The 144,179-nt window shown below is 45.9% G+C and overlaps 2 protein-coding genes across 12 annotated transcripts; one reads left to right on the forward strand and one right to left on the reverse strand.

The window, feature by feature from the left end:
- Positions 1–3,262: 3,262 nt before the first annotated feature.
- Positions 3,263–20,796, forward strand: LOC101871311 (E3 ubiquitin-protein ligase RNF166). 4 transcript variants are annotated; one of them, XM_034073342.1, is made up of 11 exons: positions 3,263–3,299; positions 7,089–7,455; positions 10,767–10,879; positions 11,247–11,361; positions 11,864–11,971; positions 13,352–13,602; positions 15,668–16,781; positions 18,372–18,442; positions 18,557–18,674; positions 18,765–18,915; positions 20,174–20,796. In XM_034073342.1, the coding sequence occupies exons 2-6, from the start codon at positions 7,198–7,200 to the stop codon at positions 13,415–13,417; spliced, it is 660 nt and encodes a 219-aa protein (XP_033929233.1). In that variant the 5' UTR covers positions 3,263–3,299; positions 7,089–7,197; the 3' UTR covers positions 13,418–13,602; positions 15,668–16,781; positions 18,372–18,442; positions 18,557–18,674; positions 18,765–18,915; positions 20,174–20,796. The 4 variants fall into 4 exon arrangements, 3 of the variants coding, with proteins under 3 accessions (XP_033929233.1, XP_033929235.1, XP_033929234.1); XM_034073344.1 differs by lacking the exon at positions 3,263–3,299 and adding an exon at positions 8,389–8,941 and having other exon boundaries at positions 7,417–7,455; XM_034073343.1 differs by lacking the exons at positions 3,263–3,299; positions 7,089–7,455 and adding an exon at positions 9,911–10,228.
- Positions 20,797–27,246: 6,450 nt separating this feature from the next.
- LOC117438018 (zinc finger CCCH domain-containing protein 18-like) lies at positions 27,247–106,798 on the reverse strand. Of its 8 annotated transcripts, none has more exons than XM_034073367.1 (19): positions 106,647–106,798; positions 106,002–106,081; positions 84,886–85,481; positions 80,255–80,339; positions 77,452–77,600; positions 77,040–77,132; positions 76,236–76,393; positions 67,754–67,871; positions 66,368–66,624; positions 48,384–48,590; positions 47,237–47,362; positions 44,194–44,295; positions 40,161–40,304; positions 38,244–38,396; positions 35,018–35,172; positions 34,204–34,400; positions 32,343–32,439; positions 30,021–30,120; positions 27,247–28,070 (listed from the first exon to the last, which is right to left on the reverse strand). In XM_034073367.1, exons 3-19 carry the CDS (start codon positions 85,465–85,467, stop codon positions 27,872–27,874), a joined length of 2,922 nt encoding a protein of 973 aa, XP_033929258.1. In that variant the 5' UTR covers positions 85,468–85,481; positions 106,002–106,081; positions 106,647–106,798; the 3' UTR covers positions 27,247–27,871. The 8 variants fall into 8 exon arrangements, with proteins under 8 accessions (XP_033929258.1, XP_033929253.1, XP_033929254.1 ...); XM_034073362.1 differs by having other exon boundaries at positions 35,012–35,172; XM_034073363.1 differs by having other exon boundaries at positions 35,012–35,172; positions 106,002–106,085.
- Positions 106,799–144,179: the final 37,381 nt, after the last annotated feature.

Raw genomic sequence — 144,179 nt, forward strand, 5'->3', positions numbered from 1 at the left:
ATGGCCATGGATGTCACTTCCTGTGGTTTTGAAGAAATATGGAAAAAGTTAACTTCATGGTTACCTAATCTCTCCTGGTTGAGGCAACTGGTTGCAGGAATATTGATGTTAATTACTTTAATATTGATTACTTGTTGTGGAGACAGTGTTCTCACAGGAGAATATATATTTGGTACATGAGCTCTGAATAACTCCGAGGGATACAGTAAGGCCATGAGAGGCCTGAGGATGCTTAAGCAAGCAAGATAAGAAAAAGCTGGAATTCACTGACTTATGAGAACTGTGGACTGTTGGCAACCTTTTGGGGTCGAGTTCTCACACCTTTGCTTAACCAATTATATGTTAGTCACTAAGGGTCTTCAAGACATGTATCCAGTCATGATATGCCAATTTGCTGTAGGTGTGTGTAAGCAATAGTATATAAGGAGTTAATGCTTGGCAATAAATGGCTTTTGGTCTGATCACATTGATCTCTGATTGAGTCCATTCTGTGGCAATTTGTGGTATGATACAATGTTCCCTCTGGTGTTGTAAACAATATATGATCAGTTATAAAGATTGGAAAAGGAATGAAATGAAGCATTGAGTAGAAATGGGAAATTATTTCAAAAGGACTTTTGATGGTAATGGTAATATATAAAATGTTGCAAAAGAATTTGCAAAAGGACAGAAAAAGGGGGGAATTGAAACAAGGGGGACACAAAAATCACAAAATGGAATTTATAAACCTTTAGAATTAGTTTTAAGCAATGTTAAGTTTGATGGCTTTGTAACAGTAGCAATGGAAAATTACTGAGGTGCATAATACATAGAAAAAAATAGAGTACATCTAGAGAACATAATGAGAATTCTTGTACAAGATAAATCATTATAGTTGACATAGTTTTAAGAAAAACAGTCTAGAAGAACAGGACGCAGGGATAAGGAGTATCTGGGAATAGCAGGTGTCCAGGATAGGCTACAGTTAAACTAACTGATAAGTAGGAGGATAGGAGGGTTATTATGTCTCTGGTGCTAACGAACCGATTAAACTGGTATAAGCATCTACTGCACATGCTTCAAAGGCTGCCAGAAGTGATGAAGTTTGTTGGAAGAAGTAAACGACCCTCAGAGACCACCACCACAATTCTGTACGCATGCGGGGAACTTTCTGGGAAATTATGTAATCCATATGTAGCCTCATGAATATGTATGTGTGCCCAGGGACTATATAAGGACGGCTTGTGTAGCAATAGGAACACACGTTAGGAGGAGTTATCCCCCGTGTCTCCCGATGCCGCAAGAAAGAATACCTGCTTGTCAGCTTGAAAACTTTGTTGGCTAGTTTGTTCCTGGAGCTTTCTCTGAATCAGTACCCTGGCTGCTGGGCGATGGGGAACAGGAGCATCCTGTGTCTCCCCCCTGCTCTCCCCAGCCCCAACCGGAACCAGGTTGAACTCAAAAGCAGCAGCCCCCTAAGCCCAGAATGGGGGGCCATGGTTAGGGGCCCTCCATCCGCCCCCAGCAGTGATAGGTGGGGCTGGCAGCCCCAGCTGGACTCTAGATACTTCTTGTGACTTTGGTTTTGTTGTTTTATTTTTTTTTATTATTATTAATTCAAATGGTTTATTTATACAGATATCTAATAAAAAAAGTTGAAGGCTTCCTGGCTGATGCTCAGCCTGGGCAGGGAGGGCCCCTGCTCTGGGGGTACCAGCATCCCTGTCCACCCCAAATAGGGGCTGGGAGCTCTCCCTGCCCCTTGGCTGTTGTGAGAGAAACTTGGTTTTGCATATTGGGGAAGGGGCTTTGCAATATTAAGGTTTTGTAATATTAGGGTTTTTCAATATTGGGGCTGATTCGGAGAAAACTCCAGGAACAAACTTGCCAACAAAGTTTTCAAGTTGACAAGCAGATATTCTTTATTGCAGCACCGGGAGGCATGGGGAGTAGCTCCTCCTAACATGTGTCCCCGTATTGCTACACAAGCCATCCTTATATAGTCCTTGGGCATACATACATATTCATGGCGCTACATATTGATTACATTATTTTCCAGAAAGCTCCCTGCATGCGTACAGAATTGTGGTGGTGGTCTCTGAGGGTCGTTTACTTCTTCCAACAATCTTCATCACTTCTGGCAGCCATTGAAGCACACAAAGTAGATGCTTATACCAGCTTAATTGGTTCATTAACACCACAGGCATAACAATCCTCCTGCTCTTCTACTTATCAGTTAATTTAACTGCAGTCCATCCTGGACACCTGCCATTCCCAAATACTCCTTATCCCTGCGTCCTGTTCTTCTAACCTGTTTTTCTTACACTCATTTTGTACTAAGGTCATAGGGCCTAAAACTACATCAACTACAATGGTTTGTCTTGTACAGTAATTCTCATTATGTTCTCTAGCTGTACTCTGTTTTTTCTGTGTACCATGCGCCTCAGTAATTTTCCACTGCTACTTTTACAAAGCCATCAAACTTAACATTACTTAAAACTGATTCTAAAGGTTTATATATTCCATTTTGTAATTTTGTGCCCCCCCCCCTTGTATCAGGGCTGGAGCTAAGTTACTAAGGAAATGAAACAAAGGGTTTGAAATACCATAAGTCAAACAGACACACTCTGTGATTAAAATAATACTGTCTTTTTACAACCTGTGAAACTAAGCAGGTTCAGTCTGGTTAAATAAGTAAGTTGGGTACCACATCTTTGCCAGACAGTTATGAAATCAAACCATAAAAGGACATAAATAAGTAAGAGGAAGGGACATACAAAATCGAGTAAGGGGAGATGCAACCAGAGGCGGGACAGTTAGCATGTAGATTATATGTGTCGGACAGGCTGTAAACCTTGGATGTACCCAACCAATGGGGAAACAAGGGAGGGAACCTGGGGACGGGATAGGGAATGTAAATAAAAATTCTGTTTTTGCTGTGTGTGCCTACTTTCCAGGACACTCGTTTTTGCACAAATGCTAATAAATAGCTGCTTCACTGCTGTGTCCACCCTGAGCTTTAACAACAGATGGGGTTTGTATAGCGCTTTACCTATGGGTCCTGCCTGAACCTAGAGACCATTAGAGTCTACATAGAGACTACAGGAGTAGCGGGGTGTCATGGTTTGAGCATGTTTTGAGGGTGTTTTTGTTCAAGGTTTTTGCCAGCCAGGGGGAGTCCGGGAGGAAGGAGAGACAGGACACCTGACCCATACCATAGCACGTGATGCCCAGGATGCATACTGGGAAAGAGAAGGCTGGAGGGGGGAGCTGTGGAGGAAAATGGAGGGAGCACATGGTGCTCGGCCGGGCAGGGTGGAGTGAGTTATGGGTCGGTGGCTGGTGGGGTGTTGTATTCTTTTCACTTGCTGTTTGCTGTATCATTATTATTTGTAGTAGTGAATGGCAGTAGGGGTTTTGTGTTATGCCTTAGCAATTAAACCGTTCTTATCTCAATCCGTGGGGGCTACATTCTTTGGATTCTCTTTCCTAACTCTCCGGGAGTTGGGGGACTTGGTTTAAACCACGACATTTTTGGCGCCCAACGTGGGGCCCGAGGGTTTGAGATAAGAACAGATCTGAGCGGATTTATGGTCTCTTGTCACAATGCTGATTTATTGGCTCTTAGAGGTTTTTCTCTGGATCTCGCTGTTTCGGGATTTTACCGGGTACTTGGTGTATGGATTGGATGTGTTTGTGTTTGTGTCGGAGGCTTGTAATACGGTGGGGCTCCGGCAGCAGGGGGGGATGGACGTGGCCGTGGACTTGGACTTGTACCAGGCCGTCCCGCTGCTCTTCGCTGTCCTTGTCCTTATCCTCGTCGTCGTCTGTGTGGAGCTGCGTGAAGCCAGGAAGGAGCGGCCCCGGGAGCTGCCGGCAGCTGAGGCTGCCAGGGAGAGCGGCACGGGGAGCCAAACGGCTGTGGCAGAGCAGCGGGAGCAGGCGGGGGAGGAGCGGAGCAGGGCGGTAGCTGAGCGGCAGGACCAGGCAGAGGAGGAACCGAGTCCTGCTGCCGTTCCGAACCCCGCAGCGTCCGAGAATATTCCCCGGAAGTCACCCAACGAGCCCCAGCAGGAGGCAGGAGACCAGGCAGCATTTCCCAGCAAGGCAGAGAAGGAAGATCCGGACTCGGGAGAAGAGAAGCTGATAGTGGGAGAGCTGGCAAGCAGGGCAGCTACATCAGCCCCAGTGACAAGTGCAGCAGCATCATTTGAGAGTTCTGATGGTTTTGAATGGCTTTTGGGTGCCCTTGGGACCTGCCTGCTGATTGTAATGGTGATCGGCATGTTGGCACACACACAGAGTGTGTTCTACCCACGGCCATTTTGTCTGATCCCAAAAGTTAAGCAGAGTCAGGTTTGGGTCTTGTCTAGGGTTAGACAAGGATATAGGAGCACCAGGAGACTGTCCCCAAGGCTGGACAGTCATGAGTGGCAGGGCATGTGGGACAGTATGGCCAGGTATCTGATCCACTGGGCCCCTCCAGTGCTTTGGAAGCATTGGAAGTGGAAGGCAGCTGTATGGAGTCCCCAGCAGCAAGCTGTAAAACTGCTGAAGGGGACAGTGAATGATTTTGAGCCTGGTGGGCCCAGATACTTCAGGCCATCAGTCCAGAGATGCAACATAGAGATGTCTCATGATCGAGGGGTGGACTTAAGAGTGATTGTGTATTGGAAATGTGAGATCTGGGCATGACGTGAATGGTATGGAATAAGGGGTGGATAATGTCATGGTTTGAGCATGTTTTGAGGGTGTTTTTGTTCAAGGTTTTTTCCAGCCAGGGGGAGTCTGGGAGGAAGGAGAGACAGGACACCTGACCCAGGCTAGTCAATGAGGTATTCCATACCATAGCACGTGATGCCCAGGATGCATACTGGGAAAGAGAAGGCTGGAGGGGGGAGCTGTGGAGGAAAATGGAGGAAGGAGCACATGGTGCTCGGCCGGGCAGGGTGGAGTGAGTTATGGGTCGGTGGCTGGTGGGGTGTTGTATTCTTTTAACTTGCTGTTTGCTGTATCATTATTATTTGTAGTAGTAAATGGCAGTAGGGGTTTTGTGTTATGCCTTAGCAATTAAACCGTTCTTATCTCAATCCGTGGGGGCTACATTCTTTGGATTTTCCTTCCGAACTCTCCGGGAGTAGGGGGACTTGGTTTAAACTACGACACGGGGATATTACCAGGGGGATATAGGAGGCAGTACTGGGGAGGCACCAGTGGGGGGGGATTGGAGGCACAACAGGGGACAGTATCGAGGCGACAGTACCAGGGGGAACATCAGGGGCTGCACCAGGCGATACCGGAGGGATACTGGAGACAGCACCAAGGGGTTACTAGGGAGACCCTGGGGGAAGAACCAGAGGACAGTGGGGAGAGTACTGGGGCGATACTGAGGAGGTTACTGAAAGTAGCACCGGGGGTTACTGTGGAGGTACTGGAGGCAGCATGGGGAGATACCGAGTGTGAAATATGAACTCACTCCTCTAATCAAGATAACAAGGTTTTATTGAGGGACAAAGTCAATAAAGCAAAAGCAACAGCATGACCATAGCCAGAGGTGCAAGTGATTAGTATTTGTTACAGGTTTATATACTTTCACTATTGCATTAGTCATATACATATTCATAACTCCTGCGTATAAGTGGGGAATATTATAACTAACTCCAGGAACTTATTGTCATAAGTCTCCTCCTCTTGGTATCTGCACAGTGCTCTCTGGTGATTGTGGGCAGGGGTCTTGAGGATGAAGTAAGCAGTCTTCCTCATGTGAGTAGGGGTTCTCTAGATGAAGTAAGCAGTCTTCCTCACAGTGTACTTTTCACCTTTGGCCCAGTTGGACGCCCCAGTAATTACACAACTAGCTGAAACCAGACATATCTGTAATTATTCTAATAACTAACAAAGATTTGAAACAGTGTGACCTTCCTGCAAAATATATTGCAGGATGGGCAGACAAGGAGTATCCCAAGCTAGCAGGTGTTTGGGAGGCTCTGTTTCTAAAGTAACAAACTAACTGATAAGTTGAAGGATGGTGTGAAGTAATTAATGTTTATCGGAGTCACTAAGTCCTGTTATCTCAACACAGACTTACAACACAGACATTTTTCTTTAAAGCTAAGGATACTTTTGAAGGTTAGTGTGAAACAACTCATGTTTTAGTGATGACACCAATTTCCACAGACTCGCAACATAACTATGTTTTCGGGGTTTACCAAGCCCCTTGTGCATTAATTGGACCCTCCTCCTGTGCTACCCCCCTGTACATTGGCTAAATCCCCCTGTATCATTTGACTTCACAACTACTTAAAGTTGTAAAGTAGGTATGCTTTTTATTCAGCGCTGAGGTGCATGGGGATAGCTCCTCCAAAGCATGCACACCTCAGGGTTGTTCTCCCTTTACATTTATTCTCTTAAGGTATACATAGACATGAGGTTGCTCAATCCGCCTATACATATTTATTATCTATCCCCGCTTCGTATTATAATGAGCCGGAAGGTCCTTTGCACTTGCGCAGTGCCCCTTCTGGTCATGGGCAGGGGTCTCAGGATGAAGTAAATGAGTCTTCCTCCTGTGGGTAGGGGTCTTCAAGATGAAGTAAATGAGTCTTCCTCTTCTTAACCTTTACACCTTTTAATCTTCAGACATGGACTTAGGGTTAGTCGGCGCCCAGTCTGCTTCTCCTGTCGCTTATCAGTAGGACCAAACACCTGTGTTTTTGTCATGGTCTTAAGGCTTGGTCGCCCAGTCTGCCTCTCCCAGGCTTATCAGCAGGACCAATCATCTGCTTTTGTCAGTAGAACTAGCATCTGTTTCTTCCCCTCCAGCAGTAATCCATGCCTTGGCAAGATGGCAATGGCAGGTACTTAGGACAGACAACACTTTTGTTTAAGTAAAGGAATTCCTTTAACCCCCTTGTACAATTTCTCTGTATTACCCCCCTGTACATTGGTTACCCGTGTATCACATTCTGACCCTTTTTTAACTTGTTGTCTAATCTTGTGTCCTTAGCGAGCTTTGTTTTTGTTACTGTAAACTCGTATAGTCATATCCACATAACCACACCTATGCTTTGCGGAAACCAATACATTTATGTGTTTATCACACCGAGCAGGTACCGGGGACAGCACCGGGTCGCGGGTCGAGCTCCCTGCACCCCGGCAGGGCCGTGCCATCGCCGTGTCCACCCCACACCATCGTCCCCCGCCGCCTCGCACACGGTAATGACATCGTTCAACCCTGTCCCGTTCCGCTCCCGGCGCACGGTGATGACGCGACGACGCACGGTGACGGCAAGTCCTTCCCCCCGCTGCCGCCGCCATGTTCCGGAGCCTGTTGGTGGCGGCGACACAGCGGCCCCAGGCCCCGGGCGGGTCCCTTCTGTCGCCCCCCGCCGCCGAGGCACTGGAGGCACAGTTCAGTTGCCCCATCTGCCTGGAGGTCTTCCATCGCGCCGTCAGTATCGCGGGATGCGGACACACGTGAGTCGGGGCGGCGGCGGGGGGCGACCGAGGGGACCTGCCCGGGGCCTGCGGCCGCTGTGCCGCCTCCACCAACACCCATCCCAGCACCGGGACTCCCATCCCACCCGGTACCCCAGTCTGTTACCGGGACCCCCATGCCAACACCCCCATCCCGACACGACGACCCCCATCCCACCCCTCAGCTGGCACCTGATCTTAGCTCCAAGCCTGGTGTGGGGATCCTCATTCTTCCCTCTCCCTTCAGCCCAGGACCCTCCGTCTCCTCCCCCCCCCCCCTTCCTCCTGGTACTGGGGCCCCTAGCCCACCCCCCGTTTGGTGCTTGGCATCCCTCCCTGCTGCTCGGCCTCCAACTGTTCTATTAGCATCGGGCACCTTGTCCCTATCCTGAAAACTCCCTCCTGGCGAGCTGGGTGCTGCCTTGTCGTCCCCCCCCCGTTTTCCCCTACCTGGACCTGGTGTGGGGTGCACCCAAGGGTCCTACCTCATCGACCACCTCAGCCCCCTTTTTCCTCTGTGCCCACACCTGGTTCCTGTCTCCCCCAGACCCTGCTCCCAGCACCCCATCAGTGCCGGCTGGGGTCTAACCTGAGTGAGAATCCCACCCTGACCCCCATGGGTACTTTGCACTGCTCCCATGACCCCTGGTACCTGGGGCGAGGCTGTCTGAAGTGCTGCCACAGAGACCCCTTGTCCTCCTTTCCCATCTTGTTTCTGGGATATCTTGATCTCCTAGCATGGTCTCACTCTTCCCCATTTCTAGCATGTTTGGGCTAGGGGTGCTTCACAGGACCTGGGGCAAGGGGTCCCTCAGCAGCAGCATTTCATTCCCCTGTTCTGAGTTATGTGAGCTGGGTAGGCAGCAGAGGGGATGGGGATGCCATGACTATTGACTTTGTGGGGACTGAGCTGCTTTGCCTTGTGCCCCACAGGTTCCTGTCTGTGCTTCCTCTCCACTGCTTTGATTTCTCATCCATGATCCTGCAGGCATAAGGACCTTGAAAGGAGGTTAACTGGCCTCTAATGTGCTCACTGCCTTTATTCCTGTGTGGCCTGGATGCTCAGCATGAATTGTTTGGCTCTTCAAATCTGCTTCCAGCCTCAGGTGTCAGAGCAGCTGCATTACCTGTGCCCCAGCAGTGCCTGGCCTCCCTGCACCCTCTCCCAAGCTCCCACTTCTCACTGTGGGGATGCTGATCCCTGGGTTTTGGGGCTACCCTGTAGCCTGGGGTGTGCAGGAGTATCTGGAAATGTGTGTGCCCTAGGGCTGGGGTCCTGCTCCACCTCACTCCTCCTGGGCTGCTGAGTGCCACTGCCTGTGCCCCCAGGTTTTGCAAGGAGTGCCTGCAGCCGTGCCTGCAAGTGCCATCCCCTCTCTGCCCACTCTGCTGCATGCCCTTCAATCCCAAGAAGGTGGAGAAGGCTTCCAGCGTGTAGAAACATCTTTTGTCCTACAAGGCTCCCTGCAGAGGCTGCAGCAAGAAGGTAGAGCTTATGGAGGAAGGCTGCCTGTAAATATCCTACTGCCAGTGCTACAGCTGGAGGTTTCTCCTGGGTTCAGCAGTAGCAGTCATTTCTCTCCTTCTTAGTAGCTGGTGCAGTGCTGAGTTTTTGACTTTCAGCCTGGGAACAGCGCTGATAACTGTCATGGTTTAAACCCAACCAGCAACTTAGAACCACGCAGTCACTCACTCCCCCTCTTCCCTCCCCCCGCTCCCGGAGGGATGGGGAGGAGAATCAAAAGCATGTAACTCCCACAGGTTGAGATAAAAACAGTCCAGTAACTAAGATATAACACAAAACCACTACTGCTACTACCAATAATAATAATGATAAGGGATATAACAGGGGAAGAGAATACAATACAATACCACCCATTGAAACCCAGCCCGACTGAGCAGTGAACTCACCCTTCCGGGTAACTCCCAGTTACATCCCGGGCGTGACGTGCTGTGGTATGGAATACCTCTTTGGCTATTTTGGGTCAGGTGTCCTGTCTCTGCTTCCTCCCGCCTTCCCCTCCTCCCTGGCAGAGCATGAGATTCACAAAGTCCTTGGTCAGACTAAACATTTGAGCAGTAACAAAAACCATCGGTGTTATCAGCTCTGTTCCCAGGCTAAAGTAGAAACCACAGCACTGCACCAGCTACTAAGAAGGAGAAAAAATGACTGCTACTGCTGAACCCAGGACAGGCAGTTACCCGGAAGGGCTAGATCACTGCTCGGGTTGGGCTGGGTATCGGTCAGTGGGTGGTGAGCAGTTGTGTTCTTTTCCCTTGTTATTTCCCATATCATTATTCTTGGTGGTAGCAGTAGTGGTTTTGTGTTACACCTTTTGTTACTGGATTGTTCTTATCTCAGCCCCTAGGAGTTACATTCTTTTGAGTCTCCTCCCCCTCCTTCTGCGAGCGGGGGGGGGGGGGGGGGGGGGGGAGGAAGGGGGGGAGTGAGCGAACTGCTGCGTGATTCTGAGTTACCAGCTGGGCTTAAACCACTACAAGGTTGCTTGCTGTCAGTGGTTGGGATTATGGGTTCCCCTGTTCAGCATGTCCCCAAACTGCACCTGCAAGGTATGTTGTCCCCAGTGTGACAGCTGCTGCTGTGAGCCAGGCAAGTATGGCTGCATGGAAATGAAGGCACTGTCTCCTAGGTGCCTTTGTCAGCAGACTGCAGCCATTATTAGACAGTGAGGGCCTTCAAAAGGAGGCTGAGGTTTTCCTGCAACATGGGACAGGCTGAGGCAAACCAGCTCTTCTGATGCTTCTAATGAGGGTAAGGATTTATCTCTTGCTTAAGGTGCTGCAATCCCAACAGCCATGGGGAAGCTGAACCAGCAGTGTGGTCTGGCCCTGCCTGGCACTGTCTGGTTTGGGATACTCCAGGGACTGGCTGTAAAGCTGTGATTCATGGTGTGTCTCTGCTGATGTGCTTCCTGGCTTCTGTTTGAGAATCTTTTTGTAACTCCCTGTCTGTGGCCCAGGAACGATCCTGTAAGGTGTCAGAGCAGTTTGGGGTTTCTGCCTGTCAGCAGTTCCTCCTTTGCAAAGGAAAATGGAGCTAGTGCTACAGTAATGCAACCTGGGTGGCTTGTGTGACCTCTGGGGATACATGCAGTGAACATGTGGCCCCAAATTGCTGTCCTACAAAGAACAGGCTGGTGTACCGTTTCCACGCTGGTGTGTGTCATCCTGCACAGACCAGTGTTTGTTCTGACATTGGTGGACCAAAACTGCTCTTCTGAGCTGTAGCAGAGGCTCCAGCACTGCATCTGGAAGGTGAGAGGGATTTCTATTCTCTCCTTGTTCTCCAGGTGACCCTCGCAAAAATGCGTTCTCATGTCTTGTCCTGCGCGAAGGTGCAGGAGCAGATGGCCAACTGCCCTAAGTTTGTTCCAGTTGTCCCCACGTCCCAGCCTATTCCCAGGTACTGCCACACGTCAGGTAGGGAAACATGTCCCTCCTTGCAGGCTGCACCATCACTCTAGTCCCTTGCAAGCCCTAAAATCCAATCATGTGGTTTACTTTCCCCTGAGAAATCAGAGGGAGAAACATCAGCACCATTTCCCTCCTGGCATCTAGCCCCTGTGCTGCCCTGTGTTTCAGAGCATGGTGTGGGAGGAAGGATTAACCAAACCAGGGTGGTTCAGCCTGTGGCTGGGGTGGGAATGGGCTGGGCTGGTTTTCACCATGGTTGGATATCACAAAATTGAGCAGAAGATGACCGGCTTAGTTTGGAAGGAGTCAATCAAGTCCTTTCCTGTGGTATCTGAGACCATCCTTGCTCTCTTTAGCAATATTCCCAATCGCTCAATGTTTGTGTGCCCATACTGTGGGGCCCAGAACTTGGACCAGCAGGAGCTGGTGAAGCACTGCATGGAGAACCACCGCAATGACCCCAACAAAGTGGTGAGTGATGATGGGGTGCTGGGAGGAGCTGGTTCTGTGCAGGGTAACTCCTGGAAATCCTATACACTGTAGCTGATGCTGCAACCGAGGCCACAGGCATGCAGAGCCTTGTTTCCAGCTGGTTTAGTTTGTTTTAGATCCCTTTGATGGGAGGTGGGGTCCTGCCCCTGTTTGTTTTGTTAGAGGCTTTCTAGAATGAGCTGCCTCCATCCCCCTCTGCTGGCAACTTGGGTGGTGCTGGATTTCCTCTCCCCATCCACACTGGGTTGACGGAGGCAGGGAATGTGCATCTCTGGCACTGTCTCAGATGCTCACATACATGTGTAACTTGTCAGCAGGCTAAAAGCAGCCTGAGACACATGCTAGAAGCTCTGTGCACCAATAGATCTGCTCAGGGATTTGAGGGACCCCCTTTTTAGTACATCCTCTGCAGATCACTCCTCTGTCAGAAAAAGGTCTGTGCCCATGGGTCATAGTTCCCTTTTATCCCTGCCTGCTGCAGGTGTGCCCAGTCTGCTCAGCCATGCCCTGGGGGAACCCCAGCTACAAGAGCACCAACTTCTTCCAGCACCTTCTCCACAGGCACAAGTTTTCCTATGACACCTTTGTGGTGAGTATCTGAGCTGAAATGGGATCATCTTCTCCCAGCCTGACCCACTGTGCAGCTCCTTGGGAGGGGAAGGGGACAGATCCCTCTTCAGGCTTTGTGGGAGTCACATGTCACACATGTAGCCCTGATCAGGAGACCCCCATGGCTATGAGGCTGGGCTCCCCACCTGCCCTGGGGGTGCTTGAGCTGGTCCTCATCAAACACACCAGAAAAACCTCTCTGAAGGAGGAGGAAAATGTTACTGCTCTATGAAGGTGAGTTGTTTCTTCCTGTGCTCCATTTAACTCTTCCCCTGAGGATCTGTAACACAAAAGCCGTTTTCTTTGAGGCTTCACAAGAAGTGAGAGAGGAGCAGCCCAGCCTCAGGGCTTGGAGGGGCTGGTTGCTGTATGTGGGGGGTGTCCTTGGCTCCCCACCTGTGGAGCTGCTGATCCCTCCTGAGTGGGAGTGAGGGTGTGATTGCCCAGCCTTGGCTCCAGGGACTGAGGGGAGGTTTTGTCAGCATCCTGCATTTATTTCAGGGCCATTAGAAGTCAGGGAAAGGAACCTCCAAATACTTACAGAGAAATATCCTTACTTAGGGAACAATCATTGTGTTGTATAAACCCAAACTGGAGCACCGTGGCCTTGCTTTCTAAAGCTTTGTCCTTTGGCCACAGCTGCTTGTGTGGGCATGTGTCATGGTTTGAGCATGTTTTAAGGGTGTTTTTTGTTCAAGGTTTTTTTCCAGCCAGGTGGAGGAGGGGAGTCCGGGAGGAAGGAGGGACAGGACACCTGACCCAGGCTAGGCAATGAGGTATTCCATACCATAGCACGTGATGCCCAGGATGGATACTGGGAAAGAGAGGGCTGGAGGAGTGGAGCTCTAGAGGAAAATGGAGGAGGGAGCACATGGTGCTCGGCCAGGCAGGGTGGAGTGAGTTATGGGTCAGTGGCTGGTGGGGTGTTGTATTCTCTTCACTTGCTGTTTGCTGTATCATTATTATTTGTAGTGGTAATGGCAGTGGTGATTCTGTGTTATGCCTTAGCTATTAAACCATTATTATCTCAATCCGTGGGGGCTACATTCTTTGGATTTTCCTTCCTAACTCTCCGGGAGTTGGGGGACTTGGTTTAAACCACGACAGCATGTTTCATCCCTGTCCCCCACCAGGTCTAAGAGCAGGGCTGATGTTGGCAGATTTCAGGATGGAGAGGGACCATGGGCACAGAGGACACCTCAAAGAGCATGGTATTCCTGGGACCCATGTGCCGGAGGAGAGGGAGTCTTGCAGCCTTGGTGGCACCATAAGAAGCTCCTGCTGTGTCCACCCTGCTGCTTGATGGAGAATCTGCAGCCTGGTTGTGCCACTTCTCCTGACCATCCCTCTCAATTTTTAGGACTATAACACTGACAAGGAGGCAGCATTGCAGGCGGCCCTGGCACTGTCACTCTCTGAGAACTGAGGGTGACTGCGGAGCATCGGACCCCATTACCACCTTGTCTCCTTTTGCACACTCAGCCTTCCTACCAGGGAGGCACAGAGCTCATCAACCCCCTGGAGACCAGCTGCTCTTCCCTCTCCTCTCTGGGCAAATACCACCTTATTTAAGAAGGTGGCGTCTCCTTAGCATCACACTTGGACCACTGGGTGAGCAGAAACTTTGCTGCAGGGAGGAGAGTGGAGTCAGTGCCAAAGGGCTGGGATCATTTCTCAGTTAGTTATTTCATACCCATATATGGAATATATATCTGTGTATAGATCTATTTATTATTAGATGCTTTTTGGCACCATTTGTTTTCATGCTCTGTTGCAATTGAATGGGTACATAAAACTTGTATATGTTTTATGCAGAAATGCCGTAGTTGAAACCTGCAATCATCCATGTCCTTTTGAAAAGGAAGAAAACTGCACAGAGCATCTTTTGGTTTTTAAACTCTACCAGATTATTGCCAGAGACATAATACCATGGCTCCAGGATGCAGAATGGGGCTGGGGGTGGGTGCCCCCCACCCTGGCTTCTCTGGGTTGTTCCTTCCCCAAACACAGGGCTTATATTTACAGATTTATCCCCAGCTTGTCAACTCTTTCCATTGACAACAGCTATGCTGCAGGGTTTGGCAATGCTGTTTCATCCTAGAGCCAGGCATTGCCAAACCTGCAGGTTGGGATCCCCCAGCACCCCTGTCCTGGGTTCAGCAGTAGCAGTCATTTTTCTCCTTAGTACCTGGTGCAGTGCTGTGTTCTTGACTTTCAGCCTGGGAACAACGCTGATAACACCAGTGTTTTTAGTTGTTGCTAAGTAATGTTTACTCCGACCAAGGACTCTCTGAGCCAGGGAGGAGGGGAAGGCGGGAGGAAGCAGTGACAGGACACCTGACCCAAACTAGCCAAAGGGGTATTACATCCCACAGCATGTCATGCCCAGTATAGAAAAAGGGAAGTCACCCAAAAGACCCAGATCACTGCTTGGGTCAGGCTGGATATGGGTTGGCAGGTGGTGAGCAATTGTATTGTGCATCACTTGTGTTTAGTGGGTTTTTTTTTTCCCTTCCCTTTTTAGTTTTATATTCTCTCCCCTCATTATTTCCCTTAGTAGTAGTAGCAGTAGTAATATTGTATTATACTTTAGTTCCTGGACTGTTCTTATCTCAACCCATGGGAATTACATTCTTTTGATTCTCCTTCCCATCCCACCTGGGGTGGGGGGAAAGTGGGGAGTGAGCAAGTGGCTGCATGGTGCTGAGTTACCAGCTGGGCTTAAACCATGAAAAACCCCCAACTCTCTGTGCTGCTGCCAGCAGTTGTGCCCCCTCCTTGGCAGCCTGGTCCTGGCGCTTGAAGGGAGGCCACAGGGAGGACACTTGGCACCATGTCCTGTCCCCAAAGCTGCACTGGGCACTGGCTAGGAGAGCACATCAGGTCTTTCTTCTCTGTGTGTCGCAGGGAGGTGTCCTGGCTCCAAGCCCCCACTGGGGTTCTCCAAGGACACAGGCTGGCTCTGCATAGCCAGTCCCTCCAGTCAGGTTACAGGCTGCAACCATGTTCCCCCTCCCTGCTGGACCAGTCCTGGGAGCACTCCCTGATGCCCCTTTCGGGTACGAGGGTTCACCCTTGCCCTGGCACTGGCCAGAGCATGGTTCCTCTCCCCCCAAGTGTAGGTCTTGGGGACACAATGGCCAGGGCTTATCTGTGTTATAAAGATTTACCGCAAACCGGGTTTTTGTCCCAATCGATTTTATTCACAATTGATTAGAAATTTAAGAGAGGCAATAAGCAAAACAGCGCTGGGTGCGCAGGGGAGTCTCCGCTCCACCAGCAACGCACACCGGGATCTTTGGAGTACAGTCTCTTATACTTCTCAGTCTTGGGTTTTAGCCAATCCTGTTGTCTTCTTTACCCGAATGCCGACGTGGCCCTTTTCCTTTGTTCTTTTCTTGTTTGCTGGGGTCTTTCTCCGGTGAAGACGTTGCTGAATTTTCTTAGTAATGTATTAACAGAAAAACGCTTACAAGCTTAACGTAGTCTTAACATTTTGTTCTATACCTTATATGGTTATTTGCCTAGTACCCAAGTTTGCAACATCCTGTAACAAAATGTATCTCTTGGTTATCTAACCCCCTTAGGCCAGTCAAACCGTTAAACGGAAGCCCCCTTTGAAAAACAAAGCGATTGATTAGGAGAGATTATCCCCTTTGTTTCTCCTTATTGACAGGAGTACTTATGATAATCACGGTCACAAAGGAGGGCTGGTTTCACACCAAGTGCAATGGCGACAAGGACGCCTAAATTCCTGACACGAATCATTCCTGCATATTTCACATCTGCTCTCCAGCCCTCCCCAAACAGTCCCTGTGAGGCTTTCCGGTGCCAGGAGGGCATTGTGGCAGAGGGAACAGACAGGAACAGACGTGGCCATGCTGTCCCCCAACTCTTCAATGGGTGCCTGCAGCCTGGACCCCCCCCAAAGGACACACATACCCTCAATCTGCTCCCACGGCAAAGCTTCAGTTTCTGGCACTGCACCCAGGTGTGTGGCAGCCTGGGCACCCTGAAGACGAACATCAGCACCCACACCCTGCCCTGCCTCTGCGACAAAGCCTTCTCCCAGCCCTGGCTGCTCCAGGGCCACATCGGCACACACACGGGTAAGTATGGGACCCTCGGATGCTGCTGGCCCTGCCAGCACCTCTGCTTTTGGAAATGATGAGTGCAAAATCTCCATCTACCCAGGCTTGTCATTGCTTGTGCTATGGGAGGGATTTGCTCCAGGTGGATACAGTTGGGGATCCCAGTGTGGGGCTGGCTGAGATGCTTGGCATGCATCCCAAGTCCTGTGGGACACCCCAGGGCAGTTCCCACTGCAATATCTCCCACTGGGAAGGCACAAAAGGGTTTTGGGGGGTCCTGGGAAGCACTGAGAGTCAGTGGCAAAGGTGATGAGAGCAGCACAGAAGGACAAAAGGGGTTTCAGGAGGAACCCAGGGTACTGGGGGTGCCCTGATGCTGTGTCCTGCAGGGGAGAAGCCCTTTACCTGCTCACACTGCAATTGGGCCTTCACTGACCACTCCAACCTTCACACTTGCCTCCAAGCCAACATGGACATCAAGAGGTACCAGTGCTGTGCCTGTGCCAGGACCTTCTCCCACGTGTCACTGCTTGCCCAGCACGACAAGGGGCGATGCTGTGGGGCAGCCTGAGCCCCCCATCACTCTCAGCTACCCCATGCTGTGCCCTACTGTGCTGCACCACGCTGTGCCATGCCAGTGCGACACCCCAAGAAGGGACACAAGGGCATCAGACAGGACTGCCTGGACTCCTGCAGCGGGTAACTGAAGCCCCATGGCTGTTCCGTGGTACCTCTGAAGCTGGGGGACACACTCCGGGAGTGGGGGGAAGAAAGGGGGGGAGTGAGTGAACGACTGTGTGGTTCTGGTTTGCTGGCTGGGCTTAAACCACGACGGTTCTTTTTGGTGCCCAACATGGGGCCTGAAGGGTTGAGATAATGGCAGATCTGACCGGAGTGTGCCTAATCATATTTGTGATAAGCATTTATTGTTTCAGTTTAATAGTCACTCATCACAATGCTGATTTATTGGGTCTCAAGGTTGTTGCTCTTGATCTCAGAGTTTCAGCATGTTGTACCTTACTTACAGCTGGTATTTGCTGTGTTTGTGTTTATCAAGTGGGGGGCTTGGGCTAAGGTTCTTGTCTCATTGTACTTTATGGTAAAGACTTGTAATACAGTAGACTCATAGATCATGAAACTGATCTGGCCTGTGTTCCCAATTGTCATGGTTTAAACCCAGCCACACAGTCTCTCTCTCCCCCCCCCCTTCTTGCCCTCCCCATGCTCCCAGATGGATGGGGAGGAGAATCAAAAGAATGTAACTCCCACAGGTTGAGATAAGAACAGTCCAGTAACTAAGGTATAACACAAATAACTACTGCTACCAGCAATATTAATAATGATAAAGGAAATAACAAGGGAAGAGAATACAACACTTCACCACCTGCCGACTGATAATTCACCCCACCCAGCACAGCAGCTACACCAGCCCCAGTGACAAGTACAGCAGCATCTTTTGAGAGTTCTGAAGGTTTTGAATGGCCTTTGAGTACCCTTGAGACCTGCCTGCTGATTGTGATGGGGATCAGCATGGTGGCACACACACAGAGTGTGTTCTACCCACGACCATTTCATCTGATCCCAAAAGTTAAGCAGAGTCGGGTTTGGGTTTTGTCTAGGGTTAGATGACAATATAAGAGGACCAAGAGATTTTCCCCAAGGCTGGAGATTTTCTCCGCAGGGGGTGGAGAGGGGTGTGATTTCTCCGTGGTCTGATCAAATGGCTGCCAAGAGTCGGGTGCAGGGAGGTGGGAATCCCCCACAGGCCATGGTGACGTGTGTGGGGATTGAGGCTGCCTACACAGTGCCCGGAGCGGTGGAGGCAGTGTGATGGGCGGAGTGAGTGTTCACTGTGGTTACATGCACGACGCGCTGTCGTCTAGTATTGTGAGTGCTTCTGTTACCGGGGCTGGGCTCCCTCCTTTGGTGCTGGGCGGTCCCGGGAACAGGTTTGGCACCTGCTGGGGTTGGGAGTGAGTGGAGATGCCATGATGGGCTGTGCCATGCCATGCCAAACTGTACTATGCTGTGCCAAGTCGTGCCATGTTATGCTGTGCCGTGCTGTAGTGTGCCAAGCCAACCTATGACAAGCTGTGATATGTTGAGCTGTGCTATGCCATGCCAAGCCAAGTGATGTGGTGCCCCACTAACTTGTATTGTACCCAGCAGTGCCACACCAAGCTGTGCTGTGCCACCCTGTGCCATGCCAAACTGTGTCATGCCATGCCAAGAGATGTGGTGCCATACCAAGCCGTGCCATGCTAAGCTATGCCATGTTCTCTCTTGCAGGGAGCAAGCAGGACAATGATGTGATACTGCCCATCAACTTCTCCTTGAGTGTCATGCTGCACCAGGACCAGGTTGGGATGGGTTTGGGGCTAGAGTCAGGTCCCTCTACACCCCCTCTGCCCCCCAGCTGGTGCACAGGGGTGCTGCTGAGCCCTCACCTTCTGTGCTCACCCACTTCTCCCCAGCAGCTCAAAACCACCACCATGGCCCCAGCCAACCAGGACTTCACAGAGGACTGGCTGTGACTGAATGGGGAGGAGGCTGATGTGGGGCATCCCTGGCTGCAGGCCTGCCTGTGGGAGAGTGAGTGTCCCCCCCACCCTAGGCACTCCTGGGGCTGGGAAGGGCTGTCCCCCATTCCGACCCTTATGCCTTCCTCCTGTCCCCTCTCAGTGCGACACCTAGCCTGAAAGCACCAGGGCAGTGGCACCAAGGAAACGGCCCTGCTCAGCCTCTCCCACAAATTCTACATTGCCACCAAGAACAACTTCCCCACAGCTGCTGTCTTGGCCTTCTCTGCTGCTGGCTACACCTGCCTGGGTGGGTGAGTGTGAACATGGGGGGCACCGGGAGGGGGTAGTAGGGCTGTCTCCCTGCTCCTGACCCCTGTTCCCTCCCTGTAGTGTTGATGCTGGCGTAGCTGTACGGTGTGGAGGGTGAGCTGTAAGAGGTGGTGCAGCATGGCTCAGGCAGTGCCTGCTGCAGCATATTGGGGGGCTTTGTGCAGTAGCAGTGGGGTGAGCAGCCAGATGGCAGGGACAGCATGGGCCAGCAAGTGCCTCCTGAGACGCACTGGCTGGAGTTCAGAGTCATCCTGGTGGTGAGGGACTGGGAGGGGGTTCATGGCTGTACCCACCACCCCCCGGCTGGGTGGGGTTTGGGGAAAGGTGATAGAGTACCCCAACACCATGTGGGTGCAGACCCCAGGTTCAGGGGGTGCTCCTTGCTGGGGCTGGGGTCTCTGGGGGATCATGTCCCATCATCTGTGCTCTCCCTGGTCAGCGGGGAGAAGAAGCAGGTGAGCAGCACGGTGGGGATGCAGACCAGGTAGGATGCCAGCCCCTTGGTGAAGGTATGGGGCAATAGGCCTGATCCTGCCCAGGGCAGCTGCCTGCAGGCAGGGTTTGGGGTCCTGTTTCCCTTAGAGTGGGTATTTCTCCATTTTGGAGGACATTGAGGGAAGGTGGATTGCAGCACTGTTTGAGTGAAGTCCAAAGGGTGGTAGTGCTGTGGGTGTCACTGAATTGGGGTGACTGTGACCCTAGTTGTGGCAGCACCACACAGAGGTGGTGGTGCCAGAATGCCTAGCCCTGATGATTGATTTGGAGAAAACTCCAGGAACAAACTCGCCAACAAAGGTTTCAAGCTGACAAGCAGGTATTCTTTATTACGGCGCCGGGAGACACGGGGGATAGCTCCTCCTAATGTGTGTCTCTCTATTGCTCTAGAGGCCATCCTTATATAGTCCCTGGGAATATTACATCATATCCAGAAAGTTTCGCATTCATAAAAAATGTGATGGTCGTTTACTTTCCCCAGCTTAATTAACATTACAGACATAGCAATCATCCTGTTCTTTTACTTATCAATAGGTTTAACTGCTCCCATCCTGGCCATCAGCTAGTCCCAGGTGCTCCCCACCCCCAGGTCATTTTCCATTCTGTTTTTCTCACACCTTTTGTATGAGGTTCTGAGGACCTGAAACTGCCTTCAGGCAAAACGGTTACTTTTCATTACAAAGCATCAAATTTATCATTACTTAGAACTGATTACATTTTGTGCCTCCTTGTTTCATGATGCAGCACATCAGTGAGTGGGACTTCAAGGGCTTCCGACAGCTCACCATCCAGGACAGCAACCAGTTCCATGCCACCTTCCACCCCAGTTTTCTACCTCAATAACCTCTCACAGCACATCATCACCCTGGCACACTGATTCAGTGTCTACCACGGATGCACCAAGGAACCCACACTGGCCTCATGGTGTGGTTTCTCACCCCATATCCCCCCTCATTCCTCTGTAGGTAGCCTACGCCTTCAATGCAGGCCCCAGTGCAATCATCATGCTGGCTGACACTGATACAGGGGGTAATATAGAGAAATTGTACAAGGGAGTTAAAGGAATTCCTTTGCTTAAACAAAAGTATTGTCTGTCCTAAGTACCTAACATGCCAAGGCATTGATTACTGATGAGGGGGAGAAACAGATGCTTAGTTCTACTGGTAAGGGACAAAAGCAGATGTTTGGTTCTACTGAGAAGTGGGGGAGAAGCAGACTGGGCACCAACCAAACCCTAAAGCCATGGGTGAAGATTAAAAGGTGAAAAGTTTAAGAAGAGGAAGACTCATTTACTTTATCCTGAGACCCCTGCCCATGACCAGAAGGGGCACTGTGCAGGTGCAAAGGACCTTCCGGCTCTTATAATACGAAGCGGGGATAGATAATAAATATGTATAGGCGGATTGAGCAACCTCATGTCTATGTATACCTTAAGAGAATAAATGTAAAGGAAGAACAACCCTGAGGTGTGCATGCTTTGGAGGAGCTATCCCCATGCACCTCATCCCTGAATAAAAGCATACCTACTTTATAACTTTAACTAGTTGTGGAGTCTATCCGCGCATCAGCACCATGGCCAAGTTTGTGGAGGTGGTGAGACGCAGCTTCCCCATCACCAATGGGGACAAGTAAGAGCAGTCCCGTCACTTACTGGCGGGGAGCAGGATGGCAGGGATTGCAGCAGGGGCTGAATGCTTGGCTGTGCCGGAGGTTTGTGTGGGGGCTCCCTGTCAGCTCGGCCTCACTGCCAGAGGAGCTGCTTGCAGCAGTGGTGGCTGAGCCGGTGTTGGGGGTTGTCCGGTACATCCTAAACACCAAGGCACAGGGCGGGGGGGGGGGGGGGGGGGAGTGTGGGGCAGGGGAACCCATCTGCCCATCACCAGGGTTATGTGTGGGACCCAATCCCTTTCCACATCCCAAGGCAGGATGTATGTTCAGGACCCTGTCCCCATTCCCAAGGTTTGCATGAGACCCCATCCCTGTCCCTAGGGGTGTGTAGGATCCTGTCCCCATCTCTGGGAGCATATATGTAAGACCCTATCTCCATCCCCAGCCACAGGGTTGTCTGTAAGACCCCATTCCTAGGGATGCACAGGACCCCATTCTCATCCCTAGGGATGTGTGTGAGAGCTTGTCCCTATCCCCAGGGTTGTGCATGAGACTCCACCCCTATCCCCAGGGGTGCACAGGACCACGTTCCCATCCCTCTCCCTGTGGGTGATGGATAGAAATAGTTAATGAAAGGGAGTAAAAGAGTGGAGTTACTGCTTAGCACTTAGTAGACTATAAAACGGATGCGAGACGTGAAATAAAGATCTTCAGATTTCACCAGAGCTGGAGTCCGTCTTTGATACCCCACAAATGGCACCCAAATAGGATGAACTCAGGCTAATCCGTCAGAGTCGGTGGCCAGTGGTGTAGCTCGGCTGAACTTGGAGGAGTCTGGACATAATGATCACCTGGTGAGGTGAGCAGCCGGGAATGGGACTATGGGGGGGGGAATATTACTAAGGAAGAAGCCTTTTAGTCTTTTAGTAAAACAAAAAGGGGGAGATGTGGGTGATGTATAGAAATAGTTAACTAAATATATTCGGGCATTATTTGCCCTGGTCCGGCTTAAGCCTTGGGAACAGTAAAGAAAATACCAGGTGCTGTTGCCCTGGACTGGCTCAATGCCCTGCTCAGGCCTAAGCCTTGGGAACTGTAAAGAACAATGAAGGGTAAAGATCGGTTAGCAAAACAAAGCAGGCAGTTTGCAAGATAAAGCAGAATGTGCATCTCAAAAACAGATCAAACATCTCCCCATCCTCAGGGTTGTGTGCAGGTCTATGTCCCTGTCCCCAGGGGTGTACATGAGACCCCATCCCCAGAGGTGTGCGGGATCCTATCCTTAGACACAATCCTGTTGGTGTGACCCATGGGGTGGTCTTTTGGGTTCTGTGGAGCCTAGAGCTGCCCCACAGCCCCAACAGGAGGTCCCTGAAGGCAGCAGGGTTCCCTGGTGCTGATTTATGGAATAGAGCTTCACACCTCTCAGAGAGTTATAAAGCAGGTATGTTTATTGTGGTGCCAGGTGCAAGGGGGATCGCTCCTCCAAACTTGCACACCGAGAGCTCAACAAGCTGAATATTTATCATACACAAACATACATATTCATTAGGTTCCCGAAAGTTCGGTGGGGATATTACAATTAGTTTAGGTACTTATTATCATAAGTCTCCTCCCTTTTGGCGCTTATGCACTGCCCTCTGATGGTTGTGGGCAGGGATCTTCAAGATGAAGTAAGCAGTCTTCCTCGCCATGCACTTTTCACCCTTGGCACAGTTTCCCCAGCTGGCAACCTCAAGTCTTATAGAAACTAGTTGAAACAAATTCCTATCAGACATTCATCTTCTTGAGGGAAAAGGGTCTCTGATTTTAAACAATGTGTTTCGGCTACCTATTCTATTCTGGGTTATAGTTTAACTGGCAAGAACAAGAACATACCTGTTCCCTATCCTAAGTTAAGACAATGTATAGTTTGAAGAAAACTCTTAACTCTTTCCTTAGTCCATTACTATTCCTCACATCAAGTCCCCCCTTTTCTATAACCTTTGCAACTTGCTTTGCTTTATTGTTCTGTTTTTTCTAGAGTTCTGGCAAAATATTTGCCACTTTCTACCTGTTGTCGTATCTTATGTCTTTTCCAATCCTCCTAATCAGTTATGGACTGTTTACAACAGCAAAAAGAACATTGTATCATGCCACAAGTAGTCAATATTAAAATGATTAGTATTAAGATTCCTGCAACCAGCTGCCTCAACCAGGAGAAATTTGGTAACCATGAGGTTAATTTTTCTATACCTCCTCAAAGCCCCAAGACATGTCATCCTTGGCCACCTCATGAAATATCAATCTGGCCACTTTGATCTATTTCAATTGGTTTTAAAGGGGATAGGGAGGCCGATTAAAGGAATACCTGTTTTTTCTCCTGATTTAGGCAACTGAGTACAGATCCAGCAATCACTCCTATTTATAACTCTGGTCACATTCTGTATCAATCCCAAATTGCCAAGATCCATCCCTCACTACCCCTAACTGATCTCCTGCCCCCCAGTCCAGTCCTGGTCCCCAGCCAGCACCTCCTGGGAGCATATGGGCTGCCTCACTGCATCACCTGAGCCTGGTGACACCACTGGGGACAACTGTGATGTTCCAGGGAAGCTCTGCTGGTGCCACCCTGATGTGAAGCTGACCCCAGCCCCTGGGCAGGATGGGACCTGGGGCTGGTTTTACTTTTTTTGTAAGGAAATTAAGAGCTTCTGCTACAGTGTGGTTGTGGGGTGTCTGGACTCCATGGGTGGTGGGCAGGAGACAGGGATGATTCATCCTCATGGTTGTGCCTGGCCATGCTGGGACTGATCCTGTCCCCCCTGAACAGCCCCTGTCATCTTACATGGCCCCTGTCTTCGCCATGTCCATTGTGGGGCTGCTTCTGTTCCCTTTTCCCCCCACTGTCCCTGCTGGGACTCATCCTGTCCCTCAGATGTTCCTGCTGGGGCTGACCCTGTCCCCCTGCATCACCCTTGTCACCCCACATGGCACACATCCCCCCCAATGACCCTCGTGGGGGGTGCTGGTGGTATGCATAAGGAGTCATCCTGGCCCCAAGCATCCCTTTCCTTGATCCCTTCCCAGTGCGGCAGGCATCTTGGTCTGTCTGCTTGAGTACCCCAGGAACAAGTGGAAAAAGGGCTTCACCATGGAGAGGTGAACACTGAACATGCCTTTAACACTGCCAGGGATGGGGCAGCCACAGTTTCTCTGGGCAACCTGTGCCACTGCCTCAGCACCCTCACAGGGAAGAGCTTCTGCCTAAGAGCTCATCTCAATCTCCCCTCTGGCAGGTTAAAGCCATTCCCCCTTGCCCTGTCCTTACAGGCCCTTGTCAAAATCCCCTCTCCAGCTTTCTTGTTGGCTCCTTTAAGCACTGGAAGCTGTTCTAAGGTCTCCCCAGAGCCTTCTCTTCTCCAGGCTGAACAAGCCCAGCCTGTCTCCATAGCAGAGGTCCTCCAGCCCTATATATGTGTGTATACATATACACACACATATATGTTTATGTATACATAGACAGAATACCTGTATATACACACACAATGTGCCAGCATATGTAGTTACACATACAGTATAAGCACACATGCACACAAAGACATGAAGATACCAGAACATGTGTGTAAGTTGATATATCAGTACTAGCATGTGTGCGTTCATGTACATGTGCATACATGCAAACACACGTATACACATACATGCCCCTCACTACCCTTCCATGCACACACATATGTGTGTACACAGAGTGGTCTCAGCCTGTGTGCATCTACATACCCACTCAGTAGTAACAGCACATATGCATATTTTCATGTATGCATATGTGCAAACACACGTTACCAGCACACCTGCATACAACTGAACTACCCTTCTAAGTGTACACAGACACACACTCCGGTCAGAGCCACATGTATTTATCACCAGTATATGTGCATGGAGCTATGCACACCCTGTGCTGGCCAGCCCTTACATGTATAGAGCACTATACTCCCTACATACCAACACACACATGTGCAAACCCATCAACATGCACATATCCACCAGCCAGCCTGACATGTACAGGCACACACACACCACTGCACGTGTGCATTGACACATGCAACATCCCCCCCCATCAGCTGGGGAGCCCTTAACACACCCACGTGTGCTCACCCCCTGCAATGCACACACTCCCAGGCCCCAGCCCTCGCCCCCCCCCCGGCCCCCCCCAGGCCTGGTGTTTTCATCAAGAGGGCGCAGGAGCAGGGTGATGGGTGCTGGCATTGGTCCCTACCGAACTGTTGCTCTGGGGATGCAAGCCAAGTGTCAGCACCTCCACCACTGCTGCCATTATAGAGGGCTCAGGAGGCAGGTGATGTACACACACCTGGAAACCTCAGCTCTGGAGTCCCTCCTCCTCCCTGGGGACAATCATACTTTCTTCTCACCTCTGTGTGTTCCAGCCTGGAAATTGAGTCCTGACATCCCTAATATTGGGTGGGTGGGTGGATGGATGGGGGGGGGAGGTTGTGACAAGACATGCACAGACATGAAGGGAAGGGGGTGCCAACTAGTTTGGCTACCCTGATGCCCTAATGATGGGCATGGAACAATGTGGGAATGTGTGGCCCAGGTCACAGAGGCTGGTGGATGGGTACCAGGATGCCCTGGGTACCCACCCACCAGCCCCCCAACCCTCTAGTGACCCATGGGGATAGGATCCATGTGCCCTAGGCCATGGCTCCATTTTGTAAGCCTGACAGTGATATCACCATCAGGTTCCTGGAGTAGAAATACCAAATTGGGCAACCTTGGAAAGGGCAATGGCTACCCCCTCTGGTGCTGCCTGGTTCAGCACTGAGGGATGTTAGTACTCAATGCCAGGATGATGGTGCTGAGCAGAGAGGATGCGATGGGAACAGAGGAGCTGTTTCAGGGATGAAGAGAGGGTTGTTTTTTTCCCTACATCATTCCATGAGCACCCTCCTGCTGCAGAGCTGGGCTTGGACTCACCAGGGAAAGGATCTGGGGTCAGGGCTCAGGCTTTATCCACATAGCAGCTCAGCACTCCCAGTATAGCAGGAAGAACATCACTGGGAAGCACAGGAAAAGCTTTGCAGGACCATGCATAGCCACACTTTGCTTTTTTACCAAAATTAAAGGCTTTGTACCCATTTTGTCAGTGACTTTTTGGGGTATCACACTTCCCAAGCAGGCAGGCACAAGGCACACAGAGCTTCTTACCACTGCACAAAAGTGGGGACCCCTAAAGGGCTGGATAAACACAGAGGCATCCCCAGATTACACCAGGTGAAGCCAAGCCCCAAAAGCCCCCCGCTAACATCTAATACAAGTAGGATACTGGGTGCAAAGGCAGAGCTGCAGGCTGGGAGGACTCAGAAGTACGAGGTACCTGCAGCAAGGGGACACAGGGCTCCCCCCCCCAATCAATGTGGCAGCAATTCTACCTTCATGGGGCTGCTCGTGGTGGCAGCAGAGTCAATGCAACAACAGGACATCAGAAGAGCATGACAAATAAACTACACATCTTGAACCTGGGGGGGGGGACACACAGGGACAAGAGGACCTCCAACAAAAGGGAGAGGGAGGATAAGGGATGCAGAGAAGAGTGTTGCGGTTTAAGCCCAGCCAGCAACCCAGAACCACGCCACCGCTCACTCACTCACTCCTCCCCCTTCCTTCCCCCACTCCCGGAGGGATTCGAAGGAGAAAGGAAAGAATATAACTCCCATGGGTTGAAATAAGAACAGTCCAGTAACTAAGGTATAACACAAAACCACTGCTCCTACCACCAATAACAATAATGATAAGGGAAATAACAAGAGAATACAACTGCTCACCACCCACCAACCAATACCCAGCCTGATCAGAGCATTGATCTAACCCTTCCTGGTAACTGCCTCCAGTTTCTATACTGGGCATGATGTGCTGTGGTATAGAATACCTCTTTGGCTAGTTTGTGTCAGGTGTCCTGTCTCAGCTTCCTCCCGGCTTCCCCTCTTCCCTGGAAGAGCATGAGACTCAGAAAGTCCTTGGTCAGACTAAACATTACTTAGCAACAACTAAAAACACTGGTGTTATCAGTGTTGTTCCCAGGCTGAAAGTCAAAAACACAGCACTGCACCAGCTACTAAGAAGGAGAAAAATGACTGCTGCTGCTGAACCCAGGACATAAGAGAAAGGAAGAAGTGGTTATCAAAATACTTTATTTCAGGGAGATCCCTCAAAGAAAAAAAAAAGGGGGGGGGAACCAAGAGGAAAAGGACCCTCCCTTGTTAGACAGACATGCCCACAGCATCCTCAGGGCTCCTCTTGAATCAACTAAGACATTCTGCTGCTTAAACTAAGCATAGGCCAAAAATAAGATTGGCCATTTTCCCAATGAGACTTTAGTAAAGAATATATATATATATATATATATTTGTTCCTGGGGGGGAGGGCAGGGGGAGAAGGTGATGTTGCCAGCAGTTCACAGCAGTTTTTGGCTCTCTCGTTACAGAGTGCATAGAACTGCATTGCTGAAGACACTCAACAAAGCAGGACTAACTAGGAGAATACAATTCAAGGCTAGCAAAGAGGAGAGAGGGCAGAGAGAAAGGGGGAGGGGGCTGAAGTCCTCTGTGCATAATTTACATGGAACATCTCATGGAGTGAGGCATTGCAGGTGTCTCAGCTGACAAACTTCAATCTGGTTTTTGTGCTTGTGGGTTTTTTGCGTGGGTTTGGTTGGTTTTTTGGGTTGTTTTTTTTTTTAAAGAATTGCAGCCAAAACAAGACAGAACTGCAAAATCCCAACGTGGCTGCTTTGACACTCTTTATAAAAAAAAATGAACAGTCACTCAGGGGCACTTCTCACTATACTTTCCCTGGGATTTTGGCCCGCTTGCGAGCGATGGCATCTTCCACCGCCTTGAGCTGCTTCAGGAGCTCCTCTCGTCGGGACAGGGTGCTGGATTTGCCTGCCTTGGCACCCATGAGGCCTGGTTCTGATGCTTTGCCTGGTATACTTGTGACTTTGCTGGAGCTCTTGGACTGAGGTGAGAGCTGGCACTTCCTGAAAGGGAGAGATTGAAGAAGGTGGTGAGAGGGAGCAGCATACCATGCTGGAAACAAACCCTATCACTGTCTGCTCCAGTAGGAAGCATCTCTAATCACTGGTGGAAGAAAACAAGTTTGAGACACAAGGCCTTTGTTTGGAAATGTGGCTGAAACAGTAAAAGATCAGCTGCTCCAGAGGGATCCCGAAATTTAAACTCGGCTCACAAAGGCTGTTGTGAACAGCTCACTGGGGGTTGTGCATGTGCAAGGGAGCTTGCAGGGACACAAGAGAAGAGCAGCACAGGCTAGTGCAGGGCAGACCTGGAGCATCCCCGTGGTCTCAAATCCCAACAGCCCCTTCTCTGGTGTGGATTTCAGAGTTGTGGGGAGCTCACAAGCACCCAGCACTGCGCTCCGAGTCTACACTGATGCTGCTTTGCTGCAGGAGTATGACTGACCCTGCATGGGGAAGACGGGAGCCACCAATCCCCATTGCTGGCAGCAGTGGCTTTTCCTGGATTGGGTCATGAGTGGGGCTGGAGAAAAGTGGCCTGTGGCTCTTCCCACCACAGGCCACTACTTCCCCTCTTGGGTGGAGAAGGATGACAGAATGGGGAAGCAGAGCAGCATCATGAGCCTGCCAGGGCTTTGCAGTGCCACCAGCTTGGTGACACAGAGAGCACAGTGTGAGCCTTGGCTGGTTCTAATGACTTGGATCATTTGGGAAAGCCTTTACCGCTTCTGCCAGATGTCAGCAGTGGGAATCACTATCCCCTCTGTTAATACCAGCTGCACCCTTTCATATTACACTTAAGAGAAGCATGGCTGTGCAAGCATGACCCAAACAGCCTCAAGCAGTAACAAGACACAGACCTACCCTTGGGCCTCCCTAGAGAAGCCCAATGTGTCCCTAACTACCCTCATGCCTGGGCACAGGGCACGTCAAACCCACCATGTGACAGTGCCAAGCCAAACTGCAGTAGACAGAAGAGGGTCAAGAACCAAGGATGTGGTCAACGCCACCAGTCTAGTTTCTCTTCACTGCTAGAAAACAGGACCTCAGGGCCTGATGGAAGACAGAGCAAACCAGGGCTAGGTTTTGGTTTAAGAAGACTGATACACAGAACTTGAGGCTTACTCATGCCCCAGGCTGGGAAAAAGGGATGATGCAAGTCCCACCTGCCAAGGAACATGGGGGTGTAGGACAGGGCTGCATCCATTTGCTCATAGATCCTTGGAGAGATGACAGCAGAGAAATGCAAAGCAGCACCGTCTGGCTACAGGCAAGGAAGACCGAGAAAGCTTTAGGTGTGCTGCAGAAGGTGCTCCACAACCCTTTAGCCACAGGGCTCTGAGTGGAGCAAAGCCCAAGGCCCCTGGAGCCACACATCCAGTTCTGTAAAGGGATATTCCTAGCACAGCAGTGGGTGCAGGCTACCAAGAAATCAGACACAAGCTGAACATCCATCACCAGAGGGAATGGGAAAGTACAAAGCCAGGGATAGTCACCAGTCTCATGCAGGGGACACATTTTAAAATCTCACAGCAGCAAAGTGAGCAGCTAAGAGTATGCCAGGCTATAGAAGAAAGGGAATTGGGCACCTGAGCCAGGTGCCACAAGGAGCTTGGCAGCAGGAGGAAGGGGTTGTACTTTCTTATTAGCACTATGCAGTGCTAGCGAGAGGCAGAGGCAGTGGAATGACTGAGCTTGCACCTAACCCAGTTGGCTACTCTTTCTGAGACTGACCTCAAGAAAACCCCCAGGCTTAGCTGGTGGCTTCCACATGAACCCCATGGCACCTCTGGCTCCCACCCAGGGAGCTTGGTGTCCTTCCTCTTGTTGTGCCTCCATAGCAACTGGAAACTGTGGCTAGAGAGCCTCAGAGCTTCCCTGAGAGGAGGGGCTGAACTGCTGGAGAAGCATAAGCCCCAGCCTGGCCCACCCTGAGAACAAGTGGGAACTGACCTGTCTGTCTGCACAGGAGAAGGTTTTGGGTTCTGGCCCCTTTGTCGTTCTTCCTTGGGTGAAGAGAGTCTCCCGGTTGCCTTCCTGTCACGAGAGCCTACTGGGAGGAGAAAAGTTGAGATGCTCTCACTTGTTGCCAAGGTACAACTCTCTACCCTGCCTACTGTGCCACCTCAGCAGTGTACGGATGCTCTCGAGACTGACCAAAACAGGCCAAGTCCACCAGCAGCCAGAGAACAAACCTACTACTGTGCACCCCATCTTCAGGGGAAGCAGGTAAGCTAGTCAAGGCTGTGCCCCATGGTCAGCTGTACAAAACAGCACCTACAGGGAGCTGCACTGGTCCTCTCCTCATCCTCTGGCTGCTGGAACAAGGCTGCTCCACAGTGCTTTTAGGCTGCGCTTTGCTCACAAACCTGCAGGGCAGGGCCAGCCCTCACAGACCAAGTCAGTGCTCCAGGTAACAGGGTGTATTGGCTTCAAGAGTGCTGGGCAAGTGAGCTCTGCTGCTTTTGGAGCCAGCTAGGGCAAATCCACAGGCAGCATCACCCCAGTGTTTGTTCAGCGCAGACCGAACTGTTGTGCCCTGCCCAAACGGAGCTGCTATGGGGACTCATCGACAGCAGGAAGCCCATTGGGGTCCTGCAGCAGCATTACCCAGCTTTGCTGCAGTGGGTTTCCCAACCACTGCTATCCCAGTACACATAGAGGCAACCACAGCTGGAAGGCAGCCTGTTTGTTTGCCTGCAGGGCTGTCTGTGAGTCCCAAGAATAAGTTGAGCAGCACACCCCGCCATACTGCACTGGAACAGTGATGCTGGTGGCTGCTGATCTTGCATTCAGTTGCACTCCAGAGAGCAAAGGTACCCAGTTCCTTGTTGTAGCAGTGGCTACTTTTGTGTGTTAGGACAGCCCCCTGCTCCTAAGCACTGACATTAGGAGAAATACACAGCTGCAGACACTGCAGGTCTGATCACTGCAAGGTTACAGAACAGGGAAGCAAGACTCAGGGCACAAACTGTTCAGCTTTGTGCTGGGACACCAGCACAAGCTGCATGCTGGAAGGTGCTTCTTGCTCAGTTCCAATTCAGTCAAGGGTACACTTGCCACTGGGAGGTGAGTCTGAGCTGCCTTCAGAGCTTCTGTCCCATTTGATACTGCTTAAAAACACTTTATAACATACAGACAACAAATAAAGTATATAATTACATCGACATCTGTGTATCTATAAAATCAGCACAGTTTGCTAGGTTGGCCCCTTCATTTGTCTGTGTTGTCCACATCTCAGCAGTAGTTGTGAACTAGAACCCAGTGAACTTAAACCTCACCCAGTCCCTTCCATGCTGCTTTTGCAGGAGTTGAATGCAACCAGGCTATTAGCACAGAATTTTTTTCTGGCTGGCACCCAGAGTCAATAAGATACCTGCTGAGACAATAGGGAAAACAACATCACGTGTCAATGCTGGCTTGTATGTCAACACCAGACACCTCTGGCTAACAACTCGATTTTCAGTAGTGACAGCAAAGGCTGGAGTGTGGCAGTTAGGTCCCTCTCAATGCAGCTCACTAGCTCAGTTTTCCAAGGTGCAATTCTGCTGATGATGATTCAGACACAGAAGAACACTTAGAAAGCCTGTGTCTTTCTAAACATACAGGGCAGATCAGATTGTGTGAGGGAAAATCACCTCATTTCACGGGACAGATGATCAAGCCAGTTAGTGCATCCATCCTGGAGCCTTGGCAACCCATGCTCCCTTTCTAAGCACTGCCACAAGCCTTTCTATCAGGAAGACTAAGATCCATTGTGATGTACTGAAATACAAGGCACAGAAGACTCCAGGATATAGTAAGGGACTCTGACTTCCACAGCCATATCTAACATGATTAAAGAACAGGAGGCTGCTGTGGGATGGATGGGTTACCTAGAGCAGAGATGTGCACACTGTATCTTCAAAGTGAGGGCTTTTTTGCAGTGGACTTGCACAGACATAGTGGAGGCACTTGCAATGTGCATCACAAGGCAGCTAGGCAAGGCCAGGTTTGGCTGCCCAGGACTGACTGACCTCACCTCGCTTACTTCACAAACCAGAGTCTCTCACCTCCACCATGTTTTTGCAGCAGGACAGCTAACACACCCACGTTATCTGGTAGCAATCACACCTTCTGAAGTTTTGGAAGGACACATGCCTGCAATTAACCTCTCCAGCAAGTAGACTCTTGCAGAAGAGACTTTCACAGGACATTTGTTATAATTGCACCACCTTGAGCAGTAGAGCAGGAACCCAGCCAGGCCAGGAGCCCCTGGGATGGCTGATGTCTCACCTCTGTCAGATGACAGGTCCACCCGCTTGGCTGGAGGAGAGGTTGGCCTGGTTTTGTCTGCTGGCTCATATCTTTTCCTGCTTCCTTTGTCAGCTGCCTAAAATGGAATTAAAACAGACAATGGAGCTGAGCAGCTACTTCCTTCTGGGGAGGGAAGCAGGCAGAGATACTTCCTGTGATGGGTGCCCATGATATATTTGCTGGCTCACGCAAGTGTGACTCCAATTAAATGTTTTGTGCATACGAGTCCCAATCATCACTGGCACCATGTAATTCCCCTACCACTGTAAGAAAACAGCAACATTCTCTGGCACTGGGGCTATTTTCATAATGGTCAGAAACAAAAAATATCAGCATGAACATGAGCCAGCAGTGTGTGCTTGCAGCCTAGAAAGCCAACCGTATTCTAGGCTGCATCAAAAGAAGCATGACCAGCAGGTCAAAGGAGGTGATCCTGCCCCTCTACTCTGCTCTCATGAGACCTCACTTGGAGTATTGTGTGCAGTTCTGGTGTCCTCAACATAAAAAGGACATGGAACTGTTGGAACAAGTCCAGAGGAGGGCCATGAGGATGATCAGCGACTGGAGCACCTCCCATCTGAAGACAGGCTGAGAAAGTTGGTCCTGTTCAGCCTGGAGAAGAGAAGGCTGCGTGGAGACCTCATAGCAGCCTTCCAGTATCTGAAGGGGGGGCTGTAGGGATGCTGGGGAGGGACTAGTCATTAGGGACTGTAGTGATAGGGGTAACGGGTTGAAACTTAAACAGCAGAGGTTTAGACTGGATATAAGGAAGAAATTCTTTACTGTGAGGGTGGTGAGGTACTGGAATGGGTTGCCCAGGGAGGTTGTGAATGCTCCATCCCTGGCAGTGTTCCAAGGCCAGGTTGGATGAAGCCTTAGATGGTATGGTTTAGTGTGAGGTGTCCCTGCCCATGGCAGGGGGTTGGAACTAGATGATCTTAAGGTCCTTTCCAACCCTAACTACTCTATGATTCTGTGATTTTGTAGAGTATTTTTTCCAGCAGCACCAAGGATATCAAATGTCAAGGAGGCATGTAGAGTTGTGCCTTCTTCTAGGATCCAACCCTGCCAGGCAGTAGCTATGTGTCATGGCACACTTCTCCCCATGGAGCATGCTTCACAGACTTGATAAAGGCTCCTCACGTCATAGCACAGGGAAGTAGAGAAAACTGCAGCCTTAGACTGCAACGGGGAATTTAGACTGTCAGAAAAAAACATTAATGCTTCAACACCAGGAACCTACCCATGTAACTGGGGCCAACACCCTGCTCCAGCACAAAACTCCACAAGGCCAAACTCTCCCACGTGATCTGGACTGCAATCTCAGCCAAAGGCACTAAACTGGGGCATCAGTTGTAAGGGGAAATGAGCCAGGCTCCCAGCAGAAAGTGTGGGCACCTCAGAGAGGAGAGGCAATTGCCACTTTTACCTCCTGACTTGTCAACAGCTCGCTCTGGAGTGGGCAGTGGGAGGAGAGCTCGCTAGGAAGCATGCAGGAACCATGCTTTCAGCAGGCACATGTGGGATTGCACCATGCATGTCTTCACCTTGGTGCTCCAGCTGCAGCCTTTGAGAAAGTGGGTAAGAGCCCTTGAAGCTGCAGCAGGAATGTGTCCCAGGGGAGCCACCAACACAGTCCCACCACAGGATGTGTGCTGCCAGACTGGTTCTGTCTGCTGCCCTTCAATCCCAGCTGCAGACCTACCCAGCTGAGCTTATTCCAACAGCATGGAGCCTGGAGCATCAACTCCAACTCTGCCAGCCCCGAGCCCCAGTATCCATCCCATCTGCTCCTCAGATCCCTGTGAGCGGAGGGAATCAAAGCCATCCCACCTCTCACCTTATTCAAAAGAGTCAGTTTGATCTCTTTGTGAGTGCTGAAGCTTCCCTGCTGAGACTGGGGGGCTGATGGCTGCTGGGTCTGGAGGAGCTGTTGTGATTTGCTCCCTTGGGTGGGCTTGGCTGATTTCAGGAGCTGAGCGGGCACATCCCATTTCTGCTTCTCCTCTTTAGTGCTATCTTCTTTTTTTGACTTTCCTGTTGAAACCAGAGAGCAAGTGTAGTGACTTGTGGCTGGTTTCCTTTTCCCTGCCCTCCTTTTGGAGGGCAGGACAAGAGGATGCTGCTCCAGGGACTGAAAAAGCCCACACCAGTTAGCACAGCACATGGCCCCAAGGTTAAAAGATTCAGGAAAACAGAATTTCCACAGAGAGGCTACTTAACATAAAAGACAAAGAACAAAAGGCTCTTGCTGCCAACTCTGCTACAGTCCAAGAACAACAGAGGAGGAGCAACAAGATACTGGAGTTATCCAGAAGATTTAGCTTTACCTCACAAGGGTGAAAGAGAACAAGGTAAGAAAGGGGACATCAGGCAGAACTCCCAGGCAGGAAAAAGCATCTTTACAGCCAGACACATGGATGGAAGGATGCAAATGTGTATTTGCTCCAAAGCCTCCCTTCTCCACACTCTTACCCTCCTCAGATGAAGCTTCTGGACAACCCTACTCTAGGCCAGCCACAAGTGTCAGCCTCTGCTCAACAATCTTCTTGGAGCCCATAGTACCACCAAGCAAGCTGTATGCAGGTCTCTGCTCCTCCCCTTCTTTTCCCAGGACCCCTCAGAGAAGAAAATTCCAAACCAGGTACCTCTACCTTTCTTCTGCTGTGCTGGGGTTGGGGATCGGGAGCTGGCTGAGGAAACAGGACTGGCCAAATCCGCATACATATCTTCAGAGTCAGCGCTGCTTACAGAGCTGCTGCTGGAGGAGGCACTAGAGACAGAAGAAACGCTGCTCATGCTCAGGGACCTGGAAAGAACCAACAGCCCATTACATTCATGAATGCAACAAGAACTAGGCAGCGATGAGGCAGATACCTTTGTCTCAATTCCCCCGCATGGCTGGGATGTCAGAAAGATGCTAAGGCAAGCATTAACCAGGAAGAGACAAAGACTGTGCCTCCTGGGATGCAGATGATATAAGAAATCCCAAACATGTTAGATGCAAACCTAGAAAGTACTGTTTATTTATAAACAGGATTAAGGCAATATGTTAATAGGTCACTGTTTCCCCAGGTAAACAAAAAGTGAAAACAGGGTGTGTGCTATTATGTACAGGTCAGTGTTATGGCTCAGGTCAAGGGTTCTCTGGCAATGTTTTTGTTATTTGGCACACATTTATTCCTGGAGGCTTTAAAAGCCCTGGAGTCCTACAGCCCAAAACTCCTGCCCAGCTCCCCAGGGTACAGGAGAGCCCAGCTACCTGTTTTGAGGATGCACAGTCATAACTGATAAGGACCAGGGAGATGCTTCTAAGATGGTTATCTTCTAATAGTGCATATATGATAGCTATCTTCTCATGGGTTCAGAACCTTAGAAGTGTCAATCATTATATTAAGGAAGACTTTCTACTTAGAAATGTAACAGACAAAAATACAGCGCTATGTATACGGCTTCTCTTCAGGGACACACCACCAGCACCACAGCTTCGCTATACTGAAGTGGCTCCAACAATCTCAGCTACCTGGGGCTGCCACCACCACGGGGGACCAGGCATACATTAACTGCATGAATATTCGGGCAGCCTCTCCAGCAGGTTCTGCAGGCCACATTGACTTCTGTGCTCCAGAGATTGCCCTGCCAGCAAGGTCCAAGCTCACTCGCTGGAAGCTGGCTTGGGAATGACTGAACTGGCTGTGGCAGCTTCAGCACAGAGCCCTGGAAGGAGCTGCAAAGTCTTTACCTGGTGGCATCCTGACAGAGACAATAGCAGCCTTCCAGTACCTAAAGGGGCTACAAGAAACCTGGAGAGGGACTTTTGACAAGGGCAGGTAGTGACAGGACAAGGGAGAATGGTTTTGAACTGACAGAGGGGAGACTGAGATGAGATCTTAGGCAGAAGTTCTTCCCTGTGAGGGTGCTGAGGCACTGGCACAGGGTGCCCAAAGAAGCTGTGGCTGCCCCATACCTGGCAGTGTTCAGGGCTAGCTTGGAAGGGGCTTGGAGCAACCTGGTCTAGTGGAAGGTGTCCCTGCCCATGGCAGGGGGTTGGAACTGGATGAGCTTTAAGGTCCCTTCCAACTCAAACCATTCAACCATCAAAAGACTCTTCAAAAGACTGCTTCAACAGTGACTGGATGAGCCAAAAACTCCTTCTCCAGGAAAGCTCCTGGCTACAAGGTTGTGACAGCAGATCTGGTTTGGGCATACACTATATTTTACTCTTTCCCACACCTGAAAAAGCAGCTAGCACAGCCCCAGTGCCATGCAAGGAACACCTGCATTAAGTTTTCCCCATCTTCTTCTCTCAAGCCCAGGACAGTGCAGAGCCAGCATGCCTGAGTGCTCTCTGAACCTCTTGCATTACCCATGCCTGATCTGATGAATGCGACAAGGATGTAATAAACAAGTTTGTATTTCTGTAAAATAATGCGGATGTTAAACCTTGGAGTTTCACTGGGTTCAGATATGTGAATTACTGCTGGCCAGAGCCAAAGTCTGACTTAATCCACTAGTTTTACACTACAGGTATACTGTATTACAGGGAAGTGCTGTGTTTCAAGGCTGCCTGTGAGTTTTCAGGGATTTCTGTGTGTGAACAGATGCAAAATAGCTGATGAAAGACTTGAAAGAGGTTTGTTTAATTACTCTTTACTGGAGGGAGTTAGCTGTTTACAAATCTCACAGACTAACAGCCATATAACTATTCACTTGCAGCTAAACACAAAGGGAACTGGCCATGCAACTTTGCCAGCAAAGTAAAAATATCATTAGCTGGGCCTTTTAGGTATTTTCTGATCTACCTCTCCCGACAGGCCAAGCATCTTCCCTAAGAACATTCAGTAATCAGAGGTAGTTGAGGTTCAGAAGAGCAAAGCTCTGTAGCCTGAAACTGTCAACTTCTAAATAAATTAGGATGTGGCCATAGAAAAATATTTTAGTCATAATTTAGGTAAAAATTGACAGATCGGCACACAGATTATTTCCTTGAATAAGCCACAAGGACACTACCAATGTCATACTACTGTCATGGGGGTGTTGGTTGATGAGAAAATGAACATGAGCTGCCAGTGTGCGCTTGGCAGCCCAGAAAGCCAACCGTATACTAGGCTACATCAAAAGAAGTGTGACCAGCAGGTCGAAGGAGGTGATCCTGCCCCTCTACTCTGCTCTCGTGAGACCTCACTTGGAGTATTGTGTGCAGTTCTGGTGTCCTCAACATAAAAAGGACATGGAACTGTTGGAACAAGTCCAGAGGAGGCCACGAGGATGATCAGGGGACTGGAGCACCTCCCATATGAAGACAGGCTGAGAAAGTTGGGGCTGTTCAGCCTGGAGAAGAGAAGGCTGCGTGGAGACCTCATATCAGCCTTCCAGTATCTGAAGGGGGCCTATAAGGGTGTTGGGGAGGAACTATTCATTAGGGACTGTAGTGGTAGGACAAGGGGTAACGGGTTAAAACTTAAAAAGCAGAGGTTTAGATTGGATACAAGGAAGAAATTCTTTACTGTAAGGTTGGTGAGGCACTGGAATGGGTTGCCCAGGGAGGTTGTGAATGCTCCATCCCTGGCAGTGTTCAAGGCCAGGTTGGACGAAGCCTTGGGTGATATGGTTTAGTGTGAGGTGCCCCTGCCCATGGCAGGGGGGTTGGAACTAGATGGTCTTAAGGTCCTTTCCAACCCTAACTATTCTATGATTCTATGATTCAAGACTTGGGATTTGTAACATCACACAAACAATCTTGTTTCACATCCTAGGCACCTACCTACAGCTTCTGATACTTGAAGCTATAGAGAGCTTTTGCTGTGAAAACCACAACAGTGAACAATAGTTATAATCTCCCCCTACTTCAACAAAGCTTATGAAGGGTCAAGGCTGTACCTGGACTTCCTGGATCCAGATGGAGAGTGGGAGACTGAGGCAGATGATGATCTGGAATGAGATCTGGAGAGAGACTGAGACAAGGACCTAGATCGGGAACTGGAACCACTGTAGCTGCTGGCACTGCCACTGATGCTGCTGCTGATGGTCTGCCTGCAAGACAGCAAATGTCATCGTCACCTCACTACACTGTTGTGAAACGGGTGGAAGAAACTGCTGAGGGGATAGTTTGAGCATTATGCTGTTGTCCTGTATTGCATCCAACATTGGTGCTTTGTAAATGTAATTGTTTCAAAAGTTCTTCTCAACCTTGTGTTTGCAGTCCTGAGGAAGCACCTGTTTTCTGAACAGTAGGTGTTTTATGCAAGACTGGATAATGTTTATGAAAGCCAGGCAAAGAATGAGCTCAAGCAACTTAATCCTGTACTGATACCAGGAGCAAATGCTTCTTACTGAGAGAAACTGCTAACTGCAACTACACAGCAGGAATTACCTTGTATTTCAGGCTTTACAAATAATCATACCCATTTTTTGTGACTAACACACCAGTACCAATATAAATAGAGCTGTTGTCATTTGCACAGCAGGGAGATTAGAGTGGGGTTTGTGTGGGTATAAGCACAGAAAAAAAAATCCCAAACCCCAAGACTGGAATAAAGAATAAGGGAAGATGGCTAAAGATATCCAAGATTATTATTAACTAGTTAAAGTAGGTGAAATGGAAACTAGAACTGACAGAATTTCTATGGAAAAGAAACTGCCATGATCTGTTTTCACCTATGGAGACATAACTGCTCAGCCCAGGCCTTTTCTTTAGCTACTGCGAAGAAATAGGAGATGTAATTGCATGCAAAATTAAGAACTGACTTGGAATGCTTCTGAAAACCTGAGCAGAAACCATACTTCCAGCCATCTTCAAAACACAATGACAAAAAGTATTATTCAATGATTCATGAAAAGTATATATGCCTGACTGCAGGCATAAAGTGTTCTCAGTCTCCTTGTGTGCCCATAAACCAGGTATTTCTAGTAAATACACTTCTTATGCACCAAACTGCTCCTTCCATAGACTAGACACAAAGGTATCATACTGCCATTTCAAAACTTCTAGTGTGAGAAGGATGTGTGATGAGTTTCAGCTGTGCTTACCTGGCTCCCTGTCCTCCAAGAACAGGCAATGCTACCTGCATTTTCCCTGTTAAGATTTTTAAATTAAGTACAATGAATTAAGACTGATAAACATTTAAATATAGACAATTTCTCCTTGTTTGAAAACATTTCAAATGCAAAGAGAGGAGAAAGGTGACTAAAACAGAGAACAGACAGGATATTTGAAACATTCAAACTAGTCACACAGAATGAAAACAGGAAGAGAAAGCAGAGCAGGGGAGTCAACAAGTTGTGTATGGGGGACAGTGAAAGCAATGGAATTTTTCTTCCTGTCCTCCAGTGGTTCTGCTGAGTGCTGATGAACCAGCTCCCAGGAACACACAAAAATATCCCCTGCACACTGCTACAAGTTTAGAGTAAAAAGGGTCCAATTCTATCACCACAAACCTCAACACTCCAACATGGCAGATCTGCTCTCTGGACCAAACACATCTCTGCATGGCCTCTACAACCAGTAGCTCTCAAATATGCATTTTTTTTTGCACTGCAGACCCTACTTTTTGACGTGTTTAATGTATTTCACCTACTTCATCCCCCATCCAGCCTTCAGAGACAGAAGCCACTTCCTGTGGTAAAGTCACATTCACCCCCAACTCTTTCCCTCTCTTACTGTTTCATTCCTGCCCCAGGAAACAGATTTCTCCTTTAATACTGAAGAGCCCTTGTAGTCAGGACTCCTGAGAGAACCCCAGGATTTGCTCTATCTGCTGAGAGATGAAGGCTCACTCCACCCCACAGCTTTCTTACCTCCTGGGTGGAGTCCTTGTCTGACGTTCCTTCCTTCTTGCCTCTGGATTATCCCCGGGTTTGGCTGGCTCAGGTGCAGCTGTTGTAATTTTAGTGAGTGGCTGAGGAACTGGGAGGGCAGCTAGTTTCTTCACAGATTTTTCACTACAAAAAGGAAGATTTTCATGTGTGATCAAAGTCAGTAGGTACAGACCACAGACATTCTCAAAAAGTGATGAAATGCACTCGTGTTTGTTGATGACTGAATGTTATATAGAATCATAGAATAGTTAGGGTTGGAAAGGACCTTAAGACCATCTAGTTCCAACCCCCCTGCCATGGGCAGGGACACCTCACACTAAACCATATCACCCAAGGCTTCATCCAACCTGGTCTTGAACACTGCCAGGGACGGAGCATTCACTACCTCCCTGGGCAACCCATTCCAGTACCTCACCACCCTAACAGTAAAGAATTTCTTCCTTATATCCAATCTAAACCTCTGCTGTTTAAGTTTCAACCCGTTACCCCTTGTCCTATCACTACAGTCCCTAATGAATAGTCCCTCCCCAGCATCCCTACAGCCCCCCCTTCAGATACTGGAAGGCTGCTATGAGGTCTCCACGCAGCCTTCTCTTCTCCAGGCTGAACAGCCCCAACTTTCTCAGCCTGTCTTCATATGGGAGGTGCTCCAGTCCCTGATCATCCTCGTGGCCTCCTCTGGACTTGTTCCAACAGTTCCATGTCCTTTTTATGTTGAGGACACCAGAACTGAACACAGTACTCCAAGTGAGGTCTCACGAGAGCAGATTAGAGGGGCAGGATCACCTCCTTTGACCTGCTGGTCACGCTCCTTTTGATGCAGCCCAGAATACTGTTGGCTTTCTGGGCTGCAAGCGCACACTGCCTGCTCATGTTCATTTTCTCATCAACCAACATCCCCAAGTCCTCTGCAGGGCTGCTCTGAATCTCTTCTCTGCCCAACCTGTAGCTGTGCCTGGGATTGCTCTGACCCAGGTGTAGGACCTTGCACTTGGCATGGTTAAACTTCATGAGGTTGGCATCAACCCCCCTCACAAGCGTGTCAAAGTCCCTCTGGACGGCATTCCTTCCCTCCAGCGTATCAATCGAACCACACAGCTTGGTGTCATCGGCAAACTTGCAGAGGGCGCACTCAATCCCACTGTCCATGTCACTGACAAAGATGTTAAACAAGACTGGTCCCAACACCAATCCCTGAGGGACACCACTCGTTACTGGTTTCCAGCTGGACATTGAACCGTTGACCACAACTCTTTGAGTGCAACCATCCAGCCAGTTCTTTATCCACCGAGTGGTCCACCTATCAAATTTATGTCTCTCCAGTTTAGAGACAAGGATGTCATGTGGGACAGTGTCAAATGCTTCGCACAAGTCCAGGTAGATGACATCAACTGCTCCACCCCTGTCCATCACTTTTGTAGCCCCGTCATAGAAGGCCACCAAATTGGTCAGGCAGGATTTTCCCTTAGTGAAGCCATGCTGGCTGTCACCAAGCACCTTGTTGTTTTTCATGTGCCCTAGCATGCCTTCCAAGAGAATCTGCTCCCAGATTTTGCCAGGCACAGAGGTGAGACTGACTGGTCTGTAGTCCCCGGGTCATCCATTTTCCCCTTCTTGAAAATGGGGGTTATATTTCCCTTTTTCCAGTCATCAAGAACTTCACCTGTCTGCCATGATTTTTCAAATATGATGGCCAGTGGCTTTGCAACTTCATTCACCAGCTCCTTCAGGACCCGTGGATGGATTTCATCAGGTCCCATGGACTTGTGTACATTCAGGTTCTTAAGATGGTCTCAAACCAGATCCTCTCGTACAGTGGGCCCAAGGTCTAGGTTTTCACAGTCCCTGCGTCTGCCTTCCAAGACTCGGGTGCTGTGGTCAGAGCCTTTGCCAGTGAAGACCGAGGCAAAGAAGCCATTCAGAACCTCAGCCTTCTCCAAGTCCTGTGTAGCCAGTTCTCCTGAAAGCTTCCAGAGGGGGCCTACATTGTCCTTAGTGTGTTTTTAGCTGCTACATACCTATAAAATCCTTTCCTGTTATCTTTAACATCCCTTGCCAAGTTTAGCTCCAATTGGGCCTTAGCTTTCCTAACTTGGTTGCTAACTACCCTGACAACATCCCTGTATTCATCCCAGGCCACCTGTCCTTGTTTCCACCTTTTATAAGCCTCTTTTTTTTCCTGTGAATTTTCCTCAGCAGCTCCTTATCCATCCAAGGGGGTCTTCCTGGCCCTCCTACTGCACTTCTTCTAGTTGGGATGCAACATTGCTGAGCCTGTATCAGGTGATCCTTGAATGTTAACCAAGAGTCTTGGGTCCCCTGCCCTCTAGGGCTAAATCCCATGGAACCTTGCTAAGCAGGTTCCTGAAGAGCCCAAAGTCTGCTCTCTTGAAGTCCAGGGCAGTGAGCTTGCTGCACACTCTTCTCACTATCCTGAGGACCTCGAATTCGACCATCTCATGATCACTGCATCCAAGACTTCCTTGGAGAGTCACATTTCTAACGAGCCCTACCCTGTTGGTAGGTTACTGTAGCTACAGACACTTGTTGTTTTACCAAACCACACTCAATACGGATTCCCCTAAAGGGGTCATTTTCCCATATTCTAAATCAAATTACCTTTTCAGACAAAAGTTACTTTACAACAGCCAATTTTGAAGACATTTGACTTGTAAATTAACTATTTAAGTAGACTATGTGGAATCACTGTTTCTTATCCATTTGACTCTCTGCATTTTTATTCAAAACACATACACCTACTTAACATCTGACAGGCTTCAGAATCAAACACACATATTTTATGCAGAAATCCTTTTTCATTCCATCACACAGGTGAGGGTGCAAAAGAGAACATATGTGCAGATGTCCCTTGGACCCATCCTTGGCTCATGTTTCCCTGTGTAATGCTTGATGGGTAACAGCGTTGCAGAGAACTGCTATACAGTGCTTGAGACTATCTAGCACCCACTATGCGCGTAGTGCTTTGGCTCTTCAGCACTGATCACTTCTGGGCTCAGAGCACTCCAGCCTCTGGTTACTCCTCAACATCCCCAGCACTGATGTCACACCTAGTATTAACTAGGAGGAGGCAGCTGTCTATATAAAAATAGAGACTCTTAATTCCTCCTCTTGTGCTTATGAATATCTGCATTTATTCTCTGCAGAACACAGGATTAAGTGCACGCAATGTTATGTAGTAAAACCAATCCCCATGCTAGTGCAGGCTGCTGGCTGGTGTTATGTGTTACCAAACCAGCACTTCAGTGTGTGCCAGAAGTGTGTAAAGACATTGCTGCAGGCAGAGAGCATCTTGAAAAGGTTGAACCCTCTGAACTGAGAAGGAAAAACTACAAAGGCAGGTCAATAAGGTACAAGAAGTGTGGCAAAGAGGACTGTTCTACCTTCTGGAGAATTCAGGGGGATTCCCATGGTGTAATCTCTTTGCAGCTCACCTTGAAAGAAGTGACATCACTATGGTGTTGTCACCTTCCAATGTATCCATAATTTACTATGTATTACAGGAGTTTGTGAAATAGCAACTTCAAGTATTTAAAAGAGCAGGAGCACTGGCATAATATGCCAGAAACAGTTTCATCCCTACAGTACTGTTTTAATTTGTCACCAATGTTAAAAATAGATGAGGCGGAACCATTTATTTATTCTAAGGCTGTACATTAACTAAAGCCACATAGAGGAATGAATTAAACTTTCTTATAGCTCCTGCATAAACGTATCTGCACACACAGTGTTTAAATAATAAATCATGCATGTTTTTAAACACTCATGTATACAACATATAATACTTAAGGATACTTGTACAGTTGGATTTAATAAGTAAAAGTGTCATCTTTTAATTAAATATGTAAAGCTAAGCACTCTTTTATGCAGGTCATTTTGCATCCTCCATTTCTTCCTTAAACTGCAACCAGGTCATAAGGGTTTGACTCAGGGATTGGGCTCCTGTTTGGAGCCTCTTCTACACTGCATTATCAGAATGGAGATGAAACCTTACCCCTTCCCAGCAGGTGGTAATAACACCCCTTTAGACTTCGCAAGTGGCTTGTGTGGAGATGGTGTTGGAGAAGGAGAGGGTGAAGATGAGAAGGACTGTGATCTAGAAAGGAAGAACACATTGCTCAGTCCCTGGGTCTGAAGATGGCTTTTTCTGGCTTTTGGTGCACTTAGCCTTCATCCCCTCCTTTGGCTAGAGACTGCATCCCAGGACTAGTTCCTGTGGGTCTGAGCTTATCCTAGTTTTATATTTGGATTCTGTTCAACAAAACTAATTTCTGTCACCAGAACAGTGGTAAAAGTAGAAAACAACAGGAAAAAATAGGGTTGGCTGCAAGAGAGGCACTCTCAGGTATTCCAAACCAACACATGAGGCTTTCTCCAAACCCTCTGTATTCTCTCCTTAGGTAGAAATAAGGGGAAAGTAAGTAGGATTTTGACTTGCAAGTTCAGCATGATTTGTTTCAACCTGCTTTATGTCCCTGTAACTCACTCCATGTACAGTTTATCCTTTAAACAGCAGCAGCAAAAAAAGAAAACAAAACAAAACAACTTGGAAGAAAGACACACAAAAAAAATACTGGATATCTGTAATTTCTGGAACACAAGGAATCAAGTGGAATGTATCAAAGCCAACAGATCAAAGGGCAAAGGCTGTTTCCTAAGATCAGGAGTGACCAAAGAAGCAAGCCACTTACACAGCTCACCAGATTCTGGCATTCAAGTGATTCGCCCCACCACCAAGGCTGGAAGTACCCTTGTTGCAGCCTAATACTTCAGAAAGCCAGACACCTTGGTGACTTGCCTTCTGAAGAACAGTTAGGCACTTGGGTGTTCCTCACTCTCCTGCCTTCCCACAGAGGCATCTAATTGAAGTGTGTCATCTCTGTCTGGTGCTGTCCTGACAAGGAACAGAGCCTGGAATGGGGTGGATGGGGGAAGGTCAATCTGCTCACCAGAAACACATTTGTGCTTTCGGCAAGATCAATTCCCACCTGAGACTTTCCCAGAAGAAACCACGTCTCCAGAAGTGACACTGTGCACTCCCATCAACTGTGTGATCCACTCTGGATGTGTGTGATTTCAGATCTGAAGAGGTGCCTATCTAAGAAGCCAGTTCTACTATGCATATTCCAGACTTGGGAAACTGTCTGCAAGGGCAAGGAAGCAGCAAGGTAATAAACATGCCTCTGTTTGATCAGCATGGGACACTGAACTACTACTTTGAAGTGTCAGGACTATCACAAGACACAACTGCTTTAATAAATAAATGTGATTTGCCTCTTTAAATAGAAATTCCAGTACAATAGAAAAGAGATGCTGGTAACTTCTTCTAATTATAAAATGCAAATGAGGGAAATATTCATCTCTGCCTGGTAACCAAACACAAGATAACAGAGGCTAAAGCCCTGCCCCCCCCCCCCCCAACACATCAGCACAGAAAGCTGAGCTGATGGTGCTACCAAGACTTACAGAATTGTCAGAAAGTCAAATTTTGCTTTTGAAATTGTTCATGCCCATGGGGTCATATGGAAAGAAAGGGGACTGTTAATCTCTCGTGGCCCCCTATAAAATATGGACAAATAATGCAGGAACCTTGCTTACAAAATAATTCTTACCATGCTAAGAGACCCTACCTGGAACAACAAAGGCAATTGTCCAGGAGACTATTGGCAAGTGGACCTCACAGAATTTCCACAACACAATGGGCTCAGGTATACATCTATATTGGTACTAATAGATATGTTTTCTGGTTGGCCGGAGGCTTTCCCCTGTCACACCAATATGGCCTGTGAAGTAGTACTGCAAAATGGGATGACTCTCAATTTATTATTTGCCTCTCAAGGCAGCATTTGTACAGTTATAAATACAAGTTGTTGCACATACATAGACCAGAGTGGAAGAATATCCACAGATCTAGCAGAAATCTGAAGCAGACAAAGATCTTGCATCAGGCCGTTAGATATGATACTTCCTGAAGATTTGAAGAATTATGGCATGGACTTACTTCTTAGCTACCAAATTTGATATTGTTAAAAAACTTGCTTGTGATCATTTTAGTAATAATTTGTGTCTGTATCCTTGCATGTATCATGATTCAATTTTGTAGTTGCTGGTCACAATGATGTATTACAATCAAATATGGGTATAGGGTATAGAATGAGATTTACAGGTTATATATATATTCTATAAGTTCCAAAGGGGGGAAATGTAGGCTTAAATTATAGATTTAAACTAACAATAGTGTGTGTGGCTTTAAACTAACATAGTAAAATACAGAAAATTGTTCTAACTTGCTAACACACGGGGAGTAAGGAATAACAAGAAGACAGTAAATAAGACCAAAGATGCTAACCTTCAAGATAACATTGAGACTGGAACAGAACAAAAGCAAGGACATACACTGCTAACTTGGCACTAGGACTATGTGAACATGCATTCAGTAAACACAGCAAGGAAGACTATCCTTGACCACCAGAGACACCCACTCAGCAAGAAAGCACATGCATAATTAGAATGCAAAAATCATAATTAGTTCATGGAAACCTCATGAATGTGTAAATCATCTCCTGGAAAAGCTGTAAATATGCATGAGTATGCTAAATATACAGCTGCTGCTGACAAGTAATGGGTGCGCTCACCTCTGCAAAATGATGTGTGTGTGCCCAGCACTGCAATAAAGAATGCTGCTTTCTAAAACTCCAAATTGAGTCAGAGTTTCTCCAACCAACTTTTACAGTAACAGGCCAGGCTCCTACAACTGCTCAGCTACCACAGGCATGGGAAACAGCCCAGCCGCAACAGCACAGTATTCGTGGGTGGGAACAATGGGGAGAGAAGGGGGTGGCTAACATACCTGCTTCATTCAACAACCAAACCAGCAGGTTGCCTTGCAATCTATCTATATTTCCCTCACTCAGGAAAGTAGTTTGAATGTGTTATTTCAAGAGTTAGCTATTTGCTTTTAAATAGCATCAAAAGCAGCTGTTAGCAAGTGTTTGGAAAACAGTATACCATTATTTTCACATCCAAGGAGCCATTACCTGGACCTGCTGCCTGAGAAAGAGCTGTGTCTTGAAGAGCGACTAGAGTAAGAGCTGTAAGAAGATGATCTGGAATGAGATCGCGAGGAACCTGAACCAGAATAGGTGGATGAATGAGAAGAGGACCTGAAAGAAACATATTAAAATTAAACGTATATCAAGAAGTCCTCTGAGACCAAGGTCTTGTTTCCAGTACACTTTCCAAGTTCTCAAACACTGCTCCAAAAACTACCTGCCTTCTCCACAGTGACCTATCAGGACTACAGTCTCTCCTCCATCTTTTCTTTTAAAGAGAATCCTGTTGTTGCTACCTCTTTTGTGCCCTTGAATAAGCATCCCCTCCTTTAGCTACTGATTTTCTATCCCTTTTCAGGAACTCCTTCCACACATTCTCATGGCTTTACACCAGACAATCCCCTGATAGGTCAGGTCACACAGGAGATAACAGAAAAATCTCAGGTACAGTGATCCCAGCAAGAAAAAGCTGGGCTTTGGTTTTTAGATCCATATCTTCAATTCAGCATGTTCCTCATTCCTCTCTGATATTCCCCCCCCCCTTCTCAGGAGCTTCAAGTTCAAGCATTTAAAAAAAATTCCCTTCAACTCCCCTAGATTCAGGGTGCTTCTTTCTGAAAGGTTTTTTTTATATTGAGCTCACACCTGTTGGGTTTCTGAGCTCCACTGCAGCCCTCTAAAGCTGTGCTGAGCCTCCACAAACCCAGTTTTTTCCCCAGTAGCATCAGCATGTTCTTCCTGGAGTGGGCTCACCTCATACCTCCAGCACTCCTAGAGCAAATAGGCTCCAATGTTTACAGTTTCCAGTTCTTTCCGCTCTTATTAAGGTCAGTTGTCATCTAGATGAGTTACTAATCATCTGGATTGCAACCAGGTCTAATTTACCTGAAGAGTGACTTTTCCAAGGACCTTTCTTAGTCTTCAACAGCACCCACAGTTACATACCCCCTTTGACTTCCATCTCACTACCTGTATCTACCTGTATGCTGTTCTCCATAGCTGTTACTGCACAGGAAGTCTTAAACTGCTTTCCCAAACATCGCAATATCTTCCACTGACAAGAAAGCGTCATGTCGCATTCCCTGACACACTAACATGGGTCAGATGTGACATGCTCTTTTCCTTCACTCACCTTGAAGAGCCAGAAGCAGATGCTGAAGAAGCAGAGGTTTTTCGGCACCTGTGCACATGGCTGGGAGAGACAGACACACCAAGCTTCTTTTTGGGAGACTTGGATCGGCGCCAGGGGTCCTTCCATTCATCTGCTCTCTTGGACTGAATGGTGGTAAGTGTGGTTGCCTCCTTCTCCTTCTCCTTCTTTGGTGTCTCAGGTTGACGGCTGGAAAGCAAAGAGAAGTAACTGGGATTGATTATTTATTTATTTATTTAAATATAGTAAGGCTAATAGAAACACAGGACCAGGAAAACATCTCAGAATTCAAGCCTTTATACCAGTACTAGCTCTTAACCTCCACTGCAGGATATTCAGCATCATTTTGGAGTGAAGTGCTAGAGCAGCTATCATGCTGCAAATCAGTGACTGCAAGCCTATCAAAACAGCATTACCTGTGAGTTTTGTCAACTACTTTGTTGTACTGACCAAGCCAGCTGATTTCAGCTTTGGCTTTTGGCCTCCAAGGAGTGAGCACAAGAGGGAAGGGAATAGGAAATCTGGTTCTCCCTACACTTATGCCAAGTAGCTAAAGCTGGAGCAACACAAACCTGGTAGGCAGCTACTAGTGCAATGAAAATACTAACCAGAGCTAGACTAAGGACAGACCTTGAGTGTGCATCTGATACAGCAAACTGCTGGAAACAACCAGCAGGCACTAAGAGAAGAGATTTGGCCTGAATCACTCTCCTACAGTTCCCTTATCAGAAAATAAGTGAACCTGTGTCACAAGCCTTACCACAGTCAAGACACATTGATCTGTTTTTACTCTTACAAAGGGGACAGTTACCTCATCAACTAAGCATAAAGCAGTTCATACTGTGTGTTTTATCACCATATTATTCTCTAAGTGTTTACAAACACCATTGAAAATGTGTTCTCCTGTTGATAACCATGAGGATGTGACTAGTCAGGCTAAATACCCTCCTTCTCCTCCCTTCCCTTTAAAGGGCTCTACTTGCATTTCCCTTTTTGTTTTGGTTCTCTGGGCTTCCCTTCTCCCCTACAACCCTCTGAAAATAAATAGTCGTGGCCAGGGTCAAGCTCTTGTTCCAGCAGATGTAGTACAAACTTATTTTGAAGCCATCTTGACCTCTGGAGTATCATCAAAGCAACTAAGTGCAAAGCAGGAGGAAAAAGAAGGTTGAGAACATCCAGCATAGAATCATAGTATCACAGAATGGTTTGGGTTGGAAGGGACCTTAAAGCTCATCCAGTTCCAACCTCCTGCCACAGGTAGGGACACTTTCCATTAGACCAGGTTGCTCCAAGCCCCATCCAACCTGGCCTTGAACACTACCAGGGATGGGGCAGCCTTAGATTCTCCAGGATAGATAGCAGCAGAAAGGAGAAAGAGAACACCATGCAAGGATGTTCATGAATAACACTAGAATACATCCCACTCTGATATCCCTTCCTGAGGAACCACAGCATGCTTTGGGAGGTACAGGGAGAATACACTGGCATAGGCAGCATCCATCTCAAGACCTGGATAAAGCCTGCTGAGCAGCTTTTCACTGCAGTGTCCAAGGTGACAAACATGAAAGCCAACAACTAACAAATGCCCTTGCCCCTCTCCAGGCTCAACTCTCCTGCAATAGTTTTCCGAAAGAAAAGTCTCCCACAGAATTCATTGTGTGTCTCTCTCAAAAAAACCCAACTTGCCCACATTCACATCCAACAGCAGCACATCCTGGGAACTGGACCTCAGCTCTAAACCCACATGGGAACAACTTACACTGAACAATACAACTTAGGCACAAGCTTGGAGCAAAGATGACTAGGAAAGCAAATATCATCACTTGCACTTATTACCTGGTTTGATGCAATTCTCTCTCAATAAAGTCTCTTTCTGGAAGAAAGGTTTTTACCCCAGGAAAACCACAACAGAAAGCCTCATTTCTGGATATGCTTTGGCTTTTTGACTCAGCAGTAAATATGTTACCATACTATAGCCTAGAAAGAAAGATGATGCTCGTGTTAAGACACTTTCAAAGTCTTCCCTCAAGAGCTACCTGCGTGCCAAACATGTAACATCACCAAATAAACTTGTTCAACTTAATATGAGGGATTGCTATCTGATGCTGTTTGACTCGTCTCCTCCAGTGGAATTCAGGAGTCAGAACTGACAGTGAGCTGGAGCAACTGCCAAGATGCTCACCATCCACCTTAGACTAACATCTCAGTTACAGCCTGTATGAGTTTCACCAGAGACTGCTAGAGGCTGGCAGCCCACAAAACAGTCAGTGTTTCAATCACATTTACTGCCACATACTGATACCGTGCAGTTGCTGGGATGAAAGTGGAGGAAGCTGTAAGGCTTGCAGAGGAAAGATCACTGAGAAGAAGCAGCAGGCAACCGGCCTGTGACTCCCAGCCCAGATCAGGCAGGAAGGCAGCCCAGAACTATGCTGAATCCAATAGCTGCTCCTGGTGCTGCACTGCTGGGCGAGTTGAGTGATGTATTTGATCCTGAGAAGCAGGACACTTTCTCCTCACTTTCACTCTTACAACTGGGTAATTTTTTCCTTCTTGTCTTGTGTTTGATCTGCCTCTTTTTGGAGCATTCTAGATGCCACCTCAATTCCTTAATTCAATAGGAACAAAATAAAAGTAGTTTGCTGCTGGGTTGGTGTGTCCAACCAGCCCATAGCAGGGTTTGAACAACTGCAGGAGCTGACCCATGGTGAACAGAGGAGGGAAAGAAGCCACCTGTTTGCTTTGGGGTGGTGAGCTAGGAGATCAACTCACATTTTAACCTTTAACTAAATGCTTTATTTTCCAGAGTGAACATGTTAATGCATATTTGGTTGGAATTTAATTACAGCAATCAAGTGGAGAACTGAAGCTGAATGTGGCTTTGGCAACAAGAGGAGGAACAAAGAGAAATCCAGCTGACAAGGCAAACCACAGCATAGGTCAGTCAGCTCCTAACCACACATGCTCTGGCTCCCAATAACCCCGATTGAAGTACGTCATTGAATTCAACAAGAATTTGGAGGGGGAAAAGCAGAGCCACATAGCTGGAGTATTATGCAAATGACACCAAAGCATTTCTAATCTTAAGAGGGGAAAATAAGCTTCCTGGGGAAAGTGCTTCCTTCCTTCCCCCCTCCCTGTGGGGAACAGCTCCCACAGGTAAAGCAAACCTTATCACCCACAATCACGGGTGATGTCAGCCTGGCTACTGTTTTGGCCAGCAGTTACAGCTCAATTTTCTGAAAGAGGAAAGTCCACTGTTGATTTAAAAGCTGTTTTGTTTCTTGCAGGAAAGCAAGCATTGCGTTAGCACCACCAGTTTTCCTTCAGTGTCAGTGGAATTTTCCAGAGGAAGCAGACTCAAGGAAGGACTGGAGCCATGTGTCAAGGCAGTTGTGAAGGGACCTGCAATTGTTGTAAAATGAACTCCAGCAGCATCTATGCACGCTGGAAGATTTTTCCATCTTGGCACAATAAAGTCACTTGTGTGGCTGGAGATGGACAACGGCTCCTGAAAGCCACCTATGTGCAGCTATGATGGGAAATGCTGAACCTTGGAGCCAGTGCTAATTGATCTTGGTGAAGTATTAGCAGAGGATATGCTTTTCTCAAGACATTGCAGTCTAAAGCAGTCATCAGTTGCTTAAAAAAATTTCTTCAAAGCCTGATGGGGAGAGGCTTTGAAATTAAATAGTGAAGATAGAATCTGAACCTGCAGTATGAAATCATCACAGCAAGTAGATAAACATATCCTAGATGTGATCTACCCTAAGGGCTGAGCATGTGATACCTTGAGAGCCTCCTCTAAATGAGAAGTACCTGCATGCAGTGATTCTGCCCCAGTCTTTGCAATGTTTTAATAAAATCCAGTGTGGGAGATCTTTCCAGTAATTCCATCTCTGAAATGTCAAAGACAAACACATTCCTTGAGATCCACATCTGAGTCACTCGATGCCCTTCATCTTGATTTGGGATTACTAAACTCTTCTCCTTTTGCTGTGGAAGCAGAGGCAGAACTTCAAGAACCATGAAGAATAATGAAAAATCCAGTTAACAGAAATGCACTCTGAGAAGTTTTGCTGATTTGGTTTGTGGAGAGTTTTTATTATCATTAACTTCCCAAATTAACTGGGAGCAGAAATGAAAGCGATGCCATCTAATCAGGTTTCAATGCTCCGTATGGAAGCTGCACCACAAAAATGGGGATGTAAACGAGGAGTTATAATGTTTATCACCACAGTGTTACCATACAGGGCACTCAACTGCAAGTCCAAAGAACTACAGAGGGAGGATGGGGTATGTTCTGCATGCGATAAATCCTCATCTGAGCAGTGCTGCATGGTGTAGTACTGAAGGCAGACCTGTTGAATGCAATGGAGGTACAAAGTCTGGCTTCAAAACCTTTTTTCAGCCTGGGATACCCAATGGCCTGAGGCCATTTGCTTTTCTTAACTACATTCCAAGAAGCTGCACAGGGAATCATAGAAACATAAAATAGGGCTGGAAAGGACCTTAAGATCATGAAGTTCCAACCCCCCTGCCATGGGCAGGGACACCTCACACTAAACCATGTCACCCAAGGCTCTGTCAAACCCGGCCCTGAACACTGCCAGGGATGGAGAATTCACAACTTCCTTGGGCAACCCATTCCAGTGCCTCACCACCCTCACAGTAAAGAACTTCTCCATTATATATAATCTAAACTTCCTCTGTTTAAGTTTGAACCCATTAGTTCCTGTCCTATCACTACAGTCACAGAATCACAGAATCCCAAGGGTTAGAAGGGACCTCGAAAGATCATCTAGTCCAACCCCCCTGCAAGAACAGGGAAACCTAGAGTACATCACACAAAAACTTGTCCAGGCGGACCTTGAATATCTCCAACGTAGGAGACTCCACAACCCCTGGTGAATAGTGCATCCCCAGCATCCCTGTAGGCCCCCTTCAGATACTGGAAGGCTGCTATGAGGTCTCCACGCAGCCTTCTCTTCTCCAGGCTGAACAGCCCCAACTTTCTCAGCCTGTCTTCATATGGGAGGTGCTCCAGTCCCCTGATCATCCTCGTGGCCCTCCTCTGGACTTGTTCCAACAGTTCCATGTCCTTTTTATGTTGAAGACTCCAGAATGGTGCACAATACTCCAAGTAAGGTCTCACAAGAGCAGAGCGGAGTAGAAGGGCAGGATCACCTCCTTTGACCTGCTGGTCATGCTCCTTTTGATGCAGCCCAGGATACAGTTGGCTTTCTGGGCTGCAAGCACACACTGAAGACGGCTTAAGTTTCTCATTGACTAAGACCTCCAAGTCCCTCTCCACAGGGCTGCTCTGAATTTCCTTTCTGCACAACCTGTAGCTGTGCCTGGGATTGCTCCGACCCAGGTGTATGACCTTGCACTTGGCTTGGTTAAACTTCATAAGGTTGGCATCAGCCCACCTCACAAGCATGTCAAGGTCCCTCTGAATGGCATTCCTTCCCTCCAGCATAACAGTCGAACCACACAGCTTGGTGTCATTGGCAAACTTGCTAAGGGTGCTCTGGGTTCCACTGTCCATGCCACTGAGAAAGATGTTGAACAAGACCGGTCCCAACACAGATCCCTGAGGGACACCACTCATTACTGGTCTCCAGCTGGATATTGATCCATTTACCACAACTATTTGCGTGCGGCCATCCAGCCAGTTCTTTATCCAGCAAGTGGTCCATCTATCAAATTGATGTCTCTTCAATTTAGAGACAAGGATGTCATGCAGGACAGTGTGGAACGCTTTGAACAAGTCCAGGTAGATAATGTCATCTCCTCTGCCCCTATCCATCAGTTCTGTAGCCTGTCCTGGGTTCAGCATTAGCAGTCATTTTTCTCCTTCTTAGTACCTGGTGCAGTGCTGTGGTTTTGACTTTCAGCCTGGGAACAACACTGATAACACCAATGCTTTTAGATGTTGCTAAATAAAGTTTACTCTGACCAAGGACTTTGTGAGTCTAATGCTCTGCCAGTGAGGAGGGGAAGCTGGGAGGAAGCAGAGACAGGACACCTGACCCAAATGAGCCAAAGGGGTATTCCATACCACAGCACGTCATGCCCAGTATAGAAACTGGGGGCAGTTACCTGGAAGGGCTATATCGCTGCTCAGGTCAGGCTGGGTGCGGATGGTGAGCAGTTGTATTCTCTTCCCTTGATATTTCTCTTATCATTATTATTATTTGTTGCAGCAGTAGTGGTTTTGTGTTATACCTTAGTTACTGGGCTCTTCTTATCTCAATCCCTGTGAGGTACATTCTTTCAATTCTCCATCCTATCCCTCAAGGAGAAGGGGAAGAAGAAGGGGAGGAGAGAGTGAGGGGCTGTGTGGCTTAAACCACGACAGTTCTTTGTGGTGCCCAATGTGGGGCTCAAAGGGGTGAGATAAGAACAGATCTGACCAGAGTGTGTCTAATCATACTTGTTATAAGCATTCATTGTTTTGGATTCATAGTCACTCATCACAATGCTGATTTATTGGCTCTCAAAGTTGTTGCTCTTGATCTCAGAGTTTCGGCATGTTGTACCTTACAGCTGGTATTTGCTTTTTTAGTGTTTATCAGCTGGCGGGCCTTGGCTAAGGTTCTTGTTTCGCTGTACTTCATGGCAATGACTTGTAATACAATAAACTTATTGATCATGAAAATGGGTTACAATGCGTTTTCAGAGTGGTCATTACCTCTATATTTTGGGAGGCATGTAATGGAATTTTTTAGCAATTACACATCTTTCTTTTTCTTTTCCTCAGGTGGTCAACCTATGAAGGAGACATACTCTCACACCCTCTGCTCCCACACCAGGCTATTTGCAGTAGGAGTAGATTCTGGAAGAGTTAAAGATCCTGAATATCCTTTCAATGACAGTGAAAGCACCCTGCTCCTCTTTCTGGGAACCAGTTTGTTGCTGCATCTGCTCTCTATGTTTTGCCTATGGTGTGACCACCCTGAGAACACCCAATGATCTCTGAAGAACATGGAAGCTAAGTAGGGTCTGGCTCCAGTCTTGTCTCAGATTAGATGAGGATATAGGATGACCACCAAGAGATTTTCCCTGAGGCTGGACAGTCATGAGTGGCAGGGTGTGTGGGACAGCATGGGTAAGTATCTAGTCAAGTGGGTCCCTACAGTGCTATGGAAGCATCGGAGATAGAAGGCAGCTGTATGGAGTACCCAATGACAAGCTGCGCTGACTGCTGAAGGAGAGGGTGAATCGAGTCAGTTTGCAGAGGTGAAAGCCATCCAGCTGGCCTTGGACATTGCTGAGCGAGAAAAGTGGCAATTACTTTATCTCTATACTGACTCATGGATGGTGGCAAATGCCCTGTGGGGGTGGTTGCAACAATGGAAGCAGAGCAACTGGCAATGCAGAGGTAAACCCATCTGGGCTGCTGCACTGTGGCAAGATATCACTGCCCGGGTGCAGAAGCTGGTGGTGAAGGTATGACATGTAGATGCCCACATACCTAAGAGTCAGGCCACTGAGTAACACCACAATAACCAACAAGTGGATAAAGCTGCTACGACTGAAGTGGCTCAGATGGATTTAGATTGGCAACATAAAGGTGAATTATTTTTGGCCTTGTGGGCCCATGACATTTCAGGCCATCAGGGCAGAGATGCAACATACAGATAGGCTCCTGATCGAGAGGTGGACTTAACAATAGACACTATTGCCCAGGTCATTCACAACTCTGAAATATGCTGCAATTAAGCAAGCTAAATGGTTAAAGCCATGGTGTGGAGGACAATGGCTAAAGTGCAAATATGGGGAGGCCTGGCAGATTGATTATATCACATTCCCACCAACACACCAAGGAAAGCACCATGTGCTTACTATGGTGGAAGTAACCACTGGATGGCTGGAAACATATGCTGTGCCCCATGCCACTGCCCAAAACTCTGTCCTGGGCCTTGAGAAACAGATTTTGTGGTGACATGGCACCCCAGAGAGAACTGAGTCAGACAATGGGACTCATTTCCAGAACAACTTTATAGACACTTGGGCCAAAGAACACGGCATTGAGCGGGTATATCACATTCACTACCATGTACCAGCCTCTGGGAAAACTGAATGGTACAATGGGCTGTTAAAAACTATACTGAGAGCAATGGTTGGTAGGACTTCCAAACGTTGGGACAAACATTTATCAAAAGCCACCTGGTTGGTCAACACCAGAGGATCTGCCAACAGGGCTGGCCCAGCCCAGTCAGAACTTTTACATACTGTAGAAGGGGATAAAGTTTCTGTAGTGCACAGAAAGAATTTGCTGAGGAGGACAGTCTGGGTTATTCCTGCTTCAGCTAAAGGCAAACCCACTCATGGGATTGCTTTTGCTCAGGAACCTGGATATACTTGGTGGGTAATGCGGGAAGATGGGGAAGTCCAATGTGTACCTCAAGGGGATTTGATTTTAGGGGAAAACAGCCAATGAACTCAATTATATGCTGTTACCTGCTATGTAGGACTTTTATAGCACAACAACTAGATGTTTTCATGTCACCAGCGACCGGCCCTGACTTTCCTCTGACCATCTTCCCAACAAAGAATGAATGCTGATGAAAACAGACGAGCTCAGCAGTGACCAGACAAGTTCTGTGGTGTCATCAGCAGGAAACAATCCAACACTGCATGCAGCCTCTCCTGCTCTAAAAGACTGTTACAAGACATAGAGCCTGACATCATGGATCAAATGAACTCTACAACTTTATGGGGATTGGTCCATGCACTAAGGAATGATATCTCTCTCTTTGTGTGTGTATGTGTATATATATGAGACAAGAGTGATGGTATATTGAAAAATATGGGATCTGAGCATGACATGAATAATATGGAATAAGGGCTGGATATTGTCCTGGGTTCAGCAGTAGCAGCCATTTTTCTCCTTCTTAGTAGCTGGAGCAGTGCTGTGTTTTTGACTCTCAGCCTGGGAACAGCACTGATAACACCAGTGTTTTTAGTTGTTGCTAAGTTATGTTTACTCTGACCAAGGACTTTTCTGAGTCTTGTGCTCTGCCAGGGAGGAGGGGAAGCCGGGAGGAAGCAGAGAGAGGACACCTGACCCAAATGAGCCAAAGGGGTATTCCATACCACAGCATGTCATGCTCAGTACAGAAACTGGGGGCAATTACCTGGAAGGGCTAGATCACTGCTTGGGCGGGCTGTGTATTGGTCAGCTGGTGGTGAGCAGCTGTATTCTCTTCCCTTGTTATTTCCTTTATCATTATTATTATTGGTGGTAGCAGGAGAGGTTTTGTACTATATCTTAGTTACTGGACTGTTCTTATCTCAACCCATGGGAGTTACATTCTTTTGATTCTCCTCCCCATCCCTCCAGCAGCAGGTGAAGAAGAAGGGGGAGGAGCGAGCTAGTGGCTGCATGGTTCTGAGTTACTGACTGGGCTTAAACCATGACAAGCCCCATCATAGAAGGCCACCAAATTGGTCAGGCAGGATTTCCCCTTAGTGAAGCCCTGCTGGCTGTCACCAAGCACCTTGTTGTTTTTCATGTGCCCTAACATGCCTTCCAGGAGAATCTGCTCCCAGATTTTGCCAGGCACAGAGGTGAGACTGACTGGTCTGTAATTCCCTGGGTCATCCATTTTCCCCTTCTTGAAAATGGGGGTTATATTTCCCTTTTTCCAGTCATCAGGAACTTCACCTGACTGCCATTTTTTTCGAATTCGCCAGCACCTTCAGGACCCACAGATGGATTTCATCAGGGCCCATGGACTTGTGCACATTCAGGTTCTTAAGATGGTCTCGAACCAGATCCTCTCCTATAGTGGGCCCAAGGTCTTCATTCTCACAGTCCCTGCATCTGCCTTCCAAGACTTGGGTGGTGTGGTCAGAGCATTTGCCAGTGAAGACTGAGGAAAAGAAGTTATTAAGAATCTCAGCCTTCTCCAAATCCTGTGTAGCCAGTTCTGATAGTTTCTGGAGAGGGCACACATTTCTCTAGTCTGTCTTTTATTTGCAAAGCAGTTAGAGAAGCCCTTCCTGTTATCTTTCACATGCCTTGGCAAATTTAATTCTAACTGGGCCTTAGCTTTCCTAATCTTGGTCCTTAGCTTCCCAGACAATATCCCTGTATTCTTCACAGGCCACCTGTCCTTGCAACCACCTTTTGTAAACCTCTTTTTTCCCCCTCTAAGTTTCCTCAGCATCTCCTTATCCATCCAAGGAGGTCTCCTGGCCCTCCTGCTGCACTTCCCTTCTAGTTGGGATGCAACACTCCTGAGCTTGTTGCAGGTGATCCTTGAATATCAACCAACAGTCTTGGGTCCCCCTGCCCTCTAGGGCTATATCCCATGGAACCTTACTAGGCAAGTTCCTGAAGAGCCCAAAGTCTGCTCTCTTGAGGTCCAGGGCAGTAAGCTTGCTGCACACTCTTCTAACTGTCCCAAGGATCTCAAACTCGACCTTCTCATGATCACTACAGCCAAGGCTGCCCTGGAGCAGCACATTTCCAACCAGCCCCTGCCTGTTGGTGAGCACGAGGTCAAGCAGGGCACCTCTCCTTGTTGGCTCCCCTGCTACTTGCAAGAGGAAGTTGTTTTCCACACAATCGAGGAACCTTCTGGAATGCTTGTGACAGGCCGTACTGTTCCTCCAACAGATATCAAGATGGTTGAAGTCCTCCATGAGGACAAGGGCCTGTGAGCATGAGGTTGCTCATATCTGTCTATAGAGTCCTTCATCCACAGTGTCCCCTTGATCAGGTGGTCTGTAACAGATCCCCACAGTAATGTCTCCCACTGCAGTTCTCCCTCTGAAACTCTGTTGACTGATCACCTGTCCCCAGACAGAGTTCCATACTCTCCAGCCTATCCCTAACATAAATAGCAAATCCCTGTCTGCTTGGCCTGTCTTTTCTAAATAGCTTGTAACCTTCCATTCCAACATTCCCGTCATAGGAGCCATCCCACCATGTGTCTGTGATGCCAATGATATCATATCCCTGTAGCCATGCACACATCTCTAATTCCTCTTGTTTATTCTCCATACTATGGGCCTTTGTATGGATGCATCTGAGCCGAGCTCCAAATAAAGCTGGCTCATTGGCTGGAGCGGCTGGAATATCTCCGCATCACTCTGAGCATTTATTACAGGTGCTGGCAACTGACTGGGTGTGTTGGGATGGATTGATGTCCCCCTCCCCCAACACCTCTAGTTTAAAGCTTTCTTGACCAGCCTGGCAAGCCTCCTATCAAAGCAGCACTTCCCCTTCTTTGTCAGAGCAGCTCCACCAGCCTCCAGTAGACCTTGCCTCCCAAATTGAGTCCCATGTTCTAAATACCCAAACCCCTGACTATGGCACCACTGTTCTAACCATTTATTAACCTGCCAAATCCACCTATTCTTTTTAAGGTCCTCCCCTTTATCCTAAGGTAGGATAAAGGTGCAGACGTGTGGAGAGCAAACCTGTGCCTCCCAATGAAGGCTGCTTTTTCCCTCGTTAACTTCTTATGAATCTAAGACTAATTCAGAAGTGCTACAGGGTCTTATCAATGCCTGACTCAAAACCAGGGAGAGTACACAGTTGTCTGTCCTTCCTGCTCTCCCTCTTGTGGCAGGACAAACAGGAACAAATGAAGGATTTCTTTTAAGAAACAGATATTTCCACAGGGAAAACTGAGAAAACAAAATTCACCAGCCATTATACAACAGGATAGGATGCTATTACTAAGCCCACCAAAACACCTAGCTCTATTTGAGTGACACCTGCTTTTGTACAAAGCCCCATCACTCAAAAAATAGGGAGCAGATCCAGCTGGCAGCATGGGGAGACCACCAGAAGCTGTTGGAGAATATGAAAACAACTCAGGAACACTTAGAATTACAGATTCTTAAAAAAAAACAGTTGGTTTGTGATCCCACACATACAGAGTCATGAATCACTCCATTTGCATTCCCTTACTTTTGCTACTCCTTTATCTAATCAAACTCATTCCATCATTTTCTAACTTGCAAGCACTGGGTAACCTGCATTCATTGATTTTAGACTCCAGGTTACCCTGCTTATTAACTTGCTCAGCCCAGAGATTAACAACAACCTATTACAAAGTCAACTTGAGCTAGCTTGGAAAAACAACACAAGGGTGAGGGAACATATAACCTTTTTTTCCCAGGGTCTGCAGAATTATATAGCATTTCACAATTGAGGGCTACTGCCACCTTAGCAGAAGCTGGAAAGAAGCACAAGGCTCCTTGCTGGAAGGATTTAATGACTTGCTGCTTTCTGACATTGCTTTAAATGTCACGGTGTTCCTGCTTGCAGGCATTGTATTTTTTAATGGCTGCATAATGTGCACTCCATCAATCATCTTTTTCCTTCCAAAAAACCTGTTGTGTGTGTGATAATCATGGGATGGTTCACCAGGACACAGCTCCTTCCTGGCAGCTTCAGAGCTGCTGTCATCTCCTGTCAGCCTCTGGAACATATCTGAAGACAACAGCCACCTTGTCCTCACCCTTCTTGGCACTGGCACAGAATCTGTGGTCTGTATCATGGGCCCTGACAAAACTTGTCTGTATGGAAATAGCTTTTAGGTCAGATTTCAGCACAAACTTTATCAAGAACTGGAGAGGACAAATTTCTCACCCAAAGGCTCATTTTGGCATGCTGCTTTTCACCAGGACCCACAGAATCTCCTGCAAAGGAAACCCAGGTGGGTAAGAAACCAACACCCATCTCACAGACCTGCACCACAGGAGTGCTTCCTCCTTTTCCTCACATGGTCGACAACCACCTAGTGCCACTGCAGCCAACAGGGCAGCAATACTGAGCCTGCTGCCCTTGCCAGAGGGTCCAACTCCTCAATGTCCCTTGGTGCTTTGGAAATACAACTGCTACCAGGTCCTATGACACCCACTATGTTGCTTAATGTGCTCCTGAAATGGATTCACTTGGATGATGTCAGGATAAAGACCTATGCTCCATCCCTAGCAGTGTTCAAGGCCAGGTTGAACATGGCGACATGGTCTAGAGTGAGGCACCCCTGCCTGTGGCAGGGGGTTGGAACTAGATGATCTTAAGGTCCTTTCCAACTCTAACTATTCTATGATTCTATGAATAGAAGGATTAAAGCAAAGTAGTACTATTGTTTGTAGGGCCTTTGCTTGAAGCTAAAGACCAGCAGAACATCTTGCACTGCTCTAAGTTTCTTCAAATAACATTTCATGGCATTTCTTTATCCCCAGAATGCTTTGCACAGCAGTACGCTACACTGGCAAGACAGAGATATAAAGCAGAAATTTTGCACTCAGCAAAATCAGTCACAGCCTGGGGCATCAGAACTCATTCTGGAGATGTGGAACATGAGGACAGACAGCCAAATTATCCCTCTAGTCAATCATAAAGTGTCCTGGCTTGTTTAAGTGTTCGATGCCTGAGGAGGGAGGAGGAGGGGGAAGAACAATTTTACTAGCATTGCAATCTCAGATCATAAAGTTCTTGGACTGGTCATCTTAAGCTTGGGAAAAAAAAACAAACAACTCAAAGCATAAAGCAGCAAGCACTCCTTCAAAAAAAGTCCAAGCCACATGTGACAATCCTACTTGAAGTCTAAACACTGCAGCCTCTTCTTTTAAAAGGTTCAAGGAGAAGCATTTGCTACTGAGTTCATTAGGGTTTACAATCTTTGGTTGCTGTTAAATTCTAATCATCCTTATCTGTAGCAACCAGTGATGCCAGGAAGTCCTCTGGCTTTTCTGTGTTATTACCCTTAATTGCTCTGCTGTTGTTTAGAGATCAGATTAAACCTTCCTGCTTTCAATATAACAGAAATGGAATTTGTTTTTATGTTCCTGGCTATTTGCTTTTAGTTTTCTTTCATCCTTTCAACTCCACATTGTATATGTCACAGTTTGTTCCTTCCACCTCTACTTGAGGGAACTCCAAGCTGATGGACAGATCAGCATCTACTTTTAACTACAGACATCCTCAGCTCTGCCTTTGGCAAAACTCATGGCCAGTCGCACAACTTCTGTGGAGCAGTTTTCCAATCTCCCCAGCTCATTAGTGAAACAAAGAAATACAAAATGAAGTATAATCTTTTGTAAATAAGTAAAATCAGTTCTGCTTTGTGGTTAAGTAACGTTGAGCTTGGCAGCTTTGCAACAATAGCAATGGGTAAGAGCTTTGTTGTATATGACAGTGAAGAAGCATCTTAGGTAAATGTTTTACAATAACCAGCTAGAACCGAACTAGTGTTTCCTGGCATAACAATGGGACTTTCCAAACCTAAAGTTCAGCCAAAGGACGAATTGAGGAAGAAGATGAGGAAAAAACGACCACCAGGGGTCCCAAAGACCACTACCACATTATTGTGCATATGCGTGAAGAATTTTCTAGAAGAATTATATAATGTATAAGTAGCTTTATGAATATGCATGTAATGTAATGCTTGTATGTATGTTTGATGACTATATAATCACGTCTTGTTTGGTGATCGAGAGAGACACACTAGGAGGAGTTATCCCCCGTGTTTCCCAGCCCAGCAATAAAGAATACCTGTTTGTCAACTTAAACTTTGTTGGTGAGTTCTTGGAGTTTTTCTACAAATCATTACTAAGTAAAGAGCAGGGCCATGTGGGCTACAGCTGGAAGTGGTGCTGCCTTTGGCGCAGGAATGTAAAAGGGAAACTACCTGCAGCAGGGCAGGGCCAGCCCTCATCCATTGCCATGTGGCACCTGGAAAGTCCAAACTTGCCAAAAGCTGAGATCCAGCAATTAGGGAAAGCCCAGAGTCTATAAATAGACTCACAGGTGAGCTCTATATCACTATCATGCATCCTGCTGTCCAGGAAGTACAAAGCAATCACAAGCATTTTACACATTAAACAAACTCAGAAGCTGTTTAATCCCAAGGTGCCAAACCTGACCCTATATAGCACAGCACAGAGGTATCTGGAGGAAAGGTGAGATGACTCAGACTGCCACACTGCCACAAGGAAGTTTGGGACCTGTCAAAAAGGTTATGTGGGAAAACAGCACTGCCCAGAGACAAGTCACACTGTAAATGTGACAGACTTCTAGGGAATGCAGTGTAGAGAAACAAACTGCTGGATGAGAGATGTCTTCTCCAAGATAAAAGAAGTTGACTTATGCTTTCACTTTGTTAAAAAGCTTTTTTTGAAACTTATTTCTGCAGCTCTGTTTTCCCTGCAAACATCCATATACCTGTAAATGCTGCAGTAAGAGTGTTCATGTTGACATGGGTTTCAACAGGGGGAACTGAAGTCCTGTTAAAGAGTGCTGGAGAGCTTCTGTCAAGACACAGGGCATTTGGGTTTCCTGATAATTATTCCATTAATTCCATTCTCCCCTAAGAGGAAATACTGTGTGTAGGTGCTGATCTAAGATTTTTTGGGGAGATTTTAAAGCTTTCCATTCAATACTAGCTTCTTAACATGAAAATGACAAACTCTTCTTGCCACCAGCTTTTAAACCCCATGTAAATGAAGCCAAAAGCAAGCCCTGCTTGCTGTCACTCTCTCCCAGCTATCTGGCCCCACAGTCCTAGAATCATAGAATAGTTAGGGTTGGAAAGACCTTGATATCATCTAGTTCCAACCCCCCTGCCATGGGCAGGGAAACCTCACACTAAACCATGCCACCCAAGGCTCTGTCCAACCCGGCCTTGAACACTGCCAGGGATGGAGCATTCATAACTTCCCTGGGCAACCCATTCCAGTACCTCACCACCCTAACAGTAAAGAACTTCTTCCTTAGATCTAATCTAAATTTCCCCTGTTTAAGTTTGACCCCATTACCCCTTGTCCTATCTCTACAACCCCTGATGAAGAGCCCCTCTCCAGCATCCTTGTAGGCCCCCTTCAGATACTGGAAGGCTGCTATGAGGTCTCCACGCAGCCTTCTCTTCTCCAGGCTGAACAGGACCAACTTTCTCAGCCTGTCTTCACACAAGAGGTGCTCCAGTCCCCTTAGCATCCTTGCAGCCCTCCTCTGAACATGCTCCAACATCTCCATGTCCTTCTTATGTTGAGGACACCAGAACTGCACACAGCACTTACATTAGAGGATGAGGCTGAGGACACTTCCAACAGTAGATTCTCTACAAGCATCTAGAACGAACAGCAGACTTAAAAAAGGCAATGAGATGTATCAAGGCTATTTTTAATTTACTAAGACTCATCTTAAGAAGCCTATGTTAGAGACCCAGGTGGCATCCCCAGCTCCTTTAAGCAGTGCTTATGTCAAAGAGGGGGCATGGGAGGGAAGCAGGGAACCTGTATCCACAAAGCATATATCGCAAACACCATAAATCTAGTGTCTCAGCTCACACAGATGGTTACATGGGGCAAGATGGATCCAAGTCTGAGGAACATGGCCACCACTACTCCCCAGCAAACCCTGAGCCACACTAACTGCAAAATCTCCCACAAATCCCTGCTCCATGACCCTTTGAGTGTCACGGGAAGAAGCAACCAGCAGCCCCTTGTGCACTGATCCCGGTCACAGTGACTGTTAATGTCTAACAACCTGAGCTGCCCATCAGCTGATGTCACTTTCATCATTGTCATCAACTTTATCACATGGTTCTGGACAGCAAGATTTCTTCCAGCACTAACCCAACAAGAGCACAAATCAACAGCAATTGTGGCAGTTAAGGTGCACAAATTATACTTCTAAGTGAAGATTATAATTAAACATAGAATATAATTGAATGTATTCCTATAACCACTCTGCTACTGCACCAAAGCATTCACAAGATACCTTCAAACTGTTCTGAAACTGTGACTTCCTCTTGGAAAAACGGGTCATCATCAAAAAATCACATTTCCTTCTAGTAATGCAAATAAAAATTCAGGGTCAGATTCAAGACTAAACCCTGCTCCCACCTGAAACCACACAATTCTATGTGGCATCTTGTTCCGGGACTTCTTCGCCCTTTGCTTTGTTAAAAAAACATCATGCTCATGATGTTTCACACCTTTAGTGCTCAAAAAACACCACAGACATCAGGCAGAAGCAGCAGCTTAAATATGTCTTGGGAAACAGCTTCCCTGCATCCCTCTTTGCCCCAACATGTCTACGTGTTCCTCAACATGCTGTTGGAAGACACTATCTGCCACTCTTTCCAAGACACTGACACTGCTAATCAGCTTTCCTGGAGATGTCCTTCACAAGAAACTTGATACTCTTCTCTGATTCTGACCCAAAAGACACTGTGATATCAGAACTTCCCATAAGACAAGTTCTATATTCTGCTGTGATATTTATACAGTGTTTTACAAATATGCCTAATTCACAGTACTTAAATAATTGTCAGAGAAACAGAATAGGAGTCACTTTTGAAATTCCTAGACTTCTAGTCTATCTGGTTCAATTTTTTCTCACACACAGGTCAGAACCAGGATTTTCAGAAAAAAATGGGTAGTCAGAAGCAAGAAACCTGGCTCCACACCACATTCCACCATAACACCCAGCAGAGACTCATTTTGAGACATACAATCTCTTTACCTTTTCTAGCCTCTTTGTGGAGTTTAACTTAATGAATTTCCAGATATGTTTGCTATCCACAAACTCCCAAACCAGCTCTGGCTCTTGTCAAAGGACATTTGTCAAAGCCTCAAAGGGAGCTGCCACCATCTGCAGGACTCTCTCAGCACTAGGGACTCAGCCAGCTTCCCAGAACATGCTCTAGCCTTGAGGGAACAGGGACAAGCTGAACATCTTCATACCGACAGGCCAGAGGACAGATGCTCTCCTTTCAGTCAGGTTATGCATGCTTGGTTCTTACTGACATCTTGGCTCCTCTTAGTGGCCAGCAAGGCTCATTTAAAGAATTGCCTTCCTCTCAAAACTAATGCTTTACTTGAGTTGTGTACAATAGGGACCTTCTCCACTGATCAGCCTGGTTTGTGATCCACAGCTAGGACATCGTCAGCTAAAATGGCAAGTCTGAATTCCAGCAAGTGCTTACCTTGGTATCAGTAAGGACCGGGGCTTTGTTTTTTCTTTCTCCTTTTCCCGGTCCCTGTCCCGGTCCCTGTGATGCCTGCTTTTTTCATCTCTCTTTACCCGTTCTCGTTCCCGTTCCCACTCTTCTTTCCGCCGCTGGCGTTCCTTGTCGCGCTCCCGTTCCCTTTCCCGTTCTCGCTCCCGCTGACGCCGCTCCCGTTCCCTCTCCCGGTCCCTTTCTCGTTGTCTGTTCTCTCTCTCCCGTTCCCGCTCTCTTTCCTTTAAAAAGGAAAGAGAAATCATCATGACATTGTGGCAACATCTCCTAACAAAGTGGGCAGCAAGAATTCAAAGTCTTGGACTGCAAGGACTTATATTAACCCTCTCATGTTAGAGCAAAGTATTGAGATAGATAAATATGGAGCTTGCTGGCCATCATTGCTTGCTGAGGAGGCAGAAAGTGGAAAGGAACAAAGCATACATCATACTCATCACAGCTGTAATTTTCAAAGGCAAGAAATCAGATTAATTTAGTTTATTACACTTATTAAATAAATGTATTGATGTTTACAAGTATTTACTCTCACTGCTAATCACATTTAGCTAACTAATTGTACAAACAAACACCATGAAAATAACTGATGGTGCAGCAATAGCGAGGACAGGCTCCTGTTTGTGCACTGCTTCTGCATAACAACAAGGTCTTCCAGGCAAAGGAAAGTCAATTTTTAAAGGATGTGACAAATACCACTGAAAAGCTCCCCACTGAACAGGATTTATTATTTTTTTGCCACTACTCTCAAGGCACAATAGTTTGCACGAGGGCAAAAGGAAGTGGAGGGAAAAGATTCACAGCCTTATTTTCATGTAGCTTGACACCTTACAGCAGTGCAACACCAACTGACAATATCTGGGTGCTTTCCTCACCTAACTCGATCAACTAATATGTAACCCCACCAGCGGTGGACAGTCATGATGGAGCCTCTGTCTGTGCACTTAGCATGTCTGTCCAGATTCAATCCTTTCTGTCTGTCCCAATAACTAACAAGCAAACCTCAGTCAGGTTATTTCCTGGAAACTCCCTCTCCAGTATGTCCAAGAATGGCTGCAGATGTGGCTGTTACTGTTGCACAACTGCCTGGTATGCAGAGAAGCAGCCAGTGCATTTGAAGAGGAATCATCTTCCCATCTCAGACATGCTTTTGCCTTCATCACGCTGAAACAGAACCTCCTCCCATCCCTGCATCTAATGTCTTCTGTGCAGTAATTAAGTCAAGATTTAACTATTTGTAAGATTAAGCATCTTGAACATCCATCACAGTCCTGTTTCAACCACTGCACTAGAAACATGACAAGCGCCAGAAGTGCCTGGAAGAAAGCTGAAAGGAGAAGCATGGAAACTACTTACTCTGTAGTTACGATATGGATCTGGGTCTGTATACTGAACCCTGAAATTCTCATACTGCCCACCACGCCGGAACCGTTCTATTTCATAGTCATAATAGGAATCTGTATAGGGATCAAGCCTACAATGAAAAACAGGGAAGGTTAGAAAGGGAAGCATCACCTTGTACCTTGTTGGCACACAGAAACACTATGTATTCTAGCTCAGGTCTTAGTCACTATGCACTGATAAGAAAAAACATGTTCAATGGAATATGACTGTACAAAGTGGCTTATTTTCTACATATCCCAAAAAGACAGGATTTTTTAAGTGAAGCTTATCCAAGATAAGCACAAACCTTTCCTGATAAACACAAAAGAAAAATGCTAAAAACTAAATTCAGCCTTCAAATCAACGTGGTAAAAATGTTTTTTATAGCCACTTCAAACATATACAGATATAACAATATAATGTTTTGCCTCATTGATTTAGAGTTATATTTTATGTCAATGCACACAGAGCTAACGTCAAGCACCCTCACATCAGAAGTGGAATGGATGGTGATTCCCTGCCACCGGAGTTGATGGGTGCATCCTGCTGCCACCAGCACAGGACATGAGCTGTTGCTGAGCTTTCCAGTTGGAGACGCTAAGCTTCAGGGGCAGGCCAGCAATGATCTACCCCTATGTCTGGAATTACTCTATGAAATTAAGGTAACTGCATCTGCACCTGATATTCTCCAGTGGAAAACAGGTGCTGGCCCTCCAGCACACCAATGAACAGGTAAGCACATGGCACACCCTGCCCAACTGCAAAAGTGTAGTAACTTTTGGGTTGAAAAAGGATTTAAACCAGACCCTCCTTAAATCTGCAATGTTTCCTCCATTTGATTATTTCTATCAACATTATTAGATGGTTTTAATTCACATACTCAGCAATATCGAATCCCTGGCAGCCATGTGGAGTGAAAATATCAGATCTGTTGTAAAGATGGGGAGGTGGGTACAGGAAACAAGAAGCTTCCATGGCCACAGAGGAGATAGTGGCAGAACTAAAATATAAAACAAAAGCTCCCAAATTCCAGATTATCCATAATAAGACTCTGACTTGTAAATAAAAGGAATAAAGGGCCTGCTTTTGCACTTTAAAAACTGCCAAATAATCTAAACCAGACTATGATGTAAATGCTGCCCTGCAAATCAAGTGGCCATCTGTTTTGGTTTTTTTTTTTTTCCTGAAACAAAAAGCCAAGGGAAAGAATACCAGGGAATCTTGAATATGTATGTTTAATCCAGCAAGAAACTCCTGATGCCAACCAGACAACAGTCTAGATTCAGTGACATCAGGTGTTCAAAGAAACAAAAAAACCTCATGCTACACCAAAAAAGAAACTCTACTTTTTAATACAGACATAAGTTCATATCTCCCCATTCTCTCACTATAACATTTGTGGACTTAGTCATTATTTAAACAAGCATCACTGCTGTGCATTTAGATAATTCAGTGCTTAAATCTTTAGGCAAATAATTTGTATCACCCAAAAAAATCAAATATATCCACTGTCCTGGGTTCAGCTGTAACAGTTATTTTTCTCCTTCTTAGTAGCTGGTGCAGTGCTGTGTTTTCAACTTTAGTCTGAGAACAACGCTGATAACACACCAATGTTTTTCGTTGTAGCTGAGTAATTGCTTACTCCTATCAAGGACTTTTCAATCTCATGCTCTGCCAGTAAGGAGGGGCACAGGAAGCCAGGAGGAAGCAGAGACAGGACACCTGACCCAATCTAGCCAAAGGGGTATTCCATACCACAGCACATCATGCCCAGTATGGGGGAGTTACCCAGAAGGCTGAGATCACTGCTTGGGTCAGACTGGGTATCAGTTGGCAGGTAGTGAGCAATTGTATTGTGCATCACTTGTGTTTATTGTTTTCCTTTCCCCTTTTAGTTTTACATTCTCTCCCCCTGTTATCACCCTTTCTTTAGTAGCAGTAGTAAGCATAGTTTTGTATTATACCTTAGTTACTGGACTGTTCTTATCTCAACCTGTGGGATTAATATTCTTTCAGTTCTCCTCCCCCTTCCTCTGGGAGCGGGTGGGGGAAGAAGGGGGGAGTGCGTGACTGTGTGTGGCTTAAACCACAACAGTCCTTTGTGGTGCCCAATGTGGGGCTTGAAGGGTTGAGATAGCGACAGATCTGACCAGAGTGTGTCTAATCATATTTGTGATAAGCATTCATTATTTCAGATTAATAGTCATAATGTTGATTTATTTGCTCTCAGAGTTGTTGCACTTGGTCTCAGAGTTTCATTATGTCACACCTTATTTGCAACCGGTATTAGTGTTTATCAGCTTTGGGGCCTGGGCTAAGATTCTCATTTCACTCTACGATAATGACTTATAATACAACAGAATTATTGATCATGAAACTGCTCTGGTATGTGTTCTCAGCGTGGACATCACCTCTATATTTCAGGAGCCATGTAATGGGAACTGTTAACAATTACACCTCTTTTTTACCCCCTTGGAGGATCAACCTATGTGGAAGATATCCTCTCACACCCTCTGCTCCTCCACCAAGCTATTTACAGTGGCACTTAAAAATATTAAAGATTCTGAATATCATTTTAATGCCATTGAAACCATCCTGCTCCTTTTGCTGGGAACTGGCATGTTGCTGAATATGCTGCATGTGTTTTACCTATGGCCATACCACCCTGAGAACACCCGATTTCATCTGATCTTGGAAGCTAATCAGGGTCAGGCTCAGATCTTCACTAAGGTTAAATGACTATCTAAGAATATCACCAAGAGATCTTCTCTGAAGCTGAACAGTCATGAGTGGTAGGGTGTTTGGGACAGCATGGGCAAGTATCTAGGCTAGCAGGCCCCTCCAGTGCTTTGGAACTTCACCCCTGAACAAGTGAAAAATCCAGAAAAACTAGTAAAACACTAAGACAGGGTGTGCTGTCATCCTGGCAATACCAGAGACCAAGTCACTGCAAAGTGCCAGAGCTTGGCTTACGCATACAGAGCCCTGCTCTTTAAGGAACAGGAAAAATATGTCTCTGGATCAGAAGGCAAAGCAAAAGACAATGTGGCTGCTCCATCCCAAGCAACAAGCACAGCAGCTATTCCAACTCCAACAACAGACACTGCAGCCACTCCAACCCCAGTAGCAGGCACTGCAGCTGAACCAAAGGACCAATCCATGCCAATACTGGTTGCCCCTATAAGCAAAAGGAAAAGCAAAAGAAAAACATGAAAACCAACTCACACAATGAAAGAAAATGAAGACTCAAAGCACGAACTAGAGGAGGTGACATCTGAAAGAGAGGAACAGGAGGAATTAGTACAATAATCAAAGGAAGAGGCAACTTCTCCATCCCTGTCCTCGACTGAACTGTAAAATACATGAAAAGATTTCAGCCATCTTCTAGGGGAGCACACAGTCACCTGGTTGCTCCGATGATGGGACAATGGGGCTGACAGTCACGAACCAGAAGGTAGGGAAGCCAAGCAGCTGGGATCACTTGTTAGCAAACGGGGAATTGACAAAGCGATTGTGAAACAGAAATGAATCCATAGCCTCTGGAGACAGCTCTTGGCAGCTGTGAAGGAAAGGTATCCCTACAAGGATGGTATGTGTCACCCAAGCAAGTGGACCACAATAGAGAAAGGCCTCCAGTACTGGAAGGAATCAGCCATTCTAGAGGTGATCTATTGCAAGCTGGATGCTGGGAATACACCCGTAGATGCAGAAGAAGTCAAATGTACATGACCCACGCGGCTGAAATTTACACAAAGTGCGCCATCATCATATGCTCACTTATTGGCATTAATAACATGGAGTGAGGTAGCACCACCAACAATGGATGAAGTGACTCTTCAACTTGAAGACAATCTCACCCCTTCCATTATTTCAGCTGTGGAAAAATTGGCCCAGGAGTTCAAGCAATTGAAACAATCTATCCAGCTCCCCACGTGTACAGACTGCATCTCAGCTATTAACAGAAGGTGCCCTACTGCTCGAGAGAGAAGTGGTGGTACATGCCTCAATTCTGGAGGAACAGGTGCATGAACTGAAGAGGAAAATGATGGTCAAGGATGATCCTCCCAAGAAAGTTGCTGCTCCTGTGTCTGGTGAGCAGTTTCCCAAATGGAGCGAAAGACCTGATTTTACTTCAACTCCTCTGACTACAAAGTCAAATCCCTTCATAGAAGAAATAAATGAATCTTATGATTGCCATTAGAGGGGCCCTGACTCAAGTCATGTGGAAGTGAAACAGGGGTAACCAATGTACAGGGGGGGTAATACAGAGAAATTGTACAAGGGGGTTAAAGGAATTCCTTTGCTTAAACAAAAGTATTGTCTGTCCTAAGTACCTAACATGCCAAGGCATTGACTACTGATGAGGGGGAGAAACAGATGCTTAGTTCTACTGGTAAGGGACAAAAGCAGATGCTTATCTCTACTGGTAAGGGACAAAAGCAGATGTTTGGTTCTACTGAGAAGCAGGGGAGAAGCAGACTGGGCACAAACCAAACCCTAAGGCCATGTGTGAAGATTAAAAGGTGAAAAGTTTAAGAAGAGGAAGACTCATTTACTTCATTTTGAGACCCCTGCCCATGACCAGAAGGGGCACTGCGCAAGTGCAAAGGACCTTCTAGCTCATTATAATACAAAGTGGGGATAGATAATAAATATGTATAGGTGTATCGAGTAACCTAATGCATATGTATACCTTAAGAGAATAAATGTAAAGGGAGAACAACCCTGAGGTGTGCATACTTTGCAGGAGCTATCCCCATGCACCTCAGCGCTGAATAAAAGCATACCTACTTTATAACTTTAACGAGTTGTGGATTCCATCCGTGCATCAGAAGAGAGGGACAATCAGGTTTACTGGACTGTGTGGATCAGATGGTCTGGCACATCAGTCCCATAGGAGTATAAGGCTCTAGTAGATACTGGTGCACAGTGTACCCTGATGCCATCAAGCTATCAAGGGGTAGGACCCATTTGTATTTCTGGAGTGACAGGAGGATCCCAAGAGTTAACTGTACTGGAGGCTGAAATTAGCCTGACTGGGAAGGAATGGCAAAAGCACCCTATTACGACTGGTCTAGAGACTCCATGCATCCTTGGCATAGACTATATCAAGAGAGGGTACTTCAAAGACCCAAAAGGGTACTGACAGGCTTTTGGTATAGCTACCTTGGAGACAGAGGAAATTGAGCAGCTGTGGGTGACAGGACAGAAATAGTTAAGGAAATGGATCCAGGGATTATCAGCCTGGTCCCACTTAAGCCTTGGGAATCCTGAAGAAAACACCAGGTGTTAATGCCTAAGCCTTGGAAACTGTCAAGAGAACAATGAAGGGTAAAGATCCCTTAGCAAAACAAAGTAGACAATTTGCAAGATAAAGCAGGATGTACATCTCAAAGACAGACCAAAAAATGTGAATATTTGTAACCCTTAGTAGTTTTGCTAAATCAGGTTGATAAGGGAGTAAAAGAGTGGAAAGTTACTGCTTAGCACTTAGTAGACTATAAAAGGGATGCTAGACACGAAATAAAGGTCTCCAGATTTCACCAGAGCTGGAGTCCATCTTTGATACGCCACAAGCAGTTGTCCACCTTGCCTGGTCTCTTAGAGGATCCTTCTGTTGTGGGGTTGCTGAAGGTCAAATAACAAGTGCCAGTCACGACCACAACAGTGCACTAGTGGGAATATCACACTAACCGAGACTCCCTTATTCCCATCCATAAGCTGATCCATAGACTGGAGAGCCAAGGAGCGATCAGTAGGACCCACTCCCCCTTTAATAGCCCCATATGGCCAGTGCAAAAGTCTAACAGAGAGTGGAGACTAACAGTAGACTATCGTAGCCTGAATGAAGTCACACAGCCAAGTGAGTGCTGCTGTACCAGACCTGCTAGAACTTCAATATGAACTGGAGTCAAAGGCAGGCAAGTAGTATGCCACAATTGATACTGCCAATGTGTTTTTCTCAACTCCTTTGTCAGCAGTGCAGGCCACAGTTATCTTTTACTTGGAGGGGTGTCCAGTACATTTGGAATCGACTGCCCCAGGGGTGGAAAAACAGCCTGGGGTGGAAACATCTGCCATGGACTGACCCAGACTGCACTGGAACAGAGGCAAACTCCAGAACACCTGCAATACATTGATGACATTATCGTGTGGGGTGATAGAGTGGAAGAAGTTTTTGAGAAAGGGAGAAAAATAATCCAAATGCTGCTGAAAGCCAGTTTTCCCATAAAACAGAGTAAGGTCAAGGGACCTGCACAGAAGATGTCCAACTCCCTATACTTTTTCAAACAAGATAAAGGGATTCATGAACTATTTAGACATTTCCATATAAGAAAGTCCTGAAAGCATTTATTAATATGCCAGCTGCACCACCAGTGGTTAATTTGCTGCAAGGTGTCAACCTGTGTGATAAGGTGTGTGTGTGTGCATGTGAGCAAAATCACCATTTTTAGAGTTTACAGCAGCAGCATCATAACTTTTGCCTTTATGCACAATCAAGATAGGTTAATGTCACAATCTACTTCTACATAAAGGTGCTTGAATTTTCATTAAACAAGTAATCAAATGTCCTGGGTTTAGTAGCCACAGTCATTTTTCTCCTTAGTAGCTGGTGCAGTGCTGTGTTTTTGACTTTCAGCCTGGGAACAACACTGATAACACTGATGTTTTTAGTTGGTGCTCCGTAATGTTTAAGTCTGACCAAGGACTTTCTGAGTCTCATGCTCTGTCAGGAAGGAGGGGAAGCCAGGAGGAAGCAGAAACAGGATACCTGACCCAAACTAACCAAAGACGTATTCTATACCACAGCACATCATGCCCACTATATAAAATGGGGGCATTTACCTGGAAGGGTTAGATCACTGCTTGGTGGGAGTTACCCAGAAGGGCTAGATCGCTGCTCGATCAGGCTGGGTATCAGTTGGTGGGTGGTGAGTGGTTTCATTTTCTTCCCTTGTTATTTCCCTTATCATTATTGGTCGTAGCAGTAGTGGTTTTGTGTTATACCTTAGTTACTGGACTGTTCTTATCTCAACCCATTGGAGTTACATTCTTTCGATTCTCCTCCCCATCCCTCTGGGAGCAGGGGGAGGAAGGGGGGGAGTGAGAGAGAGGTTGCATGGCTGGGCTTAAACCACGACATCAAGCAAATGGAATTAATACTGGCAACATGCAAAAGTTTTTTCTTGACTATATGAAAACAGGAAGTCCTGTACCTAACACAATTCCTACATTATTAAGGCAGTGGCACAGAACTACTAGAACACTGATACTAGTTTCCATATACAGTCATAAAGATACTGTACTATCAAACACACAGAGCACTGGTGATCTGTGTCAGGTGCAATTGAAAGCCTTCTCAGAGGAACAGAAGATCAAGATAGAGATCTATTTCTAACCCGGGGAAAGATTAATATGGAGCAACTGTTTTGTTCCAGGCTGCAGAACTGAGTACATAGCTTCTTTTTTAAAATGGGTGAAAAAAATGCACTCCATAGCAAATCAAATAACAAAAGGTTAACCCACTCCTTATTCATTTTCAGAGGCTTGGGGTCTTTTTGCAATTCACTCACTCTAAAATAGATGCAACCAAGCCTTGAAAACACTTCTGAGTGGAAATATTTCCATAGTCTGTATGTATAGGAAGAACAGAAGATGTAAGATCAAGAGAAACAGATTCACCTGCATTCCTGCAGCATACAAGCCTCTCTCTCAAAAAAAATCTTTTTCCATTTTATTTCTTGCCTCGAGAAGCACTAAGCAAGTTTCCCAGAGCTGACTGATTCACTCTTGTGCCTTCTCCTGCCTGCTCTCAATTGTAACAGGAGTGTGTAACAGAAATGTCTCCAACATTTTATATTTCACCTCCTTAAAAAAACAATCACCTAGACACTTAAGTTTAGTATGTTTGTTTTGGCCCAGGCTATGCCCTAGCAGCTAACAGAATTGCTTTCTGACCAGTCTTATTCAACAGTTTATCTGGGACTGGTTTAAGACCAGCTGCTGTGCCAATGCCCTTGCAAATAAACACCCAGCTGGTCAAGACAGTACAACTGCTGCCCTGAAGCTCTTGGATCTTGAGCATATTCCAACTTTGCAGCCTCAGCTTTAGCATTTTAAAACTCTCATGGGTTGGAATAAGAAAAACAGAGGAAAAATAGTTGGCATGACACAGGCAGTGCACAACTAGACAGTGTCCTTGAAGGACCTGTGTAGCAACGACACTGAAGGCAGAAAGGTTTAGTGACGATTATACAGGAATGTAGTTTTGAACTGGAATGATTGGAGGCAGCTCAAGTTTTTAACTGGTGCACATACTGCTTAATTGAAGTTGTTTCCATTTTCTGAGGTGAGCATTCCTCTAACTTGGAGGAATAAGTTAACTGAATACTGCCATCCTGTACTACATTTCCCCTCATCTATTCCATGTAGCAAAACCAAGACTGCATCTTACGCTGGATCTCTGACGTCTCTGGTGATGCAGTAATTCCAGTCATGGAAGAACTCGTTTTCTTTGTCAAATTCACGCTCGTCTTCTCCAATAGTCACAGTGAACCTCTTCTCCTCAAAGTCAGGCTCCTGTTCTTTTCTCATAGTCGCCTTTTTTAATACCTGCCATAATATAAAAAAAAATCATAAAGAGAGAATATTTCCAAGACCCAGAGAAACTGCAGTCTTAAAAACCCTTCACTTGAGAGAAACCTGCTCTTCAACTAAAACACCCTTCTTTTGCCCAGGTCTCATGAAGGTGCAGGACACTGGACTTTCCTTGATGTACAAAGTGTAATTCACTATTCCATCAGCTCAGAACAACAGCAGAAAGGCAATAAGTTTCACACATGCTAACCCCATTTTCTGCAATGATCAGACACATGAATCTAATACGTGGTAGAGAAACAGGTACTGAAGTAAGGGAAACTTGATAAGCTTAGAAAGGTTTGCCTCATGGAGAGTTTGATTCAGGGACACAAACTCCCCCTAGTTCATGTGAATATTATAAAAAAACACACAAAAAAACAAAAAAAAACAAAGAAAACCAACCTAAAACAAAACAAAAAAAGAAACCTGGGCATCGGCTCCTCTTGACTGTGCAACAACCGTGATATACAACAAGGCACAGTTAATAGGTTAAAAGGCAAAAGGAAGGTTGCTCAGAAGGAGCAACACACTACATGCTCCAAAGAGAGCTCCCTGCCCCCAGTGAAACAGGCCACCGGATTTTGGAGACACCAGCATGCTTCCTGAGGATGGCACTTACCTCTTTAGCATGTCGGAGTCCTCTCTCCCAGGCACTTTCTGTTGGAGGTTCTAGAGGGGGTGGAGGTAAGATTTCATCAACAACTGGCCCTCCCTGTTGGAAAGGTGAGAAGAGGAAGGAGACAGACACTTGACATTAGTTTTAAGTAACAAACTCATGCTTTGTTACCTCAGAGTACCTCCAGACACTCTGGAGATATGTTAGCAGGACATAAGCTGAGACATACATGGAAAATTATTCCCCTCTACTAGCAACGACAAGACCACCTTTTAAAATATCATATATCCAACTGATGAATTGCATAGTGACTAATGTTAAAGTACTAAAAAAACCAAACCATCCTCACTTCTCTCAGAACAGGAAACAAAAGCTATGTGCAGAAGCTATAAATCCACAGAACAGATACCCATACCCAAGGGTTGGCTGGCATCAGTGGGTGAGGGCCAATGGGAGGAGCGCCATTTGGGGAGAAGGGCTCAGGCTTGGAGATCAAGGAGTAGTTTCCTTTGTCATTCACACCAGGGTGAATAAATCGACAGTTCATGCCCCAAGTACAGTGACCTGTGGAAATACAGTTCTGTTAGACCCCTGTATGCCTACAGCAAACATTTGTTCAGCCCCACAACTTTTTAAAACCCAGCAAGGAACAACACTGTTTGAGACATGTGACTTTTCTTCCCTCTAACTCTTGAGATTTACCTGTTTTCATATACATGACACTCGCCACCCACCACCTTCCCAGAGAAGACAAATAGATCCAGTTAGAGATGGATGAATGTACAAGAACCTCATTATGGTGAGGAGAAAGGAAGGATAGATGTATACACACCATTAGGCAAATGCAGTAATAAGCCTATGAGCTCTTCAAGTCTTATTAATGACAAATACTCCAAGTTAGAAGCTTACCTTTTACAGAAAACAATTAATGCATATAACCTGAGAGCAAAGAAAGCATCACAGGGCTTTCAAAATAAACAGCACTCTGGTGAGGCATAAAGTACATCAAAGCTTTTCTCTCCAGCTGAATCCACAAGCTTGCCAGCACAAAGCAAGAAAGGAGACATCACTGTGGAGTGCAGCACACAAATCTGAAAGCTGCTCATTAGCTTCAGTACCATCCCCAAGGAAATTGTAACACTCAGGGGTCTCTAACAGGATATGAAGCTAATTCCCAACTTTAATTTACCTTGCCTCAGAAACAAACCCCCTTTTTCGTTTTCTTCCAGCAATCGACTCAACATCAGGCAAAAAACATTTTGCAGATGGGAAGCAGACAACTGCATCACAAAGTTATTGCTAATTCTGCAGTAGCTCAGGTGTTAGTGCACTGGCTGGAGGGGCAAGGGAGCTGTTAACACTGCTGGGGCTCAGGGAAGAAACCCTTATCTTGGCTGACAGGGTAACATGTCAGAAATTCACACCGCACCCAGGTCCCTGAAAATGCTCCTCATCAGTCCCAGATTAACCACAAGCTGGTGTCAGAGGTAACACTGGATGCTTTTGTACTGTCAATTATAACAGGAGCACAAATCCCTTTGCACAGTGGCTTATCCTTTCTCAGTGCCTGAGCACTGGGTGTAGGGGCTGCCAGACACCTATGCCAACACTTCCTACTGAGGCGTCAAGGGGTCACCCTGACAAATAATGAGTCCTGCTATGTATGTCAAGGTGGCTATACAGCAAGTTTGCTGGAAGGCCTTGCAAGCTGGTCATTCACACCACTGGATAGATGCAGCCATGAGTGCTCCTCCAACACAGTAAAGAGAAAAACCTGAATGCCTTGAAGGTCCCACATGATCAGCGCCTGATCTTCTTGGTGGCAGTAAAGTCTTTGTGGGCCAAGCAGGAGCAAGTGTCAATGTTAACTGACACCAAACCAAAGAATAACAACTACAGCAGGAGATCCTGCAGTCTGAACTTTGACACAAGCAAATATTTCCATGCTGCACGGAGGTGGGTGTCACGCTAAGGATTCAGGAACAAATAACTCTCTTTCCTGAGGGACTTCCCTGTTCCACCATCATCATCACCAACACCTTTGTGTCTCAGCACATGAAAAAAAACCTGATACTGAAAGACATTCAGGAAGCAGAGTATGCACTATGCGATGGTCGTGTCTCTGGAAACCCCCTAAGCAGCTCCCTACACTGCTTTATACCACTGATGTAAAGAGTAAGAGACTCCACCCTGTTCTCCACCCTTCTTTTAATTATAGATTTTCATAAACTGTTTCAAGGGTGACTGCAAATAAAACCAAATAAATGAACAAACATTAAGTGAGATGAAGCTGGAGGAAGTGAAAGATTATATTATTTAGATATAATCAGTTTAAATAAGAAAACTTTTATAAAACCTAACTCTCTACACTATTAAAAAAAAAGCAGGATAGTCTAAGATAGCTGTTGTGGAGTTGCCCAAACTTTGGGAAATGTCCTATTAAGAATTACTACAAAAAATTTACAATAAGACAAAGCAGGTTTATTCCATTCTGTTTAAAAAACACTAGTAAGTCTGGGGCCCCCAGCACAAGAAGGACATGGAGCTGTTGGAGTCCAGAGGAGGCCATGAAGATGCTCCAAGGGCTAGAGGACCTCTGCTATGGAGACAAGCTGAGAGCTGGGTTTGTTCAGCCTGGAGAAGACTTCAGGGAGACCTTAGAGCAGCTTCCAGTGCCTAAAGGGGCCAACAAGAAAGCTGAAGAGGGGCTTTTGACAAGGGCTGTAGGAACAGGACAAGGGGGAATGGCCTTAAACTGACAGAGGGGAGACTGAGATGAGATCTTCGGCAGTTCTTCTCTGTGAGGGTGGTGAGGTGCTGGCACAGGTTGCCCAGAGAAGCTGTGACTGCTCCATCCCTGGGAGTGTTCAAGGGCAGGTTGGATGGGGCTTGAAGCAACCTGCTCTAGTGGAAGGTGTCCCTGCCCATGGCAGGGGGTTGGAACTAAATGAGCTTTAAGGTCCCTTCCAACCCAAACCATTCTATGATTGTAAGTTTTCCCTTATTTGCTTCCACAGGCTCACCACACTTATGGCAAAGCCACTTTTGCATACTAGCTCTATGTAAATTCAGCATCTGGCTGCCAAGGAACAGAAAGGTGATAATGGGGATGCCTGGGGCAGAGTTTATCATGCAGACAGCAGCTTAAGGGGTACAAAATCAAACAAGAAAAATTACAGTGCCTCTGGTTTTCTTCTGCCATTACACTATGTCATTACCTTTCATGAAGAATCGGCAGGTGGGACGTGGCCTCACTTTTCTGTCGCTGGGGTCTTTAACTTCTCCTTCTTCTAAGTCATCATCCTGGAACAGACAGACAAGCTGACATTTCACGTGGTGCATTTTCTGCAGCGACTTGACATTTCACAATATAGTCAAATATCAGTCACTGAAAACATATCCTGGAGCGAAACAGAAGAGAAAAACAATATAGAGTTACAATAAATACCCCACAGCATCTTCGCAATGTGCTGCTACAAACAGAAAGATGCATCAACCTCGGTGTTTCAAAAGTGACTGCCAAACCCTCCAGGTGTTATGGACATCTTGATGTCACACCACAGATGAAGGTTTCAAGCTGCATAATTTTACCTGATATATACTAGACTGTCTCCTGCTTGGCACTCATGTTATCCCTATTTAAGCTCAAGCCAAGTCCTTCTATGTAAAATACACAGTGGTATTCCTGCATTAATGCAATAACCCAGCAACATCTATCCAGTTTTGAAGGACAATTGCTATTACCATAACTATTTCCAACATGCTTCCCCAAAGTGCTGAGGAACAACTTCACACAGGCTTCTGAGGAAAAAAGTCATACATATTTCTTCCAGTCCTCTCTGGCAACAACTTGACACCTTCCCTTCTACTCCTCACCTCCAAGCAAGAATTCTGAATCAGCCCAAATAAAACTCTACATCATCCCCAGGCACTGCAGCCCCAGGAAGAGTCTGGGAGATAGAGGTTGTTTTGAAGATTAACCACCCCAGGGGATGAGCATGAAATAATAGTCATGAAACACCTCAAGAAGTTGAAGGTTACTGTGTGTTGAACAAAAGTGTTGAAAATTTTGAAGTACCAGCCTTTGCCTTTGTTTTCCAGGAAAAAAAAACAAATGACCCTCAACCTTCACTGGCTTCATGAGCCTGCAGCTGAAAAATCAAAAGGAGGCAAAGCAGAAGGCAAAGACATACATGACTAAAGAATTGTCAGAGGTATCTGGCAAGGAAATAAACTATTCAATCTAAAAGGCACCCTGGCCTTCCCTCACTGCCTCCATTCACCACCACAGAACTTTTCAGCATCTGAAACATCTGAAGAAGGAGCATCTGGTGGAGGCCTTCCCTTTGTGTGGCAATTGTAACTACCTTGTGGCAGAGACAGCAGTTGTCTACATGGAGAAGATAAGGAAAGTTATGTACTTAGACCAATTTAGCAGCTGAAAAGGAAGAAAAAAACCCATCAATTGGCTGCAAATAAACAAAGGATCTCTAGAGAGATTGGTTAACAGCTTCTGCTGCTATTCCTCTGAGGGCAAAACAAGGAGAGCTGCCCTGAACAAGAATGGATTTTAAAAAATACATATATTAAAATGTGCATTAATATTTCCCTCCAAGACCAACAGATATAAAAATGGACCAAACGGTGGATAAAGAACTGGCTGGATGGCAGCACGCAAAGAGCTGTAGTCAACAACTCAATATCCAGCTAGAGTCCAGTAACGAGTGGTGTCCCTCAGGGATCAGTGTTCGGACCGGTCTTGTTCAACATCTTTGTCAGTGACATGGACAGTGGGATTGAGTGCGCCCTCTGCAATTTCACCGATGACACCAAGCTGTGTGGTTCAGTTGATACACTGGAGGGAAGGAATACCATTCAGAGGGACCATGACACACTTGTGAGGTGGGCTGATGCCAACCTCATGAAGTTTAACCATGCCAAGTGCAAGGTCCTACACCTGGGTCAGAGCAATCCCAGGCACAGCTACAGGTTGGGCAGAGAAGAGATTCAGGGCAGCCTTGTGGAGAAGGACTTGGGGGTGTTGGTTGATGAGAAACTTGAGTTGGCTTCAGTTTGCGCTTGCAGCCCAGAAAGCCAACCATATCCTGGGCTGCATCAAAAGAAGCGTGACCAGCAGGTCAAAGGAGGTGACCCTGCCCCTCTACTCTGCTCTTGTGAGACCTCACTTGGAGTATTGTGTACAGTTCTGGTGCCCTCAACATAAAAAGGACATGGAACTGTTGGAACAAGTCCAGAGGAGGCCACGAGGATGATCAGGGGACTGGAGCACCTCCCATGTGAAGAGAGCCTGCGAAAGTTGGGGCTGTTCAGCCTGGAGAAGAGAAGGCTGCGTGGAGGCCTCATAGCAGCCTTCCAGTATCTGAAGGGGGCTATAGGGATGCTGGGGAGGGACTCTTCATTAGGGACTGTAGTGATAGGACAAGGGGTAATGAGGTCAAACTTAAACAGGGGAAGTTTAGATTATATATAAGGAAGTGTGGGAATTCTTAAAGAGCCAAGGCCACGTAATGAGCGATCCCGATACCCTGAGCCTTATTACTGTAAAGTAAGAAGATTTTTGGCAGGCATAAGCAAGGTCAATTGTATTGTTAGGCCTCGCTAATTTTCTACTGAAAACGGGCAGAGAATGATCTCTGCCAAGGTTGTAGTTTCACACTATATTTTTAGAGTAAGGTATTTAATCGCAATTCTAACAAGTTATAAACATTAGCTTTGTAAATGGTAGTAACCTCTAGACTAACCAATTAGAGCTCAGTATCCAAGGCTGTTACATAAGAAACTTAATGGTGTAAGGGTATAAAAGGAGCACTGTATCTGAATAAACTTTGGCAATCCCTTGATCATATTGATCGTCTCCTCATTGTCCGTGACTCCTGTGTCAACAAGGAAGAAATTCTTTACTGTGAGGTTGGTGAGGCACTGGAATGGGTTGCCCAGGGAGGTAGTGAATGCTCCATCCCTGGCAGTGTTCAAGACCAGGCTGGATGAAGCCTTGGGTGATATGGTTTAGTGTGAGGTGTCCCTGCCCATGGCAGGGGGATTGGAACTTCATGATCTTAAGGTCCTTTCCAACCCTAACTATTCTAAGATTCTAAGACAGAAGTCTGAAAGCAGAATAAAATGTAGAGGCTTAACAGTTTTCCCTAAAGCTGGAGATGGCATTCAGAAACGTGTGAATGGCATAACCAGCTCAGCTCTACTTCTTTCAAAGGAACTATGTGAAGTCTTTGCAAATGCTCTACTTGAACAAAAGGGAAAGTATTTATTTCTGTGAGGTCTCCTTGGAATCAGGCAGATGGAAGCCCTGTTATGACATAATGCATGAAAACCAGAGTACAGATTCATCTTGTGCTTTGTAAGGAAAGTGCTTCCAAGAATGCCTTAAGGCTTTAAAGGAAAGCATTCATATTTTAATCAAGAAACAGGCATGGAGTCAGGACTCCAGGAATTTTTTTCTCCCCCTGCCTGGATTCTCCCACAGCATGCTGGAATTCCTTCCAAGCAAATCAGAAACACACAAAACTTTTGGAAAATACATGTTTAACAAAATCACCTGCCAGAATAGGCATGAAGAAGAAAAATTATGTCACCTTTTTTAAGCAACAGAATTGTCAAAGCACCATTGGAGCAAAACCCACACAATATATGACTCTTCAGTGAAAAGGGAGGAATGTCTCTCCAGCAAGGTTCCATGAGCTTCATGAGCACATGGCCAGGGCAGCTACACCGCTACAGGGACTGGAAGGCAACACCACCTCTCCAGTCTGAACCCTCCCCTCCTCAGCTGAGGAGATCCACACTAGGTGACCCCATCCACAGCCCACTGCTTCTTTGTCTGGTCACCAGGACACTCACAACAGTACCCCAACCTAGCCTAGCTGTGCAGGACCCCTTCTGGCATGGAGAGCCAGAAGCAGAGACAGACAGGTGCTGTGGGCCAGCAACTTCTCTTTGCAGTGCTTTGCACTCCCACTATTCAGATTCAAGAGAGGTGTCCACCAGATCAGGAAACCACAAGGAGGTACTCCACTGCTAGAATTGCTTTGTCCTGTTTTCTGCCTGCAAGAGGGAAACTGGTATAAGCTGTATTAAGCACAACTGCTGTATTGCAGTGCTTCCCACCTAAAGACAAAGATGGATAGAGTGCTGATTAGGGCAAATAGCAATGCAATTAAAGCCAGGTTTTGATTTTTCTAAATAGCTGCATTTGTCCTCAGCTGTGAAACAGCAGCTACTGGGACTACACATCCCTGAACAAATCACCCAAACCACATGCAGGGGCTTCCTGGTTAGGCACTTTCCAGAGCCCAGCACCTTCTACTCTTCTTCCATGCATCCAAATACTGCTAGAGGCCAAGAACCAGCTCAGGGCCACAGGCTTCCCGCACATGCCTGGTGCCTCAAGCATGGCAGCCACTCCCCAGCACCAGCCTCTCAACCTCAACTGATAAGACAGTTTATGAACACCTAATCCATAGTTAAGTAATTTGCTGTCAGCAGCACTCAAAAGCCCTCCAAGAGCTGAGGCAGCACTGGAGCCCTTCCATGTTCATCAATGGGAACAAAGCTTATTTGCGACAGCTCTGACAATATTTGGCACAAAGCTTTTCTACAGTATGTAGCATTAAACACTGATTTTAGGATTTGGTACACACTATGGTCTTACCTCCAAAGAGAAAGTGTGTTACTTGCACACTGGGGACTCAGTTAACAGCTAATTCATGTCAAAGAAGGAAAGCATGGCAGTCTAAGAGCCAAACAGTTTGGAAATGCAAGGACAGGTCTCTCCCTGAAGGACTCTGCCCACCTCAGACCAGCTCCTACTTACATCAATTTCTCCATCATCAATTTCTCCATCATCATCTTTCTTCTTCTCCTTGAGGGGATCCTGGCCATCCTTTTCATCATCACTTTTGCTGCTGGATTTTTTCTCATCTTCATAGGCATAATCTCCTTTCTCCTCTTCCTTGTCATCCTCACCAGCAGCTTTCTCACCATCCTCCTCTACAGCAGCAGCACTTGGTTCCTCAGGAACTTCCTCGTCATAGTCCAGCTCATGCTCATCTAGTTCACGGGTGACAGAGGATGCTTCATCACCAAGGTAATTTGTCTGGTCTTCCTCCTCTCCTTTGCAAGGCAGAGGGCTCTTCAGCTCCCCACTCTGCTTGTTGTCAGATTCCTGAGACTTAGTTTCACTTAAGAGGTCCTCTTCATCTGAGTGGTTCTCCTCTTCACCATGACTCAGTCCTCTGGATGCATCCTCCTCCTCTCCCATAATTCTGCCTTGTCCACCCTCTCCATCAAGTTCCCGATCTGAATAACTCTCCTTCAGAACTTCATCATTGGAATGCTGCTGGTCCTCTTCATCAGGAGAGCAGGGGTTTCGCTCAGGACTGTCAGAAACATCCATCAGTACCCGATAGTCTGCAGAGGGTATAAAACGATGCTTGTTATGGGGAGCAAGATGGAAAAATCAAGGATCACCTTGCAGAATTTGTACTCTTGTATTCCACCTCCTAAAGAAGAAAATGTTGCTTGAATTAATGAACATGGTTTATCATAGTACCTTCAAGAAGGAAATACAGAGTTTAAGCTGCATAAGGAACTGATTCTGATATAGTCCCAGACTAGAGTGTGCTACCCTTCACATACAGCAATGGAGCCTGAGGTTGGAATTTCATCTACAAGCTCTAACACTCTCACCAAATCACCATTTGAGAAACACCAAGGTATATTTTCTAACTATAAGCACATGGCCTGGCAGACTGCACAGACTCCTGAAGCAGCACAGGAGCACAACTTACAGTGATGCTGGAAAAACAGCCTGTATCTTTACAGGTCCTTTTACACTGCATGCAGAATAGAGAGCATAGAGAGCAAAGACAGCATACATTCACTTGGATTTTTAATTAGGTTTAATTTAGGCAGTTCATGTATTGCCATTTATTCTCTACCTGCTTTACAGACTAAAGATTCAAAACTCCTTCAAAGAAGATCAACTTCATAACTGCCTGCACCATGTACTTTTGCTAGAAGCTCAGTATGAACATGTGCTCAATACAAGTAAGTTAAAAATTAGACGTCTGCTTAGAACAAGCACAATAAATGCAACAGGAAGAAACAAGATGTAAAGCTGGAAAAAACCCTAAGCCATATAGCTGCTTATTTTACTCCAGAAAACAAAAAATCCCATGAATTACAAAACTACCTGACCCAAGGAACTGGTTGAGCTGTCTATTACTAGGAAGATTACTAGTTTACATCTAGGCAAAAGCTCTTAGTGATTAAGAACTCTTACCCTTTGGCTGTGGTCTCTTGCTGCAGCATGTCCTTAGCCATATAAATGATAGCAGTAACTCCTGCCTTGCCCCCCTCACCAATAACCAACAGTGCCTGGCTACCTCAGAAGAGCCCAAGCTGAGAAAGGTGCCCCAGCAAGTTTTCCAGCACCAAGGCAGCCAATTCTCAGAAAGATAAAAGCACCCACTGCAGCTCTCTGGTTGTACCAGTGGAACTGTTCAACAGAGACACTGACTCCTCTCAAGGTGGCACCTTTCCAGGGGATTAAATTCACCATTTCAGTATATGTTACCTCCTCCTCCAAACCCAAAGATTTGTACAGGAACAAGCTTGGGCAGCCATCAGACAGAAATGAAAAGCTAAAGACAAACCCCAAGGCTTACAGAAGCATATTTAGGGAAAACAAACAAACAAACCCCACCCAAAACCCACAAGGTTACAAATCAATAGGACTTCATCTTAATACGTTTCACGTTTTACTTCAACTGCTCCTAGCAAGCACATTTACTGCTGGTGCAACAAAAACCATAGCATAAATTACCAGATTTTTACCTGTTATTGTCAAGACACTTGGAGCAGAAAGGCTACAAGATTCTGGTAGCTCCTTTAAACACACTCAACAATCCTTTATGAAAAGGAAGCTATTAACACCAGGCAGCTCTGTGCTACTTAATCTTTTCCTGACCCATCCTTTCGCTTCTGACATGCTCCTCTGACTGGTTCTGCATAGTAAAAGTTATTATTTACCATCAAAGAGCAAGAACAGACAGACAGAAGGCAGACCTAACCACAGCATCCAAACAGACTGACATATGCTGTGGCCACCACCAAAGCAAATACAAGCCTTCACAGCATATGAAGCCCAAAACATTTTGGTAACAACAGAATTGGGGATCTCTGTGTTGAAATACAGCAGAAGGGCAAGATCAGGGAACACAAAGCATCTCTTCTGCATCAAGAGCCCATGCCTGGAAACCAGGAAAGCACGACTTCATTGCCCATGCTACTCAGCTGCTTCTTCATGAACTTGCCAGGAACAGGGTCGTTGTATTTATGTCCCGTACACTGCCAGATGTACTGCCATCACTGAGATAACATTTCTTGCCTTCACCCTCATGAAGCTGGTTATTGCAGCAAATTCTCAAGATGAAAGTCACACTCAAGAAAATGCTGCTTGTTATACTATGGGAGGTGTACAGAGAAGGAGCTACAGAAAAAAATAAAATAAAAAAGCAAAAAAAACACACAATGAAAAACACTCTCAGAAGCAGTAAGAAGTAGTAAGAAGTCTGTATGTCAGTACTTAACCATGTTCTGCTTTATGTCTTCAAAGCCCCACACAGATATTAGATAATTAATAAAGAATGATCTAAACATTTGAGCAGAAGAGTAATATTTTGAGTTTCCTACTAGCTACTCCACTTTCTCTGCACTTTTGAAGAAGTGGCGTCTTGTTTATAACCAAAGTTTTGATTTTACTGAAAAGTTAAAAGCTGAATTAAAAGACAGCAATTGCCTCTGGGCAGTTAAACAGGATGCAATCCAAAACAAATGTTATTCTTACTGGGTATATAAGAGTTGATGCTGAATTCATAAATGCTTGCACAAATTATTACTGGCTTTAAGAGCAAGTTTACGGCAATGATTTTAATTGCCCGAGAAGTTACACTTTGTGTGCATGTAGAACAACTTAGCATATAACATCTGAAAGATCAGCCTTAAGAGACCAGGAGAAATACAGAAGTTGTCAAGGGCAGATGCACTCAGGAAATTTGCGTTCTGATTTCTTGCAAATAAGTGTCACCAAAGAAAAAACACTGAAGTGAACCAAATGTCTTCCTGCATTAGACACCAAGACTTTTAGAGGGAAGAGGAGAAATAAATATGAATGAATTCTCACCACCAGCTAAGGTGATAAGTATAAAACATTCACCTCTAACAGCAGCTATTAAAGTTATTATAAAACCCCAGTGCATCTGTCAGTTACAATAAACTCATATTCATTTCCATTGGCAGAAATTATAAGAAACACAATAAATGACAGGCTAATTGAAAAAGGATCACAGGCAGGCTGGTTTTGGTGTGGATTTCCCCAGATTCTAGTAACAGCAAGTTTCCCTTCAGCAAAGAGGTGCTACGTTCTCCCTGGTGCCTTCATCTGTAGCAGCAGCAATGCAGTGCACAGAAGGCACTTCATCAAGAAGTCCTCATCAAAGAGTTCCTCTGCCACCTTTTATGCTGAATTATTTCTGTGAGAGACACAGTTCATCCAGTCTTCGAGGGCTATTGCTCCAAGTTCACCAGTAGCCAAGAGAACATACCCCAAAGCCCAAAGAACCAGATTTCTGCTTCAACCTTATGTGCAACCAAATGGAAATGCCCCAAAGCATATGCAAAGGATATGCAAAGGTGAAATCAGAAGCAGGAAAGAAATAGGGAGATAGAATTCTAAAGAAAAATCTCAGGCTAATGATGGAACAGAACTACGTAACATCTCTGCTGCACAATGGCAGCCATTCAAAAGTTCAGCTACACTCCCTAACTCACTGCCACAGTGGCTCTTCTAATATAGAATCATAGAATAGTTAGAGTTGGAAAGGACCTTAAGATCATGAAGTTCCAACCCCCCTACCATAGGCAGGGACACCTCACACTAAACCATATCACCCAAGGCTTCATCCAACCTGGTCTTGAACACTGCCAGGGATGGAGCATTCACAACCTCCCTGGGCAACCCATTCCAGTGCCTCACCACACTCACAGTAAAGAATTTCTTCCTTATATCCAATCTAAACCTCTGCTGTTTAAGTTTCAACCCGTTACCCCTATCACTACAGTCCCTAATGACTAGTCCCTCACCAGCATCCCTGTAGGCCCCCTTCAGATACTGGAAGGCTGCTATGAGGTCTCCACGCAGCCTTCTCTTCTCCAAGCTGAACAGCCCCAACTTTCTCAGCCTGTCTTCATATGGGAGGTGCTCCAGTCCTCTGATCATCCTTGTGGCCCTCCTCTGGACTTCTTCCAACAGTTCCATGTCCTTTTTATGTTGAGGACACCAGAACTGCACACAATACTCCAAGTAAGGTCTCACAAGAGCAGAATAGAGGGGCAGGATCACCTCCTTTGACCTGCTGGTCATGCTCCTTTTGATGCAGCCCAGGATACGGTTGGCTTTCTGGGCTGTAAGCGCACACTGAAGCTGGCTCATGTTCATTTTCTCATTGACTAACACCCCCAAGTCCTTCTCCGCAGGACTGCCATGAATTTCCTTTTTGCCCAACAAAGTGCATGCCTGGAAAACATAAGGTTAAAATACTTCTAACTTAACTTAGGCCTAGTATAGAGAACAATGTTTGTGTTGTAAGTCTGTGGTGTGATAACAGAATTTAGTAGTCTTACTAAGAAGAATGAATTGTTTCCTTTCATCCTTCCAATGAGTGAAGTAATTCTTACCATCCTTCTAATTATCAGTCAGTTTGGAGACAGTGACTCCCAAACAGCTACTAGCTTGGGAGGCAATAAATTTTGTAAACAAAAGTTACACTGTTTTAAATCTTTGACAGCTATCAGAAACTTACAGATATGGCTGGTTTCAGCTGGTTTTGTGATTACTGGCGCATCCAACTGTGCCAAAAGTGAAAAGTACACTGTGGGGAAGACTGCCTACTTCATCTTGAAGACCCCTGCCCATGACCATAAGAGGTGCACAAGCACCAAAAAGGAGACTTATGATAATGAGTATCTAAACTAACTGTAATATACCTGCCAAACTCGGAACCTAATGAGTATGCCTGCTTGTGTGTAATAAATATTTGCTTGTACACCCCTCCGTGTGCAAGTTAGGAGTGATCCCCCTTGCACCCAGGGACATGATAAACATACCTGCTTTATAACTCTCTCTGAGTTGCAGAGTCTGATTCTGTGCCTCACTTCCTGTAAAAGGGGAGGTAAAGACAAACAAGTGTCCTCCAGCCATTCCTTAGCTCTGCACAGCCCCAAGGCTCTGAGGCCAGGAGAAAGAGGAAAGAAGGCACAGCATTCTCACAAGCAGCTTACAGGTAACAACATTACAGAAGTGTGATTTGAGACGGGATAATGCCTTATTACTGAGCTACCTGGTGTAACTTACAGTCACTGGGGTTTGAAGAAAAAAGAAGTGAACATTAGGAAAGGCAAGAGTACCACAAGGTTTTTGTGAAGTGCTGGCATACTTGCTTGGCTACTCATGCTTCCTTTCAAGCCCTGATGGATTTATTCTTTGCATGGTAGCAAATTTCACTCCAGTTTAAAGTGCATGTTCCAAGTGCTGTCTCAGAATAATCTGCAAATCACAGTTTATACTAAATCTCTGGAATCCTGCAGGGCTTTTTGATTTTCTTTAGAATGTGCATGTGTGTGTTTGGGTTTTTTTGCTTTCCACTTTTATTGAATTACACATAAAGACAAATATGAGAAAAACTTTAAAAAAATGACTACATGGAAGTATTTCAAACTGAGCAACAGTGAAGAAGAAACACATAGGTTTCATCCCTCATCATAGAGGCAGATTTTTTGCACCTTAAAACCAAGCAAGTTCCTCACAGTCTTCAAAACCAGTTATAAAATAAATAAATAAAAAATAATGTAACCTAGAGATAAATTTGACTTATAGCTGAAGATGGGACAAGAACCAAGCATATAGTAATACTTCACACTTGAGTATTTTCCCTTCAGAGGTATCTTTAAAATTACACAGTTCAGGCAAAGCCACGCAATCCCTTCTATTCCAAAACTGACTTAATTTGTTCAAAGGGTGTAAAACGTTCAATTTCTGCATGTTGGAAGCAGACTAGCTCAGAACAAGCACCAAACATTTCAGGTAAGACTTAGAAAACCCTCCCTTTGCCAGACTAATCAAGTTGATACAGCCTTCACACCAAGATTTGGAAAAAATACAGTAGGGTGCACTTTCAACCCAAAGTGTGTTTTGGACTGTCTCTAGAATCACTTGTACATTCCTTATTGAGTGGAAAGTCCCCTAAAAAACAGCTCATGCCTTCTCACTGAAGAAATTGAGGATTCAGAAGCTCAACTCTGAAACCATCTGGTAACTCAAGAAATGATTCTTGCTGTCTGACTCAATTCTCTCTGGGGTGCCATGTCACCACAAAATCTGTTTCTCAAGGCCCAGGACAGAGTTCCTGGCAGTGGTGTGGGGCACAGCATATGTTTCCAGCCATCCGGTGGTTACTTCTACCATGGTAAGCACATGGTGCTGGCCTTGGCATGTTGGTGGGAGTGTGATATAGTCAGTCTGCCAGGTGTGAGGTGTCCCTGCCCATGGCAGGGGGGTTGGAACTAGATGATCTTGAGGTCCTTTCCAATCCTACCTATTTTATGATTCTATTTGTACTTCAGCCATTGTCCTCCATACCAAAGAAGCTTTTAACCGCTTGGCTTGTTTAACTGCAGCATTTTTCTCAGTCATCAATAACTTGGGCAATAGTGTCCATTGTTAAGTTCACGCCTCGATCATGAGCCCATCTCTATGTTGCATCTCTGCCTTGATGGCCTGAAATGTGATAGGCCCATCAGGCTAAAAGTATTTCACCCTTATGTTGCCAGTCTAAGTCCATCTGAGCTACTTGAACCGTAGCAGCTTTAACTACCTATTGGGTGTTCTGGTGTTGCACAGTGTCCCGACTCATGGGTACGTGAGCATCTACGTGGCGTACCTTCACCACCAGGTTGTGCACCTGAGCAGCGATATCTTGCTACAGTGCAGCAGCCCAGATGGGTTTATTTCTACTTTGCCAGTTGCTCTGCTTCCATTGTTGCAACCACCCCCGCAGAGCATTTGCCACCATCCATGAGTCAGTGTACAGATAAATTACTGGCCACTTCTCCAATTCAGCAATGTCCAAGGCCAGCTGGATGGCTTTCAGCTCTGCAAATTGCCTCGATTCATCATCTCCTTCAGCAGTTTCTGCAACTTGTCGTTGAGGACTCCATACAGCTGCCTTCCATCTCTGTTGCTTTCCTACAATACAGCAGGACCCACCAGTAAACAAGGCATATTGCTTTTCATTTTCTGACAGTTTATTATAGGGTGGGGCCTCTTCAGCACACATCACCTCCTCCTCTGGTGACATTCCAAAACCTTTGCCCTCTGGCCAGTCCATGATGATGACTTCTAGAATTCCTGGACGACTGGGATTTCCTATTCGAGCTCGTTGTGTAATTAGTGCAGCCCATTTACTCCATGCAGCATTGGTTACATGATGTGTAGAAGAGACCCTGCCTTTGAAAATCCAGCCCAGCACAGGCAGCAAGGGTGCCAGGAGGAGCTGTGCTTCAGGGCCGATCGCTTCTGAAGCAGCTCAAACCCCTTCATAGGATGCCAGTATCTCTTTTTCAGTTGGGGTATAGCTGGCCTCAGATCCTCTGTATCCTGACTCCAAAAGCCAAGGGGTCAACCTTGAGTCTCCCCTGGAGCTTTCTGCCAGAGGCTCCAGGTAGGACCATTCTCCCTGGCTGCAGTCTAAAGCACTTTTTTCGCATTTTGCCCGGTCCAGACTGTTTCAAGGGCTACTGCATTAACTACTGTCATGGTTTAAACCAAATCCGCACAGTTCGCTCACTCACTCCCCCCCTTGCTCCCCCAAGTCCCGGAGAGGTAGGAAGGAGAATCCAAAGAACGTGGCCCCCACGGACTGAGATAAGAACAGTTTAATTGCTAAGGCATAACACAAATCATTTCTGCTACTACTACTAGAAAAAATGATAAAGCAAACAACAAGCGAAGAGAACACAACACCTCACCAGCCACCGACCCATAACTCACCCCACCCTGCCCAGACGAGCACCTTCCCCCCAGAGCTCCAGCCCTTCCAGGTCCCTCCCAGGTACATCCTGCGCGTGACATGCTATGGTATGGAATACCTCTTTGGCTAGCCTGGGTCAGGTGTCCTGTCTCTCCTTGCTCCCGGCCTCCCCTCCTCCCTGGCAGAGCATGAGCTACTGCTGAACCCATGACATTATCCACCACTTATTCCATACCAATCACGTCATGCTCAGATCCCACATTTTCAATACACCATCACTCTTAAGTCCACCCCTCGATCATGAGTCAATCTCTATGTTGCATCTCTGGAATGATGGCCTGAAGTACCTGGGCCCACCAGGCTCAAAATCATTCACCATCCCCTTCAGCAGTTCTACAGCTTGCTGCCGGGGACTCCATACAGCTGCCTTCCACTTTCAATGCTTCCAAAGCAATGGAGGGGCCCAGTGGACCAGATACTCGCCCATACTGTCCCACATGCCTTGCCACTCATGACTGTCCAGCCTTGGGGACAGTCTCCTGGTGCTCCTATATACTTGTCTAACCATAGACAAGACCCAAACATGACTCTGCTTAACTTTTAGGATCAGACAAAATGGTTGTGGGTAGAACGCACTCTGTGTGTGTGCCACCATGCTGATCCCTATCACAATCAGCAGGCAGGTCCCAAGGGCACCCAAAAGCCATTCAAAACTGTCAGAACTCTCAGCTGCCGCTGCTGCACTTGTCACTGGGGCTGATGTAGCTGCCCTGCTTGCCAGTTCTCCCACCACCAGCTTCTCTTCTCCTGAGTCTGGATCTTCCTCCTCTGCCTTGCTAGGAAGTGCTGTGTGGTCTCCTGCTTCCTGCTGGGGCTCAGCGGGTGACTTCCAGGGGAATACTCTCGGCCGTCTCGGCGTTCGGAATGGCAGCGGGACTCGATTCCTCCGCTGCCTGGTCCTGCTGCTCAGCTACCACTTCTCTCCGCTCTTCCGCCACCTCCCCCCACTGCTCTGCTACTGTCGCTTGGTTCCCGGAGCCGCTCTCCCTGGCAGCCTCAGCCGCCGCCGGCTCCCGGGGCCGCTCCTTCCAGGCTTCACACAGCCTCACGCAGACAGAGGCGAGGACAAGGGCAATGACGGTGAACAGCAGCGGGACGGCCTCGTACAAGTCCAAGTCCACGGCCACGTCCATCCCCCCCTGCTGCCGGAGCCCCATCATATTACAAGCCTCTGACATAAAGTACAGTGAAACAAAAACTTTAGCCCAAGCCCCATGACTGATAAACACAAAGACACCTAATCCATACACAAAGTACCTGGCAAAATCCTGAAACTGTGAGATCCAGAGAAAAACCTCTAAGAGCCAATAAATCAGCATTGTGACAAGAGACTATAAATTCGCTCAGATCTGTACTTATCTCAAACCCTCGGGCCCCACGTTGGGCACCGAAAACTGTCATGGGTTAAACCAAATCCACACAGTTCGCTCACTCACTCCCCCCCTTGCTCCCCCGACTCCCAGAGAGTTAGGAAGGAGAATCCAAAGCATGTGGCCCCCACGGATTGAGATAAGAACAGTTTAATTGCTAAGGCATAACACAAATCATTCCTGCCACTACTACTACAAATAATAATGATAAAGCAAACAACAAGCGAAGAGAATACAACGCCTCACCAGTCACCGACCCATAACTCACCCCACCCTGCCCAGCCAAGCACAGAGCGATACCTCCTCCCTTCCCCCCAGAGCTCCAGCCCTTCCGGGTCCCTCCCAGGTACATCCTGGGTGTGACATGCTATGGTATGGAATACCTCTTTCGCTAGCCTGGGTCAGGTGCCCTGTCTCTCCTTCCTCCCGGCCTCCCCTCCTCCCTGGCAGAGCATGAGCTACTGCTGAACCCATGACAACTATCTCTCGTTTAATTTTTTCAAAGGCTTGTTGTTGCTTAGGGCCCCGTTGTTCCGTGTCACATGATAGAGAAGGCTTGCAATCAGGCTGTAATTTGGGAAGCACATTCTCCAGAACCCCAAAACACCTAAGACAGCTTGTGTTTCTTTCTTTTTAGTTGGTGGAGACATTGCTGTTATCTTGTTGTTCACATCTGTGGGGATCTGGTGATGTCCATCTTGCATTTTATTCCCAAAAACTGAATCTCCTGTACAGGTCCTTTGACCTTACTCCATTTTATGGCAAAACTAGCCTTCAGAAGCAATGGGGTTTGATACACATGGGGAGCTGGATAGATCATCTATCAATTGTTTGACCTCCTGGGACATTTTTTCCACAGCTGAAGTGACATAAGGGATGAGACTGTTTTCTAATGCTTGGAGCTGATGATATAATGATGGCACACTCCATATAAGTTTCTGCCACATGGGTAGTATATACTCAACTTCACCTGGATCCACACATGCATCCCCAGCATCCAGCCTACGACAGAGCATCTCTAGAACAGCTGATTCCCTCAGGGACTGGAGGCCTCTCTCTATTGTGGTCCACTTAGCTGGTCAACACATAACAACATCCTTGTAGGGATACCTTTCTTACACAACTGCCAAGAGCTGCCTCCAAAGGCTGAGGGCTCGTTTCTCTTTTACAACGGTTTTGTCACTTCCCCTTCCCTTGAAAGTAATCCCAGCTGCTTGGCTTCCCTACCTTCTAGCTCATGACTCTTGGTCCCATTGTACCAGCATCAGAGCAACCAGATGAAGATGTGCTCATTTTGGAGACAGCTGAAATCTTTTCTTATATTCTGCAGCTCAGTCAAGGTCAGGGATCAAAAAATTACTTCTTCCTATTCCTCTGATTCTTGTACTAAATCCTCTTGTTCAGATGTTACCTCCTCTGCTATACTCATTGGGTCTTCATCTTCCTTTACTGCACGGGTTCTTGTGGTTCTTGTTTGCTTTTCCCCTTGCTCATAAGGGCAACTGATATTGGCACAGATTGATTGTTCGGCTCAGCTGGAGTGTCTGTCACTGTGACTGGAGTGGCTGCAGCATTTGTTGTTGGGGTTGGTGTAACTGCTGTGCTTGAGGGTTGAGTACCTGCATTGTCTGTTGCATTGCCATCATATCCAGAGACATCTTTTTCCTGCTCCTTACAGAGCATAATTTGTCCCTGTCTGCTATTGCCAGGACAATAGCACACCTTGTTTAAGTGTTCTGCTAATTTTTCCAGATTTCACACTTGTAAAGTTCCAAAGCACTGAAGGGACCAACTGGCCCAGGAACCTGCCCATACTAGCCCACACACCCTGCCACTCATTATTGTCCAGCCTCAGGGAAGATCTCCTGGTGATAACCTTAGACTGCTGTTTAACTGTAAAAAAGACTGGAGCCTGACCCTTATTAACAATGGAGATCAGGCAAGACTGGGCATACTCCAGATGGGATGGCTGTGGGTAAAGCACATGCCATATTTGCAGCAACATGCTGATACCCAGCACAAGCAGCAGGCAGGTTTCAAGGGTATTCAAAGGCCATCCAAAAATTTACAATTCTCAAATGTGGCTGTAAATAGCTTGGTGGAGGAGCAGGGGGTGTAAGGGAATATCTGCTTAGGTGCTAAGCTGAAAAATAAGAAATTTAGCAGTCAGCAGCAGGTGATCACAAATTGCTACTGGTTAACATTCATAAACCCAGCATGAACTCAGATCAGTGGCTGTAGGGTTTGCCTCCACCTGTCCCAGCATCAGCACAGCCAGGTACCACACGCAACGCTCACGTGCAGTGTCTGGTCATTGCTCCCAGCTCCTGGCCATCAGACATTGCTGGTGTGTCCTTGTCCTCGCTGGAGCTCCACAAAGTCCCTGACTTTGCCTGGCCAAGTCTGGGAGCCAGAGTACAACTGTACCCCATGCCTGACACATAGAATCATAAAAGTTAGGGTTGGAAAGGACCTTAAGATCATCTGGTTCCAACCCCCCTACCATAGGCAGGGACACCTCACACTAAACCATATCACCCAAGGCTTCATCCAACCTGGTCTTGAACACTGCCAGGGATGGAGCATTCACAACCTCCCTGGGCAACCCATTCCAGTGCCTCACCACACTCACAGTAAAGAATTTCTTCCTTATATCCAATCTAAACCTCTGCTGTTTAAGTTTCAACCCGTTACCCCTTGTCCTATCACTACAGTCCCTAATGACTAGTCCCTCACCAGCATCCCTGTAGGCCCCCTTCAGATACTGGAAGGCTGCTATGAGGCCTCCACGCAGCCTTCTCTTCTCCAGGCTGAACAGCCCTAACTTTCTCAGCCTGTCTTCATATGGGAGGTGCTCCAGTCCCCTGATCATCCTCGTGGCCCTCCTCTGGACTTGTTCCAACAGTTCCATGTCCTTTCTATGTTGAGGACACCAGAACTGCACACAATACTCCAAGTGAGGTCTCACGAGAGCAGAGTAGAGGGGCAGGATCACCTCCTTTGACCTGCTGGTCACGCTCCTTTTGATGCAGCCCAGGATACGGTTGGCTTTCTGGGCTGTAAGCGCACACTGCCTGCTCATGTCCAGTTTCTCATTGACCAACACCCCCAAGTCCTTCTCCACAGGGCTGCTCTGAATCTCTTCTCTGCCCAACCTGTAGCTGTGCCTGGGATTGCTCTGACCCAGGTGTAGGACCTTGCACTTGGCATGGTTAAACTTCATGAGGTTGGCATCAACCCCCCTCACAAGTGTGTCAAGGTCCCTCTGGATGGCATTCCTGCCCTCCAGCATATCAGCTGAATCACACAGCTTGGTGTCATCAGCAAACTTGCTGAGGGCCCATTCAATCCCACTGTCCATGTCACCGACAAAGATGTTGAACAAGACCGGTCCCAACACCGATCCCTGAGGGACACCATTCATTACTGGTCTCCAGCCGGACACTGAACCATTGACCACAACTCTTTGCATGCAACCATCCAGCCAGTTCTTTATCCACCGAGTCGTCCACCTACCAAATTCATGTCTCTCCAATTTAGAGACAAGGATGTCGTGTGAGACAGTGTCAAATGCTTTGCACAAGTCCAGGTAGATGACATCAACTGCTCCACCCCTGTCCATCATTTCCGTAGCCCCATCATAGAAGGCCACCAAATTGGTCAGGCAGGATTTCCCCTTAGTGAAGCCATGCTGGCTGTCACCAAGCACCTTGTTGTTTTTCATGTGCCCTAGCATGCCTTCCAGGAGAATCTGCTCCCAGATTTTGCCAGGCACAGAGGTGAGACTGACTGGTCTGTAATTCCCTGGGCCATCCATTTTCCCCTTCTTGAAAATGGGGGTTATATTTCCCTTTTTCCAGTCATCGGGAACTTCACCTGACATCTTCCCAGGGATGATGAGGGGTCAGACCCCAGACATGGAAAGCAGGCTGGGCTATGCCATGGGGCTGTGCTGGCTTTGCCATCCCTTTAGAGATGCAGGATGGCAGCAAGCACAGACTCCCCAGGCGGCAGGTGCCACTCCAATGGAGAAAGGCAGCTAGCTGCTCTCTAGGGAAAGGGCGAGTGGCAGCCCCCTGCAGTACCAAATGTTGAAACATTGTGAGGCCTAGCTCCCCTGCCTTCCAGGAGCATCCACCTTCACTTCCAACCCTATTCCTCAGTTACTGGAAGGCGTTCAGAGTTGGTTACCCTCTGCAAGCTCAGGCACAACCAGGGTGACAGTGACTTGTACTCTGGCATCACCTTGCTGGAGCGCAACTGTATGACAACCAGCAGTGCTGTGACAGCCAGCATGATGGGCAGGCAAGCCCTGCCTCTGTGCTGGGGAGCCTGAGCAGGACAGTGGGGACCCTGCAAGCACAATATCCAGCACCATGCATGGCATGCTGTGGTTGCCAATGCAGCAAGGGCTGCATGAGTCATGGCCACAGGGAACTGCATCAGGGTTAATCACAGCTGCTGCAAAACAGAGGCAGAGGCATGGAGTATATTAATCACTGTGGGATGGTTGACACATTTGTGTTTCACCTGTAGAGCAAGGACAAACATATCCCACAGGTTGCAACATAGTTGCCAGATGGGCTTAAACCATGACACCCACTCAAGACCATACAGGCAGAGGGAAGCACAGTGACAAGCTCTTTTTCCTGCTGCTGCTGAATATTCCCTACCCAAGGCAGATGGGGTTCCCAGCAGCACTAGTATTGCTTTGGGCCATAGGAATGGTACCTCCCTTCCATGCAACCCAGTGCACCACAACCTGATGTTATACAGGATGCCTGCAGAGGCCCATGAATCCCAATGGCACCAGTGTGTAAGGGAATGTCTCCTTCATAGGTTGATCCCCAGAGGGGGAAGGAAAAAAAAAACAAAAAACAAAGAAAACCCAACAAGGCAAAATGATATGCCTCCCAAAGTACAGAGGTGATGACCATGCTGAGAATCCAGACCAGACCAGTTTCGTGATCCATAATTCTATTGGATTACAAGTAATTACCATAAAGTACAGAAAAACAAGAATCTTAGCTCAGATCCCAAGGCCGATAAATGCTAAAACAGCAAATACTGGCTACAAGTAAGTTATGGCAAGCTAAAAATCCAAGACCAAATGCAACAACTCCAACAGCAAATAAATAAGCATTGTGACAAATGACAAACCACGACACCCTGGTTCCCATTCATAAGCTGATCCATAGACTGGAGAGCCAAGGAGTGATCAGCAAGACCCACTCACCATTTAACAGCCCCATATGGCCAGTGTGAAAATCTAACAGAGTGAATACTAATAGTAGACTACAGTGGCCTGAATGAAGTCACACCACCACTGAGTGCAGCCATACCAGACATGCTAGAACTTCAATACGAACTTAAATCAAAGACAGCCAAGTGGGAAGCCACAACTGATATTACTAATGCATTTTTCTCAATTCATTTGGGAGCAGAGTACAAGCCACAGTTTGCTTTTACTCAGAGGGGCATCCCTGACACTTGGAATCAACTGCCCCAGGGGTAGAAACACAGCCCTACCATCTGCCATGGACTGCTCCAGACTGCACTGGAACAGGGGCAAACTCCAGAACACCTGCAAAGCACTGATGACATCATCCTGTCAGATTCTGGCAGAAAGCTCCAGGGGAGACTCAAGGTTGACCCCTCAGCATTTGGAGAAGTTCCAGGGGTTCTGGAGAACGTACATCCCAAATTACAGCCTGATCATAAGCCCTATCACAAGACACAGAACAAGAACGATTTCAAATAGAGCCCTAAGCAACAACAAGCCTTTGAACAAATTAAACGAGAGACAGTTAATGCAGTAGCCCTTGAAACAGTCTGGACCGGGCAAAATGCGAAAAAAGTGCTTTAGACTGCAGCCAGGGAGAATGGTCCTACCTGGAGCCTCTGGCAGAAAGCTCCAGGGGAGACTCAAGGTTGACCCCTTGGCTTTTGGAGTCAGGATACAGAGGATCTGAGGCCAGCTATACCCCAACTGAAAAAGAGATACTGGCATCCTATGAAGGGGTTTGAGCTGCTTCAGAAGTGATCGGCCCTGAAGCACAGCTCCTCCTGGCACCCTTGCTGCCTGTGCTGGGCTGGATTTTCAAAGGCAGGGTCTCTTCTACACATCATGTAACCAATGCTGCATGGAGTAAATGGGCTGCACTAATTACACAACGAGCTCGAATAGGAAATCCCAGTCGTCCAGGAATTCTAGAAGTCATCATCATGGACTGGCCAGAGGGCAAAGGTTTTGGAATGTCACCAGAGGAGGAGGTGATGTGTGCTGAAGAGGCCCCACCCTATAATAAACTGTCAGAAAATGAAAAGCAATATGCCTTGTTTACTGGTGGGTCCTGCTGTATTGTAGGAAAGCATCAGAGATGGAAGGCAGCTGTATGGAGTCCTCAACGACAAGTTGCAGAAACTGCTGAAGGAGATGATGAATCGAGGCAATTTGCAGAGCTGAAAGCCATCCAGCTGGCCTTGGACATTGCTGAATTGGAGAAGTGGCCAGTAATTTATCTGTACACTGACTCATGGATGGTGGCAAATGCTCTGCGGGGGTGGTTGCAACAATGGAAGCAGAGCAACTGGCAAAGTAGAAATAAACCCATCTGGGCTGCTGCACTGTAGCAAGATATCGCTGCTCAGGTGCACAACCTGGTGGTGAAGGTACGCCACGTAGATGCTCACGTACCCATGAGTCGGGACACTGTGGAACACCAGAACAACCAACCAGAACAACACCAGAACAACCAGATCAAGCTCCTAAGACTGAAGTAGCTCAGATGGACTTAGACTGGCAACATAAGGGTGAACTATTTTTAGCCTAGCGGGCCCATGGCACCTCAGGACATCAGGGTAGAAATGCAACATAGAGATGGGCTCATGATCGAGGGGTGAACTTAACAATGGACACTATTGCCCAAGTTATTGACAACTGAGAAAAAAGCTGCAAGTAAACAAGCCAAGCGGTTAAAGCCTCTCTGGTATGGAGGATGATGGTTGAAGTATAAATATGGGGAGGCCTGGCAGACTGACTATATCACACTCCCACCAACCTGCCAAGGCAAGCACCATGTGCTTTACCATGGTGGAAGCAACCACCGGATGGCTGGAAACATATGCTGTGCCCCATGCCACTGCCCAGAACTCTGTCCTGGGCCTTGAGAAACAGATTTTGTGGTGACACGGCACCCCAGAGAGGACCGAGTCAGAGAATGGGACCCATTTCCAGAACAACCTTATAGACACTTGGTCCAAAGAACATGGCATTAAGTGAGCATTTCACATCCCCTACCATGCACCAGCCTCTGGGAAAATCAAAGGGTACAATGGGCTGTTAAAAACTACACTGAGAACAATGGGTGGTGTGACTTTCAAACATTGGGATACACATTTACCAAAGGCCACCTGGTTGGTCAACACCAGAGGATCTGCCAACAGGGCTAGCTCAGCCCAGTCAGAACTTTTACATACTGTAGAAGGGGATAAAGTTCCTGTGGTGCACATAAAGAATTTGCTGGGGAAGACAGTCTGGGTTATTCCTGCTTCAGGTAAAGGCAAACCCACTAGTGGGATTGCTTTCCCTCTGGGACCTCGATATACCTGATGTTTAATGCGGGAAGATGGGGAAGTCTGGTGTGCACCTCAAGGGGATTCAATTTTGGTGGAAAACAGCCAATGAACTCAACTATATGTTGTTGCCTCCTATATAAGACTTCTCTAGCCCATTCTTAGTTATTGGGCTTTTATCTTAACCCACGTGGTTTAGATTCTTTCAGTTGTCCTCCCCATCCTTCTGAGAGCTGAGGGGAAGGAAGAAATGGGGGAATGAGTTGTTGCGTGGTTCTCAGTTACCAGCTGGGCTTAATACCCTTTTGGCTAATTTGGGTCAGGTGTCCTGTCTCTGTTTCCTCCCAGCTTTTTGTGTCCCTCCTCACTGGCAGAGCATGAGAGACTGAAAAGTCCTTGGTCAGGGTAAACATTACTTAGCAAGAACTAAAAACACTGGTGTGTTATCAGCATTGTTCTCAGACTGAAGTAGAAAGTGCAGCACTGCACCAGCTACTAGGAAAGAGAAAAGTAACTGCTACAGCTGAACCCAGGACACATCCCACCTGCAGTAAAAGCACATGCCATCCTCCCAGCTGTGAACCAGACAGCATTTGCTGTCCACACAGTTATCAGTTTGGTCAAGCAAGACTTTCCCTCCAGTTATTCCTTCTGGACCTTCATATCCCCAGCCAGTCCCTGTCAGCGTTGTGAGCCAGCGGTATTAGAGACAGTCTACCAAAAATATAAAGTGAAGAAATCCCGTGAACAAGAGACTTGGGGCTTTGTTATCTCATTTTCAGTAGTAGTGCCTTTACAACATGCTCCACAACCCAAGCAGAACACCACACCCAACTACAGCTGAGAACACCTGGCAGCTTTCGCATATTAAATTTGTCCCTTTGGTCACTGTGTATCTAGAAATGATGGGAAGCACTCTGAAGAGACATGCCTAGCATCAGCTAGGAGCAGGATGGAAAGGGCTAGAATAGCCTGGTGTCCCAGGGGACATTCAGCAGCAATTAGCTTCTGCAAACCTGCCCTCTCCCTGCCGGTGCACAGTTGTTCCACAAAGAAGCAGGTCTGGCAGAAAAAAGAAGCTTTTAGTTACACAGTATATATGCAACAGGAAGCAGTGCTAAAGTTTCACAGCTCTGGAATTTTTCCAATTAGGGAATGAAGCATTAACTACTTTACTTTGTTAGTGTTTCACTGCATACTGTGGAACAGAGATGCTCCTTCTAAGCTAAGCATTCACACAGCCATCCTCACCTGCAAGGACTTGGATGCAACAATGCAGGTGTTCATCTTGTTTCCACTTAAGTCTCATAGTCTTACTGGAAAAAAAAATAAAACTACAGAGATTTTCCCCACACACATACAGGTAAAATTGCACCATACACTGAGGAGGTGTTACAGAAATTTAAATTCATCTGCTTCAGCCATGTTATTTTTTTTTCTAATGCTTAATGTTGTCCAAGATGCTTTTAAACTTAAAATACAGCATTGAGATTATGAAATCCTGACACAGCATTAAAGCCAGTAAAAGAAAAGTCCTTTTTTACTTAAGTGACTTTGTAAAACTCAACTTCAGATATGTTTTAAACAATATTTTAACCTTACACTTGTGTTAGGTGATTTGCCCAAGGCAAGAGTCCGATGAGTCAGAGCACTGGAATTCTTAGCAGCAGGTCTGTTTTCAAAAATGAAGCCAAATTTCTACTCTCTCTTAAATCAAAAGGTACAAAACTAGACAGAAAAAAAGGCCAAAGAGGTTTTAGTTTGTGGTCACACACTACCTTGGACACTACTCCAAGGCAGTGCAGTGTCACTGACACCCATTCTTGATCTGCAGCTCTCACCACTGCCTATTGCTGGCAGGACGCTCAAATTCCGTTTCTTACGGCTCTGTGATGTTTTCAATTAGAACTCATGAAAGGTTTGAGCAGCATCTTCACTTAAGCTTTGTGTACATCTGACTTGCAGCTGCAGGTAGTGTCTTGGAAGAACACGAACTGGAACCAGTATAGAGAGGATGGCAGCATACTCTAACCCACTGCAGCATCTATAGGATAAAGCTATGAGTTAAGATGGGATTTACAACAGCCACCAAGGAGAAAATATTCCTGGCAAGCATTATTTCCATTAATTAAACTCTTCCCTCCAAGGCTGAGCTGTCATATGGTGCATTAAAAAGAATTTCCCAAGTGAACAAAGAATATACCTTGGAAATAGTATGGGAATCAACATCTCAGATGGTTCCAGCATCTCCAGTAATAGGAAGGCAGAGTACCCTACAGAAAACTGGAGCTTGACAGAGCCATCAGCTTCAGTTTTGACATCCTACAAATCATCAGTCAGATGACAAGAACCAAACACAGACCCAACTTCTGTAGCCCCCCCCAACAGAGACCTTCCAGCTCCTGGGGTGGTCACGAGACAGACACAAAGGAAAGAAGCAAGGCACCTATTTGCTTCAGACAGAAATCTTTGTGATAGAAAGGCTAAAACCCACTTTCTAACAGCCAAACAGCATGATGCAAAAATCAAAACACTTCCATTATTTAGATATGTGTAAAACAGGGGTTAAAACAGAACAGAAAAGTTCTGAAGCACAGTCTAAATCCAGCCACAAGGATGAAGGACATGAGTGAGCTGAGGAGAATGAATGGGAAATAGTGCTGACAGGACAGGTGAGAAAAGAAACACAGCATAAAAAGACTTAGGGAACAAAGACCTGGAAAACAGAAGCAAAACAAATTAAGGACAAGAGCCACAATGTGGAAAAAACATGAGTAGCAACAACAGGAAAAAGAGGAAATAAAACACCTCATGATGCAGAAAAGGGGTATCATATAAAACTGAAAAGACCCTAGAACAAGAGCAAAGCACCCAATCCTTCGCTTTGAATGAAATTACAAGTGTTAACAGGATTAATTAACCAAACACACACACTTACCCTTTGGGAAGGACTGACTTCTAAGATACATTGCAAACTTCAATTACCTAGCAGCCATCAGGGCTGCCTTTAAAACAGAAAACTGAGCTGCCTTTTCGTATTCATTTAAGAGAACTGCCTGGTGACAGCCGCTTTTGGCAAGCTGGTTTTAAAGAAGAGCTCAGAAAGCTCCAATCCAGAATGTTAACCACTGCTGTGTATCAGGCAGGCTTTGGGACTGGCACCTGAAAACAGTGCCATAAGCAGCCGGAGTCTGTTTTTACAGTGTAACTGATTCTCCTCTTGTTGGAGCACACATGGTTCTTCCTGCAGCTCTCTGCAGGCAAATGCTAATTTTGCATTACCAGTGGCTCAGCCCCATGCTAGAAAACAAGTATAATTATACTGGTGATCTGTAGGATTTGTGGATAATCACACTCAATAGGCTAACTGCACTTCCAGAACAGCAGATCACCAGTCTTGCAAAGAGTTGTCTTGATTAGACTACCCTTTTCCTTAATCTAGACAAACCTTAGGAAGGCCAGGAGAAAGAACTTACACCTTGGAGGTGCTGCTCTTGCTACAGCCAAAGCAGCGCTATTAACAGCTCTTTCAGAAGAGCTGAGATACTGATGGCAGTAAAAGAAAATATTGTTAGCATAGAAGCTGAAAGAACAGCTCTGAAACAACCCTACTGAGACAACTCAGTAAATTTAAACCACCTGCAGTAGCAACATATCAGAGTGCTCACAAAGACAACAGCAGCTCTGGGCAGCAGCAGGTGCCTCACAGCCCCTGCTACACCAGGTAAACAGAAACCAATGTTACACAGGTGATGCTAGGTAGCCACTCATGGCTGAACAGATGCCCCAGGTGCAGCTAGTGCTGCTTTGGGGTCCCAGCCCTTCTCCCCACTTACCTCACAAGACCTCTTGCCAAGCAGAGGTCCTCCTGCTGTGCCCTGCCAAGAGAGGCTGCTGGAGCTCTCCCTATGCCCACCTGCCTTGGGAAGAGACACAGTCAGATCTGCCTGTACCACCCCTCCCCCCCCCCATACTTCCTCCAAAACCTGCCCCCCCCCCCGCTTCCATAACACCCACCCCAAACTAAAGTTCCCCCCAAACTACTGCTGCTGTTTCCCATCCACAGCATTTCATTTCCTTTCCCGTTACTTACTTACTTTTCTTCCTTTCTTCCTTCCTTCCCTCCCTCCAGCTGGGGTCTCCTTCCCAAATTAAAGCCACACCCCAGGCAAATGAGGCAACCACCTCATAATCCTCCATAAACTAAGGGCTCCCTACCTCAAGTTCCATACCCCATCCCAACACCCCCAGGACCTCACCCCACTGCGCTGGGTCCACCCCTCCCTTCCCAGCACCCCCACCGGAGACTGTCCCATCCTCTCCATATCCTCCCGGTAACAAGTCCCGCTCCCCAGCATCCCCCCACCGGGCCCCCTCCGAGGCCGCTCGTCCCGGTTCCGCCGACGCTCGAGCCTGCCCCCCCCCAAGCGCTAGGCCACAGTCGGCGCCTGCCGATCGCTGCCTTACAGGCAATAGCTCACCTGGGCTGTACTGGACGGGACAGGCCGAGCCAGGCCAGGCCGGGGAGGAGAGGTGGTACTGCGAACCGGGGGGAGAAGGGAAGAAACTACAGCACGGAACGGGATGGAACCTCTACTAGCGGCGGTGCAGGGAAGCCATAGCGTGACGTCATCCAGGCACGACAGCCCTAGCGCTGGAGGGAAATGAGAGAACGGAAGGAAGGAGACTGTAAACGCCCTTCTATACTCCCTAACCCACACGCATGCGACCCGGGCCGACCGCGTCTTAAAGGGGACGCGCACAGATATACAGGGAGGGGTGAATAAGTGCATGTGCACAGCCGTGGATGCACACACATGCACACATAGATGTGTGTGGGTGCACACACTACATGTACACATAGATGTGTGTGGGTGCACACACTACATGTACACAGGGAGGTGTCATCAATGAGTGAGCCAATCTCGTTTTAAAACGAAAATTTATAAATTTATTAAATTAAGCAAGCGATAGCAAATAAAAAAAAAAGTGCTACTGCACCGGGGAGTCTCCACTCCGCCCAAGATGTGCACACCGGGTCTTTGGGAGGCTGTCCTTTATCCTTCTCGGTTCAAGGCTTCAGCCAACCCCGCTGCCTCCTTTCGCCCTGATGTTGACGTGGCGCTTTTCCATTGCTTCCCTTTGTTGCTGGAGTCTCATCGTCGAGAAGTTTCCAGAAGCTCCCAGAAGTTTCGAGAAGCGTCCGTTACCAGTCTCACCATCACCGGAACCTCTATTCCTTATATGGTGCATGTAACCAAGATGTAACTTCAAACTACCTAACTCCCCCTCCCTCCACCAGCAGCGTATCTGAACACCAGCTCGATCTCGCTGGCTCCAACCTCAGCACCGGGCTCGGGGCTTCCTCTCCCCCCTCGCCCCAGTCCCGTGCAATAATACAGCTGACTTCCTGTTATAAATTGAGACCACAACGGATAATAATCCAATTAAAATTTTATTAATTATAGCAAGTAGAATATGAGCAAAAACAGCGCTGGACGACAGGGGAGTCTGCGCTCCGCCTACTGCCGTGCTGAGCAGTTCAAAAAGCCCTCCCTTATACATCTTCTACTTCCGTGTTCATGACGTAGTTGAGGTACTCTGCGCATGCTTCAGCTGTTGCTAGGGGGTCGACTTCTGCCTCCCGGTGGTCGGTGAGGCCGAAGTAAGAAGTCTTCCTCCTTTGTTCCATAGTTGACCCTTCATTTATGTCCTTATATGGAGTGGTTTGTCTTATTTCTGCCAGTTCCTGGAACATCTTGCAAGCCAGTTTCTGTAACACCTTGTGGTCATCTTATGTTTGCATAAACGGTTTCTGGTTTAATTGGTGTAAGCGATTGTGGTTTAATTGGTGTAAGCGATTGCGGTTATCTTATCTTGCATAAACTGTGTCCGTTAACTGTGTGCATAAGCAATTTCATATCTTTTGTTGTCTAACCTTTATATTGGGCTTAACATATATATACCTAACATATATCTTAATAAACAATACCTTATTCTTTAGTTTTTCACAATCCCCCCTTTTTCTTTTTATCCTATTATTGTTTATTAGATGCTGCTTTCATTCTCAGCACTGCAAATAAACCTTTTTTCACAATCCCAACATTTATCAGAACACTCACAGGGTAATACCTCACAATTACAATCAGTGTAGTCCCTACGTGACATAATATATTCACAACAATCTTCATCCTCATCAATAGATACACTTTTATAATTTGCCCCAGACCTCGTAGTTAAAATAAGCAGTTTAGCTATGTCAAATCGTTCCCTAATAAAGTGTAAAATATAGCATAATATACAAGGCCCAAATATAATTCCCAAAATCAACATGATAAGCGGTCCTGCTAAAGTGGACATCAAAGTGGTTAGCCAAGGTGAAACATTAAACCAGTTTTCATACCATGACCTGCCCGCCTCACGATCTTTTTTACGTTGATCTAACCTTTTCCGGAGTTCAGACATGGTGTCCTGTACTACTCCAGTATGGTCAGCAAAAGAACAACATTCTTCATTGAGAGCTACACATAACCCTCCTTCTTTTAAGAACAATAGATCTAATCCTAAACAGCAATCACTAAGATTAAATTTTCCACAGACCACTCCTTCTTGAGCCAACAGGTCATCTAAAACCACACAATTCTGATATATTGCAGTTTTCATTTTAGTATTTTGCTTTGCAATTAATCCTAATGCATTTTCTGTTTTATTTACTACTATTTCTACCACAGCTTGTGACCTTATAATTCTATTCAACATCCATATAGGAGTTCTGTATCCCCAGGATGCATCTTCGGCCCAAGTTGCCAAATCATAATAGATTATTCATTCAGGTGGCCACTCATTGTCTTTCCATTTTGTAACTCTCTTTTATATTGTTTTCTCCTTAATAAGAAGAAATTAGGTCTGATCATTCCTAATATACAGTAGGCCAACTGTTTGGTATGTTAGTTCCATTAGTCCAGTTACTGAATTGGTGATTTATTTCTATGGGATTTCCCCATCTTCCCCAGTCTTTTTTTGCTCTCTTCCACATATAACCCCCTTCACAAAGTAAATTTCCTATTGGTTTTACACCATTTTCTAAATTTTGCCAACAACTTTTTCAGATTATACCCGTTTGCAAGATCCATTGTTGTCTCCTTTTGTTTCCTTTTCGATTTTTCCAGATTGTAGGGTCGCTTGTATTACGCTCCATTGCCTCCCAGGCCCATCTCTTTCCCTGGTTAGTTCCCCTACAAACATAGCAGTTAGTTACATTCAATGCTTTAGATATATTTTCAGCAAGATTTACAAGGAGATTTTTAGCAACTGTGAGAATTTCATATTGGACTCCAGTTTTTTTTTTTTTTGATCTTAATACTAATAATCACAGTTGGGTCTTCCCCAGTTCCATATATTTTAAGTCCAATTTTAGTTACTTGCTTCTGTTTCCAATTTTTTTCAAATCTATGAGAGTTAAATTTATTGGATTGCAGGCACGGGTTGTACAGTTATTGTTTGTTTGCATTCTTGCTATTGAAGCTTGTAAAGTCTTACACTGATAATCACATCCCTAGCCTGCAGTATCCCAGCATACACAAGACCATCCTTTTCTTCCACAGAGGTGTGATGACTGATACCTAGCTGTTTGATTAGGTACATAATCAGGATTTATGTGACATTGGTATCCACCTGGGTAAATATATTTTGGTTGGCTACTGTAGTACTGCCTCCACTCTAAACTTCCACAATTAGTATCTAAATCCTCACCTATAATATCACATGCATCAAAAATCATTGGCAGTGAGGTACTCAAATTGGTTATAACTTCACTTATTCCAATTAATCTCCCTTCTTCTGAATTTGTTCTCATTTCTACCCAGTACAAGGTTGGAAGTTCCTTTGGATCATAACACACAGTTTTGCTTGTTTTTCCTGACACAATTCATACTGGGTTTGATTATATATGCAACTGCCTATCTTTGTTTCTTTGCATTCATAAACAGTGTGATATACCAAGGTTTTAGAGGTTATTCTCCCTCATCTAGTTGTGGTAATACATTCAACTACAGTTGTTGTGAATGTTTTTAGAAGCCACGGCACTTTCCCATATGGTTCCTATCAGAACCGACACCAAAAGAGGTCCGGTCAGGATCATAGTGCTCAGCGGTCACAGCCCTAGGGGTTGCAGCCCTCGGCAGACCTTTTCAGCTGCAGCACCGATTCCCTCCGGTCTTGCCCTCTCTGGTAGGTTAAAGGTATATTCCCCGTCGGCTACTATGGCAGTAGTATTTGACCCACAACAACTGTTCCAACGAAGTGGTAATTTCACACCGAATACAAAAAGAACTGTAATTGATTTCTCAAAAATTGTTCATGGTCTCTCCTATGAGTAATAATATACATCAAATAATTGGGACACTTGGCTCTAATATACAAATTGAAGTGTTTGCATATAGGAGGACATGGACTAGTACTGGCCCTTATCCTATGGGTTCTTAAAATAATTTCAACTGTATCTTCATTTCCCATATCAGATTTACAGGAGTCAATATGAATTCTCTCAGTTACTTATCCAAGTCCTCTAGAGGGTCAGCTTGGCGTCTCTGGGTTCAGTCACAACTTTCCATTCTTTTATGGGTCCTTTTACTCCAGACGCGTGTGTCCGCCTTTTTTCAGCAGCTCTTATCGCCGTTTCTGTAGTTAAAAGAACAAGAAATGGTCCCTCCCAACGAGGGGATAAACTCTCTTCTTTTCAGCTTTTATGTCATTCTAGTTCTAATTCATTCACTGCAGCCGCCCCATGGCACTCCCCTCCAGGGCAGTCTCACTTCCAGGGTCCAGATTCCCCATAGCACACACACAGATCCGGTTCCACAGAAGAGCCTACTCCCCCACGTCTGTTCAACATTCCTTCTCCACCAGTTTTAAAGCAACCGCTTTCTTTTTATCCACTTTCCATGTTTCCTCCTTTACTCCCAGTCCACATTTATCCAACAACCCTTCAGTCCCATCTATCAACATGTCTGTTTCCATTTGTTTGCCTATCCCGGCACCCATCCCATGCTCAAACACAGGAGCTGCTCGAGCTCCCTCCTTTTAACATCTTAACTTCTTAACAACTTTCCCCAGTATCACAATCTGAACAACATCTCTTTAGCTTTTTAGTTTTTCCTGTCCTTTTCCAAAGCCAAAATTAAGGGATCAGGAAGAGGTATATTAATTTTGCACTCTGTCATATCTGCATACATTACTTCATTCCATTTTCCTTATCACCTCAAAAACAACATTAATTATAACAATGTATAATAATTCAAAGTTCTATTTTAGGTCATTTTTCCTGATCTTCTAAAGTGTATGAAGGTCAGCATTGGTTACAATATTTTACCAACATTTTCTTGTTTACAGAGGCCCCAGAAGACCCTCTCAGTTCTTTCCAATGTGCCAAAATGTAACCCAATGGGCTTTTCTTCAGAATTTCCTTGTCTTGACCGGCTCCCATTTCAGCCAATCTTTTACAGATCTCTATAGCTTCTCTTTCCAAGTGCTCTGCAAATGCACTTATGAAAATGAGAGCACCTGTGAAAAAACTAAAGAATAAGGTATTGTTTATTAAGATATATGTTAGGTATATATATATGTTAAGCCCAATATAAAGGTTAGACAACAAAAGATATGAAATTGCTTATGCACACAGTTAACGGACACAGTTTATGCAAGATAAGATAAACCACAATCGCTTACACCAATTAAACCAGAAACCGTTTATGCAAACATAAGATGACCACAAGGTGTTACAGAAACTGGCTTGCAAGATGTTCCAGGAACTGGCAGAAATAAGACAAACCACTCCATATAAGGACATAAATGAAGGGTCAACTATGGAACAAAGGAGGAAGACTTCTTACTTCGGCCTCACCGACCACCGGGAGGCAGAGGTCGACCCCCTAGCAACAGCTGAAGCATGCGCAGAGTACCTCAACTACGTCATGAACACGGAAGTAAAAGATGTATAAGGGAGGGCTTTTTGAACTGCTCAGCACGGCAGTAGGCGGAGCGCAGACTCCCCTGCCGTCCAGCGCTGTCTTTGCTCATATTCTACTTGCTATAATTAATAAAATTCTAATTGGATTATGATCCGTTGTGGTCTCAATTTATAACAATTTCTGGTGCCGTGACTCGGATAAGGAACGGTGAGCTTTGGTCCTCCGGGGAGGCGCCCCGCGACATTTCGCGGCCCCGCGACCAACAGCCTACCTCAACCTTACCGACGAACCTAAATTCTAGAATAATGAGCAAAGGAAAAACCGGTAAAATCCCATAAAAATTCTGTGCACGGGAGTCCGGACGAAGAGACAGGACGCGTAAGTATATTGCGAAATTCGCAGAGCGGAATTGTTCGCGGCGAAATTGTTCGCAGGTTTGCCGTTCGGGCGGGATTGGGTTTCCTGGAATATAACGAATGAGAGGTTCGATATACTGAACCAAGCGAGTGTGGACCCTTAAGTACTGCGTTTTCCATCTCCCGCGAGGGACTGGGCCAGGAACAAGGGGGAGCGAGTGAGTGTATATTTGTGGATATTCCAGAAGATGGGGGGCGAAGGGCAGCAAGCCTTCGACTCACATGAATACCCCTTAGATAATTGGAGAGATTTCCCTGAAACCCTAGGGAAAGATAAGCAAAAAAATGATAGAATATTGTACTAAGATATGGGGAGGGAAGACGGGGCCCAGGTAGAGGTCCCCGGAGTAAGACAATGGGTCAGAGTAAGAGTCGTAATTATAACCCAGAAAAGGATCCAAGGAGAGATCCTAAGAATAAAGCAGGGAGCAGCCCACCGGATGCACCACCGGACGGTCCCCTGGGGTTAATGATAAAGTACTGGGACATTCAGCCGTCCCAGGAAGGAAAAAAGAGTAAGGAAAAAATGGTCCATTACTGTATGAAAGTATGGGCAAAAGAAAAAAAAAAAAATAAAAAAAAAAATCGACCCGATATTTGGGTCCGCAAGACACAGTGGGTGTCTTGTACAAAAAGGTTTTATGCACAAGAGGCAGCGGGCGTCCTATGGTTTACAATCACAGGAGGCAGTGGGCATCTTGTAGTTAGGATCCTGCAAGACACAGTGGGTGTCTCGTAGAAAAAGTTTTGTTTTTTAGGCAGCAGACATCTGATGGTCTGAATCCTGCAAGGTATAGTGGGTGTCTTGCAGAAAAGGTTTTGAGGATTTCAAAGGTATGTGCTGCATGAAAGTAATCTGACCATTCTGAATCAATCCATACTAAGCTGGGAAAACTGCAGGAGAATATGCAAAAGCTTAAAATTGTTGGAAGTGGATTGGATAAGGAGTTACTGGATGGTTCAGAGATATACTTAACCAAGGCCTTCTCCAGGTAACATGGATAGGTCTGTCATAAATAATAGAGTAAAAGAATTTACTCACTTTATAGAAAAAGGGGAAACTGATACACGGGTAACCAATGTACAGGGAGGTAATACAGAGAAATTGTATAAGGGAGTTAAAGGAATTCCTATGCTTAAACAAAAGTATTGTCTGTCCTAAATACCTGCCATTGCCATCTTGCCAAGGCATTGATTACTGCTGGAGGGGAAGAAGCAGATGCTAATTCTACTGACAAAAGCAGATGAAAGGTCCTGTTGATAAGCCAGGGAGAGGCAGACTGGGCGATCAAGCCTTAAGACCATGACAAAAGCACAAATGTTTGGTCCTATTAATAAGCGGCAGGAGAAGCAGACTGGGCGCCGACTAACCCTAAGTCCATGTCTGAAGATTAAAAGGTGTAAAGGTTAAGAAGAGGGAGACTCATTTACTTCATCCTGAAACCCCTGCCCGTGATTAGAAGGGGCACTGCGCAAGTGCAAAGGACCTTCTGGCTCATTATAATACGAAGCGGGGATAGATAATAAATATGTATAGGCGGATCGGGTGAGCCCAGGTTTTCGCTGTATCCCAAGTTTTGGGAGCCAGGACGGACCTGCTAGGGGGGCAGGTGAAGGGTAAGCGAACCCACCAGGTTTCTGCTGTATCTCAGATTCTGAGAACCGTGAGGAGAGTAAGCGGAACCATAGTGTGAGTGAGGGATCCCATGTGTAACTTTGTGTTTCTGTGTGACTGAGACGTAGCATAGCTACAAAGCGAGTGTGGAGTCCCGGTCCGCGGTTCCGTGTCTCCGCGGGGAGAGCGGCCGGAGACGGACGAAGCGTCTATAGTTTTTTGCACCTGTGTGTCCTGTCTGTGAGCGGGGGGCCTGGCTGCCCCTCCCGCTATCCTGTCTGTGTAACCCTGTGTGTGTCCTGTCTGTGAGCAGCTTAGAAAAGGGCGGAGGGGGAGTGTCCGGCTGCCCCTCTCGCTGCTTTTTTTTTTATCCTGTGCATCTTCTTGTGTGTGTAGAGCCATTAAATTATAGATACCCAATCGGTAATTCTCTGAGAACAGAAATAAAATGATTATTTTGTGGAAAAAGCCACAAAAGTTCTGGAGGATCCTCTGGGAGGGTAAAAAAGGAAAACTGGGAAAATATTTGTAAAAAAAAAAAGTATCAGAAAATTTGAAGAGGCATGATTGCAAAGGAAATTTTACTGTAACCGAAACTATGATCTAACAACAGGGGAGCTGATCTTCAGAACCCAGAGATATTATTGTACTGACCCCCTTAAGAATATCATACAACTTGTGTGTAGGTGCTCTCATTTTTATAAGTGCATTTGCAGAGCGCTGGGGATGAGAAGCTATAGAGATCTAGAAAAGATTGGCTGAAATGGGAGCCGGTCAAGACAAGGAAATTCTGAAGAAAAGCCCATTGGGTTACATTTTGGCACATTGGAAAGAACTGAGAGGGTCTTCTGGGGCCTCTGTAAACAAGAAAACGTTGGTAAAATATTGTAACCAATGCTGACCTTCATACGCTTTAGAAGATCAGGAAAAATGACCTAAAATGGAACTTTGAATTATTATACATTGTTATAATTAATGTTGTTTTTGAGGTGATAAGGAAAATGGAATGAAGTAATGTATGCAGATATGACAGAGTGCAAAATTAATATACCTCTTCCTGATGCCTTAATTTTGACTTTGGAAAAGGACAGGAAAAACTAAATGCTAAAGAAATGTTGTTCAGATTGTGACATTGGGGAAAGATGTTAAGAAGTTAAGATGTTAGAAGGAGAGAGCTCGAGCAGCTCCTGTGTTTGAGCATGGAATGGGTGCCGGGATAGGCAAACAAATGGAAACAGACATGTTGATAGATGGGACTGAAGGGTTGTTGGATAAATGTGGACTGGGAGTAAAGGAGGAAACATGGAAAGTGGATAAAAAGAAAGCGGTTGCTTTAAAACTGGTGGAGAAGGAATGTTGAACAGAGGTGGGGGAGTAGGCTCTTCTGTGGAACCGGATCTGTGTGTGTGCTATGAGGAATCTGGACCCTGGAAGTGAGACTGCCCTGGAGGGGAGTGCCATGGGGTGGCTGCAGTGAATGAATTAGAACTAGAATTACATAAAAGCTGAAAAGAAGAGAGTTTATCCCCTCGTTGGGAGGGACCATTTCTTGTTCTTTTAACTACAGAAACGGCAATAAGAGCTGCTGAAAAAAGGTGGACACACGCGTCTCGAGTAAAAGGACCCATAAAAAATGGAAAGTTGTGACTGAACCCAGAGACGCCAAGCTGACCCTCTAGAGGACTTGGATAAGTAACTGAGAGAATTCATATTGACTCCTGTAAATCTGATATGAGAAATCAAGATATAGTTGAAATTATTTTAAGAAACCATAGGATAAGGGCCAGTATTAGTCCATGTCCTCCTATATGCAAACACTGCAATTTGTATATTAGACCTAAGTGTCCCAATTGTTTGAAGCATATTATTACTCATAGGAGAGACCATGAACAATTTTTGAGAAATCAATTACAGTTCTTTTTGCATTCAGTGTGAAATTACCACCTCGTTGGAACAGTTGTTGTGGGTCAAATACTACTGTCATAATAGCCGACGGGGAATATACCTTTAACCTACCAGAGAGGGCAAGACCGGAGGGAGTCGGTGCTGCAGCTGAAAAGGTCTGCCGAGGGCTGCAACCCCTGGGGCTGTGACCGCTGAGCACTGTGATCCTGACCGGACCTCTTTTGGTGTCGGTTCTGATAGGAACCATATGGGAAGATGCGGTGGCTTTTAAAAACATTCACAACAACTATAGTTGAATGTATTACCACAACTAGATGAGGGAGAATAACCTCTAAAACCTTGGTATATCACACTGTTTATGAATGCAAAGAAACAAAGATAGGCAGTTGCATATATAATCAAACCCAGTATGAATTGTGTCAGGAAAAACAAGCAAAACTGTGTGTTATGATCCAAAGGAACTTCCAACCTTGTATTGGGGTAGAAATGAGAACAAATTCAGAAGAAGGGAAATTAATTGGAACAAGTGAAGTTATAACCAATTTGAGTACCTCACTGTCAATAATTTTTGATGCATGTGATATTATAGATGATGATTTAGATACTAATAGTGGAAGTTCAGAGTGGAGGCAGTACTACAGTAGCCAACCAAAATATATTTGCCCAGGTGGATACCAATGTCATATAAATCCTGATTATGTACCTAATCAAACAGCTAGGTATCAGTCATCACACCTCTGTGGAAGAAAAGGATGGTCTTGTGTATGCTGGGATACTGCAGGCTAGGGATGTGATTATCAATGTAAGACTTTACAAGCTTCAATAGCAAGAATGCAAACAAACAATAACTGTACAACCCGTGCCTGCAATCCAATAAATTTAACTCTCATAGATTTAAAAAAAAAAAAAAAAAAAAAAATGGAAACAGAAGCAAGTAACTAAAATTGGACTTAAAATATATGGAACTGGGGAAGACCCAGCTGTGATTATTAGTATTAAGATCAAAAAAAAAACAAAAAACTGGAGTCCAATATGAAATTCTCACAGTTGCTAAAAATCTCCTTGTAAATCTTGCTGAAAATATATCTAAAGCATTGAATGTAACTAACTGCTATGTTTGTAGGGGAACTAACCAGGGAAAGAGATGGGCCTGGGAGGCAATGGAGAGTAATATAAGCGACCCTACAATCTGGAAAAATCGAAAAGGAAACAAAAGGAGACAACAATGGATCTTGCAAATGGGTATAATCGGAAAAAGTTGTTGGCAAAATTTAGAAAATGGTGTAAAACCAATAGGAAATTTACTTTGTGAAGGGGGTTATATGTGGAAGAGAGCAAAGAAAGACTGGGGAAGATGGGGAAATCCCATAGAAATAAATCACCAATTCAGTAACTGGACTAATGAAACTAACATACCAAACAGTTGGCCTACTCCAAATGGATATTATTGAATCTGTGGTAAAATAACTTTTGCATTTTTACCCCAAAATTGGACAGGTTCATGTATATTAGGAATGATCAGACCTAATTTCTTCTTATTAAGGAGAAAACAATATAAAAGAGAGTTACAAAATGGAAAGACAATGAGTGGCCACCTGAATGAATAATCTATTATGATTTGGCAACTTGGGCAGAAGATGCATCCTGGGGATACAGAACTCCTATATGTATGTTGAATAGAATTATAAGGTCACAAACTGTGGTAGAAATAGTAGTAAATAAAACAGAAAATGTATTAGGATTAATTGCAAAGCAAAATACTAAAATGAAAACTGCAATATATCAGAATCGTGTGGTTTTAGATTGCCTGTTGGCTCAAGAAGGAGTGGTCTGTGGAAAATTTAATCTTAGTGATTGCTGTTTAGGATTAGATCTATTGTTCTTAAAAGAAGGAGGGTTATGTGTAGCTCTCAATGAAGAATGTTGTTCTTTTGCTGACCATACTGGAGTAGTCCAGGACACCATGTCTGAACTCCGGAAAAGGTTAGATCAACGTAAGAAAGATCGTGAGGCGGGCAGGTCATGGTATGAAAACTGGTTTAATGTTTCACCTTGGCTAACCACTTTGTTGTCCACTTTAGCAGGACTGCTTATCATGTTGATTTTGGGACTTATATTTGGGCCTTGTATATTATGCTATATTTTACACTTTATTAGGGAACGATTTGACATAGCTAAACTGCTTATTTTAACTATGAGGTCTGGGGCAAATTATAAGAGTGTATCTATTGATGAGGATGAAGATTGTTGTGAATATATTATGTCACGTAGGGGCTACACTGATTGTAATTGTGAGGTATTACCCTGTGAGTGTTCTGATAAATGTTGGGATTGTAGAAAAAGGTTTATTTGCAGTGCTGAGAATGAAAGCAGCATCTAATAAACAATAATAGGATAAAAAGAAAAAGGGGGGATTGTGAAAAAACTAAAGAATAAGGTATTGTTTATTAAGATATATGTTAGGTATATATATATGTTAAGCCCAATATAAAGGTTAGACAACAAAAGATATGAAATTGCTTATGCACACAGTTAACGGACACAGTTTATGCAAGATAAGATAAACCACAATCGCTTACACCAATTAAACCAGAAACCGTTTATGCAAACATAAGATGACCACAAGGTGTTACAGAAACTGGCTTGCAAGATGTTCCAGGAACTGGCAGAAATAAGACAAACCACTCCATATAAGGACATAAATGAAGGGTCAACTATGGAACAAAGGAGGAAGACTTCTTACTTCGGCCTCACCGACCACCGGGAGGCAGAGGTCGACCCCCTAGCAACAGCTGAAGCATGCGCAGAGTACCTCAACTACGTCATGAACACGGAAGTAAAAGATGTATAAGGGAGGGCTTTTTGAACTGCTCAGCACGGCAGTAGGCGGAGCGCAGACTCCCCTGCCGTCCAGCGCTGTCTTTGCTCATATTCTACTTGCTATAATTAATAAAATTCTAATTGGATTATGATCCGTTGTGGTCTCAATTTATAACACACCTACACACAAGTTGTATGATATTCTTAAGGGGGTCAGTACAATAATATCTCTGGGTTCTGAAGATCAGCTCCCCTGTTGTTAGATCATAGTTTTGGTTACAGCAAAATTTCCTTTACAGTCATGCCTCTTCACATTTTCTTTGATACTTTTTTTTTTTTACAAACCCTTTCCCAGTTTTCCTTTTTAACCTCCCAGAGGATCCTCCAGAACTTTTGTGGCTTTTTCCACAAAATAATCATTTTATTTTTGTTCTCAGAGAATTACCGATTGGGTATCTATAATTTAATGGCTGTACACACACAAGAGGATACACAGGACAGAAAAAAAAGCAGCGAGAGGGGCAGCCGGACACTCCCCCTCCGCCCTTTTCTAAGCTGCTCACAGACAGGACACACACAGGGTTACACGGAAAGGACAGTGGGAGGGCAGCCAGGCCCCTGCTCACAGACAGGACACACAGGTCCAAAAAAAATATAGACGCTTCGTCCGTCTCCGGCCGCTCTCCTCGCGGAGACACGGAACCGCGGATTGGGACTCCACACTCGCTTTGTAGCTATGCTACGTCTCAGTCACACAGAAACACAAAGTTACACATGGGATCCTCCACTCACACTATGGTTCCGCTTACTCTCCTCACGGTTCTCAGAATCTGAGATACAGCAGAAACCTGGTGGGTTCGCTTTACCCTTCACCTGCCCCCCCTAGCAGGTCCGTCCTGGCTCCCAAAACTTGGGATACAGAGAAAACCCGGGCTCACCCGATCCGCCTATACATATTTATTATCTATCCCCGCTTCGTATTATAATGAGCCAGAAGGTCCTTAGCACTTGCGCAGTGCCCCTTCTGATCATGGGCAGGGGTTTCAGGATGAAGTAAATGAGTCTCCCTCTTTTTAACCTTTACACCTTTTAATCTTCAGACATGGACTTAGGGTTAGTCGGTGCCCAGTCTGCTTCTCCTGCCGCTTATTAATAGGACCAAACATCTGTGCTTTTATCATGGTCTTAGGGCTTGATCGCCCAGTCTGCCTCTCCTCGGCTTATCAGCAGGATCTTTCATCTGCTTTTGTCAATAGAATTAGCATCTGCTTCTTCCCCTCCAGCAGTAATCAATGCCTTGGCAAGGTGGCAATGGCAGGTACTTAGGACAGACAATACTTTTGTTTAAGCAAAGGAATTCCTTTAACTCCCTTGTACAATTTCTCTGTATTACCCCCCTGTACATTGGTTACCCGTGTATAAGTTCCCCCTTTTTCTATAAAGTGAGTAAATTCTTTTACTCTATTATTTATGACAGACCTATCCATGTTACCTGGAGAAGGCCTTGGTTAAGTATATCTCTGAACCATCCAGTAACTCCTCATCCAATCCACTTCCAACAATTTTAAGCTTTTGCATATTCTCCTGCAGTTTTCCCAGCTTAGCATGGGTTGATTCAGAATGGTCAGATTACGTTCATGCAGCACATACCTTTGAAATCCTCAAAACCTGTTCTACAAGACACCCACTGTGTCTTGCGGACCCAAATATCGGGTCGAATTTTTTTCTTTTGTCCATACTTCCATACAGTAATGGACCAGTTTTTTCCTTATTTTTTTTTTTTCCTTCCTGGGATGGCTGAATGTCCCAGTACTTTATCATTAACCCCAGGGGACTGTCCGGTGGTATATCTGGTAGGTTGCTCCCTGCTTTATTCTTAGGATCTCTCCTTGGATCCTTTCCTGGGTTATAATTACGACTCTTACTCTGACCCATTGTCTTACTCCGGGGACCTCTGCCTGGGCCCCCGGGACTGGGACCTCTACTGGGACCCGTCTTCCCTCCCCATATCTTCGTACAATATTCTATCATTTTTTTGCTTATCTTTCCCTAGGGTTCCAGGGAAATCTCTCTAAGATATATGCCAGAGGGGTATTCATGTGAGTCGAAGGCTTGCTGCCCTTCGCCCCCCATCTTCTGGAATATCCACAAATATACACTCACTCGCTCCCCCTTGTTCCTGGCCCAGTCCCTCGCGGGAGATGGAAAACGCAGTACTTAAGGGTCCACACTCGCTTGGTTCAGTATATCGAACCTCTCATTCGTTATATTCCAGGAAACCCAATCCCGCCCGAACGGTAAACCCGCGAACAATTTCGCTCTGCGAATTTCGCAATATACTTATGCATCCTGCCTCTCCGTCCGGACTCCCGTGCACAGAATTTTTATGGGATTTTACCGGTTTTTCCCTTTGCTCACTATTCTAGAATTTAGGTTCGTCGGTAAGGTTGAGGTAGGCTGTAGGTCGCGGGGCCGCGAAATGTCGCGGGGCGCCTCCCCGGAGGACCAAAGCCCACCGTTCCTTATCCGAGTCACGGCACCAGAAAATTGTTATAAATTGAGACCACAACGGATCATAATCCAATTAAAATTTTATTAATTATAGCAAGTAGAATATGAGCAAAACCAGCGCTGGACGACAGGGGAGTCTGCGCTCCGCCTACTGCCGTGCTGAGCAGTTCAAAAAGCCCTCCCTTATACATCTTCTACTTCCGTGTTCATGACGTAGTTGAGGTACTCTGCGCATGCTTCAGCTGTTGCTAGGGGGTCGACTTCTGCCTCCCGGTGGTCGGTGAGGCCGAAGTAAGAAGTCTTCCTCCTTTGTTCCATAGTTGACCCTTCATTTATGTCCTTATATGGAGTGGTTTGTCTTATTTCTGCCAGTTCCTGGAACATCTTGCAAGCCAGTTTCTGTAACACCTTGTGGTCATCTTATGTTTGCATAAACGGTTTCTGGTTTAATTGGTGTAAGCGATTGTGGTTTAATTGGTGTAAGCGATTGCGGTTATCTTATCTTGCATAAACTGTGTCCGTTAACTGTGTGCATAAGCAATTTCATATCTTTTGTTGTCTAACCTTTATATTGGGCTTAACATATATATACCTAACATATATCTTAATAAACAATACCTTATTCTTTAGTTTTTCACACTTCCCCTTTATAACTCACAAAGTACAATAATTACAAGAAAAAAAAAAAGGAATATGGTTCCACACAGTGACAGTTACAGAGAGTGTCTTAGAGTGTAGCAAGCAATATTTCCCTTTAAACCTTTTAATGAACAAACCACATGCATTACAGAGTGATGTTTAAGTATGTGCACGGACATGCAGGGGTGCACACAGGGGAAGTGTGAGATACACAGGAATGATTCGTGTCAGGAATTTAGGTGTCCTTGTCGCCATTGCACTTGGTGTGAAACCAGCCCTCCTTTGTGACCGTGATTACCATAAGTGCTCCTGTCAATAAGGAGAAACAAAGGGGATAATCTCTCCTAATCAATCGCTTTGTTTTTCAAAGGGGACTTCCGTTTAACGGTTTGACTGGCCTAAGGGGATTAGATAACCAAGAGATACATTTTGTTACAGGATGTTGCAAACTTGGGTACTAGGCAAATAACCATATAAGGTATAGAACAAAATGTTAAGACTACGTTAAGCTTGTAAGCATTTTTCTGTTAATACATTACTAAGAAAATTCAGCAACGTCTTCACCGGAGAAAGACCCCAGCAAACAAGAAAAGAACAAAGGAAAAGGGCCACGTCGGCATTCGGGTAAAGAAGACAACAGGATTGGCCAAAACCCAAGACTGAGAAGTATAAGAGACTGTACTCCAAAGATCCCGGTGTGCGTTGCTGGTGGAGCGGAGACTCCCCTGCGCACCCAGCGCTGTTTTGCTTATTGCCTCTCTTTTAAATTTCTAATCAATTGTAAATAAAATCGATTGGGACAAAACCCGGTTTGCGGTAAATCTTTATAACAAAATTGGTGACCCCGACGTGATCTCTGTGTGGCTGCTAGGGACTATGGCTCTTACGAGGAGGCGCCCCACACTTTGTGGCTCGGGGGGTTCTAGTCCTGAGCAGTTCCGTGAGATCAACGAACAGAGAGAGACAATAAGCAAAAGAATTGAGCTCCCTGAAAACTGCAGTACAACCTCCTGTAATTCTTGTGCACGAAGACCCGGACGAGAACAGCGGACTGTAAGTATCATTCGGTTGGGAGGAAAGCCGGTGTGTGTGTGTCTGTGTGGAACGCAACTACAGTTGCGTTGCGTGGTTTTCTCGGACCAGGGTTCCAGTACGGAAACCAAATGGTAGAGATGGAGTGTGTGGTGAGACATGAACCAGATACCCTGAATCTGTAAGAATACAGGTTGGGTTATCAGGATTCATGAAGTGAGTGTGGACCTCTTCTAGGCGCGTTTCCAAACTCCCGCGAGGGACTTGGCCGCTGAAGGAGGGAAGCGATAGTAATTGAGTGAAAGAGAATACACCCGGCAAACGGGTCAGAGTAGTGGTTGCAACTCTGACCCAAGGAAGGGGCCCAGGCAGAGGTCCCATTCCTGGGGGCCCAGGCAGAGGTCCCCGTCCCTGGGGCCCAGGCAGAGGTCCCAGTCCCGGGGGCCCAGGCAGAGGTCCCCGTCCCTGGGGCCCAGGTAGAGGTCCCAGTCCCGGGGGCCCAGGCAGAGGTCCCCGGAGTAAGACAATGGGTCAGAATAAGAGTCGTAATTATAACCCAGGAAAGGATCCAAGGAAAGGTCCTAAGAATAAAGCAGGGAGCAACCTACCAGATATACCACCGGACAGTCCCCTGGGGTTAATGATAAAGTACTGGGACATTCGGCCGTCCCAGGAAGGAAAAAGTAAGGAAAAACTGGTCCATTACTGTATGGAAGTATGGACAAAAGAAAAAATTCGATCCGATCATTTGTATTGGCCGATATTTGGGTCTTTTGATGATTGGATATGTCAAGCTTTAAATTTATATGTGAATAGAAAAGCACCGTTTAGCCAGAAAGAAAGTGAGTATGCAGCTCTATGGAAGGGATCATCAGCGAAAGTTTCATTATTCCCCCTAAAAGAAAAAAAAAAAAAACAAAAGGGAGAAATCAAACAGACCATCTTGGGAGCCACTAGATAATTTACCACCCCCGTATCTGGGGCAGGATTCGGAAGAGGATCAAGGGGATACTTATCCCCCATTAACGCCTAACTCCGTCCCGTCGGCTCCCCCTCCTTCCCCTCCTTCAGCCCATACTAGAAGTAAAATGAGGACACAGAAAAATGAGAAATTAGACAAAGCAGAGGAAATAATAACATTAGCACCCCTCCGCGAAGTTCCAATGGGGGGAAAGAAAGAAAAAAAAAAAAAAAAAAAAAGTCCATTACAGTATGGAAGTGTGGACTAAAGTGTAAATTCGGCCTGACGCATGGCCTGGGGCTGCTGGTAAGGCGCGCAGAGACGTCTGGCGCACAGCGAAATTCCCCTTGATAGATAGGGCTTGCAAGCGAGGTGCTCGTCAACCAATAGAGCGGCTGCCGGCGATCCTGGAAGCGGATCGGGCGAGTTCGGGTTTTCGCTACATCCCAAGTTTAGGCGGAACCATGGTGTGAGTGTGTGGGATCCCGTGTGTGAGTTCGTGTTTCTGTGTGACTGAGACGTAGCAGAGCTACGAAGTGAATGTGGAGTCCCAGTCCGCGGTCTCCACGAGGAGAGCGGCCGGAGACGGACGAAGCGTCTATATTTTTTGGACCTGTGTGTCCTGTCTGTGAGCGGGGGCCTGGCTGCCCTCCCGCTGTCCTTTCCGTGTAACCCTGTGTGTGTCCTGTCTGTGAGCAGCTTAGAAAAGGGCGGAGGGGGAGTGTCCGGCTGCCCCTCTCGCTGCGTTTTTCTGTCCTGTGTATCTTCTTGTGTGTGTACAGCCATTAAGTAGCTCAGAAAATCCCTGTGTGCCTTGTGGGAGTGTAACTATATGTGACTAGTGACATTTTGCTTGGATACTGTGGCAGTGCTCTCGGTGCAGATTCCACTTTTACAGGCATGCAGAGTGCCAGTGGGGCAGATATTGCTCGGGGTTTCTTATGAAACACTGGCGGGTCAGAAATTATAGATACCCAATCGGTAATTCTCTGAGAACAAAAATAAAATGATTATTTTATGGAAAAGGCCACAAGAGTTCTGGAGGACCTCTGGGAGGTTAAAAAAGGAAAACTGGGAAAGGGTTTGTAAAAAAGTATCAAAGAAAATTTGAAGAGGCATGATTGCAAAGGAAATTTTGCTGTAACCAAAACTATGATCTAACAACAGGGGAGCTGATCTTCAGAACCCAGATATATTATTGTACCGACTCCCTTAAGAATATCATACAACTTGTGTGTAGGTGCTCTCATTTTCATAAGTGCATTTGCAGAGCACTGGGAAAGAGAAGCTATAGAGATCTGTAAAAGATTGGCTGAAATGGGAGCCGGTCAAGACAAGGAAATTCTGAAGAAAAGCCCATTGGGTTACATTTTACATTTTGGCACATTGGAAAGAACTGAGAGGGTCTTCTGAGGCCTCTGTAAACAAGGAAAGGTTGGTAAAATATTGTAACCAATGCTGACCTTCATACACTTTAGAAGATCAGGAAAAATGACCTAAAATGGAACTCTGAATTATGATACATTGTTATAATTAATGTTGTTTTTGAGGTGGCAAGGAATATGAAATGAAGTAATGTATGCAGATATGACAGAGTGCAAAATTAATATACCTCTGCCAGATCCCTAAATTTTGGCTTTGGAAAAGGACAAAAAAAAAAAAAAAATCAAAGCTAAGCGGAAGAGATGTTGTTCAGATCGTGATACTGGGGAAACGTGTTTAAAGTTAAGGAAGACCAAAGGGAAAGGAGGGGAGCTCGAGCAGCTCCTGTGTTTGAGCATGGGATGTGTGCCGGGGTAGGCAAACAAGTGGAAACAGACATGTTGATAGATGGGACTGAAGGGCTGTTGGATAAATGTGGACCGGGAGTAAAGGAAGAAACGTGGAAAGTGGATTAAAAAAGAAAAAAAAAAAAAAAAAAAGGTGGTTGCTTTGAAACTCTTGGAGAAGGAATGTTGAGCAGAGGTGGAAGTGAGATTGCCCTGGGGGGAGTGCCATGGGGCGGCTCCGGTGAATGAATTAGAACTAGAATGACAGGATACTAATAAAAAGCTGAAAAGAAGAGAGTTTATCCCCTCGTTGGGAGGGACCATTTCTTCTTTTAACTACAGAAACAGCGATAAGAACTGCTGAAAAAAAGGTGGACACACGCGTCTCGAGTAAAAGGACCCATAAAAAGAATGGAAAGTTGTGACTGAACCCAGAGACGCCAAGCTGACCCTCTAGAGGACTTGGATAAGTAACTGAGAGAATTCATATGGACTCCTGTAAATCTGATATGGGAAATGAAGATATAGTTGAAATTATTTTAAGAAACCATAGGATAAGGGCCAGTACTAGTCCATGCCCTCCTATATGCAAACACTTCAATTTGTATATTAGAGCCAAGTGTCCCAATTGTTTGAAGCATATTATTACTCATAGGGGAGACCGTGAACAATTTTTGAGAAATCAATTGCAGTTCTTTTTGCATTCGGTGTGAAATTACCACTTCGTTGAAACAGTTGTTGTGGGTCAAATACTACTGCCATAGTAGCCGACGGGGAATATACCTTTAACCTACCAGAGAGGGCAAGACCGGAGGGAGTCGGTGCTGCAGCTGAAAAGGTCTGCCGAGGGCTGCAACCCCTGGGGCTGTGACCGCTGAGCACTATTATCCTGACCGGACCTCTTTTGGTGTCGGTTCTGATAGGAACCATATGGGAAAGTGCCGTGGCTTTTAAAAACATTCACAACAACTGTAGTTGAATGTATTACCACAACTAGATGAGGGAGAATAACCTCTAAAACCTTGGTATATCGCACTGTTTATGAATGCAAAGGTACAAAAGATAGGCAGTTGCATATATAATCAAACCCAGTATGAATTGTGTCAGGAAAAACAAGCAAAACTGTGTGTTATGATCCAAAGGAACTTCCAACCTTGTACTGGGTAGAAATGAGAACAAATTCAGAAGAAGGGAGATTAATTGGAATAAGTGAAGTTATAACCAATTTGAGTACCTCACTGCCAATGATTTTTGATGCATGTGATATTATAGATGAGGATTTAGATACTAATCGTGGAAGTTTAGAGTGGAGGTGGTACTACAGTAGCCAACCAAAATATATTTGCCCAGGTGGATACCAATGTCATATAAATTCTGATTATGTACCTAACCAAACAGCTAGGTATCAGTCATCACACCTCTGTGGAAGAAAAGGATGGTCTTGTGTATGCTGGGGATACTGCAGACTGGGGATGTGATTATCAGTGTAAGACTTTACAAGCTTCAATAGCAAGAATGCAAACAAACAATAACTGTACAACCCGTGCCTGCAATCCAATAAATTTAACTCTCATAGATTTGAAAAAAAAAAAAAAAAAAATTGGAAACAGAAGCAAGTAACTAAAATTGGACTTAAGATATATGGAACTGGGGAAGACCCAGGTGTGATTATTTGTATTAAGATCAAAGAAAAATATAGAGAATCAATGCAACTTCATTTATTATTCAATTCCTTCTATAATGAAATGGAAACTGGAGTCCAATATGAAATTCTCACAGTTGCTAAAAATCTCTTTGTAAATCTTGCTGAAAATATAGCTAAAGCATTGAATTTAACTAACTGCTATGTTTGTGGGGGAACTAACGAGGGAAAGAGATGGGCCTGGGAGGCAATGGAGAGTAATATAAGCGACCCTACAATCTGGAAAAATCGAAAAGGAAACAAAAGGAGACAACAATGGATCTTGCAAATGGGTATAATCGGAAAAAGTTGTTGGCAAAATTTAGAAAATGGTGTAAAACCAATAGGAAATTTACTTTGTGAAGGGGGTTATATGTGGAAGAGAGCAAGGAAAGACTGGGAAAAATGGGGAAATCCCATAGAAATAAATCAACAATTCAGTAACTGGACTAATGGAACTAACATACCAAACAGTTGGCCCACTCCAAATGGATATTATTGAATCTGTGGTAAAATAACCTTTGCATTTTTACCCCAAAATTGGACAGGATCATGTATATTAGGAACGATCAGACCTAGTTTCTTCTTATTAAGGAGAAAAAGATTTAAAAGAGAGCTACAAAATGGAAAGACAATGAGTGTCCACCTGAATGAATAATCTCTTATTATGATTCGGGAACTTGGACCGAAGATGCATCCTGGGGATACAGAACTCCTATACGTATGTTAAATAGAATTATAAGGTCACAAGCTGTGGTAGAAATAGTAGTAAATAAAACAGAAAATGCATTAGGATTAATTGCAAAGCAGAATACTAAAATGAAAACTGCAATATATCAGAATCATGTGGTTTTAGATGACCTGTTGGCTCAAGAAGGAGTGGTCTGTGGAAAATTTAATCTTAATGATTGCTGTTTGCAAATAGATGATGAAGAAAAAGCTAGAAGTGAACTTGTAAGGAAAAAACAAACAAACAAACAAACAACAAAAAAAAATAGCCCATGTTCCAGTACAAACCTGGAATGGAATCGATTTCGGAGGGCTAGGGTCTTGGGGACAACTTTTCAATGGGGATTGGTTTACTAAAGTTGGTATAGTGGTATTGGGAATATTTGGGGGATTATTAATTATTCCATTTATAATTCCATGTTTCACCACACTGATACATACGGTCGTACAAAACGTGCAATCAGAAATGGCAAATAAAAGGGAAACCCACTCACTGATGATATTAAAAATTAAGGCGACTCCATTATTATCCGCGGCTCAGAAGGCGGTTATTAGATTAGACACGAATCAATAAGTTACACAAAAACGAAAAGGGGGGAATTGTAAGATACACAGGAATGATTCGTGTCAGGAATTTAGGCGTCCTTGTCGCCATTGCACTTGGTGTGAAACCAGCCCTCCTTTGTGACCGTGATTACCATAAGTGCTCCTGTCAATAAGGAGAAACAAAGGGGATAATCTCTCCTAATCAATCGCTTTGTTTTTCAAAGGGGACTTCCGTTTAACGGTTTGACTGGCCTAAGGGGATTAGATAACCAAGAGATACATTTTGTTACAGGATGTTGCAAACTTGGGTACTAGGCAAATAACCATATAAGGTATAGAACAAAATGTTAAGACTACGTTAAGCTTGTAAGCATTTTTCTGTTAATACATTACTAAGAAAATTCACCAACGTCTTCACCGGAGAAAGACCCCAGCAAACAAGAAAAGAACAAAGGAAAAGGGCCACGTCGGCATTCGGGTAAAGAAGACAACAGGATTGGCCAAAACCCAAGACTGAGAAGTATAAGAGACTGTACTCCAAAGATCCCGGTGTGCGTTGCTGGTGGAGCGGAGACTCCCCTGCGCACCCGGCGCTGTTTTGCTTATTGCCTCTCTTTTAAATTTCTAATCAATTGTAAATAAAATCGATTGGGACAAAACCCGGTTTGCGGTAAATCTTTATAACAGAAGGAACATGTATGCACACACATGGAGGAGTATATGTGCACATGACCCGATCTGCTGGACTCCTGCAGGACTCCTGATGCACAGAATCAGATTCTACAACTCAGAGAGAGTTATAAAGCAGGTGTGTTTATTACGGCGCCAGGTGCAAGGGGGATCGCTCCTCCTAACTTGCACACGGAGGGGTTAAGCAAGCAGATATTTATTACACACAAACATGCATATTCATTAGTGTGAAATACGAATCCACTTCTCTAAACAAGATAACAAGGTTTTATTAAGGGACAAAGTCAACAAAGCAAAAGCAAACAGTGCTGGGAGCATGACCATAGCCAGCGGCGCGAGTGATCAGTATTTGTTACAGGTTTATATACTTTTACAATTCCATTAGTCACATACATATTCATAATCCCTGCATATAGGCAGGGAACATTATAATTAAGTCCAGTAATTTATTATCATAAGTCTCCTCCTCTTGGCGTCTGCGCACTGCTCTTCAATAACTGTGGGCAGGGGTCTTGAGGATGAAGTAAGCAGTCTTCCTCATGTGAGTAGGGGTCTTCAAGATGAAGTAAGCAGTCTTCCTCGCAGTGTGCTTTTCACCTTTGGCCCAGTTGGACACCCCAGTAATCACACAACTCGCTAAAACCAGCCATATCTGCAATTATTCTAATAACTAACAAAGATTTGAAACAGTGTGACCTTCCTGCAAAATTTATAGCAGGACAGGAGTATCCCAAGCTAGCAGATGTTTGGGAGGCTCTGTCTCTAAACTAACTGATAAGTACAAGGATGGTGTGAAATAACTCCTTCATGTTTAGTGGGGTCACTAAATCTTGTTATCTCACCACAGACTTACAACACAAACATTGTTCTTTAAAACTAAAGATACTTTAGAGGACCAGTGTGAAACAGTTAACTCACATTTAGTGGGGCCGCTAAATTCCACAGGCTAACAACATAAACTTTGTTCTCTTTCTACGACCTAAGTTAAGCTAAAAAGTACGTTAACTCTATATTTTATAGGCATTAGCTTTTTTTCTATCAAGCATGCAACCCCCCCCCCTTTCTTCTTTTTACTTTACAAATTCTTCTACTGTATTACTCCGGTTTGCTCATCTTATGTCTTTATTGAGTTTTGGTTTTGTTACTATAAACTTGTATAGTTATATCCCCATAACCACATCTATGATTTGCGAAAGCCAATACATTTATGTGTTTATCACAGTCCCCCCTTTTTCTTTTTCTTAACCCATTTGGCTTGAGCCATAGTTTTCATTTCTGGCTTTTCTAATTCGCTCATTTCTTTCAAAGATTAGTTTTGCCTCCTCAAAGGGGTCATCACGAGACCAAATTTTTAACATTCTGATTTTAGATTCTGCTCCCTCAGGAGTAATTATCTCAAATCGTAATTGTTCTATGGTCTTACGAACCTTTCTACTTATCAGGGGAACAACACAAGGTATAACGAGTAAACCAGTTATTAGCAAAACAAAATTCAGCAGAATTCCTCTTAAACCCCTGAAGTTCCACCAGTTATTGTTCCACCATTTTTCTATATCCAAGTTAAATCCTCTCCAGGTTTGAACGGGAACATGTGTGACCTTTTTCATTTCAGTAATTATCTTTTCAATAGCTTTTCCTTCATCATCTATCTGTAAGCAACAGTTAGATAGGTTGAATTTACCACCCACACCCCCCTCTTGGGCCAAGAGGTAATCCAGGGCTAGGCGATTTTGATATACAACTGTGTTGGGGGTCGAGCATGGGCGCTTTAACAGGCTTACAGCAAGCTGTGAGAAAGTGAACTTCTGACCCCAGGTTAAAAGAGGAAGAAGTGTCAAGATCAGCAAAACAGGAATGCAATAACAAGATGCCAGTAATTGCAGAAGCATGATGTAACGCTAAGCTGAAGCGAAGGTGTGAAACCAATCAGGAGAGGTAAAGGGGAGCGTGTATCCCTCGTGGGCAAAGTGAAGCAGCCAATCAAGTAATGCGTGATTGCGTGTAAGACAGTATATTAAGAGCAGCTTTGTAATCAATAAACGGAGCATTTTGTGAACCTACATCGTATCGGTGTTTTCTCCCCTCCACCTGGCCGCGGCATTCTGGTGACCCCGACGTGATACCGGGAGAGAGAGAGACCGCGGACGAGAGAAGGTGGAGATCCCGGCTGCCCGAGAGAGGCAGGCTGTCCGAGAGAGGCAGGAAAGGAGCTCAAATTACGTGGCCACGGCTGACCGGTGAGTCAGGCAGACTGCGGTCTGGTTCGGGATGGGTTTCGCTGTATCAGCGATAGAAAAGGCTACGATAGAAGCGTAGCGAAGAAAACAGGGTACTCGATACCCCGACAGGAACTTGTGGACTTTTTATTTTGGTGCCGACGAAGGGGGTTGTTAGAAAATACGGGACAGTTATTCTCCAAAGATCAATGGCGTAAGATAGGGGAAGAATTGTGGGAGTCGGTGAAGCTTTTAATCTCGAGACTTGGGAGAAAATTACTAAGGAAGAAGCCCCTGATTTATGGATGTTTTCAGTCCTTCCTAAGGTGAAGGGAGCAACCCTTAAAGAGACAGACCTAAAGTTAGTGCTGAAATGGTTGAAGATGCATTACCCAGAGATTGATGAGTCTACTGGATTTGAGATATCCTTGTGGAATGGGGCAGGAGTTAAGCTGTGGAATGCAGCCACGAAAGGCAATGATGCTGTGAAAAGTTTGTTAGTCATTTGGAGAACTGTTTTAGAGATGTTAAAGTCAAAAATGAGATCATGGAGACCAGTGCGCCCCCCCCCCCCCGAATCTCCGCCGGTTGCTGCTATGGCTGGGAAGATTGATGTTGGGGATGAAGATGATCCTTTTGACTCAGGCCCTATTGACCCCGAGAAGGAGCTTGTGCACGTTCATCAGTTTGCTGTTGCTGCTCCTGAGATTCTGATGCCTGATAATGCCGATGCTGACCTGGATGGTGCTTTTGACCTGGAGCCTATTCATCCGGAAAAGAAGCCTGATTTATATCCCCCATATCCTTATGATAAATGGGTAGCTGTAAAGGGAGAAGTGAGATGGGTGGGGGATGTGGATGTATTTCACAGTTTCCCGTGGTGTGTGTGCTTCCCACCTGAGATGGGAAGGTCTCTTGTATGCTCTTATCAGGGGTATTGGGCAGAATGTGTCAGACCGTGGAGTTGGGACCTCATATACAATTCCTTTGATGCAGTCTCTCTGTGATACTCATGTACTAGAAGTTGGTAAATATAAGTATGTCCATGTTTCTATCGACCCTTGCAGACCTTTATAGATATTGCTGGCAACTTCTTCCAACATAGGCTGGCCGCCTGTGTTGGAACGAGTGTTCATTTTGGTCAGTAAAAAAGCCCAAGCCTCATGCGATGTGAGGGAGGCAGAGCCTCTGCGGGGACGCCTGCTAAGGTTGAGCCTGCCACCCCCACACTGTGATGATGCTTCTCGGAGCTGGTTTCCTGATAGTCTTTACAGGGTCCTTGTGCCACGTCCTGTATGTGGGACTGTGCAGTGGGAGCAATGATTGTCTGGATTTTGTGTTTCAAATACTGTAGTTGTGTGGAGTGTGCTTGTGGGATCCCATGCGTGTCTGTGTCTGTGTATGTTTGTAATGAGGGCAGACAGTGTTCTCTGTATTTTCTGTTGTCAGGTTCATGTAAAAGTTTTAACAGGTAGCAGTTTTAACCTTTCGGGCAAGAAAAGGTTAATGCAAAAGTGCAGTTGCCGATAGGCCGGTGGTTTTAGCTGTGAAAAGCAGGGTGAGCGACTTTGAAACAAAAAAAACAAAAAAAAAAAAAAAACAACCAAACCAAAACATCACTTGAGGGCAACTGAAAATTAACAGCTTGAATATGCATACTTGTAAAGTAGCTATTATTGGAGGTTGTGATTTTGCATATAAAACCACCTGTATTTACTAGCCAGTTGCTAACAAGAAACAATACCTTGTATTGTATGGATTTGTCACTTGTAAAAGAGATGTTAAAGAATGCAAATTTGCAGCAGCTGCTAGAAAATGCTAAGGTAAAAGCTAGAAAGATTCTAAGATTATGATAGTGTTATAAAGCAAGTAATGGAACAAATTAAGAGGGTGGGAGAACTCCACTGTAAGAAATTTCTTTGGTTAGTCACTCACTGTCATCAGCATCTTCAGCATGCTGCTGCACTCTGCAATAGTTACTCTGCTAATGTAAATCTGTGTGCGCTTTGCTGTAGTAGTGACTTGTTAGTGGGTGAAGCAGGTGAAACTGCATTGACAACAAGGTGCAAGGACTGAGATTGACCAAATGCCTGCTACCACAATCAAGGGCAAGACTGGGTTGGCCTCTGTGTTTGCCACCAAGAAGAACCTTTAGCTCTGCTGCTGGCTGCAACCAGCAGGCGTAGAGCGGTGGAGACACATGCCATGCCAGACCTTGATGTGAGGGATGGCCTTCGTTGTTATCAGAGAGCCATACAGGAGAAAAAGGGTAGGCCCAGCTGTGTACAGCTATCAACAGGACCATACTGACTGCCAGCGAAAAGTATAAAGCTGCAGAACAACATAAAGAAACAGCAATGATAGAAATCTGTGTAAAATCTTTGTAATATCTGTTCTATTATGTGTGACCATGGGTAATGGACAATTATACTGAGCACATCTGTTAAGTCCCAACTATTCCAACTTGTTACATGGTGTGTAGGATTCACTGGTATGTCACATGTTATAAAGGTGACATCAAGTGACTTCAAATCAGACTAATCTTACTGAAATAATGCTGCCTAGAGTAGTGGGTTGTAATGTTACACAAGTCCAGCAGTGATAGAGCAGACATACGAAATTGTAAAAAACTTTTAGTAAAACTAAAAAGGGGGAGATGTGGAGACAGTGTTCTCACAGGAGAATGGATATTTGGTACATGAGCTCTGAATAACTCTGAGGGATACAGCAAGGCCGTGAGAGGCCCGAGGAAGCCTAAGCAAGCAAGATAAGAAGAAGCTGGAATTCACTGAGTTATGAGAACTGTGGACTGTTGGCAAGCGTTCGAGGTCAAGTTCTCACACCTGTGCTTAACCAATTATATGTTAGTCACTAAGGGTCTTCAAGACAAGTATCCAATCATGATATACCAAATTGCTGTAGGTGTGTGTAAGCAATAGTATATAAGGAGTTAATGCTTTGCAATAAATGGCTTTTTGTCTGATAAAAAAAAAAAAAAAAAAGGGGGGAGTGTAACTCCTTGACTGTTAACACTGTACAGTTTACTTCTGCAGCTGCTTCACATCCCCTTTGCATTAGAATGCTTCTGGGCATGTGTTGTATGAATCTTTCTGATTATTCTGAATCTATTCACAAGAAATTGTTTGAACTTAAAGAAAATATGAAAGAACTTACTGTAGAAACAAATCCTATAGACTCTTGGTTAAAATCCTTAGGAATAAGTAGTTGGTTAAGGAGTTTAATCATGATGTTTAGCGGACCAATAATGATTATGTTGTTAATTTTGTTTTTTGGACCTTGTTTGTTACAATGTACTATGCAACGCATGCAGCAGATGACGAACGCCTTATTTGAAAAAAGAGGGGGAGATGTTGGGGGTCGAGCATGGGCGCTTTAACAGGCTTACAGCAAGCTGTGAGAAAGTGAACTTCTGACCCCAGGTTAAAAGAGGAAGAAGTGTCAAGATCAGCAAAACAGGAATGCAATAACAAGATGCCAGTAATTGCAGAAGCATGATGTAACGCTAAGCTGAAGCGAAGGTGTGAAACCAATCAGGAGAGGTAAAGGGGAGCGTGTATCCCTCGTGGGCAAAGTGAAGCAGCCAATCAAGTAATGCGTGATCGCGTGTAAGACAGTATATTAAGAGCAGCCTTGTAATCAATAAACGGAGCATTTTGTGAACCTACATCGTATCGGTGTTTTCTCCCCTCCACCTGGCCGCGACACAACTGTACGAGTTTTGCTGTTCTGTTTGGCTAATATAGTTAATGCATCACCAGTTTTGTTAGTTACAGTTTCCAGGACTGCCTGCAGCCTAATTATGCGATTTAACATATATATAGGGACCTGGTATCCCCAGGATCCATCCTCAGCCCAGGAGGCAGGATTGTAATATGCAATGATTCGCTCTGGGGGCCACTGATCATCTTTCCAGTTTCCAATCTGAAGGCCCCTTTTAGCACGGGGTATTTCAGATACATCAGAATAGACTGGTACCCCTAATTGTTGCCCCCTACATATTGGTAACAAAAAGAAACTTGGCCGGATGGTTCCCAAAACACATGTTCCGGTCCAATTCCTGGGTAATTCAGAGTAAGCATATTTTCCACAGATCCAATATAGTCCTTCTGGAGCTTCCCACTTATCCCCAGTATTCTTATTTAAAGTCCAACTTTTCCCCCCTTCTGCAATATCTGAGGGATGGCCCCAAGTTATTCAATTTTTTACTGTTTCATTCCAAATTCTACTGTTTTCACAAATTAAATCTCCCACTGGCTTCCTCCCTTGTCTCCCAGGGGGCTTCTGCCAACAGTTCTGGCCAATAATACTTGTTTGTAATGCCCATTGTTTTGCTCTCTGGACTTTGCTTGAATTCCATATACTATTGTCAGTGATACTAATTTTCTTCGGTTCCCAAGGCCATTGTTCCCCCATATTGGTACCTCCACACACATAACAATTATTTATATTGAGTACTTTTGCTATATTTTCTGCCAAGTTCACAAACAAATTTCTGGCAATTGTGGGAATTTCATATTTGGCTCCAGTTTCCATTTCATGCTAGAAAGAATGGAATAGTAGTACCTCCTCCTTGTCTGAGTGTACAGCTTCCTGGATCTTAATATGGACTAGAGTTCCTGGGTCTGAACCAGTGGTGTCAATCTGCAGGCTAAAAGTGTGTTCGGCCGTTTTCCAATCCTCATTCCAAGTTCCGGGTTTATTTATGGTTAAGTTCAGTGGATTACACTGGTTTCTTCTGCATTCATGTGGGGCAGTCAGTCTCTCTAGCTTAACTACCCAGTATCCTAACTCCTCCAGTCTCTTGGTATACTTCCCTGGAGAATAATCTGTGGTCCAAAGAACACAGGTCCAAGAAGAACAATAATTCCAGTTCCTTGTACAATCAGTACTTGTCCATTTAGATTTGTATCTCCAAGAGGAGCACATATATTTTCTTTTGCAGGAAGGTCACACTGTTTCAAATCTTTGTTAGTTATTAGAATAATTGCAGATATGGCTGGTTTTAGCGAGTTGTGTGATTACTGGGGCGTCCAACTGGGCCAAAGGTGAAAAGCACACTGTGAGGAAGACTGCTTACTTCATCTTGAAGACCCCTACTCACATGAGGAAGACTGCTTACTTCATCCTCAAGACCCCTGCCCACAATTATTGAAGAGCAGTGCGTAGACGCCAAGAGGAGGAGACTTATGATAATAAATTACTGGACTTAATTATAATGTTCCCTGCCTATATGCAGGGATTATGAATATGTATGTGACTAATGGAATTGTAAAAGTATATAAACCTGTAACAAATACTGATCACTCGCGCCTCTGGCTACGGTCATGCTCCCAGCACTGTTTGCTTTTGCTTTATTGACTTTGTCCCTTAATAAAACCTTGTTATCTTGTTTAGAGAAGTGGATTCGTATTTCACACCATGAAGTTAACTTTTTCCATATTTCCTCAGAACCCCAAGAGGTATCATCCTTGGTCATTTCATTAAATATTTCAGTTTGTTTCCAAATTTCCTCCAGATCTGTTTCAATTCTGTCACTTAGATCGATAGAGGAACCATTGATTATGGAACAAATCCCTCCTTGTGAAGCCAATAATAGCAAGATTGGGTACCACAGTACCTAAGGTGCATGCCCCCTTCCAGTTGGGGTAGAGTCTTATGAGCATTTTCTCCACATAACCAGTACCATCCTTTCCCTTCAGGAATGGGCCACCACTGAACTATGATACCATCTATAATAGTGTGATTGCAATTTGAATAGTGACCTACACCTGTGGCATTTCTTTGTACACAGGTATAATATTCTTAAACCAGTCTCCAGATCTGAAAGGTGAATTGGATATTCCAAACCTGTTGTTGTTGCACCTGAAGGAGCAGCTGGCTGCGCTCGCCGCAGCTCCTGTTGCCCTCGGGGCCCAGCCTGGGGCCGCTCCGCCGCCTGGTGCCGACGCTGAGTGTGGTGCAGGGCCAGGCAGTGGGGTGGCCGCTGCGGGACGCCGTAGGGCTGGGCTTCATGCCCTACCTACCGCCGGGCATGGGGCAGAGCCCGGCCCCTCCCGATGTGCCCCCTCCCCCGCCAACCACCAGCGAGGCCCGGTTGCATGCTGCACCCTGTCCAAGCTGGCCCGGTGATCCGATCCTTGCCCACCACCTTCGCCTCCTTGCCAGCCTATGGACCTACCACCTACAGGGGTGTCCATGGGTCCCCTTTCCTCCCACTCCCCCTGTGCCATTAGTGCCAGTGTGGGCACCCAGTACTTGGATCACCAGCCTAGGCTGAGTGGCCTCTCCGTGCCCCATGGCCAGAGCTCCATGGCTCCTAGTGGCAGCTCCCATGCCATAGAATCATAGAATAGTTAGGGTTGGAAAGGACCTTAAGATCATCTAGTTCTAACCCCCCTGCCATGGGCAGGGACACCTCACACTAAACCATGTCACCCAAGGCTCTGTCGAACCTGGCCTTGAACACTGCCAGGGAACAACTTCCCTGGGCAACCCATTCCAGTGCCTCACCATCCTCATAGTAAAGAAATTCTTCCTTATATCCAATATAAACTTCCCCTGCTTAAGTTTTAACCCGTTACCCCTTGTCCTACCACTACAGTCCCTAATGAATAGTCCATCCCCAGCATCCCTATAGGCCCCCTTCAGATACTGGAAGGCTGCTATGATGTCTCCATGCAGCCTTCTCTTCTCCAGGCTGAACAGCTCCAACTTTCACAGGCTGTCTTCATATGGGAGGTATCCCAGTATCGTAATCATCCTCGTGGCCCTCCTCTGGACTTGTTCCAACAGTTCCATGTCTTTTTTACGTTGAGGACACCAGAACTGCACGCAATACTCCAAGTGAGGTTTCACGAGAGCAGAGGTGCAGGATCACCTCCTTCTACCTGCTGGTCACTCTCCTTTTGATGCAGCCCAGAATACTGTTGGCTTTCTGACCTGCAAGCTCACACTGCCTGCTCATGTTCATTTTCTCATCGACCAACACCCCCAAGTCCTTCTCTGCAGGGCTGCTCTGAATCTCTTCTCTGCCCAACCTGTAGCTGTGCCTGGGATTGCTCTGACCCAGGTGTAGGACCTTGCACTTGACATGGTTAAACTTCATAAGGCTGTCATCAGCCCACCTCACAAGCATGTCAAGGTCCCTCTGGATGGCATTCCTTCCCTCTAGCGTATCAACAGAACTACACAGCTTGGTGTCATTGGCAAACTTGCTGAGGGCGCACTCAATCCCACTGTCCATGTCACCGACAAAGATGTTGAACAAGACTGGTCCCAACACCGATCCCTGAGGGATACCACTCATTATTGATCTCCAGCTGGACATTGATCCTTTGACCACAACTCTTTGCATGCGGCCATCCAGCCAGTTCTTAATGTGTTATCCAACCCTGTGTGTTAATCCTCGTGTAAGGGAATAGATGGCAGCCTGGCAAGGGACCGGAGGGGCCTGAGCACGCAGTTGGAACCAGTGGGTTTAATGCCAGTGGCCAAGCTGTCCTTGCCATTCTGGGGTTTTGAGACCATGGCATTAGTCCTTAGCTGAAATAACTTTACTTTTTAGCATGAGCATGACTCAGCATTTAAATACAACTGCACTCTTTTAGCAGGGGGCCCCTCTGTGAGTGGGGACCTGCCCTTTTGGTGAGGTATGATAAGCAATGCCTTAGGCCTGTAGACAGCTTGCATCTGCTTCTGTAAGTTGCTTCTAAGCAGGGACATCCCTAATGGCAAAATATGGTGACAATTTGAACAAAGAACTTAGTTCACAGGTATTAGCAGTTGATCAATAATACTAAAGCTAAAAGGTAAACACCTGTAAGAATCCTGATTAATGCTAACCAATAGACTGTCCTTGTAACCCTAACTCAGGTTTGCAGTATAAGAGAACTACAGTTATGTAACTTACAGAATTGTATGTGTGGATGCTTTAGATAAAATTATATCAAGATGGAAAAGGAAAGTATAAAAAAACCCTGAAATTTGCTGTGCTTTGGAGACGTATGGAGTTTTGAACTGCCACATGTTCCTGGTGCCAATGAAGGTCTGTGCTTTACTTTACAGTGCGTACTGTAAGGTGATTTCTTTGAATCAAGTTGCTGAGCCAGGCATGAGACTCTCCATTTGGCTGTGAGACGCTCCGGGGCCAAGGACCCTCAGGAGAGTTCTTTGGAGAGACTCCCCAGTTTCTGTTGGATCATCGCAGGAACAGACAAGACCCTGAGACAGGTATGCAACTTCAAAGCACAACCTTACTTTGTGGTTCTGGGTTACCCATAAGTCATATGCTGGGTATTGCAGCACTGATCTGCTAGTGGTACACAGGTGCTCAGGGTTAGAGTTCCCATTGTTGTTTGGTGGATTGTGGGTTAAAGTCCCACTTGCACATATGTGGATAGAGGTTGGAATTTTTGCAATCTTAGCTACTGTTATCAGCCTCCTAATTTATTACATATGGATATGTTTTAAGCCTTTGAATTAGGTACCCTGTATCTGTTGAATAACGTCTGGAACAAGAAATAGTTATTGAACTATAACTGCATGATATGGAATGAGTGAACTCATGTGTGAGACGTACAATTAGGTACGAAGCAAGTGCGGAGTCCTGACCTGCGGTTCTGTTATCCCACAAGGGAAACAGCTGGAGACAGAGGAAGCAAAAAGAAAAATTACACTGAGACTGACTTTTGTTTGTTTCATCCTGGGAATAAATGTAAGCCAAATTTCGTTCTAAGTTGTATCTGGTGTAATGAAAAGTTGTGGGTAAAATTTGAATGGGATTTTTATTGCACAGGGTTTGGAATTTGGTCTGAATGGAAAGAAAAGTATAGGTTTGTGGAAGTAATTAAGGTATATTGCTGTCGAGGAAATGAAGTGAAGAATCAGTAAAGTGGGCAGTCAGCAAAGCAAGTAAAAATGGGAAACCAGGAAAGCCAAAATATAATGCTTTAAAATCTCCTGGGATGCATCTTAACACACTGGAAGGAAATCAGGGATCCCCCAGGAGGAATCATGAGCGAAAAGGCTTTGATAAAATATTGTAACCAGTGGTGGCCATTGTATAAATTGGAAGGGGGAGAAAAATGGCCGGAAAATAGATCCTTAAACTATATGATGTTAGAGTTAATACTTCTCTTAAGAAGGGAAGGAAAGCGGGATGAAGTTGTTTATGCAGATATGTTTTTCACACTCTGAGACCATCCAGAGTGGCAGAAAGAGTGTGGGATAAACATAGCACCCAAGGATCCCTTTGTATTAACCCTAGAAAGAGAGAATAAAAAGCAAGGAGTAGGGAAATTGAAGTGGTGTTGCTCATCATGCTCTATAGACCAGAGGTGCTTGAAATACAAGGGGAGGGATCCTGAGGAAATGTTAGAATATGTTGTTAGCCCCAGGGAAACTGCAGAAAAAGCATCAACTTCTCCCCCTTCTCCAGAACATGAGTGGCAAAAGGAGAGGGGAAGGGGACAAAACTCCCCTCCACTGTCTTTATTGCCACTTGCCGCAGCCAGGTGGAGGGGAGAAAACACCGATACGATGTAGATTCACAAAATGCTCCGTTTATTGATTACAAGGCTGCTCTTAATATACTGTCTTACACGCGATCACGCATTACTTGATTGGCTGCTTCACTTTGCCCACGAGGGATACACGCTCTCCTTTACCTCTCCTGATTGGTTTCACACCTTTGCTTCAGCTTAGCGTTACATCATGCTTCTGCAATTACTGGCATCTTGTTATTGCATTCCTGTTTTGCTGATCTTGACACTTCTTCTTCTTTTAACCTGGGGTCATAAGTTCACTTTCTCACAGCTTGCTGTAGGCCTGTTCAAGCGCCCATGCTCGACCCCCAACAGCCGCTAAGCAGGAGGACGTGAGCCACGCTGTGAGCCCCCCTTAGGGAAGTTACGGGACCTGAAGAACCCATGAGACTAAAGGTTAATTTCTTTATGGGAGATTTAGGAAGTTGGAAATCAATAGCAAGGACCTATAGAGATAATCCTGCAGGCATAGCAAAATAATTCAAAACCTTCACTAAAGCCCTAGACCTGGATTGGGATGATATTGATTTAATGTTAGATGCACTCACAGACACTGAAAAGGAACTAGTACTTAAAGCCACCAGAACCCATGTTCAGGCATTAATTGCTGCACAAATGTTGCAAGGAAATGCAGATGATTATGTCACTACAGCTAAACCACAATGGGATTATGACAACCTGTCCTGGGTTCAGCAGTAGCAGTCATTTTTCTCCTTCTTAGTAGCTGGTGCAGTGCTGTGTTTTTGAGTTTAGGCCTGGGAACAGCGCTGATAACACTGATGTTTATAGTTACTGCTCAGTAATGTTTAGTCTGACCAAGGACTTTCTGAGTCTCATGCTCTGCTAGGGAGGAGGGGAAGCCAGGAGGAAGCAGAGACAGGACACCTGACCCAAACTAGTCAAAGAGGTATTCCATACCACAGCACATCATGCTCAGTATAGAATCTGGGGGCAGTTACCCAGGAAGGGCTAGATCACTGCTCGGTCGGGCTGGGTATCGGTTGGCGGGTGGTGAGCGGTTGTATTCTCTTCCCTTGTTATTTCCCTTATCATTATTATTGGTGGTAGCAGTAGTGGTTTTGTGTTATACCTTAGTTACTGGACTGCTCTTATCTCAACCCATGAGTTACATTCTTCTGATTCTTCTCCCCATCCCTCCGGGAGCAGGGGGGGAGGAAGAGGGGGAAGTGAGAGAGTGACGACATGGTTCTGAGTTACTGACTGGACTTAAACCACAACACAACCCCAACCATTATCAACTTCTCAAAATATATCAAACATGGATTGCATTTGGATTGGAGCATGCAATTCCCAAGTCCATGATTTGGAGAGCTTTATATGCTGTCAAAAAAAACACAGATTTTTTTGGGATTGGGTTCTCCCAACCCCTAGAGAATTTTTTGATGGATTGAAGGAAGCAATGCAAAAGCATACTACCATGGACCCCTCTGGAGACCAGGGAAGGCAGCAGCTGATATTCCTCTTTCTAGGACAATCCTCAGATGATATTAGAGAGAAACTACAAAATATTAGAGCAGAGGACCAGAGAAAGATTGAAAGGCTTACTGAGGAAGCATGAAGGGTGTACCACAACCGAGACAGTAATGAAAGAAAAAAGTTAGGTCAAACAATTACTCATGCTACCATTGCGAATTAGGGAAAGGAAGCTATCAGGGAGATGGAAAAACTCGAGGTGCATGGAAAGAATGCTTTTGTGGTCATAAGATGAGGGCCCCTAATAATAGGGTAGGGCTTTTTGTATTGCTTTGGGCCATAGGAATGACACCTCCCTTCCATGTAACCCAGTGCAGCACAACCTGCTGTTACACAGGATGCCTGCAGAGGCCCACGAATCCCGATGGCACCAGTGCCATGGAGTTGTGCTGAGCATGCTGGAGCAAGTGTGGACCCAAGGGTTTCCCAGGAAGCGGCGTGAGCAGTAGCAGCACTGGTTTGTTACTGCCTTTTCCATGGTGATGGACATGGCAGAGCCCTGAGGGAGCACCAGTGGGTCCCCACAGCTGTGGTTCCTCTGCCAGCCTCAGCTGAACAGACCAGCAAGCCAAATATCAGCTGGGTGCAGGGTCAGGGTGCCAGGGTTGTGCCACACTGCTCTGAGACTGCAACTGTGATAGGGACAGTGATGGGCTTCTGGGTGTCCTCTGGCCAGGGAATGCCCTGAGGGTAAACCTACCCAGCGTGCCCTCACCTCAGTCTCTGGCTCCACCAAGAAGGCACTTGTGGTCTGGGCAGATCCAGCAGTTCAGTCAGAGGATAAATGAACTAATTACCCACTGAGTAAGCACAACTGGGAGACAAAGCCTGCTAGCTTTGGGAATGTGGTGCAGAGACAGCATGTGGCTCCAGGCTCAACCAAATGGCACAAAGACACAGTCTAGGAGGACAGGAGATGCTGAGCCCCCAGCCACAGCTCCCCTGTGCCTTGCTCTTCCTGCGCAAAACCCCGCAGCACAAAACCTCCTACAAAGCACCTGCACTCACCCTGGCCAGGCATCACTCACTTTGAATGGCTGAGAGGTAGATGAAGGTATCTTCATGCTGCATGTTCTCCAGGAACACCTGCAAGGAGAGGGGACCACTGTCAGCCCAGCCGGGGCCTAGCTGTTGGCACACGGGGCTAGAGCAGGACTGGTGGTGCCAGGCTCATGGCACATGCTCTGCTCTTTGCTCCTCTCCCTAGGAGCTGAAGCTGTGCCGTGGCAGTGCCCAGCCACCCCCTGGGCTTGGGGCTCCACCGGGAATGCCAGCAGGGCTCTACACTCCCATCCCCAGCTTCTTCCCCCCGCACACTGTCAGCAACGGCTCCCACTGTCCCAGGGGAGAAGGTCCCATGGGTGCAGATGGCAATGTGTAGGTCTGAAGCCAGCTCCTGGGTGATGGGCTCAGGGTAGGTGTGGGAGAGCTCTTCCATCAGCAGCACCAGCTGCTTCAG

The sequence above is a fragment of the Melopsittacus undulatus genome, chromosome W (assembly GCF_012275295.1).
Source record: "Melopsittacus undulatus isolate bMelUnd1 chromosome W, bMelUnd1.mat.Z, whole genome shotgun sequence".
In the NCBI taxonomy this organism is placed as follows: Eukaryota; Metazoa; Chordata; class Aves; order Psittaciformes; family Psittaculidae; genus Melopsittacus; species Melopsittacus undulatus.

Excerpts from the sequence above, each read along its gene's own strand:
- LOC101871311 (XM_034073342.1), top strand. The coding sequence starts at position 7,198 with ATGACATCGTTCAACCCTGTCCCGTTCCGCTCCCGGCGCACGGTGATG. Across the intron at positions 7,456-10,766 it reads ATCGCGGGATGCGGACACAC|GTGACCCTCGCAAAAATGCG; the intron begins GTGAGTCGGGGC and ends CTTGTTCTCCAG. Across the intron at positions 11,972-13,351 it reads TTTCCTATGACACCTTTGTG|GACTATAACACTGACAAGGA; the intron begins GTGAGTATCTGA and ends CTCAATTTTTAG.
- LOC117438018 (XM_034073362.1), bottom strand. The coding sequence starts at position 85,467 with ATGGATGTTTCTGACAGTCCTGAGCGAAACCCCTGCTCTCCTGATGAA. Across the intron at positions 66,625-67,753 it reads ATCCATATCGTAACTACAGA|GAAAGAGAGCGGGAACGGGA; the intron begins GTAAGTAGTTTC and ends TCCTTTTTAAAG. Across the intron at positions 35,173-38,243 it reads TCTGGATCCAGGAAGTCCAG|GTCCCTGAGCATGAGCAGCG; the intron begins GTACAGCCTTGA and ends GGTTCTTTCCAG.